Source organism: Coptis chinensis, chromosome 8 (assembly GCF_015680905.1).
Source record: "Coptis chinensis isolate HL-2020 chromosome 8, ASM1568090v1, whole genome shotgun sequence".
In the NCBI taxonomy this organism is placed as follows: domain Eukaryota; kingdom Viridiplantae; phylum Streptophyta; class Magnoliopsida; order Ranunculales; family Ranunculaceae; genus Coptis; species Coptis chinensis.
Genome location: NC_141463.1, coordinates 18,023,227 through 18,163,668, shown reverse-complemented (window position 1 = coordinate 18,163,668; position 140,442 = coordinate 18,023,227). Strand labels below are relative to the sequence as shown.

Below are 140,442 nucleotides of genomic sequence, written 5' to 3'. Positions count from 1 at the left end.
GAAGAAAATGAAAAAAGGCTACTCCTACCTCTCCCACGCGAGCTAATCTACCCTCTCCCATGCGAGTTTGCCAACCCACGAATATAAAAGCCCCTTCTTCTCCATTCTCTCACTCCTTCAAACTCAAACTAAAGCCCCTTCTTCTCCATTCTCTCACTCCTTCAAAGACTGAAGAAACCGACGTCTTTATCAGAGGCCATTGTACCAACTACTGACATAGTCCTAGTGAGGAACAACGAGCCATGGAAGACGACTTCAAGGCCCACACATAGATCTCCACCCCTTGCAAACACAACTGAATCGAAGTTTATCTGGGAGGCTTAAAGGTTGTACAATTTATCACAGTTTATATGGTACATTGCTTATCGTAAATATTTTCATTTGTGCTTTTATCAATTTATCATAAATGTATTCATTTGTGCTTTTATCGAAGTAAATTCTAATAGCTCTACTAGTATATTGGCTTCCGATAGGTATTGTCGATGATAGAATAGTGATCTGAGTTTCACAATTTTCTTCCTTTGATGCTCATAGGTTTACTTTGTGCTTTAGAAGTTAGTGAACAGTGAGCATTTTCAACTAGTGAGGTCAGGGGCCACACCCAGACCGTCAACATGCCCAACTAGATGCCTGGATGTGATGCCTTGAACATACACTTGAACGGTGCCTAGCCTTAAAGAGTGAAGGTTCTTCACGAGTTTAATCAGTCTCAAATTAATTAGGTCCCGTGCTATATAACCTTGGGTTCTGTCATACCGTGATTTGTGTGAAAAACATAGACATAAGACTTGGTCGTAGAGTGGGTCATGTAGTCATAGGTTGCATTTGCTCCCAGTGCTGATTGTTAAGTTGATTGACTTTAAATCACTGAAAGCTTGATCAATGTTCTCCTTTCAATCACCGATTAGCATTAGTATTATTTTTCGCTCAGCGTCTCTACTTAATTTGACTCGTGACCCATATTCAGTTATTTACCTAACATAATCCAGCCCCTACCAAAATGGCGACATGGTGATGGAGTGGGTCCTTACAAACTGGTAATAGAGCTAGGTTCTGCTCATCTTTAAGACGGGCAACTGTGATACCCCTCGGGTATGCTTGAAAGGCACCTTGACCAATATAGATAGGGTGACGAACTGACGTTGCACTAGGAGTTTAGTTCGACAACTGTTAGGTTCGGACTAAGACCGGAGTGTAGTCGACATTGGTTAGGTTCCGCCCCAAGACTGACGAGTTTAGTCCGACAAAGAAGATCTGGCGCAAGACCTGCGAGTTCTCACATGACGATGAGGCTGTACTTACTACTTAGTATCATGGCCCTTTGAGTTTGTCAATTGAATAGTTACTTAAGTTGGTATTTGCTCTTCAATGTCTACAAAGGAATTCTTTGGTTATTTTTCTTTTGTACATAGCCATGTGGATATCATTCCTTGCTAATTAGGCCTGTGATACCCCAAGGATATCTTTGGATGGCGCCTCGTCCGAGACGGAGTGCACCGGTATTTAGTCCGAAATTGTCGTAGAGAGTTTAGTGAGTTGGCAAAAGGCGCACCAACATGTTCTGCGTTTTATGCCCTGTTGCATCTATGATGCCTACAAGGTAGTCATGCTGGAGAGGGATGCAATTGGAACATAGTGTTCAGTCTGATGATGATTATTATTATTTATTATTATTTGTTTGTTTGTTTATTTATTAATATTATTTTTAGGTAGGGGTGAGGGCTTTTGAGGAAGCAATTACCTCATCAGAGCAGAAGACAATTACCTCATGTCTCTATTATTGCTTGGCGTTTGCATATATATGCTCTATTTGGTGGGGGGTGGGGTGGTGGTGGTAGGACTTTTGGTCTACTTAGTATGTGTAGGTATAGTTGTACTTAAACAAGAACGTTGTGTAATTACTGGACTGTAAAATAAGGGAGGGGGAACTATGCTGGAATGTGATCTTTTCGGCTTGCATCCTGACTCACTGTGTAGAATCCATGTACACTTTTAAATGGATTTAGCCTTTAGTGCGACAATGATACACATAGTCCTCACTTGCAAGTCCTGGCAAACCCCCACTTCACTCATCTTATGTACACTTTTGTACTTGGAAAGTTGAGGCCTATTTCTTCATGACATATATTGACTGTTATATTTTTCTTTTCGAGGGAAGATATATTTTATGTATTTCCTTTTTCAGATTAGTTCCATGATTTCTAGCAAAACCCTTAATGCAGTAGGATCTTGCATCTCTTAAGGGTACTTGGTTTTCTGTGATTGATTTAGTGTGTTGGATGAATCTTGACTCTTGAGTCCAAAAGTCTTGAGTCTTAAAATTAATATCCGATTTTTCAAATACGAATGCGAATCGGAGTCGAATTTTTGGATATCCGTCTACACCCTTATGTATAACAATGATATAAGTGGAAATGATGTATATGTTGTTTTTATTTTAATTTTTGTATATAATTAATAGTATTCTTTTGATTCGAGGATTGGTTACTTGACTTAACTGGCATTGGTCGAGATGGTTAAGTAGCTGGTTCTACGAATCAATATATATTTGAGTAGTTGGGTACTTGGGTTTACGAGGTATGAGGTTTTAATATATGTTATGGAAGTATATTATATGATTTTCAGGTTATGACAGGTTTTAAATTTATGAAATGTTGAAAATACAAAGGAAACTCTGCCGAATTTTTTTTAGAATGTGATGTTAAGTAGTGGTTTTATATTTGAGTTATGTATATCATAAAATAATTTGTCTTCTTGAAGTCATCTAGAAGAGGATTGTACCCATCTTTGGTCCTTGTAGGGTAGAGCAAACTCTTCCACGAACTCTTCCTTGTCTTTTGTACAAGTATGTTCTCAATGGTTGTTTGTTTTTCTATTTTGCAGCATAAGCACAGCTGAAAACTTAGTTGTTGCGCTCTAGGTACGTCGTGTTGTCTCAGTGGTTTGTTCTTCTCCCACTTTTGGTTGTTGCGCACTAAGTACGCCGTGTTTTTTTTTTCCAGCAAATATCAATTTTTCTAGTATTTTGAGTAAGAAAGTCGAGCATTTATTAGTAAGAATAATTCAAATAACCTGTTCATTGTTGGTGTGCGATGAGTGGAGTTTGATTTGATGTAGTGGAGTTTGATTAAGTAGTAGTGGAGTTGGCCGATTCTCTTGAGGTAAAATTTCTACCTATTTCGTATACTAATTTTATTTGTTGCTTGTTATTTTTTGCAACAACTGAAATTGTGGGTGTTTGTATGCATATAAGGGATATGTTTTGATTGTGTGCCATGGTAAAGTCATTTGGTTTGTATATTAGGTAGTGTTAGGATTTATTCTTGGTTTAATTATCAAGTGTAATGCGAGGTTATATGTTTTTATATTTTATTTGCGCATGACTTTAAATTAATTTGAATGGCTAATGTAATTTAACTTGGTATTCAGATTCTATTGATGAACTGATAGTTATAGAATTTATGTTTGTCTTTTTGTTGTCTTTTTTTTATTTTATTTTATTTTTTTCTTCTTATTTTACTATATGAGTATTTTAGGCATAATACAGGTGGTCAAAAAGTTGAATAAACAAAGGAAACTTTGTCAAAATATTTTTAGCTCTTTTGTTTTATAAACAAGCAAGTTAGTGTTAAAAATATAATACAATGGTAAAATTGTCTAAATGATTTATACCGTTATTTCTAAGTACAGGGAAGATATGATTAGCATTGGTAGAGGCATGAATATTAGAATTAGATGTTGGAAAAGCGCCCGACACAGTTAAGGCAACATTGGAATATCAATAAAAGTACACAGTTATCATTGGAATATTCTTGATATCACTCAAAGTACAGTTTGGCTCCAGAACACGGTGCACCTACGGGTGATCTGAGAGTTCCTACTTGTTTAAAGATTGGTTAAATCCGATCACAAGCCCGGATGCCGGTTTCGAACTTGACTGTAATTGTTTGATATTATTAATATTTGGATGCTTGACTATTAGAATTAAATGTAGAAAAAACGCCAGACACAGTTAAGGCAACATTGGAATTTGAGTTATAGGACCACATACTTGATCCATGTATTTTTAAATAGGAATCATCAAATTTAATTATGTTTTGGTTTGATGTATATATTAAATTATTCTCGTTTGTGATAAATGAGGATAGAAATGCCAAAGGGATTTGATATCGGGTGGGACCACGCTATCCATATCCCTGGAAATAAAAACGGGACACAGTGCAAATACTGTGACAAGATTTTAGCTGGAGGTGGCATTACAAGGCTGAAAGTACATCTTGGCGGAGGGAACAAAAATGTTGAGGAATGTTTGAAGTGTGGAAAGGAAATTCGAGACATGTTCCGACAAATAATTGAGTCCGGAATTGAGAAGAGAAATGGAAAAAAGATAGCTGAAGAACATTATAGAGCTGCCATGCATGCACACCCTCCTGGAGAAGACTCAGACGAGGGTGACAACGAGTTCGAGATGGCACGACAACAATCTAGGGATGAGTACCAGAGGTTCTGCGAGACGGGCTCGTGGGATAAGAGGGCTCCAACCAGAGAGAACACCAATGTTGCAAGCACAAGCTCTCGCAAAGGCAAAGGTCTTATGTCTCTCTTCTCCCGATCGAAGAGCACTAGGCATCCCGAGCTTATTGATGTCGATTCGCCGAGAAGGCCTGATGTTAATCAACCATCTGTCCACCAGATGACTCCAGCTGGTAAGTCAAAAGCTGGGGTGTTTAGAACACCTGTGGCTAGATTTGTACTTTGGGGAAACTTGTCTCCAAATGCGTTGGCCAACAACCAACCATTATTACAAGCCGATGTTCGATGAGGCATGTCGCGCTACGGTCTTTGAGTGACCCTCCTTGACCTATCAACTACTAAATTCAGAGTTGCAGAGGCTTAAGGCAGAGTGCAAATTGTATATTGACCATATGAAAATAAAATGGTCTACATATGGTGTCACTGTTATGTGTGATTTCGGACTGGTCCACGCGCGACGGTCTTGATGAACTTCATGGTGTATTGTGATGGGCTCATGACTTTTGATTCGTCCATTGATCTATCGAAACACAAGAAAGATCACCGCCACTTATTGAAACACATGAGACGTGTTGTTGACAAGGTTGGCAAGGAGAATGTTGTTCAGATTGTAACGGACAACGGGGCGAATTTTAAGAAAGCTGGAGAGATGCTTGCAAGAGAAAATGGTATACTTACAAATAAGTTTTATTCTCCCATTTTAGATTCCTTTTGCAAATAGTTTTTTTGTATGAACTGTCTACTAAACTACTTCATGTACAATAGGGTATAACCTTTTCTGGACCCCATGCGCGGCTCATTCTATAGACCTTATCTTGAAAGAATTTTCTCGAGCCCCGTCGACGAAAGCAATCCTTGATCAGGCGAAGGATATCACGTCTTTCATTTATAACCACTCTCGAGTTGTTTCCCTTATGAGGGAAGTGTGTGGTGGAGACTTAGTCCGAGCTGGTCCAACTAGATTTGCCAGTAATTACATGGCATTGAAAAGTTTGCTGAAGAAAAAGAACAAGCTCCGGTCAATGTTTACTTCCGAAGGATATCTTGAAATCAAGAATGATAATCCTACGGTCCAGATGATGATGGTCGAGGATATTATAAACGACCGAGAATTTTGGCAGAATGTGAAGGGGATTGTAGCTGTATTAGAACCCATTGTGGTTTTATTGCGGAAGGTGGATAAGGATGATAAACCGACCATGCCATTTTTACACAGATGGGTAGAAATAACAATTGAGCAAGTTCGGAGGAAGATTCGCTCGCCTGAATGGATTGTTGGAATCATTAAGAGGAGGTGGAACAACCAATTGGGGCACCCATTACACAAAGCTGGTAATATTTTTGTTAACTCGAGGTTTATTTAATTGTACCATAACTGTTGTAAGCTAATATGCTACAAATTTGCTTTGTAGCACACTACCTTTAATCTGCCGTAATTACGGCCCCGATAGTGAAAATGTTGCATACAATGGGGAGTTCCTCTCAAAGAATGCAGACGATCATTAACCAATTGATCCCAAACCTATCGGATCAATTGGCTTGCTTAAATGAATGTAAAGCTTATCGAGAGGCTTAGGGGTATTCTCTCGCCAATTCTTGTATATGGAAGAACCAAAGTCATGCCGGGTTAGTTTCATTGTTAACCCACTACGAACTTGTAACTGACTTATTTTAGTTTTAGTCCATACAAAATTATATAATATGGTCTACATTGTTTGTCATTGACGCAGCTGATTGGTGGATGAATGTTGAAGACGGTTATGTCGACCACTTGAAAACGTTAGCTATACGGATCCTCTCACAAACTACCTCATCATCTGGATGTGAGAGGAATTGGAGCACGTTTGGATTCATACACTCGACAAAACGTTGTAACTCGAGAACCGAGTCACTGGAGGATCGAGTCTTTGTCCACTACAACCTTCGACTGAAAAGCAAGCATGTCCAACTAAAGAACCAATTCGAAGAAGAGAAGAAGATCTTGGACCTCACATCATTGTACCGGTCGGTAATGACTCGGTATCCTATTTTTGATTGGATCGATATGAGAGAACCCCTGAGGCATTATTAGATGAAAGCGGTCGTCCTAATTCATACATTGCAGAGCAATCTGGTGTGCCAATAGATGGAAATTGGGAACCTGTTCCGAATCCCAATCCTGAGGATAACTTTGAAGCAGCTCAATCTCCTAATGACACTCAACTTGATGGTGAAACATATTATGATCCTGATGCATGGAGAATGCCTAGTGATGGGGAGCACGATAATGCTTACAATGTTGTTGATGACGATAACGATAGCGATGATGATGATCATCATCATGCTCAAGTTCGTGCCAGTGGTCCTAGTCGAGGAGGTGGTGGTGGTCGTGGAGATGGTAGTGGTCCGAGTCGAGTAGGTGGTGGTGGTCCCCCTGGTTTTGATGATGATCATGCTTAAGTTTGTGCTAGTGGTCAAAGTCGAGGAGGTGGTGGTGGTCGTGGAGATGGCAGTGGTCCGAGTCGAGTAGGTGGTGGTGGTCCTCCAGGTTTTGATGGTAATGATGGGGTTCAGTCACAACAACCTAGAGTTTCCATTGGTGGTGGTGTTGGGTCACAACGGGTGATAGCACCAAGGTCACAGCAGTCAAGGGGTGGGTCCTCAATGCGTCCATCAGTCCTGTCGGGGTGGATCCTCACAACAATCAAGGGGTGGGTCCTCACAGCGCCCACCAAGTGGTAGGGGTGGATGCACTGTTGTTGGGTCTCAACAAGCAACTGGTGGTTCCTCACAGTGCCGTGATAATAGAGGAGTATACTTTACTGAAGAGGATGGGTTTGACCATGCAACTCAAGACTCTGACCATGGTGCTTCCGCCCAACGAGGATCTCGTCAAAGAAAAGGTCGACAAAGGAGAGCAGATCCTACACAGGGCACGGACTCAAGCAATTGTTTTTATGGGCAAGGGTCGTCTACTGGGGTCGAGATGTCTGTGGACTCGTTGGCGGGCCAATTTGGAGGATTGTTTTCTTCACGATCGACCTTATGGATATTCTTCTTCTTGGTTCAAATATGGTTGAATATTATACGGACTCTTCATATCGCGAATCCTCGAGGAAGAATATTCGCGTTCTCAATATTATGGGAATTGGAATGATCCTCAAGCATACTCTACCGCTTCCACCTATGCTACTTCTTGCGGAACAATATCGTCCCCAAATTTTTATGGAGATTGGAATGCTCCATCTCGCGAGTATTCTACTGAATCTACATTTGTGCTACCTTCAGAACAATATGCACCTCCTCGTCATTCTTATGGAGGACGGAATGAAAGGGACCAAAGTATGGAAGATGTTCAGCCATTCTCGGACCATAGTGTGGACATGCCTCCACCTGCATGGGGAACTGTATGGGAACCTCCGAGTTGACCCGTTGTTGAGGAAACTGGGTATCCGATTATTGGTTACCTTCAATTGTGTGGCAAGAACTTGGATCAGTCAGCGTATGACTTGTACGTGGAAAACTTTAAGAATTGGTTCGGCCAAACCCTCACTTGGAACCAGTATTGTAATGATTTTCTTTTTGAATCGGCATTACATGGTGTTAAAGGCATACAAGAAGGTCGCAAATCATTCTGGCAGTAGTCTTCTTTGTAATGGTTTGGAGTGTCAGCTTCTATTGGTTTGGAATAAAGTTAAAGTGTTTTTGTATTGGCTGTTAGTTTTTTATCATGTTTAATGGTTTGGAGTGTTAGCCTCTCTGTTGGTTTTGAATAAAGTTTGAGTCATAGTATAAAATATCGCTCTGTTTTGTGAGTTCTTTATGTCTATGGATTAGTTGTAATTGTTATGTTTTTGGTGAGCCACTTAGATCTTGAAGAAAAATGTAGAGCTCCATGCAGCTTCGGAATGCCGTAGTAATTGTTCTGGTAAGGAGAAAACAATAATCTTCCTATGGGGTTTTATTTGTTTTAATTAAGCCGAGTGTCTAGTAACAAAAAGAAGCTATATTGATAAGCTTTGTCTTTGATGGAAACTTGTACTTAGGATTGGCAGCAGAGAAGCTAGAATAGGGAGATGACAATCATATAAAACAAATTTCAGATCAGTATCCAGGGGGATTTGATCTGGTTCTTGGAGATGATATTTATATCCTTCAATTTCATATGTTTTCTTCTTAATGTAGTGTTGGGCTTGCTTATTTCTTAGTTACAATTGCATCTTTTTGAATTTCTTGACGATCAGACGCTTTCAACAAAGATAGCATCTCTCCACTTTTTGATACTGTGAACCAACTTTTCCGCCTCAGAGAAGTAAACTGCTGCAAGTTCATACTAGCTTATGTTTCTCAAGCTAAGAGGTGAGTGAAGATGCTTACTCGTTGTGTAATTATGACTCTGTTCACAACCTGTAACCAAAGGTCTTATAATTTGTAGTTATCCTGATTTTACTACTGCACAGGTACTGTTGCTCTTGATTGATGCCCCTATTACTTGCTTATCCCTTAAGGATTCTATTAGCTTATCAACCTTATTTTAATTTCTAAGAGTAGCTATCTTGAAATCTATAGGTTTGTTTCTTAAAATCTATAGCTTGTCTTGAAAGAATTACCTTTCCAGCTCACATATGTTATTCACTTATTTGACTTGCTTTCTTCAATTCTTAATCTAGCTAGTTTATCATTTCATATGTGTTTGGAATTGTGCAAATCAGCATAAGTAGAAAGTCGTAACAATTTTGAAATTTTATTCCTCTACTTTAAGGCCTGAGGTGAGCTGAACCAAGCTATTCCTTCCTCTAGTTAGCTTGAATTTATTGATATTTGATTCGAGGGTTGGTTACTTGACTTAACTGGCACTAGTCGAGATGGTTAAGTAGCCGGTTCTACGAATCAGTATATCTTTTAATAGTTGGGTGTAGTTTTATTGGATATCCAAGTTATAACAGGATTTAAGTTTATGAAATGTCGAAAATACAGAGGAAACTCTGTCAAAATTTTTGTAGGATTTTTCCGTCTCTGTGTAGTTTGGGTTTTGCTTAGTTGGTCCGTATCACATCCTGAGTTTTGTAATAATTGTAGATGCCACGTGTCTTTGGTATTCAGTGACTGTTTTATTGTTTGATTGTTTTATTGTTATCTTCGTTCTCTTATCTTTTATCTCTTATCTCTCTGGAAATACTAGGGCTAGTTGTTCTTGTGTGCGCGCATCTGTACTGAAGATTCATACGTGAATGAATCATCATAAGAAAAGATGATGAAATCAGTCTCAGCAGAAAAGATGATGAAATCGGTCTCAGTAGAAAACGTCTCTGAAATCAATGGGAGTTATATTGATAAAAGCATGGAAATAATAATGGTCAATGGTCCGAACGAGACGATGGGTAAGGTTCTAGAGTCCTTGCAAGAGGCAAAGGATCATGATCATAGAAAAGGAGAGGATCTTCTTGATTCAGTGTTGTTTGTTGGGAAGTACTTGGCGGAATCACCTTTTGCCCTGCATGCTAAAGGTTCTAGATCTTCTCGAGTACCTTCTTTCCATCAAAGGTGAGGATGAACCAAGACCATTCTATTCTGTTTTATTTATGCTTCCCCTATTATCTCAAATAACAACCTCTATTGAAGGATGTAAAATCCTGGCTTCAACCAAAGGGCTGCAATATGTTGTAGATTGCCTGATCAAGATGATGGATGCTGTTTATGGCAGTGATGGGGAGGATACTAGTGGGAGCATGGTTTTGGCAAGTGATGTAATTGAACACATTCTATTGACAACTGATGAAGTGGATTAGAGTTGTGTTGGTCGTCTCCTGAAGACGTTAGAGTGTTGGATAGACTCTATAGGTGAGGCATCTATGGACATCGGGGTTGCGGGGCCTTCACGCTCTCATCATGGATTCAATCACAAATGAAGATCTAATAGATGCTTATATGATTGAGCGCTTTCCGATTGCAAGTACAACAAGTATTGTAATATGTAGAAAAAATTCAAGATTCATTGTTAAAGAATGAAAAGTCAATTATGTAGGAATTCCGAGGTGTATTTTTGAGTATTAGAGAGTAATTTATATTAAAAGTATGATTGAGGGAATAATATATTTATATATATTATGCACGTGTCCAACACCTAATCGGAAAACTCATGGAAGATCGTTATAACATAACACCTTGTCTAGAATGAGGTGATAATCTCGGTGACTCATGATAGATCGTTATAACATAACACCTCGCCCGTAACGAGGTGACAACCCGCACATGCACGCAACGGGCAAGAACGCCAACATATTTGTGTTAGTTAAAGTCGTAGCATCTCTGGCGCTTTATAAATACAATCGCCTAAAAGCTCATTTATTCTCATCAAGACAGGGGACTTGAGCCGACAGAGGAAAGGGGGGGAACAATGTCCGACTTGATTCAAGTTCATCACAAAATCTTGATATGTAGTATTTCGTCCCAAAGCGAGCCTCGACCAAAACTCGACCCATCACAATCTTCTCCATTATTCACACTTGTAAGGACTGATCAAATTCAACCTTTATAATGACCACATTCAAAGAAAATATAGATATTTGTCGATATTTGTCGATATTTGTAGATATTTATCGATATATCGCGATATATCCACGATATTTGCAGTCATAAATACCCACACATAGTCTGTGGATATTTATCGATATTTATCGATATATCTCGATATATCCACGATATTTACAGATGCCCAAATGTAATATATCCCCACAGAGGGGGATATATCCACGATACATATCCATAAATCAGAGGTCGATATTTTGCTATATCCCGATATTTTGTACTATGTTCGAATGAACATTAAAGGTATCGCTAGACATAATATCACTTAATGATGTTTTGATCTATTTTGTCTGAGGATACAGGCATAATAGATCGGGCACATTAAAGTCGGTAGTAATGATCTCTTCATTAAATTTGTCGGCAATCTGAATTATCTCTTGATACTATTCCATGCGGTAGTGCTTTCGTCAGACAACAGACTACCATTGCAAGTATATCTTAGAGTCGTTTATACAAGCTTGTCATCACCTAACTAAATTCTTTTCAATCTGTGAGTACACCATTCTTGTACTCTCTTTTTTCAGAAAAATTCAGTGGATATATGCTGCTTTGATGGTCTAAGTTTACTTCATCTGTTTATTGACTAGATATTTGGACTGGTCTCTAAAACGTTCACGTTCTTCAATGTCCATTTTCAGATAAATGCGAGTCAGTAATTGTGAAAATTTTAAGATTTGTTCTGCACCAAAAAGCTCTGTTTCTATTAAAGAAGAGTGTTTCTACAGCAACACACACTTTGAACCGAATTTTGTGAACACAATGACGTGGCAAGTAGAGAGACCTTAATTTGCAGTACTTCTTTCAGAAATACACACTCACCCCCTGCCTGATGAGTGCCACGTCATTGTGTTCACAAGTTTCGGTTCATTTTGTGTGTTGCTAAAGAATTTTTGATTAAAGAATAAGCCTGAACTCGATAATGGGAAAGAAGTTATGTCAAGAGAGATGTCCCCATCTGGATTTTGCAGTTGTATCTTCGTGTTTCTATTAAAGAAAGAAATTTAACTTGGGACCTTTGCCATTATTAAGCTAGTCATTTTGAAACTTAGCTGTTGAGAACTTGAGATTGATTGCCTTGCAATGCACAGATGTATTGGTTTTGAAAGATACAAAAAATATAAAGAGGAGCAAGAAATAAGACTTGCGAGGACTGAGGTCTGAGCAGGAATGCGTGCTATAATTATAAGTTGGAACAAAATCTATTTATTTAAAACACTCTTAACAAGATGAATTGTGCGGTATAGTCTCTTATCAGCTATTCAAGAGCACCTAAACAGACATGAAACACAAAATGAACGTAAAACGCCATAGAGACCTAGTCAAAACTGCATTATTGAATTGTTGTCTTTCAGTTATTTCATTCCAGTTGCATTCTTCACAGCATCAGCAGTTCCGTGTGCCTTGTCCATCACTGTCTGACCAGCCTATACAGTTTGAGAAACAACATACTATCACCAACAACTCGAGGTAAGCAGTAGCATTTTGAAAAAATTATGTGCAAAAATATATGCCCTTGACGTGAAGTGCCAGGTGACGATATTTCAGTAAGGAATAAGTGAATAACATGTGCAACGCACTTGCTCAGCTGAATTTTTAACTAACCTGGTTCGCCGAGTCCTTAACTGACTGGGTAGTGTTGGATGCCTTGTCAATAAGTTGGTCTTTCGTGCACTGCAAAAGTAAAATTCATCAACATCACCACCAATTTGCCATCATCATGATTCATGATACACAAGCTCATACACCAATACCGTAGGTGGAACCATGGACTTCTTGTAATGTACACTATTGTGCAAAACCACGGACTTCAACGACATGAATGAAAACATATATAGAAGCTTTAATAAACTCACTGCTCACCTCTGCCTGCCCTTGGGCCTGGCCAGCATTATAGCTAGCGTTCTGAGACTTGTCCATGCTTGCTGTTTATCTTCTTTTTCTTCTTTTTAACTCTTCAAATCAAATACACAATTACACACAACAGTCTGAGATGCTAAGCTGATCACTGCAAATGGGGCTTTTATAGGTTTTTGTATGAATTCTTTGATTGACACCTGCTATGCTAATGAAACCATAAAATCATGACACTTGTTTTGATGGCAGGATATAAGAAATTTTGGCCTTCTGACCCGGGATTGTTTATTAACTTGATCAATTCAGTGGTTGTCTTAATTTATTTAAGACTTTGACTAGGTTATTCCGTTATTCAGAGACATATACCAGAGTTACGTTTCGCCATTTGAAATTTCTTTGATTAACTCTTGTATCCTTCCAAAACTCAGTACTCTCGAAATACAAACGTTAATATGTGGAATGAGACATGGCTAACAGCAATCCACTTTTAAGTTGCATACATGCCACCTCGACCACACCCTTTGTCTTATTTTGCCAGGACGCACTTGTCCGTCTAGTCTAAAACATTGTCACCAAGTAAGAGATGGGTTTAAAACGGGAAATTTGAAAAAAAAAAAATTATTTCAAATTTAAAGGAGTACTTCAGCAAAAAAACGGAAAAAAAAAAATTGTGTAAAACAACGTTGGGAAAATAAATGGGTATAAAACAGAAAATAAATTTAAAACATAAAAAAAAAAAACAATAGAAACGGAGAAAAAGACAACAAATAGACATAGAAATTTTGTTTGTCTGTGATTAAAAGAAACGCTAAATAAAAATGTAACAAACCTTAAAACTAAGAGTTTTAAAAACCATTCTACAAATTCTACAAATGATATCTCAAAATTTCTTGCCTCAACACAATTTGATTAATACCAATAGAAATAATTTTAGAGTTTGCAATTTTGTAAGAAAATAGAGAATAGAAATATAGAAGTTTTAGAAAACAAAATAACTAAAATTTTAAAATAAAAATATAAAAGTTTAAAACCGGATATTTTGAAATATATTATAATTAACGGATTTAAAACGTTAAAGACGGGTTTTATACGAAATCTGGAGTTTTAAACAGATATAAAACACCTCTTCATCTCCAGTTAAAAAAAAAACGGATAGAGTACTGATGACAGTGGTCTAGAAACACGAATTCACCTGTTTCATTGTGTTGCGTTGTGTTGCGTTGGCTCAAACAGAAAAAACCAAAGAAATGGCATCATTACGAATTAAAGACCGCCATTACAATTCAACTAAATCATTCCAACAATGAAAACATGAAAAATATAATGAAGAAGTTACCTCTAATCTCTGCCGTCTAGTAGGTTGAAATAGCACTGCTACTTGTACATGGTTGCCAGTGCTAGGGTCACAGGTGTTGCCATTTTGCACTCCTCCAATTCCCAGGGCCCTGCTGCAGGTCCTCTTCCAGATCCCCCAAATAAATGAGCTTGACACATATTTCTCAATGAACCAGGCGGATTAGACTGTCTTTAAGGAAAGATTTCGTCTCTTCCAGCAGTGTAGCAGTAGGTAGCGTCTTCCTCACAGGATACAATGGTTTAGCAGACTGAATTACACTCGAACAGGTTGCTATCTAGAACGGCAGTATAACTCTCTCTGGCGGTACAGTAAGAAGAGAAGAAGAAAAGGCTAGGGTTTCATGAGTTTTGTTTCTCTGGATGTGGAAGTGCTCTATATGGACGCACAGTCCTGATTATATAGGGTATTTGTTACTGCCGGACCTCAATTTGTGTTAGGCGGACTCCAAAAAAAAAACGATTATTACAAGTGTGTTATTGGTTTCAAAATCAAAAAAAAAAACAATTATTACAAGTATGTCATTGATTCCCAAAAATTGAGTTCGAAACCCCAAACTTAAACAACCCGGCTAGTTCGTTTGGACTAAGTCCCAAACGATTGCCACACCGTTTGGGACTTAGTCCAAACGATCCGACCACACCGGGCCAAGAGCCCAAAAATTGAAATTTTGAATTTTTTTCAAAGTTCAAATCCCAAACGACATGGCCACACCGTCTGGACTGAGTCCAAAACGATGTGGTCATGTCATTTGGGATTTGGACTTATAAAATGGTCACACCGCTTGGACTTAGAAAAATCCCCAACGATATGGCCACACCATTTGGACTAAGTCTTCAACGATATGGTCACACCGTTTGGACTTAGTTCAAAACGATAATGGCCATGTCGTTTTGAGATTTGAACTATGAAAAAATTCAAAGTTTACATTTTTGGGCTCTCGACCAACGGCTGGGGTCGTTTGGACTAAGTCCCAACGGTGTGGCTAAGTCGTTTGGGACTTAGTCCAAACGACTCCAAATTGTTTAAGTTTAGGGTTTCAATTCAATTTTGGGGACCAATGGCATACTTGTAATAATTGTATTTTTTAGATTTTTGAAACCAATGACATATTTGTAATAATTGTTTTTGCCGAGTCCGCCTAACACAAATTGGGGTCCCAGCGATGGGACCCTTTATATAGAGGCAAAGTCGGTCACAGTTAGTCGGTTTCCAAAACAGATAAGGAAGAGAAACCTACTAGGAATAGAAGTCCGAAACTTGCTGAGCAAAACAAGTTTAGGCAATTGGCCAAGCCACTACCCACACAGTAAGCCCAAGCCCAACACGACTCGGTGCGGGCGCGCACGCGTGTGGCTTTGGGTGAGTCCTCCCTCCTAACACAAAAGCCTTTGTACCCTAAGGGCACGCCCTTATGGTAGAGGAAGTCCTCATATATTTAACTTGCTAGTGGTGGATAACCAATGTGGGACTATCTTCTATGCACAAAAGTATAGAGAACATTCTATGTTCTTTTCCTACACTTTGCACACACACACACACTAGTATATTGAAATACAATAGAGATTCCAACAATCCTCGCTATTTCAAAATACTAATAATCTCCTACTATTTTGAAATAGGATATTACAAAGAAATGGGTTAACTAAAATGCGGAGAGAATTGAAAAAGTAATGCCTAAGATCTTTGGTGTTTTACGGGCTTAAACCAGTCATAGAGTAACTTGTCTTATATCACGTGAAAGTGGTGGATTGAAAAATCTTTGAACCAATGTTCCCTTGTAGTAAAATAGATCACATGTACCCACACTACTCTTTCATTATATACCAGTTTTGTGGTGTTGCACTTTTTGGCCCTGCGCTACCTGTGTTTCATGAATGCTCTAGGATACAAGCCTAAATATTCATAAGAACCGACCCAGTTCTACATTCATATAGGTGGATATCCATCAAGTGTACATTGCAGTTAAAATACAATATCTCATTATGAAATGGACTATGGATTCCAATAAGAGTAAAATAACTCATCCTTACTCATTGCAATTCAAGTTATACAAAGTATACAAAAATACTATCTCGTCGTAGGTGGCATCGCCCAAAAAAAAGCGATAGCATACCAGGCGACTAGGTGACTTGTTTTTCCTTTGAACCTACTTCATGGGATCTCCAATCATAGGTAGGGTTGCCGTCGATGTCGCGACTCTATCTTAGGCAAAAAGTCTCATCCCCTCGACGTTTCAACCACTTGCCTCATGCTAAGCGGTTTGGTCGAGGATCGCCAAATTTAACTCGACCTCACATAATCTAGACCCACAACTCCATATTCTAGCAAACCGCTTTATATCGTAGTCTGGGGCGTATATGTGCGCTTTTCCCATTGTATAATTTACTCTTTGCCTTTGCTATTACGGCCTAACAGTCACAATGCATATGTACAGCTAGAGGTAGTTTTGTACCAATAGGAAGATCTGCCAAGAGGTTTGTAAGTCACTCAGCCTCAGCACTTGCTTTATCTAAAGCAATAAGCTCGGACTCCATGGTTGAACGAGCTACCAAGGTATGCTTAGAAGATTTCCAAGCGACTGCACATCCACCAAGGGTGAATATATAACCACTAGTGGACTTGATATCATGAGAATCATATATCCAGTTTGCATCACAATAACCCTCTATCACAGGTGGAGTTTGTCTAAAACATATGTCGTAATTCAATGTTCCTCTAAAGTATTTGGCTAGTCTCTCTAACGCACTCCAATGTTCCTTGCTATGACAATGAGTGTATCTGCTTAACCTGCTAACTGCATAAGCAATGTAAGGTCTAGTACAATTCATCAAGTACATGAGACTACCAATAATTTGGGCATATTTAGATGGAGGACACTATGTTGATTATTTTCTTAAGTTCACTATTTGCCTCATAAGGTGTCCATTAATGGGCTTACTATCATAATAGTTAAACTTTTCAAAACTCCTCAACATAATGCTTTCTTGTGAAAGCGTATAGCCATTACAGTTTCTGATAATTTTGATTCCAAGAATCACATCAGCTTTTCCCAAATCCTTCATTTCAAATTGGGAGGATAAGAACATCTTGGTGTTTCTCACAACATCAAGACTAGGATTCATAATTAACATGTCATCCACATATAGACAGATAATCACATATGTATTCACATCAAAAGATTTAAAGTAAATACATTTATCAGCATCATTAATTTAATATCTATTGGACATCATGACACTGTCAAACTTTTCATGTCATTGTTTTGGCGCTTGTTTCAACCCATATAAAGACTTAACTACTTTGCATACCTTATGTTCATTCCCTGGTACTATAGTACCCTCAGGCTGCATCACATATATTTCTTCATCAAGATCACCATTCAAAAATATAGTTTTTACATCCATTTGATGAATAAATAAATTATGAATAGCAGTTAGAGCCATTAGAACTCTTATAGAAGAAATCCTAGTTACAGGAGCATAAGTATCAAAATAGTCAATGCCTTTTTTATGGGAGAACCCCTTGAGTATTAGTCTAGCCTTATATTTATCAATAGAACCATCTAGTTTCAGTTTCTTTTTGAAGATCCACTTGTAACATATAGGTTTTGTCCCAGGAGGTAGATCAACTATCTCCTATGTTCAATTAGATAGAATCGAATCTAGTTCTGAGTTTATAGCATCTTTCCAGAAAAGTGCATCTCTAGAACTGATTGCCTCATTATACGTCACAGGATCATCATCAACGGCGTGTAAAAGTCATCACCAAAATTGGTGGATTTTCTATCTCTTTTACTCTTCCGAATTTCTTGTTCAAAAATTTCAAGATCTGTTGATTGTTGTTCACTAGGAGCAACCAACCTCTCAATGCCAATTTTCAAAGGAAACATATTCTCAAAGAAATCAGTATTTTACTCTCTATAATAGTGTTAGCATCGACAAGGTTATTATCAGATTTTACTACTAAAATCTATATGCGACATTATTATGAGCATAACCAATGAACATACAATCAAGGTTCTAGGTCCCAATTTTCTCTTTTTAAGTTTGTTCACTAGAACCTTTGCAAGACACCCCCACATTTTAAAGTATTTCAAGTTAGGTACATGACCTTTCCATAATTCATAGGGTGTCTTATTCCCTATTTTCTTGTTGGGTATCCTATACGTATATGGCAAGTAGATAGGATTGCTTCCCCATAAGTTCAGGGGAAGCTCTCGGAACTTACAAGCATAGCATTCATCATCTCTTTTAGTGTTACGCTTTTTCCGATTCGCTACTCCATTAGACTCGAGGGAGAGTATGGTGGAGTAGTTTCATGAATAATGTCATTCTTGTCACAAAAGTCACGGAAAGGGTTATACTCATATTCTCCACCTGTCGGTGAAGTCTTTTAATCTTCTGGTTAAACTAGTTTTCAACTTAAGCTTTGTACTTGAGAAACATCTCACCTGCCTCATGCTTGTTTCTAAATAAATATACCATGGTGCACCTAGAGAAGTCATTTATGAATGTAATATAATAAACCCACAAAGACATGGTACTTCTGAATTCACCCAAATTCGTATGAATAAGGGTTAGTAATTCAGTTTTATCTCTAGAAACAGTTCTGCAAGGTTTCTTTGTGGCTTTAGTCTCAGTACATATCTCACATTTATCATTAGAAATATCAGAAATATCAGACAATAAACCACATGCTTTCATCTTTTTCATATACTGAACATTCACATGTCCTAGTTTACCATGTCATATATTAAAAGAGTCAAGCAAGTAAGCAGAAGCAGATTCATTCTCATTAATAATAATGTTGTCAAGTACATTTAACATGAAAAGACCATTGTTATTACAATAACCTTTCCCAACAAAACTCTCATTCTTACTAAGAACGAACTTGTCACTTTCAAAAGTCACCTTGATGCCAGCTTTTCCCAGTAATGACTCAGAAATCAAATTCTGACGAATCTCAGGAACATGGAGAATATTACTAAGTGAAAGGGTTTTCCCTGAAGTTAAATTCAGAAGAATCTTGCATGTTCCCTCAATAGGAACAGACCTTGAGTCACCCATATAAACATTTTCATCTTTCACTAGTATGTAGTCTGAGAAGGCTTCAACATCACCACAGACGTGGCGGGTGGGACCAGAATCTAGTACCCAGTTCTTCTTCCCAGTGGCCATGAACACTTGTTATACTACAACAGCAATTATATCATCTCCCTCAACTAAATTAGCATTGGGAGGATCATCAGTGTTCTTCTTGTGCATGCACTGAAAAGCCCTATGTCCCGGTTTACCACAAACATAACAATTTCCATTGCTAGTACCACTCTTTTTAAAAGAAGTGTCTTTGACCTTGAAATTCTTATTTTTTGTTGTATTTATACTTTTAGAGGTTTTGTTGGATTTTTTGGGATTACCTTCAACGATATTGGCTTTGGAATGGAATTCCTTAGACAACACCTCATCCCAAGTCTTGCTCTTTTTCTCTATTTGAATGTGAATGATCACATCCTCAAGAGTCATCTGTTTGCGTTTATACTTCATACTATTCTTATAGTGTTTCCAAGACTCGGGGAGTTTCTCAATTAAACATCCAGCAATAAAGGTTTCGGGTAAATCAATACCCTCAGTTTTCAAATCATTAACTAGCACATGAAAATCATGGATTTGAGATGTTACATCTCTATCCTCTCTCATTTGGAACTTTAGAAAAGTCCCTACATCATATTTTTGAGTACCAGCATCCTCTATTATGTATTTTTTGTTCAAACTCTCCCATATATCATGTGCATTCTTGTTTGAACAATAAATATCAAAAATTTCATTATATAAGGTACTCAAAATAGCATGACGGCATACCTAGCTTATTCACATTGAGCCAAGCAGCTTGATTTCTTTCGAAATCATTAGAACCCTCCATGGGTATTGTATCAGTGAGATACTTTGCATAGTTGAGTACATCTAGAGTTGAGAACACCCTTTTCCTCCATCGCTTGAAGTGTGAACCGCTGAAGGATTCAATCTTTGACACATTGGGTAAGTTGCGAGCATTCGGTAGAAGTACAACATCCCTCATATTCGAAGTAACCTCCATGACTCCTGAATTGGTTTATTTGTTCGGCATGTCTATTGGTGTAGATATCTCGATTCTTTCTTTAAGATTGTTAGAGTCGAATAAAGAAAACAATAAATAGACAAGGACAACAGTAACAGGGAACAATCAAGGCGCAGATTAGGCTATCCTTAAAGAAAGATTTTGCCCCTTCCAGTGGTGCAGGAAGGCAGCAGTGGCGTCTTTCTCACAGGATACAATGGTTTAGCATACTAATTTGTACTCGAACAGTAGTATAACTCTCTGGCAATGCGATTATAGAGGCAAAGGTCGGTCCACGACTAGTCGGTTTCCAAAACAGATAAGGAAGAGAAACCTACTAGGAATAGAAGAGGCAAAGTCGGTTTCCAAAACAGATAAGTAGCAAGTTTAGCCAAGCCGACCCGACGGCCGGCGGTCTTGGTGGTGTGTGTGTGGCTTTGGGTGAGTCCTCCCTCCTAATACAAAAGCCTTTGTACCCTAAGGGCACACACCCTTATGGTAGAGGAAGTCCTCATATACTTAACTTGCTAGTGGTGGATAACCAATGTGGGGCTATCTTCTATGCACAAAAGTGTAGAGAACACTCTATGTTCTTCTCCTACACTTTGCACACACACACTATGGTAGAGATTCCAACATAAACTATGCTTTCTTTTCCATTCATGTTGGTACAATATCATATCAAATTAAATGTTACTTCAAAGGTCTTCTCAATTGTCCGATCTACGTCACCTGTTGCATTTCGGTCTGTTTGGTGTTCTCCATCTTATATGGAACAACTATAACTTTGGTTGTGTAATCTTGTTAGTTCTATAGCTCAGTGTATGTTTTTAGGTTGTGTGGAAATCCCTCTCATGGGACATAGTTCTCACTTTTCAGTATCTTTGGCTCTCTCCATGTTATGCAGGTTTAGACTTTATTTATCCATTGCATCTTTTTGTTAGATGGAACCTGTAGTTTCTTTTAGAGATATTAAGCAATCCTATATCTTCATAGCCTTTTCAATTTTGAAAGAATTGAGGAATGAAATATTAAATTTTTGGATGTAGTAGATGGTAGTCCGGGTATACTTTCGGGGGTTTTCTAATTCGGGAGGTAGTATGTAACACGTTAGAGACCTGGGCGAGGGGGCTATTAAATTATGAAAAGAAGTTGTTACATGAGGGAGGTGTTTTTATATTTTGATAAAAGTGAAATCTAAAATACACTATACAGTGAGTAAAAAGAACATAAATTGTTGGCTAAAAGCTGGCCGAAGGTTGTTTCATAGTCTTAGGGGTCGTTTGTTTTTCGAGCCTATGAATCTTTGAATCTTTGAATCTTTGAATGGCTCATCCTCCTCAATGCTAAATGCTGATTCTTTGAATTCTAAAAACATGTTTGTTTTCTGTTAGAATAACACGGCTCAAATTTGAATATAAATCATTAGGACAATTTTACTCATGCTATCTATTTTAAACACTAACTTGATTTCTTGTTAAACAAAATATATATTATATTTGAGGAGAAGAGATGGATTATCGAAAAAAATAAATGATAAATAAATTTATTTAAAATATACTTTCACAAATATATTTTAACGGTTTATTTTCATATTTTGTTTATTTTCAGAATATATATATGTAATTCTATTTTTAACAAAGTGGATATCATTCACCCAAAAAAAATGAAAAAACCCGTGACGCCAACATCAAATTTTGAAGAACCTATTTTGAAACCATAAAAATCAAGGTAAGAAAGTAGATGAGTTCTTAAGATTGGATTCTTAAGAAAGGGCAAGAAGGGACTTTTTTGTTTCAAGTATTAGAATTAAGCATTCAGAAGAAATTTTGGTGTTGAATGCTGAATGCTAAAAGTACCACTTAATGCTTAAACTACTTAAAAAAAACAAACAAGTTTTGAGGCTCTGAATGCTTAAAACTTAAGTTTAAGAGGCTCTGAATGCTGAATTCAAAAAAAAACAAACAACCCCTTAGAAAAAGTTCTAATGAAATTTATTAGTTGATTTTGATTGGCGGGGGTTGCTGGATAATTGTTTTTCACCGCCAAAATTTGTGAGCCATGGAAAAATTGCATAGAACAAATTTAAAAAGGCATGGGTTCCATTAGTCTATCTCTTTCTTGCTTTACTGTTTCGTATCTTGTTGTTGCAAGTCTTGCAACCTTTTTGGTCATTTTTATTGATCTTGTTTTGTTTTATTTTTACTACATTCATCATTTCATCTCTCTTTTACTCTATACAGAAACTAAAAGCATCGTGTTTTTTCCTTGCTTGAAGGTAGGTGCAATTTTTTTAGATTAATATGAAATTTTCTATGTAATTTATCATCTTTTATCACTGAATAAATTACAAATGTAATTTGGTGAAGCTGTTATGAATGTGCAGAGTAATAAATAAATATAAATATAAATATTTTATTGATATAATAATATGGAAACATGGAAAAGTAGGATGAGGTATCATTACAAAAGAAAAGAAAAACATCTAAAGAAAAAACTAACAAAACAAAAGTACATCAAACCAAAACATAATGGTCTCAAGTCAGAATGTCTTCCTATCTACACACAAAGTGCATGTTCAAAAAGAATATTATTAGTTTCCTCATGAATGTTAGCCCAAAAGAACAAAAGGCCTTTTATAGACATGATCACGACCTCCAAAGAAGCCACCTCACCCTGAAAAATCTTTTTGCTAATTTCCATCCATAAGCCCCACAAGACTGCAAAAGATATCATACTCCATATACGTTTCCCCTTTTGAGATTGAAAATCTGAATACCAAGAGGCTACCATACCTTTCACCAAACCTGGACTAACCCATGAACTACCTGACCCTTGAATGAGAAAGCGCCAAACTAGTAAAAAAAAATGACAACGAAAAAGGATATGATTCACATACTCACTATCCTTTAAACTCACCATCCTTTAAACACATAGGACAAAGGTTAACTAAGGCTTCCTGACCTCTTTCTAAGATTATCATTTATCAATAGTTAGGATTTTACCTAAGGATGCACACTACACAAAGAAAGTGACCTTTAAGGGAACCTTGGATCCCCAAATAACACGACAAGGAAATACATTATATCTAAAGAGGATGTGGTGTCTTATGAGATCGAATTCATGGCATAATACCAAGATTTGATGGAAATTTCCCCTTATTGTGGATTGACCAGAGGCTGTTTATCTTTGTTTGGTCTCACAGGTGGGATGGAATCCAACATTGTTGTTAGAGCTGCCGCACTTACTATATCCCTATGAGAGAGAGTTGTATCAATACCATGTTCCAAGTAGTATTACCATTATCAATCCTCATAAAAGAGTGAACTGGGTGATTTTTCAAAATAGTTACGACGTATAATCTCTCGAAAGCACACTTGGCATACCTTTCTCAGTTCAAACCACAAGTTATGTTTTCTCTTTCCTCTTCTTCGTTCGGCTCACCGTTTTACGGTATACTAGTACTGCTTAAAATGCTGACTAGACTCTGGAGTAAAAATATTGGGTCACCTAACTTCCCATTTTCCATTACGAACCGTGGAAGACAAACTTTGGAAAAAGCAAATTTTTGAAATTGTCACGTATTGCTGGTTAAGAAAAATATGTACATGAAAGAGGGTAATATACTGATCTTGGGACTTGGGTGTTATAATTACCAAGAAATTGGTCTCAAGGCCCAATTTTGGGGAAAATGAAGTCTAGAGGATACGGTTTTTTATGAATAACTCACAAGGACAAATTTTGGAGAAAAGTAACTCACGAACCCCTTATTTCAAAATTAGTAACCCTCAAGGACAAAATAAATTGGCCCCGCCTTTTTACATTTTTTTAAATGCCAATTATACCCTTCCGTGAAAATAACCCTTAAGGACAAATGACCCGGATTTAAAATAAATATTTTCCGATTTTACTATTTTTGTCATTTTGCTATGAACAATGAGTGTTCATACCTTCTGCTGGTGTATGAACAATAATTGTTCATATCCAAATAGGTGAATGTACCTTATATAATATATTGATGTATAAACATTGAATGTTCATACCAAAAGGACTATGAACATTTAATGTTCATACCCAAAGACTGAACATTGAATGTTCATACTCAAAGGACCAAGGACTATGAACATCGAATGTTAAATACCCAAAAGGACTATGAACATTGAATATTCATATGCCCAATCAATGTTCATACAAGACTATGAACATTGAATGTTTATACCCAAGAACTATGAACATCGAATGTTCATGTGAATGTTCATACCCAAAAGACTATGAAAATTGAATGTTCATACCCAATCAATGTTCATACTAAATACACCGGGTAGTTTTGTCCGGACCGGGATATTAATTATTTTGTGTCAGGGGTATACTTGAAATTTCATCTATCCGATCAGTTTTTTATTGTGAGTTACAAAAATAAAAAGGTGTCCTTGACTCAGGTTATTTTTCGGCACTTTTGCTCTTGAGAGTCACTCCATGTATAATTATTATCTATGGTGTTATAATGATCTCTTTTCTCATTTTCTTTTTACGTCCTTGTTGAGAAAGTTAAGGAGCATGGGAGTGGAAGAAGCTCGCTGGCTTCCCCAACCAAGAATGGTAAACGTCCAAAGTAAGATTTTTATTTTTAAAGTTTGAAGTTTAGTTTGAAGTTTAGTTTTTTTTTTTTTTTTTTTTTGTTGAATTGAAATCTTTTGAAGGATGCTACTTTGATGGTTTTGCAAGCCTACTTTGTTTTAAGGTAAGCTTCTTATTCTTTTACTTGATCAATTCTGTACGGTATTGTTTTTGGATGTTTTGAAGATTAATTCACTGCAACTTCCCTAAGAAATTCTTGGGCTGAAAATGAATATTGAAGTGTTACGCATAACATAGACGATATTTAACGAGACAGACAACATGTCCTCAAACCCTAGGTTCAATAGAAACTCACAAAGTCCCTTCTTTTCTTTCTCTCAAAACAAGTATAGTTCACATTGCATTGGCTTCACTTTAAACTTTAAAAAATGGTACACCTGCGTAAGTTGGAGAAATAGAACTGGGAGTGAGGATGGGACTCACTGGGCACTTCGCTCTGGAAAAAGAAATGTGCAGTCCTAAATTTTCATTAAGAGTAATCTAATAAATTGCGTCCAAAACCTAGGGATAGTTGTGTGCTTGATCTGTCGGGTTGACGTTTAACATTGTGCAATGTTGGGCTGATTATATAATAGGATGATGTGTATGTTGCGATGATTATATGTGTATGAATGTTGTGCTTAGAAATTCATTTGCCAAGACAGCTTCAGAAATGAAAATTGTGAAACTGAATGTTCGTTTGATCAATTTTCATCCAGTAATTAAGATTTCAAACTGCTTATAAGCCGAAAAACAAAAAAAAAATGATACCAAACCCAGATTACAACCCAGTTTTTTTTAAACTCTTCATAAGTTAAAGGCGAGCTTGTATCCTAGTCTCCAAAAGTGAGTTACAAAGAAAGAAATATTAGAAGTCTGAATTAGTTAAGTTCGGTTTGTTGGTTTTCAGTGTGTATATCAGTATATGGATGAACTGAAGATGGAAATGGATTTGGGGTGAATAGAAATGAAGAGAAGCACGTGGAGTTTTCACATAGTCTTGTATTGTAAGAATTTAACATATATTTCTCAACACATCTTACTTTGTTAGGTATGCAGCTTTAGGATTTGTGTGGACTGTGTATAAAGGTAAATGCGTTCAAACATTCATGTATCTTTATTCTTTATATTATTACTATGCATGTGTACTAGACGCTTTGATGGTGCTCCAAGTGGGAGCTTATCAAAACAGATACTCGGACATTCTCGCTCTTGCTCTACAATCTAGTGACTTCGGTTATGGGTGTATGCCTGAGGCATATCATTACCATCACCCATAATTCCTCTATCCTGGAAGTTTAAGTGATTGTTGAATGGGTTCATATTAGGGTGAATTGATATTTGAACTCGTAGATTCGTTTCAAGCCACTGCTTGTGTAGGAACAATAATGAAACCCAAGTTCTTTCGAGTTAGAATTGTTCATCTTCTTGCCACCAAGGCCTGTTTATAATATAGCTAAGTTGTATATTTAGGGATACTAGTAATTTGGTGCTTAGATTCACTAATCCCCATTGACCTGAATCCCTGATCAATGTGGAACAACAACTGCTCAACCCGCATACTGGTAGCCTGAACTTGCAATTAGCAAATTTCTTGTTGTCATTAAAGATCACGTCCATTTTTTTTTCCTTTGATAAGAAGCCTGCCCAATAACTAGCAATGTTTGTTTCAGTTGGACCTCAATGTCAGAAACTCAAGATAATCTTCCCAATCAAGGATCCTTTGATCGTTTAAGTTTGCTTTATTTAATTTGGGCTCGTCGTTAGGTTTGGTCTTTAAAATATAAATGATGTTGTTCAATGTTCGTTTTAGGATATGTTATGATGATCTGTCCTCTCGAGACATGCAGCTCAATGCGAGTCAAGAATGGTAAAGAAAAAATGATTTGTTCTTCACCACACACTCTCAGTTTCTATTAAAAAATGAATCTGAAATGATAAAAGTGCAAAATCTTTTTAATGGTTTGTAATTTTATTACTTCTAGTGGGAAAGATTGTGTTTATCTTGTCATTCTTATAATTTATTTGTTTTTTTTTTGGTGCAATCCTTTCTTGCTGGAACCTTTTTAAGTGAACAGAGTTAGATTGAAAGAAAACCTTTATATAAATAATTTACACAAATGATTATCACTGTCAAATTTGCAATAGTGTTAATAGAGAAAATAGCACTGATCGAGTTATTCTTTGAAGGCTAGAGCAGTAGTGTCTACGGTTTTCCACCTCCATTAGAAAAACCATATATTAAATTAGCTCTTTATTTTGATTTATTCCCTTGATTCAAATGTTGTATTGTTTCTTCTATTATAGTGATTTATGGCCTATTATGATTTTTTATTATTTGATCTCATCACTTGACTACTGGATTAGATTAACTGTCTAACATTGGTTGGATGCAAGCTAATGACAAACTAATTTTTACAGATCAAATTGCCCTCAATATTAGTGGTGAAAACCTGATTAAAGCTGCAAGTAATTTCACGACAGATCTTTTTGCTAAAGGTCGTTATGCAGATGTATTTAGGACTCAAATTCCTACTGGAAGGGTGTATAGTCTCCGCAAAACGTAAGTGGATGTTGCTATTAAGCGTTTCAAAGTTACCAATTTTACCCAACCTAAATGGTAGGTGAGCAGGTCGTGTTGATGATGAAGCATATGTTGGTGATCTAGATATTGATACCGCTGAAGGTAAGATTCTTAGTATACAAGCTAGACTCCTTTGATCGTTTAAGTTTGCTTCATTTAATTTGGCTCGTCTGTAGGTTTGGTCTTTTAAATGTATTTATCTAAGTGATGTTGTTCAATGTTCATTTTCAGGATCTGTTATGATGATCTGTCCTCTTGAGACATGCAGCTCAATGCCATTCAAGAATGGTCAAGAAAAAAAGATTTGTTCTGCACTACACACTCTATTTCTATTAAAAAATGAATCTGAAATGATAAAAGTGCAAAATCTTTTTAATGGTTTGTAATTTTTTTTATTATAATGGAAAAGATTGTTTTGTTCTTATAATTTATTTGTTTTTTCGGTACAATCCTTTCTTTTAAGTGAACAGAGTTAAATTAAAAGAAAACCTTCATAAAAAAATCTACTCAAATGATTATCACTGTCAAATTTGCAATTGATAATGCTAATTTAATGCAGAGAGCATTTCTGGATGTGCACTTTTCAAAAGTATCAGAAATGCATTGGAATTTCAAGAAGATTGCTAAACGAGTTAGAAGAAATTTGGGTTTCTTTAAAGCATACAAGATGCAATGGGTGTTAGGGAAGGCAATGACTGTGCTGACTGCTTCCCATCCTATTCGGCCAAGAAGGTTGCGGATCCAGTTTGGAGATCTAAATCCTACAGAAAGGATACATGGTCATTTGATGACTTGTCTAGTTTTGCATCTGTATGGTGCCTTAATGTACCTGTTTTTGTTTCTCTAGATATTATGTATGATGCTACTGGTGTATGTAAACTTAGATTTATAAGTACATAAAGAAACTTAAAAATATATCTCTACTTCTTTCTAAAGGTAAAAATTTTGAACAGTAACAAGCGCGCAACAATTGTGCGCTCCCACTAATTGTGATTTACAACTGAACTCTGGTGTAAGTCTACAACCTTTCTTTTGACTATGGTCCATGACTGTCAGGGACACGTACCTTGGTCACCCATACTTTTGACTCTGTGTACTATGTAAGATTCCAGTTTCCTACTTGATATATTTACTTCAGTTGTGGCTAGATGGTAAAGAAACCTCTCATCTCAGGCTGGTAGGACCAATCTATTCCTGAAAGCCTGAAACTACCCTTACTTAGACCATGTTCATTTCAAGTAAAATAGACAGTATGTGCAACTAATTCTGGTTAAGGGTGTAGGGGAGGTATACATCTTTTCAAATGGACTGAGTTTTGCTAAAACAGGAAGCCAAGGGGACCACGAGCTGAAGGTGTGCTGGGGTTTATTCGCTTGATTCGAGCATTATCGGGTAAGCTATTATGTGACACAAGTATGCGAACCGTTCTACGATCGGTATTTTTCAAATTTTTAAACCTCGTAAGCTCTAACATCTCTCGATAGTATGATTTTTGAATTCTAGTTATAATCTAAAAAATAATATAAAACATTAGGAGAGGGTTGAATATAATTTGAGTGACGTGAATGAGGTTTTAAATTATTTTAAATAATATGAAGATAATTCTAATTTCAATAAAGTGAGAGAGTTTTTGGTAAATTATTTAAAAAGGAAGGAGCTGATTAGAATAATTAAAGGAGGTGGTTCTAAAATCATAAAATAGAGAGATTACAAATACACAGTTCGGTTGAGAATTTAATTGGTTTTTTCGATCTCTCGGCCTTCTATATTTAACGAGTATGCGAACCGTGCTACGCATCGGTATTTTTTCAAATTTTTAAACCTGTCGCTCTAACATCTCTCTGATAGTATGATTTTTTGAATTCTAGTTATAATCTAAAAAATATATAATATAACAAGGGAGGGAAGTTTTATGACCTACGGCTGGGATTCAGTTTGAGAGAGGATAAATCGAGGGTCGCCATGCCTCCACGTTGGATTGGGAATTAATAAGAGAGCTTAACGGTGAAAACCCTTCGTCCCTTGGTTCTCACTTAAGAAAAGAAACCCAAAGGTTTTTCAAAACAGCGAAAACATTTTGGTTTTCCTTCATTATTTCTTCCTCCACCTCTTATCTGTGGGTGTTTTCGATTCTCAACTCTTCATTTTCGTGCACCAAACCAGGTACCTTCTCCATATCTCTTCGAAATCATCTTGCTTAATCATCTTATTCTGTTTATTTTTATTTTTATTGTTCGTTTGTGTGTGCTTGCAAATTCAATCATATTATTTAGCAAATTATTATTATTATTCCATATTTACATTTTTAAAGATTTGGGAATTATCTGGCCAGAAGAAAAGGTTTAAAAGAGGTCACAGATGAGGCTTTTCTCCCTTCGATAGATCTGGCAAAGCTTTCGTGGAGCATTTATTGACGTTGCTTAAATGAAAGTCTTGCCCCTCCACTGAATCGTTCGAAGCCAGAACCAATTACCACCGATCAAATGAGTGAACTTTCTCTTCTTGGGTCTATTCATTTGGCATTGTCCTAGGAGCAGAAAGCCTTTCCTTCAGTAACTGGATTAGATCACTTTGCAATAGATATGGCACCTCCATCTCTTTGATCATTCACCACCTCCAACCGATTTTGCGTATATCATATTGATTGCCCCTTGCTGCACCACCTATCTTTCGGAAGTGAGATGCACAAAGATCTACACTGATTTAAGAATCGCAAAACGACGAGTGAGCACATCCAAGTCCGGAATTGAACCTGCTGATATCGCATCGGCAGAGTGCCCGGATTGAGAACATCCTTTTTCAGAACCATCACTTGCCCGGATTGAGATGATCTTACGAGGCTGCTACATTGGGAGTGGAATCAGCCAGTTGTTTACTAATGCTATTGGTCTAAAGTTCTTTTTGTCAATTGTTCCACTGAGGGCCGATATGTTATTCACTATTAGGTTTTGGAAAATATATGATTTTCGTCATCTTAGAATATCTTAGAATATGGCTACTTCCATTGAATTTTATTTTTTACTTATCACATTGTTTGCATTCTTAGCTTACTCTGCGGATGGAGTGGATTCAATCACCAAGGATATTCGTAATTCTGTCAAGCAGCAGAAAAACAAAGGTGTTTATTCTCTCGAGGTAAGTCTCTTAAGCTGTTTGCTTCCCTTTAGGTGCGTGTTTGATTGCTCTACAGAGTAATCAAATTTGCTTTTGGATTTATTTTTTGTGCTAACTGGCTTTATTCCTTATAGTGATTGGACCATTTTACCTGTTCATGCTGTTGATATTTGTTCATCCTATCATTTTGAGGTAATGTAGTGCAGTTTCAAACCTTTATTTGTTTGTGTGCAAAAGAACTAACAACCTTCTTGCTTTTAAAAGTTAGCTCCAGTTGTTTGATCTTGATCAGATTTGCTATTCCTATGCAGTCGGCCTTACCTCCAAAACAAATAGCTTGGTGTGGATTGCACAGCGTGCTACTCTACTGGCATGATAATCTTTTGATGGTTGGTCCTTATGGAGATCCCGTTAATTTTTTTTATGATGCACCAGTCATATTAATTCCATTGTTTTTTAATTTTTGCTTATCACATTGTTTGCATTCTTAGCTTACTCTGCGGATGAAGTGGATTCAATCACCAAGGATATTCGTAATCCTGTCAGGCAGCAGAAAAACAAAGGTGCTTATTCTCTCGAGGTAAGTCTCTTAAGCTGTTTGCTTTCCTTTAGGTGCGTGTTTGATTGCTCTTCAAAGTAATTAAATTTACTTTTGGATTTATTATTTGTGATAACTGGCTTTATTCCTTATAGTGATTAGACCATTTAATCTGTTCATGCTGTTAATATTTGTTCATCCTATCATTTTGAGGTAATGTAGTGCAGTTTCAAACCTTTATTTGTTTGTGTGCAAAAAGAACTAACAACCTTCTTGCTTTTAAAAGTTAGCTCCAGTTGTTTGATCTTGATCAGATTTGCTATTCCTATGCAGTCGGCCTTACCTCCAAAACAAATAGCTTGGTGTGGATTGCACAGCGTGCTACTCTACTGGCATGATAATCTTTGATGGTTGGTCCTTATGGAGATCCCGTGAATTTTTTTTATGATGCACCAGTCATATTAATTCCATTGTTTTTTATTTTTTGCTTATCACATTGTTTGCATTCTTAGCTTACTCTCATGGATGAAGTGGATTCAATCACCAAGGATATTCGTAATCCTGTCAGGCAGCAGAAAAACAAAGGTGCTTATTCTCTCGAGGTAAGTCTCTTAAGCTGTTTGCTTTCCTTTAGGTGCGTGTTTGATTGCTCTTCAAAGTAATCAAATTTACTTTTGGATTTATTATTTGTGATAACTGGCTTTATTCCTTATAGTGATTAGACCATTTAATCTGTTCATGCTGTTAATATTTGTTCATCCTATCATTTTGAGGTAATGTAGTGCAGTTTCAAACCTTTATTTGTTTGTGTGCAAAAAGAACTCACAACCTTCTTGCTTTTAAAAGTTAGCTCCAGTTGTTTGATCTTGATCAGATATGCTATTCCTGTGCAGTCGGCCTTACCTCCAAAACAAATAGCTTGGTGTGGATTGCTGGCGTGCTACTCTGCTGGCATGATAATCTTTTGATGGTTGGTCCTTATGGAGATCCCGTTAATTTTTTTTATGATGAACCAGTCATATTAATTCCAGGGTGTGATGGAGAAAGGATACTTTCAAACAAGGCGGACGGGACCCCTCCACTGATTCGTTCGAAGCCAGAACCAATTACCACCGATCAAATGAGTGAACTTTCTCTTCTTGGGTCTATTCATTTGGCATTGTCCTAGGAGCAGAAAGCCTTTCCTTCTTCGTCTTACTACTTGAAGGAATCAGATTCAGTAATTGGATTGGATCACTTTACAATAGATATGACACCTCCATCTCTTTGTTCATTCACCACCTTAAACCGATCTTGCGTATATCATATCGATTGCCCCTTGCTGCACCACCTATCTTTCAGAAGTGAGATGCACAAAGATCTACACTGATTTAAGAATCGCAGCACGACGAGTGAGCACATCCAAGTCCGGAATTGAACCTGCTGATATCGCATCGGCAGAGTGCCCACGGCTGGACGAGAACATCCTTTCTCAGAACCATCACTTTCCCGGATTGAGATGGTCTTACGAGGCTGCTACATTGGGAGTGGGATCAGCCAGTTGTTTACTAATGCTATTGGTCTAAAGTTCTTTTTCTCAATTGTTCCACTGAGGGCCGATATGTTATTCACTATTAGGTCTTGGAAAATATATGATTTTCGTCATCTTAGAATATCTTAGAGTATGGCTACTTAAACTCTAACCTGTAAATTTGTCTTCTTCTTCTTATTTATTGAATTATCAAACTTCCATTGTTTTTTATTTTTGCCTAATCACATTGTTTGCATTCTTAGCTTACTCTGCGGATGAAGTGGATTCAATCACCAAGGATATTCGTAATTCTGTCAAGCAGAAGAAAAACAAAGATGCTTATTATCTCGGGGTAAGTCTCTTAAGCTGTTTACTTTCCTTTAGGTGCGTGTTTGATTGCTCTTCAAAGTAATCAAATTTACTTTTGGATTCATTTTTTGTGATAACTGGCTTTATTCCTTATAGTGATTGGACCATTTTACCTGTTCATGCTGTTAATATTTGTTCATCCTATCATTTTGAGGTAATGTAGCGCAGTTTCAAACCTTTATTTGTTTGTGTGAAAAAAGAACTCACAACCTTCTTGCTTTTAAAAGTTACCTCCAGTTGTTTGATCTTGATCAGATTTGCTATTCCTATGCAGTCTGCCTTACCTCCAAAACACAAAACGCTTGGTGTGGATTGCACAGCGTGCTACAATCTTTTCATGGTTGGTCCTTATGGAGATCCCGTTAATTATTTTTATGATGAACCCGTTATATTAATTCCAGAGTGTGATGGAGTAAGGATACTTTCAAACACAAGTATGGAGGCAAGGATGTTGGGGTTCCGGGTGGCATGCAAGCTTCACCATTTTCTCCAGCGCATATACACAAAGCCTCTGCATCTCTCAGTGTAGCATCTAGATCAATTTGACCGCTCAGCTCATTAATGTATTTCAAGAGTGTATCGAAGTCCATCTCTTCACCCATGATCTTCTTTCCGTGCTTCTTCAAGATAGCAACACATACATACAAGTGGAAATGCTCAGCTTGGTAGTGTGTCCATAGCACCTCCCGCAAACGCATCATCTTCTCAAAGTCGAACTCCCTAAAAAACAGAGGTTGGACATGTCCAAAGAATCACTCAAATTTCATAGAATATTGTAATATGAAATTTGTCTGGAACAAAATTTAACTAGCAATAAAATATATTTGTATATTCAATTCTAATTGCAATATAGTTCAAGTGTGTGAACACAGAATCACATAGCAAAGCTAAAGCATTTCATAAGAATCCATTAACTATTTTGAAACAAGTTCACGACAGTACGACTGGCAATAATAATGAACAGTACGACTGGCAATCTAATATAACAAGGGAGGGTTAAGAGGAATATTAAAATCAAAGATCGAATGGGTGCGTTAACGAGGGGGAATTAATTTGAGAAATAAATCGCCCGCCTAACACTCTCTCTCTTTCTGACTTCCCACGCAATTAAGCTCCTTTTGCTCTCTCTCTCCCAGCTTTCAAGAACAACGAATCCCCCCCTTTTTTTTTGAGCTCTTTGAGATCAAGTGAAACCATAGCATTGAGTAGCGTACACTCTTTTGCTCTGGCAAACAAACATGGAAACGCAAAAGGATGTAGTAACTCAGGTATGCATTTTTTTTTTCCAAAAAAGAACCATTGTGATCAAGCACAATTTCCTTTATGCATCTCACCGCAGAGACTTTTCATTCCTGCAGATGGATGTGGGGCCTCTGCAACAAAGTAAACGACGACAAATTCGACATATAAGTGTTGCTGAACCTCATGTATGTCTGCAAAATCTTTTCCATAGTGTATTCCAGAACAGTACAACAAACATTTTCTCTGCTGTCTCTCATGCAAACTCATTTCACGTTGTCTAAGCTATCTGTGAGTATGTTTTGACTACTTTTCTCATTTGCAGCCGAATGTAGATATTACTGGGCCAAGGGTGCGTAAGAAAAATCAAACCAATACTAAGGTACATGTTATTTATTTTGTCGGTTATGTTCCTGTATTACAATGTTATCACGGCTTAATTTCTTTTTAGCCTTCTTATTTTTTCTTTAAAGAATGTTTGATTTTTTGGCTAAACTACAGTCATCCATACGTTCTGATATTGGCGCTCAAGGAAGCTTTGATTTGCAAACCCGACCTCAAGCTGTTATTGGCGCCCAGGTTTGTATAGTATTTTTCCTTTAGTCTTACAAGTTAACGAAAAAGTGGGTCTACAGACAGTACGGGCAGAGAAGTGGCCTTCAGTGCAATGTGTTTTTTTGAAATCTGCACATGTATGTCACCATATCAAGTACTTGCAATTAATCATGTCAAATTATTGATGATAGATTTCGGGGGCTCCAATCAACCACCATCCAACAACTCAGGTACAGCCTCATCGTCAGCTCCCTATAAGTACTGTTACTCTCGAACCATCTCGCGGCAGTGTCTCATGCCGTGCTCGAAGGGACACGGCTAGAGCCATGTCTTCGCCCAAGGCTCAGAGTAGCCAATCTTCATCCGATTTGAACAATCATTCCCCTCCATCTGTGCTACCTACTCGGATGGCATTGGCGCAGCGTGCACGTAGAGCCCGGGAGAAAATGGAGAGGCTCTCTGCCTCTACTTTAACTAACATGGGACATCTATCATCAGTCATATCTTCTCCCAAGGCTCATAGTGGCCAGTCTTCATCTGATTTGAACAATCGTTCCACTTCAGCTGTGCTACCTACTCGGAAGGCATTGGCGCAGCGTGCACGTAGAGCCCGTGAAAAAATGGAGAGTCTCTCTGCCTCTACTTTACCTAACATGGGTCGTGTACCATCAGAAGCAGCAGACGACTCTCACTCACCATTGCAACCCTGTGTTCTAAAAGACAAAGGAAAGAGCATTGTTCGTGATTTGGCGCCAACCCCACTGTATACCACAGTAACATATTTGGTTGGGTCATCCTCTACTGGGGACTCCACTCGAGAAAACAATGTTCTATGCAAAGAAAATGTTGTGGAACTTGGCAGTTGTTATCCTCAACTGGGTCATAGTCAGATAACCACACCTTTACGAATCTACAGGTTTGTCCCTCTATAAAAAGTGTTTGATCCGTCAACGAAATGCCATTTCACCCAATGCATATATATAATGTATTGCTTCGCATGTTGCTGTAGTCCCAGGTCTGAAAGATGTCCGGGAAGCGATGGACGTTCCAACGAACCAGCCTATGAAGAAGGAATAAGTATCTTAAATGAATCAATAATATCATGTGAAGACATGGAGGCGGATGTTCCAATTGGACAAACGACTAATCTGCCGGTAGAACGTCATTTCCTTGGTCGAATGGATGTGCGTTGTTCACACTGTTCCGCTCTTCACTGGCTAGATGAGAAATTGGCGCACTCATCTAAGAAGAGGCCTAGGTTTGGAATGTGTTGTTTACAGGGCAAAATTCAGTTGCCTCTTCTTTCTCCATTGCCACCTTCTCTCCACTCACTCTATGAAGGATCTGGTGGACACGCAAACTCATTCCGTGAACACATTCGGCAATACAATGCATGTAATGCTTTTACAAGCCTTGGTATCATTCCAGACGATTTAACGCGTGCTGAAGGGGCGGGGGCCAAAATCATTTGTTATACACGGAGAGCTTTATCATAGAGTTGGAGCATTGCTGCCGGATCCAGGCAGGGATCCCGTCTATTCACAACTTTACTTTTATGACGGCAATGAGGCTTTGGATCACCGCATCCGTCGTAATCCTAAACTGTCGAGGAAGTCTTGAAAATCATCCAATCTGCTCTCCACGAGCTCAATGGCTTTTTGTAAGCTCTATAAGAATGCTTTTGAGATTTTAGATTCCCAAAATCTTGCGGACAACAATGTTAAAAGACGACTTCACTACAATCCTGGAACTGATCGACGTCGATACAACCTACCATCAACAGACTCGAAATAGCTGTGCTTTTGCCAGGGGATGGTAGTGCTTTCGATAACATCCGAGATATTGTTCTACGTTTCAGAGGGGGTGGGTTAGCGAGGATCAGTGAGTGTAACCCTGCATATTTACCCCTTCATTATGTTCTTTTCTTTCCTAGAGGAGAACTCGGTTGGTCTCCTGATCTCTGCCAATGGAACGTCGTCAAGAATCGCCCGACCAATGTGCGCTTGACTTCGGACCTTAATACTATGCTTACCGTTTCTTCGATCGCCCAACCGAGTATTCCCCGATCTTGAATGGTGGTCCTCTAGGACAACAGTTCATTGTCGATGCTTGGGCAGCCACTGAACAGAACCGCTTGCGTTGGATTAGAAATCGTCAAGCCGAAATTCGTTCAGAACTGTATCAGGGGTTGACAGATATTGCAGCCCGGGGGCTAAGCCCAAGCCAAGTTAGGCGATTATTCTGCCCTCATCTCATACAGGAAGTCCACGGCATATGTATGAAATATACCAAGATTCAATGGCCATCACACGGTATAATAAACATCCAGACATCTTTATGACTGTCACAGCAAATCCAAACTGGCCGGAAATTCAGAATGAGCTGAAAAGTCATCAGAAATCAACTGACAAACCTGTGTTGGTTGCACGCGCTTTTGATCTTAAGCGAAAAGCAATCATGGAAGAAATATTAAAAAAAGGTGTGTTTGGCCGGGTCGTTGCACACGTCTACACCATAGAGTTCCAAAAGCGGGGCTTGCCTCACATGCACGCTCTTATATTCCTTCAACATGAGGATAAGATCCGCACTACTCAACAAGTGGATCGAATTGTATCTGCCGAGATTCCAGACCCTGATACGCATCCTACTCTCTTCCAGACCGTTATGAAGTGTATGATTCATGGTCCGTGCGGTGCTGAAAAACCAAACGCTGCCTGTATGCAAGATGGACGGTGCAGGTTCCATTACCCACGAGAATTTGTTGAGAAAACGACGATGGATCAAGAAGGCTACCCTCTTTATATGCGTCGCAACACTGGGAGAGTTTACAAGCGCAGCAAAGACACAGTTGGCAACCGAAATGTAGCTCCATATAACCCATATCTGTCTGAAAAGTTTGACTGCCACATTAATGTTGAAGTGTGTGCATCAGTTCGTGCAGTCAAATATATCCATAAATACATCTACAAGGGTTTCGACAAAACAACTATCGTCTTAGCAGGCGCCGATGATGAGATTCAACAATACATTGATGCAAGGTATATCGGGCCACCAGAAGCTGTATGGCGTCTGTTAGAGTTTAGGATGCACGAGGAGGTGCCCAATGTTGTTCGGTTGGCAATCCACTTGCCTGGCATGCATCGGGTTCTTTACAGCCCAAATGAACCAATGGATGAAATTATTACTCGAGGAGAGCGTCAGGAGTCAACTCTCACTGCCTTCTTTAAATGTTGTGCTGCCAACCCAATAGCCCGAGGGTATACTTATCCAGAGATCCCTCACCGCTTTGCCTTCAACAAAAAATTCAAACAATGGACACTCAGGAATCAAGCATCTTCTCCCGCTATTGGTCGGATGTATTTTGAGAAGCCTAATGCCGGAGAACGATTCTATCTACGGTTGTTGTTAACAGTTGTAAAGGGCCCCACATCATTTGATTCATTGAGATTTGTCAATGGTGTTCCATACAATACGTTCAAAGGAGCGTGTGTCGCACGAGGCCTACTGGAAGATGATGCAGAGTGGAAGAAATGTCTTGAGGAGGCCTCAGAAATGAGCACTGGTTATCAACTGCGTCGACTGTTCAGCATTATCCTACTTGAGTGCTCTCCAACCAGCCCAGAATTACTTTGGGCCAGATTTGGCGCCCATATTTGTGATGACCTTGCGCCTAAGATGAAATCAGTTTTACTTATACAAAATCCATCTCAAGAACAAGTTAACGACTACGGCTTATTTTTATTGGATCAACTTCTTATAGAAGGTGGGAGGAGCCTTTCCAACTTCCCAGACATGCCATTGCCGAAAGAAAAGTGGGGAGATATTGTCCCCAATAGGCTTATTTGGGATCAGCAACAACTCCAACATGAGGGACTGCAACAAGAGGCAGATACTAATATTAGCCGTCTTAATGGAGAGCAACGCGCCGCTTTTGACTCAGTGACAGATTCCGTTCACAATGCGAAAGGTAGAGTTTTTTTCTTAAATGGGGCTGCAGGCACTGGAAAAACTTTTCTGTACAATACCATTGCAGCCTCATGTCGTAGTGTTGGAAATATCGTTATTATGGTTGCTTCATCTGGCATTGCATCTTTATTATTGGCTGGTGGTAGAACTGCTCACTCAACCTTTAGCTTGCCACTAAATGTGTTTGAAGACACCATGTGTGGTTTTTCTAAGGACTCTTTGCAAGCCGGACTTTTCAAAGAGACCAAACTTATTATTTGGGATGAAGTCCCCATGCAACATAGGCACTGTGTTGAAGCTGTTGATCGATCACTTCAAGATATATGTAGTAACAAAAAAACATTCGGGCGGCATCATTTGTCATTCTTGGAGGCAATTTTCGATGACTCTTCCCTGTTATACCAAAAGGTGTCCGTGAAGATTTTGTTCTCTGATCACTACGGAGGTCTTTACTATGGAGACATGTCCAGGTTTTGCATTTGGTTCATAACATGCGTCTCGACATGTCGAACCGGACAACATCAATTTTGCAAACTTTCTTACAGAGAGGTTATAAAATTATTTTGAAATATTTTACTTTGAACAGTTTTCTCACAAATTCTACACATAATGACTAAATTTTCTCCTTTGGTTGATTATTTAGATTGGCACAAATCCAACCGAGACAATCGAAGTTACCATCGTGTGTTCAAAACTGTTCGAACCTTGAAGACCTCATTGACTCTGTTTACCCAAAATTAAATGTGGAGGGCACCGCTTCAACCTAAGTTTTTAAGAGAGCGCACTATTCTAGCGCACGTAATGGCGATGTCAAGGAGATTAATGAACAAGCCTTAAATTTATTCCCCCGGAGATGTTATTGAATATCTGGCTGCGGATAAAGCTATTGAAGGAGATAGGGACCCTCGGTCACAAGACAGGGAAGCAACTCATAATTCACCTGCAAATCTCAATGGGTCTCATTCAAAAGCAAAAAAAAAAAAATGGCAGCTCTAATACAGGCGTTGGTGAGTACCCAAGTGAGTTCTTAAACTCCCTTGATCCATCCAGTTTACCTCCTTTCAAACTAAAGTTGAAACGTGGAAGTCCAGTCATGTTGCTAAGGAATATTAAACCAAGAGATGGGCTCTGCAATGGAACGCGGCTAATAGTTCTTCAATGTGCTACCAGAGTGATTCAAGCTATGATTATAACTGGAGACAAAACAGGCCAGCAAGTACTTCTCCCTAGAATATCTTTGACGCCTTCGACTACAGAGATGGCTGTTCCCATGACTAGGCGGCAATTCCCTATACGACTCGCATATGGGATGACGATTAATAAATCCCAAGGGCAGTCAGTCAAGTACGTTGGGATAGATTTACGGACGCCGGTATTCAGTCATGGACAATTATACGTCGCACTCTCGAGATGCACATCATCAAAAAGAATTAGTGTCCTCCTTCCACAAGATGCTTCTGGTTGTACTACAAATATTGTCTACCCAGAAGTTTTGCTATAACTATAGGTATGTCGTCCTAATAACTCCTGAACTATTGTAGCCGTCGTGCTGTCTTGGGAAATAGTTGGTTTTCTTTGTAATTATGCACTTGACACTATACATGCTGTTGTAAGTCAACCGTTTCACTATCGTAGCCTTTTATAGGTGTGGCTCAGCTCATTCCTGATTTGAGCCTTTCTCTGTTTAGGTTTTTTTCCATCTATCCTTACCTAACTTATGCATTTCATAACTGAGTTACTTGCAGGCTAAATGTTTACAGAAAGATAACTTCTTTGTAAGCATTAGCTTTCCGTGCATGAGAAGTAGGCATTCTTATTCTACATGGACTTCAGGTAATATCACATGCCTAACAAAAACTTAATATTATTCCACCCTTACTCTTAAAAATGCAGTGCATTTACCCATATTCACGGTTGTCAATCCCGCCAACTGTATGTGGAGATAACCTGTTTGATCCATCGATTTCTGGTGTTTACCTGTTTTTTTTAGCAGACGAAATAAACTGCATAATTGAGGCCTACTCTCAAATTTTGTTGGTTGGCATGTGGTCAATACATGGTAGTTTTGAAATTTGCGTGTGGCCTTAACATGCTAGGATCACCTAATATTATTCACATTTAATAAACTTTTAGAACAACTTTAACCACTGACAACGGTACCTGCTGGACCAAAAAAACCACTTTGGCAAAAACATTCTAATTGCTTTTGGTCATGGTGTCTCCCGTTCTAAAAACTGCCTAACTGAGAACCCTTGCTCATTTTGCTAAATTTATCTGTTTCCCGATTCCTACTATACGTATGATATATTTCCATTCGCACCTGTTTGTTTCACTTGGCATTTGCAATTACTTGATATTATCCTGCAAAAAAAAAATGTTGTTTCGTTTCAGATGCAAACCATTTGTCATTTGTCGGCTTGGTGTAGGGTCTTATTTAATTTCTTTGCCGGCTTGATGTAGGGTCTTATTCCTCGCATTCCGGCTTTGATTTAATCTCATTGGATATTATTCATTGTGTGTCCAACACTTTCCTACAGACAGATTAAAGCTTCACTATAGAATACCACAAAGCCGGAGATTTCTAAAGGCCTGAAGCAGAATTTGGTATGGAGTCAAGTACCAGAAGTGTTCTTATGGTGTGAATTAAACAAACTGTGTCTTTCGACCATTTCTTTCCCCACCACCACAAGAGCGCAGCCCAGTTGTTATTTTAAATGCAAAAAAAATATTGTTTCCATTCTAGGTCTGCTGTTATTTAGTCTATGTTGTTTGCTCCTTCCGAAGCTTACTTGAGTACCCGACATTCTAAACAAGCTTAGTTGCTAACTTATGGTGCCTGATGGTAATACTCTTGCAATGTGGACGGATATCTCACCTTTTCAAAAACATGTTTGTGTTCATGGCATACTAATATATGTCTGCTAATGTGCTGCAAATATTATAGTATTGTTTTTACTAAGGATTATAAATTAAATGAGTTCGCTTGGTTAGAGCAGGCATCAACTGCACCATGTCCTCGCTGAGTCCCTCTTCGTAGACCTTAGTTGCACCCGTTTAGAATGGGTGGCAAGGGCTTTCAGTGTGCACTACTGTCTGAAGGTAAGACTGCCGCTGAGATTTACATGCATCCTAACTTGACTAAGGAAACTAAATAGGTTACTTAGCTTTACATCACATTAACCAGGGAACCTTGAATTGTAGTTTGGGAATATGGAATACCATAAATAGGCCCAACTTTGTGAATGCTACACTTTAAAGTGTTTGCAATCATACCCGACATCATGTCGAGACAGTCACTGGAGCCTATGCTTCCCAAGCCAAGACGCCCCCTTCCATAACAACACTCAATAGTGCCATTGTGTGTGCTCACCCTCAGCAGACTATATATGGCTGCTGCCCCAAGATTATCTTTCATGGAACCTTAAGCGGATTCGAAAGCAAAATATGGTATTGCAGCAGCTTTCTGTGAGAGACCTTAATGTAGGTTTTTTCAAAAAAATTATTCCAGGTATATATGCATAACTGTTGAGCAACCATACAGCGAAGTTGGGCGACCTTTCGAGCATGTGAAGCAGCACTGCTGCATCCCCTTAGTGCTTGAGTTCTTTCTCCTTATATTTAGTAACCCATGTTATAGGGAAGCCCCTGACTTTGACAAGCGGGCAAAGCAATATTCAGGAGTGGGAGTTGGTGTGGGAGTGGGAACCTCTTTATTTCTATTAAAGTTGAATGGTATTAATATGTGAACAAACTATAAATTGCAAGCGCATAAAGACCAGCAAACCCAGCAAACCGTACGCCTTTCTTCCTATCCTACCTCACCCAAAATTCAATCAGACCTTCAGCTCTTCGTCTTCTTCAACGGTTATCTTCATATTCCACGTTTAGCTGCCATGTAACAGATGGGCCTATTCTCCTTCCCTCTCTTCATGTATCTTTCTAACCTCTATAAATTCAGGCGGTTTTTCCTTCGTCAACATATGTTCGACTTCTTCACACCAAGAAAATTTCTATTATACAGAATCAGTCATCAGGTAATCCCTTTCTCTCCTCCATTTCTAAAAATTATTTATTTACCAGGGACTGTCTACTGTTAATTTTGCCCCTTTCATTAAACTTTGCAGCTACCAGTCAGATGTCGACGCAGAACTATCAAGCTCTTGATAAAATCCGCAATGGATCTGACCGCTATAAAGTTTTAGGCCGCATCACAAGACTCTGGGAATCAGTCAATTTGAGTAATAAGTACACTAGGGAAGTGCTTAGCTTGGAGTTTCTTCTTTTGGATGCAAAGGTAATTACAATACAATGTGCCGTCTATGCAAAAACCAAAGAAAATCCCGGCCAAGCTAATTTATTCACTGCCTTGGCTATTTTCAAACATATATACAGGGTACTCATATTCATGTTGTCCTACTGAAGAAATATTTTATGGATTTTGGAGATATCCTTCAAGGGAATGGGTTAAAGGAAGGCAATATCTACACATTAGAGAAATTCGACATTTGGTTTGCAAAGAGTTATAGGCCGGTTGAGCATGATCACAAGATCTTTTTCAAAACTGGCACATTGATCGCGCCAATTAATGAAGAAGGTATTGACATTGCAAGGCACAAATTCGCCTTCTCCCAGTTTGACACTGTTTCAAGCCAAGTTGGTGACAAGACTCACCTAATAGGTTATATTCTTTCAATGGCCACTTACCTCTGTTAAATCAGCCCTTTGTTGGTTGGCTTTCTCCTGACATTTTGGCTTTCTCCTGACATTTATGTTACTAACGATTGTAGACGTGATTGGCCTACTGAAGAGCGTCGGCAACATTACACCCAAATTTGGGACAGTTTTCCAGGAGATTGTTATCATGGACAAGAGGTGACTTGTCGTCCTTACATCTTAAATGACCCCAGTATGAATTCTCCCTTCTAACACAAGTGATCCTATTATCAGTGAAATGGAATTGACTATTACATTATGGGGTCAGTTGACCGCCCAGCTTCCTGAAGACATTTTCTCACAACAAAGTGTTATTGTCATTGCAACTTCACTCAACGCAAAAGAAATTCAAGGTTAATAACTTTTTTTGATTCACACTATTGGAATTCGTTTTGTAGTGCTCACAAAAAAAGAGCTACAAGTGTTTGACGTGTCCATATTGTTAGGTAAAATTTGTCTTTCATCACTCAGTGCAACAAAGGTCTACCTCAATTTGGATGTGGCCGATGTTACTGCCTACAGAAACAGGTTTATCTATCATGCTCGCGCGCCAATTCATTCTTCTATCATACAATTTGATCATGTTGCCTCTTACTCATGTCCTTTGTCACATTCCTTTTCATTGTAGTTTGGAGGGTACCCACATGCAGATAGACCACCTTGATCCATCTACAACATTGGGCCTTTCTGAGGAAGAACTGCTTAGAAACCGTAGGGTTTCGATAGACAAATTAAAAGAAATGGGTCTAGATGAATCCCACAAGGTAACGTTCTCTCCTTTTAGGTTTCTTGTGTTTCGTTGTGTGATTCATTAATGGAAATGATTGTCTTAAAACAGGGAGAAACATATACTTGCAGAGCAACCATCGGATATATCTTCAACACAAATTGGTATTATAATTGCGCAAAGAAACGGCAAGTGTAACAAAAAGTTGCGCATGAGTGTGCCCGACTGTGGGGTTGAAGTTGGCAGCCGAAGTGAGAGGTGACTTATAAATTCCTTATCCAACCAATTCTTTGTTAGCTTAACTATCTTTGAAACTTTATTTCAAATGGACAGGTACATGCTACGCATGGATGTAGAAGATCCGTCTGGGGTTACTCTATTTGTCGCATTTGATAGAGAAGCTGAATATCTTATTCAAAAGCCGGTTAAGGAATTGGTTGACTCCTACAAAAAGGCAAGCCCCTGCAATTTTACATATCACCTCGGCGTTTGTTTTTTTCAGCTGAAACAAAAATAACCTAGGTCTAGCCAATTTGAATTATCTTATCACCGTTACAGGAGAATGGGCCACAGGCTGTTTAGACCGCATTGGAACAAGTTGCTGGAAACGAATTCATTTTCCAAGTTAAAATAAATTACTACAGCCAAAATAAGGAAAACCAGTCTTTTGTTATCTACAAAATTTTCCCAACTACTGTTGATGATGACACGATAAAAAAAGAAACCATTGAAAAGGTGATCCTCTGTTCCCTTTACTAAATTTCATATTAATTCACCTTCATTCAACTAAATCTGGTTCAATGCAGGATAAAACAAACCGAAGCACTGATTTAGATGATGGGCTTATTGGAGTTGAGGTGTCAAGCCAGGCTATGGAATCTGAACTCCCCCTAGCAAAAAAAAAAAAGATAATGTAGTGGGTAAACACTTATTCAACCATTTTCTCCATTTCACTTATACTCACTTGCACTACTCTATTGGTTTGTTTGTAAAGAACATAAAAACCAATCGCTACACCTAATTATTTTCTTCTCCCCAATGCAGGACATGTGTGCAAGGCATCCATCGAATCATGTGACCATTTTCTTCCTTCTATGAGATTTTGTGCTCACAAACTTCTCTTCCTTCAGCAGTCCACCTTTCAGATCTGCTGCGTTTTTAGTTTGCCTCTGTGTGACATTGTTAGACACTATGTATTGTCACAAGGTTTCTTCTACTTTAAGCCAGGATGTGTTCTTAATTTGTGCTGTGTTTTTAAGACGCAATCTCTTATTTAATTTGATGTATGCTTGGGTTTGATTTTTTATAATTAATTCTTCTTGGTGCTATTATCCCCCCTCCCCCCGTCTTTTTCACCCTATATTGTTTCGCTTGCATACCATGAGCTAATTTCTCCTCCCAAAGTTAAGCCCCCCTGCAATATGGTTTAACCGCTAAAGCAAAGGTAATGCCTTTCAACACGTTTTGCTTCTTTCGCGCAAGCCATTATGGTTAGTCCATCTGTCTTTTAGTATATATTCTACAAGCATTAACAGCTCAATTCTCCTGTTTCTCTTACTCCAAAAATCTGTTAACGTTAAATTATGCATTCAGGCTGTACCTAACGTGAGAACCTACTTATGCTAAAAGGGTTGACACCCCCACAGTGCAGTTATCGGAGTTGTCCAGAATTAGATCTCCTCAGAGCACTATTCACCAGCCTTCCTTTGCCCGGGTATGGTGAAAGTTGTTGCCTGCCTTGCGAAGCTTTGAATTGTTGTTTGGGAATATGTGATACCCGAAATAGGCCCAACTGTAGGTTATGTAAATTCATGCAGTCGATAAGGTTAGTGAAATTCTGTCTTTTTAAATATATACCGAGTTTTCTTTTACAGTTTGAGAATTTCTTATTCCTTTTTTTCTTTCTACTTTAATTTGGTTCTCCTTTTGTGTATCTGAGTACATTTGGCTTGTTTTGTAATATTTTGAAAATGCACAGCAGTGATGATCCAGTCACCCTACTGCGTCGGCCCCATCCAGTCACTATATCAATACGCATAGGTCCAATCCCGGATATAAGCATCTAGCAGCGAAACCAAGCAAGTGTCCTTGATAAAGCTGTTATTATTCTGTCCCCATCGACATGACATGAAGATTTTTAAGCCCAAGTAAAGAGCTCTTCTCCCTCACTGCATCCGGGTAGACATTCTTCGCGGCAAAGAACCTCCCATCTTGGCCGGGCTTCCTCCTTGAGACCTGATTTGTTAAGGAAATCAATAACAGCATCAACAAGCCCTCTTTTGCTCTCCCTATCCTCCCTAAACCCTAAACCCTAAACTGCTCTCTTGCTCTCCCTAGACTTGGTCTTAACCCTTCTCTTTAGACTTATACTCTACTCCTTAGCTGCTGTACAGATACACAGTACTTCAATGATATGGGTCAGTGCAGTTAGCTCATGGCAGTTACCACCCATCCTGTGCATGCCTTTCTGCAGTCCATATAACATCATGATTGCTCTTCAAGCATTTTCATCCAAGTAATTTGCACGACCATAGCTGTGAATAAGCCGATTATAAGTTACCACGTTAGGGACGGAACCATCCTCAACCATTTCATCAAGTAACCTGTTTATGGCATTGAACTGTCCGCACGTCCTAGGATGCCAACCATCGTTGTGTAACTATGTTCATCATGCTTAAACCCAGGTTGACGTTTGAGATGTTATGTTATGTAACAGGGAATAAATGTTTGGAAGATGAGAGTTTTGTGTAAAAGAACTGATTTTTATGTGTGTGTTGGTTCATCTTAGACATGTTATTCAGTATTTATACCGATTAATTTGTATCAAAGGGTGAAACTTTGAGCAATTTCTAACAGCCTATAGTAGCATTTGGTCTGGAAGTGTTCGTATGGTGTGGAATATCAAACTGTCTTTGGACAGTTACTTTCCCCGCCAACACAAGGGCACATCCCAGTCGTTACTTAAAATGCCCATATATATTGTTCAGGTGCTATGTTTGTTGTAGTTTAGTTTTTTTTGTGTGCTCCTTTCGAAGCATACTTTAGTGCTACCCATTTGAAACGCACTCAGTTGCTATCTCATTGTGCCTGACTCTAATACTCTTGCAATATCTAAGGAGGCTCGCCTTTCAAAAAGTCTGTTTGTGTTCATGACATGCTTACATATCTCTGCTTATGTCTTGCAAATATTATTGTATTGTTTTTAAGAATATTATCAATAAGATGAATCCGCCTGGTTAAAGTAGGAATCGGCTCCACCATGTGCTGGATGAGTATCACTTCTTTCACCTTAGTTCTACCCATTTAGAATATGAGTCAAAGATTTTCATTGTTGAACTACTATGTGAGGGTTAGCCACGCACTTAGATTTACACGCAACCTAACTTGATCAAAAAAACTAATTTGGTTAGTTATCTCTACATCACATTAACTAGGGAACCTTGAATTGTTGTTTGAGAATATGTAGTACTAGAAATAGGCCCAAATTTGAGCATGATGTAATACACGGTGCTTATAATCATGCCCGACATCATGTCAAGGCAGTCGCTGAAGCCTACAATTCCCCAGCCAAGAACTCCATTTTCATAAGAACCCACATAGGGCTGTCAATGGGCCAGGACAAGCCCGAAGCCCGATTGAATCCGAACTGATAAGATAAGGACTTAGACTTTAAATTTAGCCCGATAAGATTATTGGGCCAGGTCTGGACATACCTATGTCCGATCCGATAATGGCCCGCCCGAAATCTATAATAGTTTATGTGTTTTATATTTAATATTATTAATATATCTATTATATTTACTGAAAGTTGACATAGAAAATTGGAAGCCATATTAGTTAGTATTGTTCCTGCCACACAAGAGTTGGGGGTTCGATTCTTGCCCCTTACAAATTTGATTAAATTTTAGACAAAAATAACATTTCCCATGTATTGCTAACGGACCTAGGCCTGGCCCGAATCCGAACTTGCCCAATAGGACTTAGACCGGGCTTGGACTCAAAATATTAAATGTGATTCGGGCCGGGCCTGGACCTAGGTGTGTCCTGTTTAGGTCCGGCCCGTTGACAGCCCTAAACCCACATATAACAATATTGAGTATGCCCACACTCAGCAGCCTCTATATAGCATCCACCCCAAAATTATCTGCGACAGAGCCTTCAGCAGCTTCGATAACCAAAATGGGTACAGCTGGAATCAGTCGTTTTAGAGCATAACCGTTTCAACATTGAAAAAATAAGAAAATTCGGCAAAAAAACACACACTGCGGAACGGCACTGCCACGTGTTCAAACAGATCACGCTTCGGCGCGCAATGACAAAGAAACTGAATGACATGTTATTTAATGCTTCAATTATGCTATGAACAAAATGAGGGCTTTACGCCCAAAAAAACGTGTGACTTCAAACCACATTAATACCCATAACTAAAACACATTAGTAATTAAGTCAATTAAAACTTAATTAACATTGGGTTTCACTTTTCGGTTCCACGTTAAGCTCTAACTCTATATAAATAAGCTCTAACTCTATATAAATCATTTCCAACCAGATGAACAACAAAATTTGTTAAAAAGTTTCCCTTTTCTTTCCCCTCTTCATTGTGGTATGTTTGTATGTATTTTAAAATATTTCTTTCTAAATAGTTTTATTTTTTATTTTTATTTTTTCCCTCTATTATTAACCCGATTAATCATAATAACCTTTCATTAATACAACTGCTACTAATTTATACTTTTTTCCGATGGAATTATTCCTACCTCATTCCTCTCAAATATTTTGATTGAATTAATATTTTTCTTTTTCAGGAATGGATAATCGCCAATCATACCTCCAAATACATGCAAGCCATCATCAACATCCTCTGAAGACAAATTCACCATTTATAAGGCCCATAACACCTCAATTATTACAAATCTAAAAGCAGTGAAATATGTTTTCGACTACATCTACAAGTCGCACATGAAAATAAAGATCTCGGTTGGGGAGAAGCCAATCGCAAAAAATGACGATATAGAACATGACTCAAATTCCATAGACGACATCAATTAATTTGTAACACATCACGAAGTTAAACTCAATCATCACTTGCCACTATCTTACCTTCAACAAACAAATTGAAACTGCCGAAGTTTTCTTATTACCATTATTTCCCTTTATAGTCAAATTTATACATTATTTATATACTCCTAAATGCTTTCAATGCCTTGGCAAAATATTTAGTAAATAAAGTTACCCCAAATTGCATCCCCAATTAAGTTTTTTTTTTGGGCTAATTACACTTCCCATGTTGCCCACATTTCAAAAAAACGATCAAACTACAAATAATATATGCGTTAGTTTATATTATATAAAATCGACTTTGTGCATCTACTGAATATCGACCATATTCAAACCAGGCGATGCATTGTTAACATATATATATATATACAAAGTCGAGCCTATAACTAATCACGATGCGTATACTAAACAAACTGAAAAAAAAAAAAAAACATTTGCAACTATATAATAAGGTAACAAAAACTACAAAAAGTATGGATGGTTAATACACCTAATAATATTAATTTATGCACTCACCCGCGTTGGTTATGGGATGGATGCATGCATGCAGCCTAACAAAAATGCCTTGTAAGTTTTTATGTACTTTACAAGCTTAAAGAAATCTTCTCATCATTCAGGTATGAAGAAACTATGTTATTTGGTTCCAAGTATGGAAGTTAAGCTCATGTGATCTGTGTGAGATTGCTCGCAATTCAGTCTATTGTCCGCAATTCAATCTATCAATCAGGATTTTCACATGCTCTGAAGGTATAAAATTCCTATCATTTATTCATCCCTATTATTTATGTCTGTGCATATTGACGGGTAGAAACTTCCATCATCCAATTTTACTTGCATGGGAATTGGACCAACTACTTTGACTTTAGATAGCATAAATTTCATTGACTTTGAGGACTTCAATGATGTCAATCACTTAAAAAATTCACGCTTGGTACTGTCTTCACAATTTCTTGAACCACCTGAGCCTCAACTCTAATTCTGATTGGTTCTGTAAAGTATGTCTTCATAAAATCCGATGCCGAATAGGTCGAATGGTAGTGGGTATGTGAAAGCTGAGTTGGGCATGAATATTGCTTGTGAGTTTGAGCTGATGTATCAGCGAAGAAAGAGTTAAAACCTTGAATTGTTGTTTGGGAATATGTAATGCCCAAAATAGGACCAACTTTGAGCATGCTGCAATACAAGGTCTTTATAATCATGCCCGACATCATGTCAAGGCATTCCTTCGGAAGCCTACAATTCCCCAGCCAAGAACTCCACTTCCATAACCACCCACATATTGCAATATTGAGTGTGCCCACACTCAGCAGACTCTATATAGCAACAACCTCAAAATTATCTACGATAGAGCCTTCAGCAGCTTCGACAACCAAAATAGGTTCAATTGGAATCAGTCGTTTGAGAGCACAACCATTCCGACACTGAAAATACTAGAAAATTAGGCAAAAAAACACACACTGCCTAACGGCACTGCCACGTGGTTGCAAACAGCTCACTTAGTAATTAAGTCAATTATAACTTATTTATCACTGGGTTTCACTTTTAGGTTCCACGTTAAGCTCTAACTCTATATAAATCATTTTCAACCAGATGAACAACAAAATTTGTTAAAAAGTTACCCTTTTCCTTCCCCTCTTCATTGTGGTATGTTTGTATGTATTTTAAATTCTTTCTTTCTAAATAGTCTTATTTTTTTTTTTTTTTTTTTTCTCTCTATTATTAACCCAATTAATCATAATAACCTATCATTACTGCAACTGCTACTAATCTATACTTTTGTCCGGTGGAATTATTCCTACCTCATTCCTCCCTAATATGTTGATTGAATCACTATTTTCCTTTTTCAGGAATGGATAATCTGCCAATCATAGCTCCAAATACAAGCATGCCATCATCAACATCCTCTGAAGACAGATTCACCATTTATAAGGCCCATAGCACTTCAATTATTACAAATCTAAAAGCAGTGAATTATATTTTTGACAACATCTACAAGTCACACAAGAAAATAAAGGTCACGGTTGGGGAGAAACCAATCGCAAAAAAATGATGATATAGAACAGGACTCAAATTCCATAGACGACATAGATTAATTTGTAATACATCACGAGTTAAACTCGATCATCACTTGCCACTATCTTACCTTCAACAAACAAATTGAAACTGTTGAGTTTTCTTATTACCATTATTTCCCCTGATAGTCAAATTTCTGCATTATTTATCTACTTCTAAATGCTTTCAATCCCTTGGCGAAATATTTAGTAAATAAAGTTACCCCAAACTGTATCCCCAAATAAGTGTTTTTTTGGGTTGATTACACTTTCCATGTTGCCTACATTTCAAAAAAACCATCAAACTACAAATAATGTATGCGTTAGTTTATATTACATAGAATCGACTTTGTGCATCTACTAAATATCGAGCATATTCAAAATCAAGCCTATAACTAATCACGATACATATACTAAACATACAAATTGTAAAAAAAATAACATTTACAACTATATAATAAAGTAACAAAAACTACAATAAGTATTTCGGAAATGTTAATACACATAATAATAATAATTTAAACACTCCGTGCCGAAGGCACGGGCACTCACTAGTATAAAAACATTAGGAGGGGTTGAATATAATTTGAGTGACGTGAATGAGGTTTTCTAAATAATTTTAAATAATATGAAGTTAATTCGAATTTCAATAAAGTGAGAGAGTTTTTTCAATAAAGTGAGAGAGTTTTTGGTAAATTATTTAAAAAGGAAGGAGCTGATTAGAATAATTAAGGGAGGTGGTTCTAAAATCATAAAATAGAGAGATTACAAATACACAGTTCGGTTGAGAAATTTTCCTCCTAAAGATCCGGCTATCATATATGTAGATATATATATGTGACATGTCCAGATTTATGGAAAGCCCAAGCCCAATGACTTTCTCTGTGGTTATCTCTATCCGCGACAGCTTTGACTGGAGTCGTCTTCCTGAGTGGTCATATAGTTTTGATTGGCATCACTCTCCCACTAGGTTTTTACTGCGTCACCAAAGTGAAGTTTTATAATCATGGATGAAATCTTGAGAAAAACATATGAAAAAGATCTGGATGAAAGAGCAACGGATATATTGATCTATTATGGTGTTATAATGATCTCTCCTCTCAAATTTCAAGTGGTAAGTGTTTAGACCTGATATTCACATTTAAGAAATTTAGTTAATTATGTGATTTGTTGAATGTTACTCAGTTTTACTCGTAGTTTAAGTACGTGACTTTTTAATGTGCCGTGGACATATACACACAAATAACTTGCTCGTAGAAAGAATAGGAAGATCGAAGATTAGACACGAATGAAGCCTTTTCTAGCCAAAGGGCTGCGGTATTAAAAAAGAATTTTACGTCATGTGGTTCTCGGAGTAATAGAGTCCCCTGTCTTACTAGATTGTTTAGAGGCAGTGATTGTATCTTATTTTGGTATTCATTTTTCTAAAGTGATTCTCTTTCTTTTCGGAAAATTAAATAATTGGACGTTGACTATTTATTATTGCCAAAACCACCAGTTGACTCGGGTCAAAAGATTTTAATCTCTTTTAGAACGTGCACATGCACAGTGTCGAAGTGGTTTTCACTGACTTACTAATCGAGTACAAAACTGCCCTTTCTCTTAGTTTGTATCTACTGAATCCACAAAAGATCTCTCTCCTCCACTCCTCTCTGTTCTGAAAAAACTACAGTTGAATTTCGATTCCCGATTATATCAACTCTAGGCCAACTCATTCTCGCCGAATTTTCCCTCTCATTAATCCCGCCCTTTTTTCCCTCCCAGTTCCCACTGCAACAAGGCCCACAGACTTTGGTATTTAGTGCAGAGAAGTTGGTCTTTAGTTTAGAGCATTCCCAATGCAAGCCACTATTATTCACCTCCACGTAGGCAATATTTTCTCTTTTCCACCGTTTTGGTGAAAAACAAGGTGAGGCTGCCCAATGCAAAGGTGAAAAATAATCTCGGACGGGATGTTGGATTCCGTCTGGAGGCTTTTTGATTGAGACAGAATGTAACATCCCGTCTGGTATTTTATAACGAGACGGAAATAGCCCACTTTCACCTTCTTCCAGTGCCTCCATTGCGATTTTAGAAACCTCCATTGCCAAAAAAAAATCAATTTCTTCAATTCTCAATGACTTCTCCACCCCCCCAATGATTCCCCACCTGTCTCACCATCTGAAGAGCGTGGTAGATAGTTTGAAAATTACGAAATATCAAAAAAAAAATGGACAAAAAGGATCGTCGTCAAGAACTCAAAATGTGGGTGAGGAGGATAAAATTGAACTTAAGTTTAATTTTCCACCGCGTTGTGAAATTGAGGAACACCCACCATTAGTGTCAACATCGGTCCAACATGTAGCAAATAGAGTGGCAGCGTCTCAAGTAAGTTTTAAATATTTTTTTTATGTTAATTATTATTATTTATGTTAGTTTATATAAAGTTTGTTGTTGTGTAATTAGTTTGAATTTGTTGCATTGCGTTAAAAAAATTTGAGTTAAAATTATATCATGTTGAATAGTTTGTTGTATTGCGTGTAATATAGGCAATACACCTAAGGAAAGTGCGTTGTGCACTTTTAAATGTTGTATCATGGTGGCGTTGTTTGAAATAAAAAATGGATCCTAATTTTGTTACGGTTACCAACATTATAGCCACCACACCATTTGGGAATTTTTTAAATTCAAATTTGGAACAAAATGATCAAGCATTGTTGTTTGGGATAGTTGAGCTGTGGTGGAAATCTACCCACACATTCCTTTTTCCATGGGGTGAGCTTGGGATTACCCCTCTTGATTTCATAATGCTCACGGGTATCCCAATTGGTTATGGAGATGCTGTTCCTTTTAATGTAAATTTGGAGGTTTTTACTACGGCAATGAGTTTCTTTGAAGGTTTTGATTTGGTAGAAGATGATTAGGAAGACGGGTTCTTGAGATTATCGGCTGAACAGTTTAATGGAGGAGCTATAAATATGAGTTGGTTTACTTTGAGATATTTGAATAGGCTAAAGGAGAAGCCGAAAGACTATCATATTGGTGAGGAGTCGATCCAAGAATATGTACATGCTTTCCTCTTCTACTTTGTTGCTGCGGTATTATTCAGATACTCTGATAGTTTTTTACGTATCGGGTGGATGGCTGCTGTCTCAGACGTAGAGAGGATGTGGGATTATGACTGGGGTCAATCCATCTTGGCATACCTTTACCGTTGGCTAGACCTTACAGTTGAGACGAAAGCCGCTAAAGGCAATTTGTGCGGCTTTGTTTGGATTATACCGAGTAAGTCTTATTTATTAAGTTATTGTTTCATCTCATTTATTTATCTAGTTATTAATGTTGACATGTTTATATATATATATATATATTGATATTGTATTTTTATTTATTGATTTAGTATTGGTGGTACGAATATTTTCGTGCAATGCATCCTGTGTTAAAGACGTTGGAAGAGAATGAGACTCATGACCTGATTCCAACGTATTCAAACATGGGGGTTCATCGTAGGCAGAGGGGGTATGGGAATCTATCGCATAATATTCATAACACTCGTCAACAAATTGAGCTTTTAGAAGCTATCCGAATTTTGTGGCAACCATGGGCCTCTTCCTTCATATTTCAGACCTCTTATGTGGATATTTTAGATGTTCCAGAGAACACTGAGTACCATACACTACAAGAAAATGGGCTTTTTCCCACGGATTCCCAGAATTTTTACCCACGGTCATGAGCCTTTGCATAGTTTCCCATGAATTTTAACCGTAGCAAATATTTTTTTTCTCGTTTCATGACTTCAATGTTTTTAGCCACGGTTTAGCTGTTAACTTGGACCGTGGGTGCAACCACAGCCAAAACCGGTCAGGTACGACTTTTTTAACTTTAACGGCTGTTCCACGCGTTCTGACCGTAGGGATACGGCTGAAAATTTTGGGCGGCCAGGCCATTTTGCTTCCCTCCAACACTTCAAAAAACACTAAACTTTGAGAAAAAAAAATACAGCCCACTTAGCCTTCGTCTCCCACCGCAACTTAAACCCAACCCAAACACACACACCCCTTCCTACTCTCATCTCAACAAGGTAATGATTAAAGTAAAAAAATTATTTCAAACACCGATTTTTTTTTTGACAAATTAAAATTGGGAGAACTAATTTTTCAATTTTAATTTTCTTAGGATTTACTTAGTGGGAAAGGGATTACAAGCTTTGTTTCTCTTCTCCGAACGCGATTCCTCAATTACAAATTGAAGGTGACTTACAAGTTGTTATTATGCTATTAAAGATTGATTTTTTATTTGATTTTTTTTTTTTTCCATTTTTAATCTAACATTAGATGTTGTTGTTATGGGCAGTAATCAAGACCTAATCTATCTCTCGACCAAACACCTCAGATCTCCAATAGTGATACACCCAATACCATTCATTAATAATACACCTGATTCTCACCCTTATTCTTATTTTATTTACACCCCGTGTCAAATACTTCAAGTTTCTAACCCATCTCAACAATGGGGCTGTTTCAATTCATTGATTTATCTGAAACAGACGGTTTCTAGTTTGTTAACGATTGAGAATGGGGTTGGGTGTGATTGTGAGGGTATTTGTTCTAGGGATGAGTGTGTTTGTTGTAGGTTGAAACCTGAGTTTGATTCTGAGTTTGGTTTTGAATATGAGGTTATGAGTGAATGTGGAGAGAGATATGTTTGTGATTTGAGTTGTGGGAATAGGTTGACTCAAAAGGGGGTTTCGGTTAGATTGAGAGTTGTTAAGGATGGAAGGAAAGGTTGGGGATTGCATGCTGGTGAGTTCATTAGACAAGGAGAATTTGTTTGTGAGTACGTAGGTATAAATAATAACCTTTTAATGTGCATTTATTTGTTGTTACCAATTGCTAAAGAGATGGTTTGAGCAGCTGATGAATTAAAATGATAATTGTCTGACTTCGGAATGAGGCTTCAAATATTGAGCTTTTTAAAATTGATGCTGAAAGTCTATCTCATGTCATAAAAATATTAATTGACCACTGTATAAGTTATGTATTACCAATGCTCTGAGGTTTAATTTTATTAAAAGGTGGTTTTTGGTAAATGATGATTCACTCCTTAATGGGTAATTTGCGTTTGATTTCTTTTGATGTAAACATATTGGAGATCTGAAGCCTTTATTGGTTGTCTATTTGTAAAGTGCGAGTTCTTTTTTTTTCCTCTGCTTGTAGTATTATGTCAAATGTTATGCTGTCTCTGCATTAGTTGATTATCTTGGTAGAGAATGACATGATGATTATTTATTTCCCTATTGGTTTGATTGCTGATATGATGGCAAATCATGTACTAGCTCTATCTGATCATTCTCCAACATTACAGGAAAGTTTATATATTATAATTTACAATGGTTAGTAGCACATCACATGGTTCAATTCCACTTCAGGAGTCCCCAGGGGCAGGTTATGTGTTATTTACAAGGATATTACCTCAAAGTTCATTGCCATCCTCAGGAATGAAATGTTTACAAATATTTTGCAACCTTATTTTGCTAATATTATACTACATAACATTTTGTTTCTCCGACTTCCACCCATTTTATGATCAGGTATGTCTGCCACTTCACGGTGAAGGTTGGGTAATACTAGAGGATACCGCTTTCGAAAAGGTTGAAACTGGGTGAGAAAATTGTTCTTTGACTAACTGAAGACACCTTGCAGCCTTGCTCCCCTAAACAGGGTGTGCATCACTTGTCTAGTGAAATTGCTACACTTGTTAAGCGCGAGATCCCGATTTATTATAAATCTTTTCCAGATATGATCTTAGATTGTGCTGAGAAGGATATCTTCCCATATAAAACCATAATTGATAGTTTGAATAATATGTTTCAATTTGAGGGTGATGATGATGATGATGATGGTGTTCCCTTTGGTGATTATGTTCGAGACAAGATCATGACTGCTTGGAGGAGCCGCAAGTATGACTTAAAGAAGACATACTTTGATGGTAAGGATCCAGAATAAGTGAGAACAATGGAAGCCCCAAAAGACATTCCTTTGGAGGATTGGAGAGCTTTTGTGGATCTTTGTAATTCAAATGACTTTAAGGTTTGTAAACCATACCCAATCATTTTACATTACCTATTTGATAATATGTTGTTTGATAATATTTTATCAATGATGTGTAGGCAAAAAGTGTGAAAAATAAAATTAATCGCACGAAGCAAACAGAACCCAATTGCTTAGGAAGGACACCGGCGCAACTTGTTCGCCATAAAATTGCAAAGGAAAGAGGTGTGCCAGATGTAGAAGTTTTCCGTGGTGACTTGTACCTAGGCATGCATAGCCATGGGAAAAACAAAATTCCGCAAGGACAAGATTTGGCAGTAAGTCTTTATATGGTACCTTTTGTGATTTTTCGATTTGTATACATATATGGTATTGATACCGGAGTTGGTATGCTTATCTATCAATAGGATAAGATTGGTGCACATTCTGCCTCCAATCCTCAATCAGACCCGACTTGTGATACTGTGGTAGAGGTTTAAAATTATTATTATTATTATTTTTTTTAATCAAAAAGGTAAATTAGTCTAGAATATTAGTTATAAGCATAAATTAAAATTTTCCAATTAAATAGGTTCTTGGCAAGGATGGTAGAGGACACATGCGGTTGATGGGATCGGGTTGCTCCAAATCAAAATTGGAGAACTCGTCTCCTTATGTCAAGAGGAATCAGAAACAAGTGAAGGCGAGTTCAGACTTAGCTGCTTTGTTTGAAAAGAAACTTGATCAGGTGACTAACAAATTTCAAGGACAAGTAGATCAGCTGACTCAAACAGTGCAGATTCTCTCCCGTATGATACCAATCACGCCTAGTACCCCTAATGGACCATCTTCTTCTTCTAGATTCTCTTCACATATTTTCAATGTATGTAATCTATTTAATCTTTTTTTATATTCTTAATGAAACAACCAGACTCGACTAATAATGTTTCTTGCATTGTTTTTCAGGAAAGCAATTACGTTGATGCTGAAGTGGATGTTAGAGCTCATTGGCCCTTGAGAAAAGTTGCATCTGGGAGGGTGATAAGTGTTGATCCGGGACATAAAATTGGTAGAAGAACCATAGGGGAGGGCAATTTCCTAGCATGCATTGAAGCTATTATCGAAAGCTCATGTGAGATACCTGAACCATATAACCACTTTCGAAGCCTTGGACAAATTGGGCAGGGAAATGTTATATGGCCTAAATCGTTTCTCCATTTTCTCCCTTGTTGTTAGCAAGTAAACTTGAACTAGTTTTAACTTTTATTAGATATGTACGTAAGCTTCATTTTGCAAGCTTAAGGTACTTTATTAGATATGTAAGTTTCATTTTGAGTTCCATGTAAGCTTCAGGTACTTTATTAGGCATGGATAGTAACTTCATTTTGTGCAGACTGTCTTTATGTGGATAATTTTGTTAGATGGAATAGTTTATCTTATTCATCTATTTTTTAATTTTTTTAATTTTTTTATTGTGGAACTTGCATATGTATGTATATGTGTTTGATATTTAGGTGGTGGACTCTACTCAACTGTACTTTGTCGGTCCCAAGCCCGAATAAAGGAGGGAAAAGGGTGGCGACTTGAGGACTGTTGAAACATAGGTATGTGCTATTCTACTTTGAAATAACTACATCTCACTCTTTTTAAAATTACAAGTTCACTAACTAAAGTTTGGTTGGCATCGAGGTGGTGGACTGGAAAGTATGACAAAAGAGTAAGTACTCGTCAGTTTGAACAGCGGCATTGGGGATTACTGGATGAGATGTTGCAGGAAACGGAAGCGGAAGCTATGGGAGGAAGCAGAAGCTATGTGTTACTGCATGCGTTTGTTGCGGGAAGCGGATGCTTTGGTACTGCATGTGTTGTGCTTATCCTACCTAAAAAGTCATTCCAGAGGTGGGGAAACTATGTAAAGGCATGGATCTTTGTTGGTGGGATCGCAGTTGAAATTCCTGCTGCAGGTACATTTCTAAGAGAAACACAATGATTTCACACCATATTTCCATTCTGTATGAAGAACTAGGCTTGTCCGCTTAACTTCAGTGGACTGGACCGACTTTTTGGGCATAATTTTTGTATTTTTCAGTAGTCAATTTTGACTGATAGTAGAGTCATGGATGACAGGATGCCTTTCCTGCCAAAAGAAGAGATTGGATGCCTTGATTCTATGCACAGAAGTGTGCAACCTTCAGGTGCCATTAATATTTTGACATCACGTCTCGGCGAGTTAGAAGTTCTAGAGGTGTCCAAGTTTTAGGCTTCTAGCTGAAGTACTCCAAACATGTTTTAACAACTATTGAGTAGTTAAAACTTAAAGCACTTAAAGTTGTTCCCTCACGCAAGAAAGACTAAGCACTTTAAACTTGAGAAAACTGTTTATCCTGTCATAAATTGTGAGAAAACCAGCTCCAAAACTTTTTATTTTAGGGTTTAATTTTCAGATTCGATAATAAGAAAATATTTGTTTGTTTGTTCGATTAAATGTTAAAAACTTATCTAAATTTAATTTTGATTGGCTGCAGCAAGAAGATGAGGAGATGTTGGTTCCTAATTCGGATTTAGTAGTTGAAGGTCCACAACCAATGGAAGGTAATAAATTCTCTTTTTATTCAACTTCAAAGTTGTCAATTAGGGTTTAGATTTCGTTTTATTTGGGTTTTGACTGTAATTTGTACAAGTAATTAGTTTAGGGTTTTAGAAATTGGATTCATTTTTTTTTTTATAATTTTAGTGGCGGCACAAGTAGAAGCAGCTAATAAAGTAGAGAATAATCAGCCAATTGAAGATCCACCATCGTCGAGATTTACTTGGACGATAGAGAATTTTAATAGAATCAATACTAAGAAGCATTATTCTGACGTTTTCGTCGTTGGCGGGTTTAAATGGTAAGTAGTGGAGATTTTTGTTAAAATTTTGATTATGATTTTTGTTATTTGATTGGATTGTTATTTTTTTTAAGTAATTGTATTGTTTTTTAATAGGTGTGTGTTGATTTTTCCAAAAGGGAACAATGTGGATCAGTTGTCAATGTACTTAGACGTTGCTGATTCACCGAGTTTGCCTTACGGATGGAGTAGATATGCACAGTTCAGTTTGTCTGTTGTTAATCAAGTGTATGGCAAGTACACCGTCAGGAAAGGTATATCTCTTTTTTATTTCCGATAAAAAGATAAAGAAGTTTAGATGATTGAGATTCTGTGATTAGGTTATGCTTGGAGAGTGATCTCTTTTGTTGTGTACCCTTGTTGATTCCAGTATTCCATCTCTTTTGTTGGATGCTTTGTCTTGCTGTTTACACTCATTTTAAATGTTGGTTTATATTTGGTTGGTAGCTCATGAGAAAAGTAAAAGAAAAAATGAGTAAAGTACATATGCTTTCTTTTCCTAGTATACGTTATGACAGGATAAACAGTTTTGGAGCTGCTTCTAACAGTGATTAACTGTTTTTGAGAAAACCAGGTGTATTGAGGAATAAGTTCAGAGAGAAATGACGTGGTTTAGAGCTGCTTCTAATATAGCAAAGTTAGCTACTAGGAGAAATTTGACACGTGGGATTGTATGGGACACGGGTTCTTCAACCCCGTAGTAATCGATACTTTCACTCAACGATAATCAATTCCAAGGCGCAAGCTGCAACTGCACCGATTCCTCGTGCGGTTCCCCTGTCGAGGATGACTGATAGTTTCCTTGATGGGTCTAGCAGTGTTTACTTAGAGGAGCTGCAGAGAGCTTGGGAAGACGATCCAAGCAGTGTGGACGAGTCTTGGGACAATTTCTTCAGGAATTTTGTCGGGCAGGCTGCCACGTCTCCTGGCATCTCGGGGCAAACTATCCAAGAGAGTATGCGATTGTTGTTACTTGAGAGAGCTTATCAAGTTAATGGGCACATGAAGGCCAAGTTGGATCCCTTGGGTCTTGAGGAACGTGTTATTCCCGAAAATCCGAAGTTAGTGTAAGTACAGATTGATTGATTCTTTGGATGTAGTTTATTTTTATTTTTAGGCAGAAAAATTCGGAGTTTAAAGTTGAACAAGAGAATAACAGACATATGTCATAACTAGATATCAACGCTACCATAGTGTACTAACTTCAGGAATAGAACTTCAACTATCTAATTCATGCGCCTGATCAGCTCATTGATGAACTCTTCACGATTTCCAGCATCTCCACCTTCAACATAATGGTTTCTCTTCTTCTTCATGCCACCTGATGGAGCACTTAACTGGAAAGCCACAGGAAGTTGTTTGCTTCCCTGAAATGGGGTCCAACAGTCAGGATCTCATGAATCAGATCCTCCATGCAGATTATCCCATGTTCGACAATGGCATTGTCTGTCAAAGCAATTCGCTGCTTGTTCAGCTTTCCATACCCCCTCTTGTAAATCAATTCCCTCACGCTCTTTAGATTAGGGTACCCAAAAGTCACATAAGGCTCAACCCTGCGCAACATGTTAACAGCTGCTTTGTTCACCTTGAGAAAGACTACATTGAATATCTGTCTCAGACGTAGGAGTTGCAATATACTTTTGGTCTTTGGGTCCATTGCATTGATACCGCGGATACGGATAATGAATAGCAATTTGGCCTCTGGGGGACATAGAAGCCTCCTTTCAGCTTGGCTTCCCTCTTCAGTCTTCTTTCTTCGTAACTGAGTGGTTTTTTTTCCCCTATCTAATTGCAGGCAAGCAAAAAGATTGTCGATGCTAAACTTGCAAAAGATTTCCAGGCAGTTTTAAAAGAGTTTCAGAAGGCTCAACGTCTTGCAGTTGAGCGGGAAACAACATATTATGTGTCCCAAGTACTTCCCCCTTCCAGGTATTTTCTAGTAATGAGCTGCCTCCTATTGTTTTGGTTCATGGAATTTTTGGATTTGGTAAAGGGTGCCTTGTAATCTTTATATTTTTGTTTGGGATTTTCACTGTTTTGTTTTATTATTGATTGGAGTTTTGGGATTTACCTTATTTGTAGAGATTGGGAGGCTTGTCGTATTTCGCTAGAGCGGAGGAGAAAGATGAAAAGGTACTAGTTCATGACTTGGGCTCTTTAACAAGCATACATAATAGGTAGGCTATTTAAGTTTTGTGATTTTTTGTTCTGTATTAGTTGGATTACTTATGTCGTTATGGCATTTGTCAGGGCTCGTGAATTGTTTTATTATTTGAAAGGTGGACAAGTAGATTATGTTGAATTTCATATTCTGTGTTATTTGATCTCAATACAGGGCACTAACTTGAGTGGGATGAAGACCATCCTATTCATTTTGTTGGACATTTGGCAGGAGCCCAAGTGGTTAGAGTGCTTTAGCAAATGCTGGCCGACATGGTTAGTTTATTTTTTTAAGCTGCAAACGTAAGGTCTAGTAGTGAACTTGTGATGATGAGTCTAGATAGCTAATAAGGTTGGAAATGGCGAAGCACTTTGCCGGAAGGTGTAACCCCACCCCCACATATATATTTGTTTGTTTCTTTGATTTTCATGGTTCGTGCTTGTATAAAAAATTATACGTGATTAACTTTTATATACCTAGCATACTTGTTTTCAAGATCTTGGTTAATTCAATCCTTGGCTTTGCGAGCATTTTTTAATATATCTTTCGGGATAATTAATGAGGTGTAGGATGGTTATGGTGATTGGTGGTTAGGTGAAAAGATCTAAGAATTGAAATATCAATTATTTTTTTTAATAAAAAATAATTTTGCCACGGTCTATAGCTGTAGCAAAAACATTAGAACCCACAGCCTAAAACCGTAAGAAAACTGACCTTTTCCCACGGCCCAACACCGTAGGGAAAAGTGACCTTTTGTAACGGATTTTCTGATGGTTTATGCCATGGCCATACTGACGGCAATAGCTGACGCAAAGACCGTCGCTATTGGTAGGTTTTACCCACGGTCATCATTGTAGGTAGACTATTTCTGTCGCACAAAAAGCCCACTGTCCTGCGATGGTCCAAAACTGTGGGAAGAAAAGCCCTTTTCCCACGGTTTTGGACCGTGGGCAAAAACTTATTTTTTTTTTGTAGTGATAGACTATCTTATATGTGTCATAAAGCAATGTTTCTTTCTCAGCGGTGAGTGATACTTGTAGGGTCAGTAACTGCATGGTACTTTGGGGACAGATGTTGGCGTCAAGTGTCTGGAGAGATTGTTATATCTTACCCACCACCCATAGATATGACAGTCTCTGATATTCTTCCTGCAACTCTTGCATACTATAGAGCAAACCTAAATGATTGGCCAAACGCAGTAGCTTTCATTTTTACGGGAGACTATAACTTGTATTGGAAGAGGGTTGGTCGAGGTCTCTTGCTAGGTGCGTTATACAAGGGCACCAATTTTGAAGGGGTTACTTCCGAAGCATTGAGGCCTGACGTTCATTTCCCAGAATGAATGGAGTTGCCACATTCACAGTCCAGGGTGTTTCATGATATTGAGATGCCGCAAAGAACTCTACAGATATTTGATGAGTCTAACTTTTGGCATTGGAGCATGATTAATTCTCAGGGGTAGAGCATACCTATTCCACCAGCAAATGCCACATTGGTCACAGATTTATCAGAACAGTTTGAGCAGTTAGCCGTGGTTAGTATGATTTAAATTTATTCATGATTTGTTATTATTATTATTTACTATAACATGTAATATGCATTTGTTTTGTTTAATAGGAGGAAGTAAGGTCAGAGCTCCTTAACTACAGTTTTCTCAGTTATGTCATGCGTGCGTCGTTCATTGAGTCCTCTCGTCAAAGTTTTAAGTACTTACAACAAGAGCGAAATCAAACTTTGCAGCTTCAGAGACTTGTGCAAGAGTTGGAGAATGCTGGAAGTGCCACACCTCAAACTCAACCTCAACCAGATAGGCGACAACGACGTAAGGGGGAGGGCTCTTTGACCGAGCCTTCTCGTAAGGGGAGGAGGTCTCAGTTGATATTTTCTTTTAGTTTGTAATAATTGTGCGCCATTACTTGTAATATGGCGTTTGGAATTATTGTTTGTAATGCCTTCTTTATTAGCAGGTTTATATTGATGAGTTTTGGATTTGAATATGTCAATAAAACAAAAGAGGTTATGGTAAAAAAAATTTAGGAATTATAAGTTTGTTTTTTTTTTACAGAGTTTTTGTGGTAGACTTGGGTATTTTTCAGGATTGTTGTTTGTCTTATCTATTATTTTCAAAGTATATTAGCAGATTTTGGATATGAATATGTCAATAAAACAAATGATGTTATAGCAAAAAATATTCAAGAATTATAAATTAGTAGGTTTCCTAAGTATATTGTATAATTTTTTCAGGAATTATAAGTTGCATTTTACTCATTTCCTATGTCTTGGTTATGACTGGAATTTTTTTTAGGAATTTCACTCATTTTTTCAAGCTTGGTTCTGACAGGAATATTGTATGGTGTAGACTAAGACGGAATGTAATATCCCATCTGGTCATTTAAACCGAGATGGAATAAAACATCCCGTCTAGTTCATATATCCATACCTCTGTGCCTTTCTTTAATTCTATACATTGGAATTATTGATGGTGGACCATATATTGGAATTATTGAGGGTATGTGTTAATCACAATGGTACATTTGGATAGAATGCGTTGTAACTTGGAGAGAACAAAAATCTAATAAAATGTGTTGTCAATTGGAGAGTGGACCAAAATCTAACTATCACATGTGACCTTACCTTACATATTTTGTTTTACTCTTCTTTATTTTAGATCAAACAAACAACCATCTTCTTCCCCACAACCAAGCTAAAAATTGAAAAAATGTCTAGACAAGATAAATTTGCATTCAACCAAAGTTTATGAGGAGGATCTAGTAGTAATAGTTCATCTTCTGGTACTTCCGCTAAAGATGACTACATGGAAAAGTAAGAGATGAGCATAATGATATGATGAGGTGAAGGAGGAAGAGGAGGCAGGAGTACGTTATTATACACTGCTGGGGCATTAATGACTCAAGCAGCCATTGAAGATGTTGATACAGACAAACGCAGTGGATCAGTGATGGGCATAGCATATATGTTTATAGATGGTGGTGATTTACGTAAACAAGCTATACTGAGGGATTACTTCACAACACCTTGTAGGTGGCTTCCTCAAAAGTTTAGGCGAAGGTACAAGATGCAAAGAGAGCTTTTTACGTATATGTTGAAAACTGTTGCAGCATTCGATGACTACTTCCAAGACAAGGTGGATGGATTGGGTCGGCAAGAAACTTCTGGGTTGCAGAAGGGATTAGCTGTAGTTGAACAATTAGCAACTGGTTGTTCATATGATACAACGGATTAATATTTTCAAATTGGAGATTCCACAACAGCTGTATCTATGAAGCGTTAGTGCTCTGCAATAATCACGGCGTTTGAGGAAGAGTACTTGAGACGACCAACTGAGGCAGACACGGCTGGCTAGAATATTAGCTGAAAATGCGGAAAGGGATTTTCCAGGAATACTTGGATCAATCGACTGTATGCACTGGGTGTGGAAGAATTGTCCAACTGGATGGGCTGGACAACATGTAGGGGACAAAAGGAACCAACTTTGGTACTTGAAGCCAGTTGCAGACAAACACTGTTGGATATGGCATTGCTTCTTCGGCTTACCATGTTCGCATAATGACATTAATGTGCTTCATCGTTCTCATGTTTTTGAATCATTAGAGCAAGGTGAGGCTCCTACTGTTAATTTTAATGTGAATGGTAATGACTACAATATAGAATATTATCTTGCTGATGGTATTTACCCAAAATGGAGCACATTTGTTCAATCCATTCGTTATCCAAGAAATAAGCATGAAAAGATCTTTAGTCAACGTCAAGAAGCTGCAAAAAAAGATATTGAAAGGACGTTTGGAGTTTTGCAGGCAAGATGACATATTATTAAGGCTTCTACGCGTTGTCATAGTGTTGTTGTTCTTGGAGACATAATGAAGGCATGCATTATAATGCATAATATGATTGTTGAGAATGAACGTGCAAGTGGAGTGTGGAATTGGAAAGGTTAGAGGAATGAAAAAATACCTTAGCTTTTTCAGGAAGATGATGGTTATCATTTTGTCTATCAGATGATTCAAGCAAGAAATAAAATCAGAAATGAAATTACACATACTAATCTTCAAAATGACTTAGTTGAGCATGTGTGGAATTTGACTGGTATTGAAGAAACAGCAGTACCAATTTATGATCCAAATTGGTCGGATCCAGAGGGAGAAGGAGGGGAAAATTAAAATTGAAATGAAAGTGAGTGAACTATTCAGTTCCAAAGTATGATGTATTTCCTAATGTGAACTATGAAGTTCCAAAGTATTTCCTATGTATTTCCTAATGTGAACTATGAAGTTCCAAATAAAGTATTTCCTATGTATTTCCTATGTAATTCCGAAAGTGAACTATGAAGTTCCTATATGTTTTATGAATTGTGTTTTAATGAACTATATTACAATGTATTTTAATTTTATTAGTAATTGTATTTCTATGAAAATAATTAGATTGAAAAGAACATACATAGTGCATTAATTAAAAAAAAAACAGTTAAATTAAAATGCATAGTTCAGTAATTAAAAAGATAGTGCATTAATTAAAAATACAGTGAAATTAAAATATATAGTGTATTAATTAAAATAAAATACTAGATATTACATAAGCTTAGTTAGAGCTAGAACCGCCTCTAGCCCTTGCCCATTCAGCACGTATTTCAGTTTGTTATTGCTCGATTATAAAAATGGTATCGGGATGGAGGACACTTATATCGGTCGCTAAAATCTTAGCTTCATATTGCATCTTTTAAAGCCGATTTTTTTCCAATTGAACCCAATTTTTTTCTATTTGAACCTGATTTTTTTCTTCTCTTGCCATCAAAGTTCTTTGACCATATGCAAGCTCCCTTTCCCTAAGTGCTAAGCACTTTTGTGTTTCATTTGCATCATTTACAAATGTATCCTCTAAACGTGTAAAGTAACCCTCCAACATATCAACTGATTTTTCTTGGTTCCTCTTGGACTTGACTTTCTTCGATCCAAGAGGACGCTCCATTTCTTGAGAACCCTCCAATTTAACTCCACCAACACTTGGTGAATTAAAAGTTGAATCTTCACCATCACTTTTGCGACATTTTCCCTTTGTGGGGTGGCTTGACCTTGTCTCAAAAACACTACTCCACTTTGGATTATCCTTGAGTATAACATAATAATGATCAAGTGAAAAAGACGATTTTTCTTGTTGTTGGTACATCATCCTTGCCTCGGACAACTAAAAAATAAAATGGAAATAATTAGACTAAGATAATCACTAAGACTAAGATAATTAGACTAAGATAATAATTAGACTAAGACTAAGATAATTAGACTAAGACTATGGAAATAATAATTAGACGAAAATAATTAGACTAAGACTAAGATAGAAATAATAATTAGACTAAGACTAAGATAATCAATAATTGACAAATTGACAAAGTTGTAACTACCGGCTTTGTATTGTTGTATCACTTGCATGTCGAGCCTCCACCGCATTCACAATTGCAACAAACTTGTTCATCATTTTCGAAATATATTTCCATCTACCGCAAATTGAATTGGAAGACCTATCTGACCCACGTGTTTGATTGAACTCGTTTGTTACACGATTCCAAAATCCCTTTTTGCATTTTGGACAGCACCAACAATGGAGTCTTCACTAATTTTTATCTAAGCAAGACATAGAGCTTGATCTTCGGACATGATAAAGTGAGTCTTTGATTTTGCTTGAGTGCTACCACTTGCTTGAGTTGTTTGAGATGCTTGAGATGCCATTTGATTTTTTTTTTTTTTTTTTTTTTTTGAAGAACTGATTTTGAAGAAGAAGAAATATGATTGTTGGAAGTGTGAGTTGAAATGGAACAAATATTGTATATATACCAAAGTTTTTATTTTTGACCGTTTTTTACCGTTTTGACTTTCTGACCGTTGGTGAACTAGCCATTAGGACTCCGGACGGAATGTTTGATTCCGTATGGAAAAAAAGAATATAGCAAGACGGGATGTTGGATTCCGTTTGATGAGTTTTGTAATCCAGACGGAATCCAACATCCCGTCCGAAGTTCACAACTCAGCCACTATCTCAGTTGAAGGTTTCACCCTCGTTTTGACTTGGGAAAATAGCCACCACCATATTCACCTTTGCATTGGGCAAAGGTTTTGAACCATAAATAGGTGAATATTGTCACATTCCCACCATATCCACTTGCATTGGGAATGCTCTTAGTTGTTCTGTAGCTTGTCATTTTTTTTTTTCTTTTATCCTATTTATTGTTCTTCAGTTGGGGGGGGGGGGGGGATTTGTCTTTAGTTCATACCTTTCGAACTTTTGTAGTTGTCATTCTAATTTTGTTTCATTGTTGTCTATTTTACCCTTTGAACTTTTGTAGTTGTCGTTCTAATTACGTTTCATTGTTGTCTATATTTTAACCTATTTTGTGTGTTGTAGTTGTAATTCTAATTTTGTTTCATTGTTGTTTGTGGTTGTAATATTGTAATGGTTGTGGTGGATTTTGAATATGAAAATGACCTTGAATCTTATAGGCGGAATGGGGGTAGAGTTAGGACAAATAGAATGTGGAGATGGCATGTTGAGATAGGGACATCTAATGAGTACTGGCTGGTGGGTAAGAGTTCTGAAGAGATTGTTGGTATTGTGAACAGTAATAATGGATTCAAGTTGTTTTTACAATGTCATCCACAATCACCTCATTGTGTGGATTTAGACACCCAAGCCCACATGTGGAAAATATTCATCCTCACAGTGAACCGCTTGTACAAACTGACTTTGGATATGATGATTGTTGAGAGTAGACAGTTTTTCAATATTGTGAGTGACTTAGATTTGCTTACATATTGGGGATTTGATATTATTAAGTTCTTGGTGAAGTATGTTTTGGAAGTGAAACGTGACTGTGTGGAGAGTTTGGAGTTGGATTTGCTGAGATTGAAAATGGACAACTTCAAAATATGTGCAACCTATCATGAGTATGCACGGGGCATGTCATTGATAAATAGGGATTGTAAGCCTGATAGTAAAGAAAGTCTGAGACGCATACAAATGCTCTGCAAAGCCCTTTATTCGAGGTTTGATCATGGTGATACCAAAATGAAGGTCGTTATGAGTGGTTTACTTCATCTTCGTTGCATCCGCAATGGGCATTTGAGATGCAGTTTCTGTAATTTGATTCTTTCACGTCTTCCTGTGAGTTGCTTTCTAAGTTTAACATTCTCAGATATTATGAGAGTCATGTTTTCCATGATGAACAACCCCCACAAGAATTCCTCCCTCCGCGAGAAGCGCTTAAGGTCATTAATCTACAATCACCATTAATGCTTAAAATTTGGCTGCAAGAGTTACTTTTCCATCCACTGCGCAATGTAGTGTAGTTGTGCGTCAGTGTAACAGTTCGCATTGAATCTATGATGTTTCCGACGACTGATTTCTGCAGGGGAAGCAATGCTATACTTCGAAGAGTAAGTAGTGGAACAAATTTTCTCACCTCGAAGAAGAAATATGTACCATTTGTGAAGACAAAATTCACGCAAAAATTGGTGAAATTCCATTAGTAGGGAGGAACTACTCAGTACCCACCATGAATGAATTGCATAGTGACTGCGATAAATGCACAACGTCTGGACAACTGACTGCACTTTACTGGAGCCAGTATGAGGAAGACGAAAGCGTCAGGGCTGTTGCATCCACTGTCATTGTCAGGCGCTATGGACATGGTTTAGAACTAAATCTGTGAAGTTTCTCCTTCCTCAAGCACCTTGGATGGCTGAATGATGAGGTCTCTACCGCTTTGCAAAATATATATGTTGTTCATCCTTGCCAGTTAGTCACCCTCTCCCTCTATTTTACCACTGTTTTTTTCCCCTTTAATGTTGTTTCCATCTACATGGAATTACTCAGAAGGTGGCACTTGAAGGAGGGGCAATCTTGGTATAAAATATCTACTTTGTCTTTATCAATAAACTCCCCTAAAACCACTTCGGTTGGTTCAATGTCTCTGCCAAAACACTTTTTAAATTAATTCACCAGAAATAATTAAAGACAAACTAAAACAGAACAAGGGGGAGGGGCGAGCTTAGTACCATCTCTCATTTTATTCATGTACATAGGCGAAGCACATGAATGTACAACATCATCATTCTCATCCATCAAATTAGTTATTTCTATTCTAGAAATCATAAATCCTTAAATCTCCCATCTTTTTACTCCTCATCAACTCAATCATTTCCTTGTAGTCATCCACATCTTCAACAGTGCAAGGATGGCCGTAAACCAAAATACAGAACTTCAATGGTATAATGAAATCATCCAATGGACAGTTCATAGAACAACTTCGAAGCTTCGTTACCCCATCGGAGTACCTACCACCGCCACCTGTTTCAAATTTTCCATTAAAACTGCATAAGAATTGAAAACTTTCCTCCATCGCCATTTCCACCTATTCTATGAAAAAAATTTGTTTCAACTAATAGCATAAAGAACCTCGCCCTCAGATAAAAAAGGAAATGAAATAATGAAATAACCATGAAATAAAGACTCGGACTCTATTAATTTATATAACTGTAAATAGACGCCAACAAAACCAAATGCAAACAACAGTGTAAGAGGACTACAACAACAACTAAACTGACTACTGAACTGAATAATTCCCCTATAGAATCACTCAAACTTTGACATAAAATTCACTCAAATTTTTAGACGACAAATTAAATGCATGGATGAATAGCTAAAAATTAAATGCAATAACAGGTTAGTATAACCTACCTAGTACAAAGAAGATTTTCACCAACAGCTGTTCAAATATTGAAGAAGAAGCTTCCTTTCTTCAATGAACTCTCAAACTTATTTTTCCTGTGAGGAGTAGTGTGTGGTCAGAGAGTACAATTTTTGAAAAACGTGTATTTAAAATTTTCAATAATTTTTGATTGCTTGCTTCCATTTAAGAGAAAAAAAAAACTTTACATGCATTAATGCATGGAAATGATGCAACTGGTGAAGGGTATGTTTTGTAAATAATGTGTCTTGTGAGGTTACTTATTTTAGAGGTATTATTTGTAAATTTGAAGACCACTTGGTCAACGAGGCCAAAACCACAGTCAACGACGTCGGGTATTTGAATAAATAGTCAACTGGTGGGTTTGGCAATAATAAATAGTCAACATTCAATTATTTAAAAGTCCCTTCTCTTTTTATCAAATCAAAAGCAAAAGAGAAAGCAAATTTAGAAGAAAATCTTTCTAAGTTAAGTATGTTCACTATGTCCATAGCTATTGGTGATTGGTACATTCAAATACAAGTAATATTACTTAAATCTACTTTATCCCTCTTACACTGGCGCCACTGCTGCTCAAGTAATATTCACGTTTTGGCACACTAACTAATTGTGAATTTGGTTGATCTACTTTTTGCTACTTAGCTATTCGATCTTTTACCAACTTCTTTTAATTTCTTAACTTTCTTGATTATTATCTATGCTCTGTGTTTTTTCCATAGTGATATATGGTTTGCTGTTGATAGAGAGTAAATAGCACTGTTAGAGTTATTCTTTGAAGGCTAGCTAGAGCAGTAGTGTTTACAGTTTTCCTCCTCCATTAGAAAAATAATATATTAAATTAGCTCTTTATTTTTATTTATTCTCTTGATTCAAATGTACTGTCTCTTCTATTAGGGCATCTCCTATGGAGGTGTAAACCGTATAGAGTGGAAATTTTACATCTCAAATATCAAAAAACTCTTTCCAATGGGGGGGTGTTATACCGTGGGTAATATAGTATTAGTTGATAGAGAGGGTGGAGAATTCCCTCTCTCGCTATCAGCTAATAAAAAGCCCGGGCGACACTCGAACAAACGTCTGAGTAAAAAACATTCGGACGTCACTTGGAGTGTCGTCCCTATCTATTTTTAAAGTCACAATTTGAAAATTTTAAACTCGGACGTCATTTAAAGAGAGACGTCCGAGTTTAAAATTGAACTTTTTTACACTTCTCCATTGGAAACAATAGAGAGTGGATATTTATGGACTCTACAATAGTTTATAATTGGAGTTAATTTTACACCTCCCATTGGAGATGCCCTTATAGTGATTTATGACCTATTATGAATTTTTCTCATTTGAACCCATCACTTGACTACTAAATTAGATTAATTGTCTAACATTGATTAGATGCAACCTAATGACAAACTAATTTTTACATAGAGAATGAATTTGTGGACAGACATCAAATTTCTGTCCACAGGACACCATCACCTAATTGGACCACGTCTCTTATTTCACCAACTGGGCTAAACAAACTTAACATGTCAGTTTTCTCGTTTTTTCATTTTTTTTTCTTCTCTTTTTTCTTTTGTTCTTATAACAAAACAAAAACTAAATAAAATAAAATAAAACTAAATAAGTAAAAATAAAGCACGACTCACAATAAGTAAATAGTCTTTGTCTTTCATATTCTCTATAGCTTGCTAGCTGCTCCTCCAAAAGATGAGCAGGCGAAGAACAAATGACCACCTCTCTCTTTGGTAACAAGAATATTTTTCAGCAAATCCTCGTAGCCCTTATCTTTGTAATATTTTCCAGTTTCAAATTTGTTTTGAAGCATTAATTTACCGGGTTGAAATATTTGGATTTGTAGAGTTGTTCCACAGCCCCAAATTTGTTTGACAAAATGTCTTACTAGCTTTTTTTTTTTCATACTTATGTCTCGCTGGTTCATTTTAAGAAAGTTATTTCTTGTTTTTTCAATTTATATTTAATGTTCGTATTAGATGGATGAAAGAGAATTTGCTATTGAACATAATTCAGTTGGTTCAGAAGAAGTTGTCCACGAGGAGTTGATTCCAAAACTGGGAATGCTCTTTGACAGTGTGAAAGAGGCGTATGACTGCTATAATGAATATGCAAGATTGGTTGGGTTTAGCATTAAGATAAAAAGGACAAACAAACATCGTGGAGATCATACTAAAATAGTGCTTCAGACTTTGTTGTTCTTGTGAAGGCGCGTATACAAAGGTCAAGACTCCTACAAAAAAGAGAGAAGAGAGACGATTCGGTTGTATGGCCAAATTTCAGACTACGCTTAACAAAGAAGGAAAATATGTGTTGTCCAAGCTCATAGTGGAACACACTCATGGCCTTGTCCCGCCATCAAATTCCTATTTGCTTAGGTCTCACAGAGGTGTCAAAGATTCTCAAGCTGGAATTATGAAAAAAATGCGAGATTCTGGACTCAAACCATCAGATATCTATTATTACTTTTGTTCAGAAGCTGGGGGAGCTGAGAACTTGAACTTCATCAAATCTTATTGTAACAATTTACTGCAAAGGGTGCGTGAAGAGATACGAAAAAAAGGTGATGCAGTTTGTCTTCTTGATTTTTTCAAGCAAAAGAAATAAGAAAACAAACATTTCTTTTACTCTTTTTTGACTAACAAAGAATGTGAGCTTCGTTGTGTCTTCTTTTGTGATGCATTGTCCAGGCAAGATTATGGGTTGTTTAGTGACGTGATTTGCTTTGATACAACTTTTTGAACAAATAACTATAATTTGGTTTGTGCACCGATAGTTGGCGTTAACAACCATGGGCAAGCTGTAATATTTGGGTGTGGCTTGTTAGAAGGTGAAACCGTGAAACAAGTGATGCTGTTATTTGGATGTTTAGAACATTTTTAGAAGTTATGGGAGGAAAGCAACCAAAGACTATATTTACTGATCAGTCCCAGGCTATTGCAAAAGCCATCAATGTAGTATTTCCAGAAGCACGCCATGGATTATGCTTGTGGCATATCTTAAATAATGGAGCAAAGCATTTGGGGAAACTAATTGGTGAATTTCCATGTTTTCCACAACGGTTCAAGGACTGCATATACAATCCAGAGACAGAGGAAGAATTTGAAGAGAGTTGGAAATTGTTGCTTAAGGATTATGGTTTAGAAAGGAATGACTGGTTGATTATATTGCATTGTATAAATTGCTCCACAAGTGGGCACAAGTGCATGCCCGTGATTTTTTTTGTGCGAGTATAACTACAACGCAAAGGAGTGAAAGCATTAATAGGTTTTTGAAGAATTATTTTACAAGTAGTACCATTCTTTGAGGGTTTGTGGACCAATACAACAAAGCAATGGCCAGTCGACGTCAAAGAGGAAAGGAGGCTGATAATAAGACACAACAAACCATACCGAACTTGTGGTCCAAGTGGTTGGTAGAATCTGAAGCATCAAAGGTTTATACAAGAACTATGTTTCATTTTTTTCAAGATAAGTACAAAAAAACTCTTGATCTTCGTTTGACATTGGAGAAGGAAGAGGATACCATTCATACTTATGTAGTTGTAGAAATGGGAAGGAAAAGGAGTCATACAGTTACTTTTAATGTAACCAATAAGTCAGTGCAATGTACTTGTAGAAAGTTTGAGTTTCATGGGGTTCTTTGCTGTCATGCTTTAAAACTCTTTCGTGACTTAGATTTTTCAAGTTTACCATCTCAATACTATTTGAAGAGATGGACTAAGAATGTAACAGATGAGGTTGTCTATGACTCCTATGGAGAAGTAATTCCATGTGACATTGATCCAGAATCCACTGCTCGTTACAGTGAGCTTTCACATATTTCACAAAGACTTGTTGCTAAAGGTGCGAAATCCGAAACTTTGCGTATGATTATGAAATCAAAGATGTTACAAATAGAGGCTGAGGTGGATGCAATTGAGAACTGCGAGGAAGAAACTAGAACAAGCTCAAATAAAAGAAAAGGTGTCCCTCAAGGAGGTCGGAAAAAAAAAAGGCGATTCGAAAGAAATGGGTAAATGTATACTCTGAGTTTTGTTTAACTTATTTGCATCTTAGTTTACTTTGTTCGGAAATAAATTTATAACGTGGTTTGTTGTTGTAGATGACAAAGGAGAAGAAAATGTGGCTATGCAGAATCCTCAAGGATGGTCATCAACCTTGAATCATCTCACCGAGGTCATAGTTCACTTCACCCAAGTTCGATGCTCTTATGTTTCCATGTACTCTAATATCTAAGTGTATGTTATTTTATTATATAGGGGGACATGTCTAATTTTGTTGATGGTACTAGAAAAGAAAATACGACCACATCACACATACAGGGAAATACATTAGCCTCGAACAAATCTAGTCAGGAAGGACATCATAACAGTTCAATGCCAAATGCCATGGAAGATGGACAAATTAAAAACCCACCAACAAGAAGAGGTCCAGGCCGACCTAAAGGAGGAGGTTGAATAAAGGGTTGTTTGGAGAAAATACCACGAAAGAAGAAAGGCAATTCAAAAGAAATGGGTAAATGCATGTTCTTAGTTTTCACGAATTTATGTGCATCTTAGTTGAGTTTGTTCACAAATAAATTTACAATGCGGTTTGTTTTCACAGATGGCAAAAGAGGAAAAAATGAGGCCACGCAGATTGCACAAGGAGGGTCGTTAACCTTGAATCAGCCCATGGAGGTTGTAGGGGAGTGATATTCTCTATCCAGCACGCGCCTAACATGGTGGGAATGACACATCGACCTATGGATCCAGGTCGCCTCTATGAGCTAGTAGAACGCTACAGACAAATCGCAGTATCACGCGAACTACACGAGGAAGTGACACGGGTTCCCTATCCAGAAGCAATCATGACTAAAAGTGTACTTACACATATCTTGACCGTCAGCCACTGGTCACGGCCGCAAGCTACTTGTACAGACTGCCACTCCACATCATTACAGCAGACCTAGGAGGGCAGTTCTCACATGTGATCCTAATCTCCACCCCTCATTTGGGACATCCTTTACACGTGGTGAGCAAGGATACACTCTCAATCTCTATAAATACCTCTCCTATGAACTACGCCAGACCTGATTCTACTCTCCCCCATACAACCCGAGTAAGATCGAGGCGGTTAAGCTTCTCAAGTCGAACTCGGTCTCATCCAATAACCTATTCCAGTCCCCCAGTGACTGTTTGTAAGGGAAAACCATATCACACTTTTACATTGGCGCCGTCTGTGGTCTCGATTACTTGAGAAACCAGACCATTTCCAAACAAATCTGTAGCCAAAACTCTCAAGCCCACGAAGCATGGCAAGCCTCGAAGCTTAACTCCACCTTTTAGCAGGCCAACTAGGGACAGTGAACGAGCAAATAGCTGAGCTTAGGCAAGAAAACGTCACACTCCGTGCACAGGTGGATACACAGAACCCACTAGGAGTCACCGCAGAGGACGACGTCATCAACGTCAGTCAACAGATCACCGAGCTGAACCAAAGGCTCGACAAAAACGCGGTGAAGAAAGATTCCACCCAGATAGTGCAAAAGATGTTGAAAACCTACCGCGCATCTCCATTTGCTGCTGAAATACTTCACAAAGTCTTTCCTCCAGACTTTGTCCAACCACGGTTCCCGATGTAACGACGGCCAGACATGCCGCCCGGCAAAGATATAGCTGATATGTTCAAAGTCTTGCACTCTACAGTGCACCAGAGTTCGACCATCTCCATTGCAGACTATTTCCGGCGAGTCTAAAAGATGGCCCACTCGACTGGTTCTTCTCCCTCGAGGCAGACTCAATAAAAGCTTGAACAACTCACCCGACACGTTCAGAAGCCAATACGTCCATAACAGACGTAAGAAGGGTGATCTCAATTCACTCTTCCAGCTCGCTCTTGGTAAGGAGGAAACCTACAGCTCCTTCCTAAGCCGGTTCAAAACAGAACTTTTGGAAATGGAAAGCGGTCTCAAAGAGTCATTTGCCGCAGTGGCTTTCACAACCGCCTGCCGCACCCGTAATACCGCACTCACCAAATCGGCTCTGAAAGACCGGCCCGAAACTTGGCGGTATTTATGCCTTCGAGTTGATAAATACATCAAGCTGCAAGAAGGTTTGAAAGATCAGAACCAAGAAGAAGAAAAAACAAAAGAAGGAGAGGTTTACGAGGTAACATCATCCTCTAAAAAGCGACCCCGACAACAAGGGCAATCCTCCAAACCCAAACCAAACAATAACCGAGAATTCGCCGTGCTCACTAGATCTCCTAGCTACATACTAGAGAAGATCAAGCGAGCTGCCTTCTACCGACCGGAGATAAGGCAGCTAGCAGATCGCCCCGACCAGCCCTATTGTGCGTTTCACCATGCTAGATGCCATGAGACCGACGTGTGCTGGGGGCTCAAGCATTATTTGCAGGACCTGGTTGAAGCCGGCCACATCAAGCAATACACCAATATACCCGACGGCGACCTGCGCCACAAGCTCATGGCCCGCAAAATACGAAGCCGATCCCCACCCCGACGGAGCGATCCGCGGTCCCAAAGTCGTCCTCACAGCAGAGAACGTTCCAGAGAACGCTCCCGTCAAGATCACCGTCAGCCATCAAGAGGTCGCGAGCATGACAGAACCATCCACATGATCACGCCGGGATGATTTCGCCTCAAGTTCATGAGAAAAGAAGAAGTTGCGTTGGCCCTTCATGAAGTTTACAACTTTTCTTCACAAGTCGCACTCGCGCCCACGCGATTCGGGGCGTAGGGCGGGAGACATCACCTTCTCGAGGCCGACCTCAACAAGGTGCGCCTCCCGCACAACGACGACTCATGGTCCACGTCAAAAATCATTTGGACCGTCAAAGCAAGTTTTGATCGATCTGGCAGCTCTCTGCGATATTTTGTTCTACCACACGATCCAAGAGATGAACCTACCAAAGTCGGTCTTCATAGACCCAATCGCACCCCTCTTCGGATTCAATGGCTCCAGGGCCGACCCAATAGGAGACATCATACTCCCAGTCTCAGTGGGCTCCCGAGAAGACAAGGTCAGCTTCAACACGCGTTTTAGCGTCCTAGATACCAAGTCATCTTACAACGCCATTCTAAGACGACGGTGGATCCATCAAATGCAGGCAGTACCGTCCACTTTGCACTAAGTGATCCGTTTTTCAGGCCCAAGGGGAATGATGGAGCTTCGAAGCAACCAGCTCGAGGCCCATCATTGTAACTAGATCATCGCAGCAAAGAAGATCGCTGAACCTCCCATCCCGTCAGAAACGAGCCCACCAGCTATACAATGGCCAAAGACTTGGTGGCCGAGGTGAGAGCCAGCGCACCAAAACAGAACGATGGGGGCTCCAACAAGAACTTCCTCTCACCGGCCGGATCCCGACCTCCACCAAGGCGGTATCGTACCCGGCATTGCAAATCTTGAGGTCGCCCGATGGAGAACGCGTCGCGTGCAAACAAAGCCTCGAGATCGCCCCCACCAGCTCTCATACAACCCGGCGGAGTTGCGACAAACCACCCGGTTTACATTTGTCGCGGCAACAACGGTCACCTCGACCGTTGTTGCCGTAACCACGCGAAGACGCTCCAGACTCCTACGGCTACTCGGCCGGTCATCGGACCAAAGAACGGCATCGCAAAGTGCAATCCTCCGAGAGCACTCAAAGCGCCGCGAGAACCAAGCACCGACTCAAGAAAAGTAGCAAGTGAATCGGGAACCGAAGGCGACCCCTAAACTTCGTCTATGTCGGGGCTAACTTCGACCCCCACACTTAAGGCTCATCTTGTAAATTTTCTGTCCATGAATAAAGATGTGTTCGGCAGTGGTGATATCGGCGTGTTCGGTATAGACCCTAGCGTTGCATGCCACCGGTTAAAGCGTCAACCACGGTGCCAAACCGGTTCGACAACGACCTAGAAGATTGTCATTACGCTTTCAAAAGCGATCAAGCGATGAGGTATATAAACTCAAACAAGTAGGTTTCATCCGAAGGTCGATTACCCGAATGGGTCGCAAAAACATAGTGGCAGTTCGAAAAAGAATGGTACGGTCCGTTTTAAGGCGTCGACTTCACCAACGTCAACCAAGAAACTCCAAGGGATGACTTCCCACTACCCCGGAATCGACCGACTTGTCGACCGGACTTGTATGGGCACGAAAGCCGCTATCATTCATGGATGCATATAGTGGGTACAACCAAATACCACTTTTGAAGAAGATCGGGAAGACCTCATTCATCATCGAGCAAGGAATTTATTGTTACAATGTTCTCTGTCGGTTGAAGAATGCAGGGCGACATATCAACGACTTTGTAACCGACATGTTCCGGGGACATGTTAGGAGATACCATGGAGGTCTACATCGACGATATGGTTGTCAAAAAAAGAAAGCGGCGACCACCTTACTCACCTCGAGCAAAGCGTTCTCTCGATTCTGACGAACCGAATGAAAGTCGAACCCAGAGAAGTGCCTTTTTGGAGCGTCCTCCGGAAAATTTCTCGGTTATCAGGTCTCGCAACGAGGTATCGAAGCAAATCCAGATCAAATTTGGGCGTTCTTAGACATGCCCGACCGCAAACAAAGAAACAGATACAAAAGTTGTCAGGCATGGTCGCTGCACTCAACCGATTCATATCGAGAGCATCAGATAAGTGCCGACTGTTCCTACAGATACTAAAAAAAGGCGAGCAGTTTTCATGGAACGATCAATGCCACCAAGCATTCTCCACTCTTAAGGAATACCTCACAACACCCCCCGTCTTAGCTAAGACGACAGACGGAGAAACTCTGGGGCTCTATCTGGCAGTATCGGACTTCGTCATCAGTTTGGTTCTATTCAAAGAGGAACACAATTCAAAAAAGCCGATCTACTTCACAAGTAAGACACTCACTCTAGCCGAGAGGAATTACTCCCACATAGAGAGAAGTCCTTGCTTTGTTATACTTGGCAAGAAAATTCAGACCTTACTTTCAAGCCCATCCAATCAAAGTACTTAGCGATCTCCCGTTGAAAAGGATCCTTCACAAAGAAAATAAGACCACTAGGATGGCAATATGGGCCGAAGAATTGGGCGAGCACCACATGGACTTCGTCCCCCGCACATCGCAGAAGGGTTAGGTCGTCGCAGATTTCCTAGCAGATTTTCCAGTCGACGACCCTAACTGGGAGGCAGAAACAGAGGTCTCACCTACAAAAGCGAACATAAAAACAGTTTGGTCCCTCTACGTCGATGGTTCCAGCAACCCAGGAGGTAGCGTTGTCGGAATCGTTTTAGTATCCCCCGAGGGAGCTATGATAGAGAAAGCAGTCCGCATAGACTTCGCAACTTCCAATAACGAGGCTAAGTACGAAGCACTAATAATGGGAATGCGTGCGACAATCCAGCTCGGTGTAAGGGAACTCCAAATCTTTAGTGACTCGCAATTGGTCGTTCGCCAGGTCGCAAAAGAGTACACTACCAGCGAAGGTAACCTTTCCAAGTACCTTCAAGTTGTTAATGATTTGCTTCCTTCTTTTAGCAGAGCTAAGGTACACCATTTTTTGCGTGAAGAAAACCGTCACGCAGATAGCTTAGCATACCTAGCCACTCAGACAATCGAATTGTGCCCCTAGACAACTGACCATTGAAGTGGTCGATCGACCAGCTTACCAAGCGGACCATGTTTTGGCAATCAGCGACCTATGCCCACTCTCTGAAGATCAGATGAGTCAAACATGGATGCAGCCTATTATACAATACATCCAGCACGGCACACTCCCAAATGAGCGTACCAAAGCCAGAAAGGTTCCACACCAGGCACGTAGCTATTGTTTGGTGAATGACAGGTTATTCCGCAAGTCCGCAGGAGGACCTCATCTGAGGTGCATCAGTCCAGAGCAAGGTCAGTTAATTTTCGCTGAGATCCATGAAGGAGAGTGTGGCAATCATGCTGGAGGTCGCTCATTGGCCCACAAAGCGATCTCCCAAGGATACTTCTGGCCCCGTATGCAGATTGATGCCAAATCGTATGTCCTCAAGTGTGTCAAATGTCAAACATTTGGTCACAACATCATACAGCCAGCCCGCAAACTGATCAACATCGCGAGCCCTTGGCCGTTCCACATGTGGGGCATGGACATTATGGGACCATTCATCCCTCAGAAGAGCACCGGCTTCCGCTTTGTCCTCGCTGCCACAGATTATTTCACTAAGTGGGTCGAAGCAATCCCGTTGGCACACGTCAAAGAATCACATGTCGGGAATTTCATTTGGACTCATACCATCACCCGGTTTGGCTTACCACACACATTGGTGATGGACAATGGCTCCCAGTTCAAAGGCAAAACAGTCAAAGAGTTCCTGGCCAAGTGGAAGATCGTTCATGCATTCTCTACGCCCCAGTACGCTCAAAGCAATGGACAAGCGAAGGCCAGCAACAAAGCCATTCTAGAGAATTTGAAGAAGAAAATCGAAAAGAACAAGAGCTAATGGCCAAATCAGCTCGAGAACATACTATGGGCTCACCGACCACTATTTCTTCGCTCGAAACCGGCCGAATCACCATTTTCCTTATGCTATGGCGCGAAGCCGTCATCCCTACCCGGTGACAATCCGCGACAACCCGATCCGAGCTTGTCGAAGTCGGTCATAATGACTTCGATATTAGCTCGACAGATCGACCTCCTCGAAGGCGGTAGCGATCTAGCGGCTATCGAGTAAGCATCCTACCAACAAATCCTAAAGGCGATCATATAACAAGCGAGTACATCCTCGATCTTTTCAACCTGGCAATCTAGTTTTGAAAAAAAACTCAAGATGACTCTAAGCTAGCGCCAACGTGGGAAGGCCCTTACATAGTGGAATGCGTAGTTGGCAATGGAGCGTATTGGATTAAAGCCCAGGAAGGGAAGTTATTGCCACGACCTTGGAACACGTACTTGCTAAAACAATTTTACCAGTAGTTGCATTATGTATTGTAAGTCATATTTCCATTTACTACAAGCTCAAGTGTAAGACACTCAAGATTGTTATCATAAATTGTGGTTCTACTCGCATCTCCAAACCACGCCACTCGCACCGCAAGCACCATATGCACTGCGTCCTTACAGGCTTATCACCTCTCCGAATCTTGCTAAGTTGAGGACCTACACTCCTAGGATCAACTCAGCGAGAACGCTCTCAAGACCAGCACGCCCTCAGGGGCTACACACGCTCTCAGCCGGCGTAGCGGCTCGGGGAGCTTACAGGCTCATCGCCTCTCCGAATCTCGCTAAGTTGAGGACCTATACTCCTAGGATCAACTCGCCTCGAGAACGCTCTCGAGGGCTACACGCCCTCGGGGGCTACGGGCACTCGAATCTCGCTAAGTTGAGGACCTATACTCCTAACGGCTCTCGGGAGCTTCAGGGCTCATCGCCTCTACGGGCTCATCTCGAATCGCTAAGTTGAGGACCTACACTCCTAGGATCAACTTCGGCGAGAACGCTCGGGAAAGACGCCCTCGGGGGCTACATGCTCTCGAAGGCGAGCGCCGGGGCGTCACCGGGCTCATCGCCTCTCGAGTCTCTTTCGTTGAGAACCTATACTCCTAGAATCAACTTCGTAAGAACGGCTCTCGGTGAACAACCGCCCTCGGGGAAATCCGCGGGGCCACGAGCCCCTAAGTCTACACTAATCGGACACCTACATCTCCTAGATCGCTCTCGAGCAATACTACCACGAGGCATAGCGGCTTTTACGAGAGTACATCTCAGAAACAAACCAAATGAACAGAGTAAAAGAGTAATAGCTACAAACAATCAAGCAAAAGATAAACATTAAGCATAAAGTTACCACGTAGCATTACAACCAGTTTCAGGTAATCAGTTCAAACCCACCGATCTGCTGGGTTTACCCAGGAAATCCAGATCGGACCGATGAACAACAAAAAAAAGGGGGATTAACGAACTGCCACTTTTGTGGACACCAGTTCTCTGTATAAAAAAGGGTGAACTGCTCAGGCAAGCCCGAAAACGCAGGGGCAAAGAACAAGCATGATCATTACAAACACGAACCGAGTTTCTTACCAAGAAGAGAAATCAACATCACGGGGCACCAATCACATGTTTGTCTTGAGGAGCAGGGCTGGTCGAAGGAACATGTCTCGCAGCCCGCAGAACAACGCCCATACCCGTCCCTTGAGCCCCATCTGCCTTTGTCAGCTGACAATACTTCTCGTCCAGCTTGGCATACTCACGCTACAGGCCGTGGTATACGTGCTTTGAGCTTTGCAAGCAACCGGCCCGACGACATCGCTTAAGCGTTTCGGTGACCACGCTACCTCCATTTGCGGCTCGGCCATCGCAACCAACCCTAAGCGTTCTCATCGGCGGACCGCGGTGTTTTAGCCGTCATCGCGTCAAGTTTCCTCTTGTCAGCCCCCCAGGCAGCTCGCAAGCATCCCAGCTCGACCCGGGAGTTGACATCAGTATCAGCACGTTGCACAGTGTTCTTGAGTTTATCATACCCAGCCAGAAACTATAAGGACAAAGTCATACTCAGAATCACTTAAGAAACAAAGCGACAAAGCTAACAGAGAAACACTCACCAAACAATTAGCCATATCCATGGTCCCCAGCAGCGTATCCATGTCCTCATCCTCGACTTCGGCTCGGTCCCCATCTAACACGATCCCCTTGGCCGGCTAAGTCGCTATAGCCGAAAGTGGAAACTATGCAATCGAGCGTTTTACGCATGCTTCTTCCCGTTCTCCCCCATAGTAGAATTCGCTCCCCCGTCCCCCAACACGAGGGAGTTTAACTCTCACTAGCGGCGTGGCGACCTTGCCCCGGTCGTCCGCTTCCATCGGCGGCTTCGATGGGAGCATACGCCATTCGGCGCGGCGACTTGAACACAATGCCGCCCGTCGAGCGACCTGATCCCTTGGATCGCTTGCTCTTTTTGCCACCAGACACAACAGCTTTCCTCTTACCGCGGTCCCCATGTACATGAGGACGGAACTCCATCTCCTCCATGAGCAGAGGGGAACTCGCTCTTACACTCCCTTCTCCTCTGACGTAGGGCAAACACCGAGCCATAATGAAAGTTGCGCACAGAAAACAAAACAAAGATGGTCAGAGCGGCTAGTAACTTTTACGTTCACAATCTAAACAAAAGCAAGAAAAACGTACCTGAGTAAAAGGGAAAGCAGAGCGAAACAGAAGCAAGTAGGAAGGAGAGCAGCCGCAGTAGGAAGAACAAGAAGAACAAGAAGAACAAATGTCGTTGCTCTCCCAAGACCGGTCGTATTTATACCCACGAAATGTCTCTTCCCAAGGCACACCATTATGGCATCGAGATACCAAATGCCAGCCAACCTGGCAGCCATCATTTCATACCCCCTGACCTCCCACATCCCGACACGTGCCACGCACGCACTATAGCTCAGGCCGCGCCAAAGTACAGAATGCCCCGGCGCCCTTATCGAGATGAACGACCTGCACCATTTAGTTCATAACAGCATGCACACGCTTACAAATATAAACATTCCTCTCATACACAAGAGCAACAAGATTCACATTCATACAAGGAGCGGCCTAACGATAAGAAGGACGCCCCAGTTCACATATTAACCGTCTTTGGCGAGAACACTTTCGGAAATCCAAAGACAATTAAACATCCAGTATCATAATCAATAACAAAGAAGAAAAGCGAGCTGCCCAGGTCAACCTAGAAAACCAGCTCTATTGGTTAAGGCCAGAGGCCCAGTACACCGCATGTAATAAACAAATGTTCTAAACATTTTCGCCTAAATCTTCTCCAAGAGTGACATTCAAAACAGAGACGGAGCTTGGATCACGGAAGAGCGCCACTGGCGCCTCAAAGACCAACCACTATGGAGATTTGGACCCCCGAAGCCGCTCACTCATCAAACCGGCGAGGGAGGGTGACACATGCGAGGAACGAGGCGGCATCTTGAGGCGATTCGCGCCGAGCTTCGCCCGAAGTCCGGCGTTCCCCTCCTCCCCAGGTAGGTCGTCCATCTTCCTTTCCAGCTCCTCCACCTCAGCACAGATGGTGAGATAGGCCTCTTTTGCTTGCAGAGTGGAAGTCTTACATCGTTCAGCATAAGTGTTAGCCGCGGCTAGTTGGCCCCTCAGCGCCTCCACCTCATGCTTCAACTTCGATCGACTTCGTTCACAAAGAGAGGTCTTCTCGAGTCGGGGGCGGTGAGCTAAGGCCTCACAAGATCGATTCGGCCTTACCGGCCTCTTTGCATAGCTCGCAGATTTGACAGCTCGTCCCTTAATGACTCAACATTCGCCTTCTCCAGTTCAGCGATCTGCGCAGCCGTCTTCAGCTTCTGGTACCCAGCGATCAGCTGCGACAGATCACACAACATATCACGTTATTACCAAACAAATAGCATGTAACTCGATAACACAGTCAAGTAGAACGAAAGGTTACTCACCAGGCACATCGCTTTGTCCATCCCCCTCAGGTTCGACTCCAACTCCTTAGCATCCAGGTCCTTCCTATCACCGTCTAGGGTCATCCCCTCCAACAAGCAAGCAGCTATGGGTGTAGACTTGTAGCTGCAGTCCGACCTCTTCACATAGCGCTTCTTCCCAGTTACATCATCGATGTACATTAGGTTGCGCTCCAGCTCGTCTTTTCCAGCACTAGAGTGCCCCTTACCAGTCTCTCTTGCACCAACCTTTCCCTTCATCTTGCCAGAGGGATCTCCAACAACCTTGGGTTGAGCGACCTCCGGGGCAACCTCTAGGGCGTCCTCACCTAGGACGCTGAAGTCGGGCATCGGCCTCGCCCTCGAGCTGCGAGCCTCCCTTCCCCCAGTTCGCACTTCACCACCCAGTGCGGTCTCAACCACCCTCGCAGCCTTCGCAGGTCAATACTCTGGAATGTCGAAGAGAACGTCGTCCACATCAAAGGGCGTCCTCGACCCTTTCCCCGCTCGGACCCGAGGAGGCCCCAAAGACTTCCAACGGGTCGCTTCACCCTAGTACGGCCTTGTTGCCTGTCTTCCCGCGTCACCAGATCGCTCTTACGCTTCTCCATCACAGCTTTCTTCGACGTATTCCCACTCAAGTTACCCCGCGCTCGGGCCTTCTGCTCTACTCTTTTTTCCCGGATGGCAGGTCATCCGCGCTCTTCAAAGAAATGCGCAACTTCCGGTAGCTTGGTCTATTTTTCAGCTCGCGACAGGCTAGCGAACTTCTCGATCACCTGTCGACTTGACTCCTTTTTCAGGCGGATATCTGCATAGGCAACAAGACAATAGTTTCAGTAAAAGTTCAACAAAACCAAGTTGACCTAATCAGACAACGCGCTGCTACCCACCAGTAAAGTTGCATATTTTATGGTTCACACTGAACCCGCTAGCACAGTAGCGTCCTACAAGGAGCAGCGGTCATTTGTCCCACGACTCGTTACTCTTACTATCCAGAATGCCCGACAGCGTAGCTCGAGTTTGCAGGCTAAAGTTCAGCGACCTAGATCGCTTTACGAGGTAGTGCTCGATAACATCAGCGACCTCGATTCGATACTCACCACTGGCGTTCAAGAGGTCAAAAACCTTAAATAATCGCCACGTGTTACCCACAAATTGAACATGCGCCTTGCCACAACGGTTCAGGAACTCGCAAACCAGCTTGGAGAACGGTATCGTCGTAATGCCCTCAATTTGTCCCTCACGGATGATCACCCCATGATTTGGTGGGGTGTACCTATCACTAAAACGAGGCGTTCGATCGGGGCTCATGGATCTCCAGATCGCTTATGGTTATCCCATATTTCTTTCTCAGATATGAGAACGCCCTCAAAACATGTCTATCCATAGCCCTAGGCGGCAGGCCGCTTGAAGACGATGACCCCTCACCGCGACCTGAAGTGCTAGCTTCAGCAGCTACAGACGCAGATCGAACCACATCTTCCTCACTGCTAGCCCCCTCAGCCGCCTCACCTTCATCATCACTCCCACCCATCTCACACACAGACTCATCTTTCTCATCGCCTTCGTCATCCCAGCCAAGAGAAACTTCGTGAACCTCATTAGATCGAGTGTCATCGGAGTCCGACATTTTCTCTTCTAACCCTAACAAATCTAGCTACTAGTATCTAACAGGGTATCCTAACAACTCTAGAGCAGAGGCTTAGCACCAAACAAGAAGAATAGATTCAAAAATGGCAGAGAACTAACCTGAAGGATGATGCGGTAATGAAGTTTTGTCTACCAGACGAAGCAGCCAAATGAAGTCTCAACAGAGCAAGTGAATTTTTTTGAGCAACCGCCCCTCCAGTTTCCAAGGCATCATGATTACACCCTAGCTCTAGCTGCCCACGACTTCCAACCAACTGTCCTGTCTTTTACATCCCGAGAAAACGGGCGCCACGCGTTTTTTCTCTCTGCAAGCTGCTTTCGGATCACATCCGCGTCTTTTGCAGCGTCAAACGTTCGCACCCACTAGCTCACATGGTTAACACGAGCCATTCCTCACACGTCGTTGGAGATTTCCACCTCTAACACACTCCACGCGTGCTACCAATCTCTCTCAGCAGGTCGTTCTCACAACCTACTGAGAGGGGGCTGTGTAGGGGAGTGATATTCTCTATCCAGCACGCGCCTAACATGGTGGGAATGACACATCGACCTATGGATCCAGGTCGCCTCCATGACCTAGTAGAACGCTACAGACAGATCGCAGTATCACGCGAACTACACGAGGAAGTGACACGGGTTCCCTATCCAGAAGCAATCATGACTAAAGTGTACTTACACATATCTTGACCGTCGACCACTAGTCGCGGCCGCCAAGCTACTTTGTCGGTTGCCACTCCACATCATTACAGCAGACCTGGGAGGCGGTTCTCACATGTGATCCTAATCTACACCCCTCATTTGGGACATCCTTTACACGTGGTGAGCAAGGATACACTCTCAATCTCTATAAATACCTCTCCTATGAACTACGCCAGACCTGATTCTACTCTCCCCCATACAACCCAGAGTAAGATACGTAGGCAGTTCACTCTCAAGTCGAACTCGGTCTCATCCAATAACCTATTCCAGTCCCCCAGTGACTGTTTGTAAGGGAAAACCATATCACACCTTTACAGAGGTCATACTTCATTTCATAGAAATTCTATTTTTTTACACTTACATGTGCTTCGACATCAAACAATCTAAGTTGCATGTTATTTTATCATACAGGGGAACATGTCTAATTTTGTTGGTGGTACTAGAGAATATAATAGAACCACATCACAGATACAGGGAGAAACCTTAGCCTCAAACCAACCTAGTCAGGTTATTTTTTTAAGTACTTCCCATATGCAATCTCTAAATATTTCTGATTTTCTAATTAATTAGAAGTATAATCTTATTGCATGTATTGGCACTTACTAAGCTTGAACTTTTTGTAGGCATCTATTACAAATATCCAAAAGTATCGAGCACTTGTGCGAAGATTTGATTTTCGTATTGATCAAAATAATACGGTTTGGGATGATGGACAAATATTTTGTAAATTTTTGTTAGTATTTTTGTTTAGTGGTATGTTTTTGGTAGATTTAACTGGATGCCCTTTTGTGAATTGAAGTGGATCCATTTCTTTTTGTAAATTGCCTATTGCACCTGCATCCATGTTTAGAGAAGCTCAAGTGCACATTTGACTACACATGACGCAATTGTTGAATGCTTGGAGGTGCAAATCAAGTTGTGGCATGCTACAAACTTGGAAAACTATGAGCAAATATTTAAGTGTTTTAAGTGGGAAGACCTCTTAGAATTCTTGTTGTAAAAAACTATTTTCATATCAATATATTGAGCCAATATATTTGCTCAGCAAGTTTAGAATTCTTATTGTAGGTCGATTTATATATATATATATATGTATGTGCGTGCACACGTTTGTGTTTCTACTACTCAGATAGTATGTCTTGCTAGTACGTTTATTGTTGGAGAACTAACTGCAAGCTATTCTTAAGAAAGCCTTTCTTGCACTGGGAGACCAGCTGACATGGCTCATCATAAGTAAATTTGGAAAGATAGTTTGGAAATTCAAAATTCACGAATCGTTAGATTTACAACGCAACGCAATTGAATCCAAAACATTGTTGTTATGTTACAAGAGTTATAATACAAATGAAAGCCTTGTAACTAAAACACAATACAGGGACACTGAACACAAATGAAAGCCTTGTAACTGAAACACAATACAGGGACACTGAACACAAATGAAAGCTTTGTAACTGAAACACAATACAGGGACACTGAACACAAAGATTCATCTCATAAAAATAAAATGACACTCGCTTACATACACGCGCATTTCTATATCATTACTACTACATTCTTCTTGAAAGCAATCAAATTGTTGTTCATGCTGACCAGAGAACTTTGAGATAGTAGAGGTTTAAAAGACATGCAAGAAAAGGCTAGTGAAATATTTTGTCAAACAGTTGTGAGGAATTGTGTCGATCGAATACACAAATTCATAAATTTCTTTCCCCTAATTGCTTTCAAAACAAATATGAATTGTAGCCCATCCGACCGTATAAAATTAAAGCAATTTGCACCATTGATTTGAACTTGTCTATTCTCTTCCACCATCCACACCATCTTCCTGTATATCATTATATCATTGTTCACTATTTAAACCCATCTGAAATTGAAGCCAGAGAATAGTCCATCTTCCTGTATATCATTATATCATTGTTCACTATTTAAACCCATATGAAATTGAAGCCAGAGAATAGTCTTGCATTAAACCTCGAAAAACTAGAGGATAAGATGGAGGACACAGAACATAGAGAGGGGCGAAGAGGAGAGAAGAAAGACCAAAGAACTCGTGCTTTATTTTTAGCTATTTAATTTTCTTTTAATTTTGTTTTGTTATAAAAAAGAGAAAAAGAAAAAATGAAAAATGAAAACTGACGTGCCAAGTTTATTTAGTCCAGTTGGTGAAATAGGAGACGTGGTCCAATTAGGTGATGGGGTCTGTGGACAGTCACCGAGGCCAAAACCACAGTCAACGACGTCGGGTATTTGAATAAATAGTCACTGGTGGGTTTGGCAATAATAAATAGTCAACATTCAATTATTTAAAAGTCTCTTCTCTTTTTATCAAATCAAAAGCAAAAGAGAAAGCAAATTTAGAAGAAAATCTTACTAAGTTAAGTATGTTCACTATTTGGTACGTTCAAATACAAGTAATATTACTTAAATCTACTTTATCCCTCTTACACTGGCGCCACTGCTGCTCAAGTAATATTCACGTTTTGGCACACTAACTAATTGTGGATTTGGTTGATCTACTTTTTGCTACTTAGCTATTCGATCTTTTACCAACTTCTTTTAATTTCTTAACTTTCTTGATTATTATCTATGCTCTGTGTTTTTTCCATAGTGATATATGGTTTGCTGTTGATAGAGAGTAAATAGCACAGTTAGAGTTATTCTTTGAAGGCTAGCTAGAGCAGTAGTGTTTACAGTTTTCCTCCTCCATTAGAAAAATAATATATTAAATTAGCTCTTTATTTTTATTTATTCTCTTGATTCAAATGTACTGTCTCTTCTATTAGGGCATCTCCTATAGAGGTGTAAACCGTATAGAGTGGAAATTTTACATCTCAAATATCAAACCGTATAGTATTAGTTGATAGAGAGAGTGGAGAATTCTCTCTCTTGCTATCAGCTAATAAAAAGCCCGGGCGACACTCGAACAAACGTCTGAGTAAAAAACATTCGGACGTCACTTGGAGTGTCGTCCCTATCTATTTTTAAAGACACAATTTGAAAATTTTAAACTCGGACGTCACTTCAAGTGATGTCCCATTTTAATTTAAAGAGAGATGTCCGAGTTTAAAATTGAACTTTTTACACTTCTCCATTGGAAACAATAGAGAGTGGATATTTATGGACTCTACAATAGTTTATAATTGGAGTTATAAAATCCTAATAGCACGTAGGTGGCGTCTATGTGGAGGTAATTTTACACCTCCCATTGGAGATGCCCTTATAGTGATTTATGACCTATTATGAATTTTTCTCATTTGAACCCATCACTTGACTACTAAATTAGATTAACTGTCTAACATTGGTTAGATGCAACCTAATGACAAACTAATTTTTACATAACTGATTGCCCTAATTATTAGTGGTGAAAAGCTAGGGGTGCGCATAGATCAGTTCGGTTTTTGGGCTTAAATTGATATCCGAACCAACTATATCGGTTTAGCCATTAAGAAAACCGAACCGAACAGTCACCCTATAGTTAACCGACCTATTTCTACAAATCCGTAAACCGATTTAAAACATAATTTAATCCCTAAACCCTAAACCCTAACCGAACAAAAAATTATTGAAGAAGAATAGAATACATTATAAATAAAATATTCAACTTTAATAATTTTAGTAGTAATATGGTTTGGTTCGGTAATATTTGGTTTTTAATTCTTAAAACTGTGAACCGAACCAATCGTGTCGGTCTTCTAATTTTGAAAACCGAACCCAATTGTTTGAAGATGAATAACCGGCCCAATTTACGTGGTTCAGTTTGATTTGTTTGGCCGGTTTAGATTGTTTTCTGCACACCCCTATGAAAATTAAAGCTACGGGTTCACAGTAGATCTTTTACTAAAGGTCGTGATGCAAATGTATTTAGGGCATCTCCAATGGGGGGTGTAAAATTACACCTCCACCTAGGCTCCACGTAGGTGTCATTAGGATTTTATACCTCTAATTGTATATTATTGTATAGCTTATAAATATATCCACACTCTATACTCCTCAATAGAAGAGTGTAAAAAAAATAGATTTTAAACTCGGACGTCACTTGGAGTGACGTCCGAGTTAAAAAATTACTTTATAATTAGAAAAGAACGTTATTCCAAGTGACGTCCGAAAATTATTTCACTCAGACGTTAGTTTGAGTGTCGCCCGGGCTTTTTATTAACTAATAGCGAGAGGGGAAATTCTCCACCCTCTCTATTAACTAATACACTATTACCTACGGTATAGCACCCGTATTGGAGAGAGTTTTTTGATATTTGGGGTGTAAAATTTCCACTCTATACGGTTTACACCCCCATTAGAGATGCCCTTAGGGCTCAGATTTCTAGGGTGTATAGTCTCCCAAAACGAAAGCGAATGTTGCTATTTAGTGTTCCAACGTTAACATTAACAGTTTGATGCAAGCTAAATGACAGATGAGCAAGTCACGTTTAATGTGTATAATTTTGGTTATTGATATGTTCATTAGTTTTTACCCTTTCTTTTATTTAATTCTACAGGCTGAAGTGAGTATTTTGAAAGAACTTGACCATCCAAACATTGTTAAGGTTAAGCTTCTATGGCCAAGTAACTCTAGACTTGGCCAACGATACATTCTGTATGAAACTAGTTTCCTAGTCTATCCATACATCCCATGTCGTACCCTGTATAAAAGTTTGCATAGCGGTAAGGATCATCACCAATTAACTATAAATTTGTGTTAGTTCTTTTCCTAGCCTTTTATATCTCGTGGCTTTGTTTTTGTAGGTCGAACAAGTTGTCCTGACTTTCGTAATGAACTACAGTATACCCACATTACTGCTCTTTTTGATTGGGCCAGCAGAGTAAGGATCACTCTAGGCTTTACCAAAAAAAAAGGATCACTCTAGGGAGACATAAAATCTGCAACAGTTCAATTCTACATGGAAACATAAAATCAACAAATATTGTAACAGCATGCAGCAGGCAAATTGGATACATGTTGTCTTTCCTATATAGGTGGTGCAAATTACTGTGGAGCTAAGTTGTTATTTGTTCAGGGGTGTTTGTTCCACCTGTATAGATAGGTGGTTAGGGGTATTTGTTCGTTCTGTTTCATATTTGACAACAAACAATATTTATTTTGTTCTTGCTGATTAGTAAAAGCATCTCATTTAGTCAATATTCTAACCTTATGCTACATCGATTGTACGTGCTTGGCTCCTAAATGTCTTGTTTCTTTCATAACTCAGTTAATTGATTCCATCCCTAACAATTCTAGCTTAGTTCAGTTTTCTTTTTTTATAGCTTTGTTTTAGCATGGTGTATTCTATAAGTGGTTAATTTGATTGACATTTTCCAGTAACCCTATATTATTCAGGAAATGGCATTGTGTCAAGTTTATTGCATATTTATGTTGTTGTAGGCAACTGTGCAATCATTGTCTAGGTAACCGGTGGTTCCCTCGTCCATCTCTATAACATGTGAGTTGCAAAACATTGGCTGTAGAGTTCATGCTTTTTGGAAGATTATTTTGTAACCGCGAGGGCGTATTGGAATGAAAATGCGTACTGAATCGTGGTGGACGAGATTCAAGCCTTTGGTAACATGACATTGAAGTGGGTGTTATCGTTGGATTGGTTGAAAGCTTTTTACTCATGTAGTTGGGATTTATTTATCTGCCTCTAATGAAAGACTTATTTCTACAAAACTATTACTTAATTAGGGTCGAGTTTGGTTGAAGTTTAAGGATTAAATGAATTTTTTTGGCATTTGTTCAGTACTTGTCTTCTATTTACAATTCACAGTGCAATGCAAATGGAATGACAATCTGGTATGCGTAGTTGTTATTAAGTTAAAATCTACGCATGCTTGTCACGTACCAACTACCAACAATTGTTTTGAACAAAATTCAATACTTAATTGAGTTACTTACGTGTTTGTCAAAGATTGAAACCCGTCAATGCAACGATTAATGAGCTAGTATCGCTGGTATCAAGTGAGTAGATGTGGTCATATGGGGCTTGGCTCTTTGTATTGGTTGTCACGTTGAATTGGATATGAAGCAACGTGTCACTGAGGTGGAAACATGTTCCAGTTGAAGCAAGAATAGATACAGCTTGTGCTATACGTATTGGCTGTGTGATTCAATTTGGATAACAAGTAAGTTGTCAATGAGGTGGAAATGATGAAAATCAACTAGTCTTAAGTCTTAACTTTTGTGTCCGATTCTCATGTCCTTGGATGACGGCTTCATTTTTGCTGCAATTTTGCTAACGTTTAGTTTGCTTCTGCCAATCTAATCGGCACACGATACGTGTAAAGTCAACCAAACAAATACTAAAGTAGAAATGGGAACTGTTCTCAGTTAGCATTCTTCCTATTTTGCCTTCTCCCACCTCAACTGCTACAACCAACCAGTCCCCCACCCACAAATCTCAAATTCCAAACACAAAATCTAAATATCAATCAACATATACAATAAAATTCTAAAAAATTGAACTTTCTTTTATCAAGTATCATATTGAATACTCAAATTTTTTCGATCAAATTTATAGAAATTTGAGTGGATTGTTTTTTTCTTACTAACGAAAATAGCCTATAATAAAATGAAAACAGAAGAAGAGATGATGGCGGACTGCAAGACTGGGTGGTAAGTGGTGGGAGGCAGTACAACGGAGGGAGAAAGCAAGATCAAAATGAGGAGTCTTTTAATTCATAAAATAACATGGTTTACTCACTTTTTTTGGGCTGTTGGGTTTACACATTCAAGTTTTGGTTGGGCTGGAAACAATCTAAGCATACAAACATAAAAAATGAGCCCCTTGGATGACTAATTTAAGTAGTAAACAACAATTTGATTGCGCTGTGTGCTCGCAAAATAGTTAGATATCGGCATATTGCAAGTTAGCTTTCTATTTTTTCAAATAAAATATTATCATATAAATGTTGTACTAAAATCTGGTTTCAACTACATCACCTAGTTTTCCTTCCTATAACTCAGTATACATGAGCTCACAACTAATTGACTAAGTACTCTCCAAATTCTCTAATTAAGTGAAATTGGAGGAGGCTTAGCCATCGCAGCCTAAATGAGTTCATGACTAAAAGTGTACTCCCCAAATTGAGGTGAACCCCCTGAGATTCAATGGTCAAGACATTATTAGATTCTATTGAAGTTCATGATTCCAGTCAATTGACAACCATACACCCTCCTAAGGACAGGGTAAGTCCAGTTCATCAAACACCCCGTGTAATGCGCATCTGTAATTGCAACAGTCCACTAAAACTGACATACATATTTTTCCAATGTTTCAAGATAAAACCCTCCCTAGACATTTCTCGTATGCAGACATGCCCTTATAAAAATATTAATTTGAAACTGCTAATTATATCTTTCGAAATTTGGATTCCATCTTTACTCCTTAGAAATTAGAAAAATTCATAAAATATCTTTCATAAATTACCTATCATTCTAATGTGACACAATTTCAGCACTAATCATTTTAGGTTTTTACTATAAGTTATTGTGAAGATTAAACGTTAATTAGAATCAATTCATATCAAAGTTTAAGTTTTGAGATTATACTCAAATCAAACAAAGACCGCATCACTCTACCTTCTTCCTCATTTGTAGCTACACATTTTTCATAACTCAACCTCGTCCATGTCGATCAGTCGATAGACTAATATTTTTTCCACTTGTAAACGTTGTTATTGAGTAACTATTAAAAATTATATAAAAATAAAAAATGTTAAAATATATCAATTAATAGGGAGAAAACACCGAGCCGCCTAGAGTTCTTTCCATATACAAATCCTAATAACTTTAGGTACCTCGACGCTCTCCTTCATGCTTCATATATGGTCAGGGCAAATTACATTTACAATGAGGGGGTATGTGTAATAAAACAAATAAAAAAGGAGGTATTATCAGTAACAAAAACCTTCTTATATAATTCAAACTTCAATCAAACTGTCCCCACTTTTCACGTTATTTCCATGATCTATATTTCATACACACAATGCTGACGTCAACCGCACCCTTACACTCTTCACAAATTTACATACAACCCCTTACGAAAAACTCCCTATAAAACAAACCCACCACCTTTCACATTTCCGTCATAGAAGGAACAGGAACAGGAACAGGAACAAACACAAAGTCTTTTGTGAAGGCTCTGAACCTTTGATGGCAAGAAGAGTCTCTACAAAACTCATCAGAAACTTACCAAATGTTGTAAACTTGCTCAACAAGTCTTCCTCAAACAATCCATTTTTGAACAAGCCCGTTTGTTCAAATTTTCAAAGCCATCAAGGTTTCATTAGATATATTAACTCGTCACCTTCTTCTACGTTAACTTCTATTACTAGCACTTTGAATATAACACACAGTCTTGACAAACAAGTTTCAAACACAGCACGTTTGAGTCTTGATGATACTGAAAGGTTGTTTTCATCTGTGTCCACAAAACAGCTGTTAAGATCATTAGTTAACCTTCATTTAGCTTCTATAGAATCATTTGTGGATTTTGGTATCTGGGTTATGAGATCTAGATTGATTGATACACCACTTTGTAAGGAAATTATTTTGGCTATTGCGAAACATTCTTTTTATGAACATTTTTGTGCTGGTGAGAATTTGAAGGAAGCTTCTAATACTCTTCAAAAACTTTGGGATGATGGCTTGAGAGGGATTTTGGATTATGGTTTGGAAGATGCCATTGATAATCCGTCGTGTGATCGGAATTTGAATGAGTTTCTGAAGGCTGTTGATTCTACAAAGATGCTTCCTCCTTCCTCTGTAAGTTTTAGATCGATCTTACCACATTTTATAATATGGATTTATTTTATCATTTTAGATTAGTATTTGTTTTGGTTTTGATATATTGGCCCACTGTTTAAGATTATTGATTCTTTGGTTTAATGGAATTCTCTTTTATAAGCCCTTTGTTTAATGAGTCAGATATATATGCTGGATGAACTTTATTTTTAACTTTTCCAGATTTGTTCTTGAAAGCATCTAATAATTTGGATTACATTTTGTTATGTAAACAATTTTGCAATCTGTTTTTTTATTGATTTCCTGACCCTGTAAATTTGTATGTAATCAACAGGTGAGCTATGCATGTGTGAAAGTCACTGCAATTTGCCCAATTTCACTGCTTAAACGAGTTAGCGACTTACTAAGATGGGAATACAAAGACCCTTCTTTCGATCTTCCATGGAAGCTCGACACATTACCAATCCTCTCCAAGTCTAGCCCATTCTACCACACTCTTGAAAAACCTGAGCCTTTGTCACCACAAGAAGAACATGATCTCCAACAAGCCTATGAAAGGCTAATCAAGCTTTCAGAGAATTGCTATGATTTAAATCTTCCTTTACTTGTCGATGCAGAATATACATCTGTCCAACCAGCCATCGACTATCTAACATACTCAGCCATGATGAAATTCAATAAGTATAGCAATCCAATTGTATTTGGAACAGTTCAAGCCTATTTGAAAGACGCAAAAGAAAGAACAATTCAAGCAACAGAAGCTGCAGAGAAAATGGGAATCACTATGGGTCTAAAGTTAGTAAGAGGGGCCTATTTGTCCAGTGAAACACAACTAGCTTCTTCCTTGGGCCATGCTTCCCCAATTCACGGAAGCATTCAAGAAACGCACGCATGCTACAATGAGTGTGCGTCGTTTATGATTGAAAAGGTCTTCACAGGCACTGGAGCAGTAGTACTGGCCACACATAACCTTGAGTCTGGTAAAATTCAAAGATCTTCATTGATTTTGTATCCTTTTGTCTTTCGTAAGATTTTTATGTATGCTGATATATATGGATTATGTAGGGCAAGTTGCAGCAGGTAAGGCACAAGGTTTAGGTATAGGAAAGGGGAACCCGAAGCTCCAATTTGCTCAGCTTAAGGGAATGGCTGAAGGGTTATCGTTTGGTTTGAGAAATGCAGGGTTCCAAGTAAGCAAATACCTCCCTTATGGCCCAGTAGAGATGGTAATGCCATACCTTCTTAGAAGGGCGGAAGAAAACAGAGGACTGTTATCTGCCTCAACCTTGGATAGGCAGCTCATGAGGTATGTTCCATATAGGCAATACTGTAATATGCATCAGTTTACATTTACCATGTTTTAGAAATTTCAAATGAATAGAAATGTGTATAATGTCGAAAACTTACCTTACCTCACTATATTTGCTACACAATATTTCAGTAAAAAACATCTTGTCCGCTTTAATATATTTTTATAATGGAACTAGACATAGTAGTAAACACAATGATGTTATTTATGCATTTGATTGGTAACAAAACTAATTTGAGGTTATTTGTGTGGTTTGCAGGAAGGAATTGATAAGGAGACTCAAAGTTGCAGTTTGGTGAGGTGATCTTGACATGATCATGGGTTCTATCAATCAGTGAACTCATAACTCAAGGGCAGAGTCCTAGGTGTAATTAGTCCACATCGAGAGATCATGGAGCATGTAAGGGTCTGGACCTCAGGTTGCCAATGCAACAGGTCAGCGGTCAGCCATGGCCAGATCTTTTTTATTTCTCTTTCTGTTCATAAAATTTTAGGTTGTATGTATTTATGTAAATTTTTCTTCTTAGTAATTGAGAGTATGGGCTCTGCTCTTTTCTTTAGTCTATTGTCCCTTTTATCATCTCCTGATCTGATTTGTGGTGAATGTGTTCCATAGCTGCTGAAAAAACAATTAACTGTGCTATTGTATAAATACGAAAACAGAAAACAGAATAGAAGGAATACAAAATTAAGAAACAAGACAATAATGAGATGAGAAAGAGCAGTATATATATAGATAGAAACAAACAAACTAAAAAGAATGTAAATAATAATATGAGCATGCCATTATCCTGATCTCTCACCCTGGTGGAGAATTCCACATTCTCCACTTACAACAAAATTAAGCCACTGCTCACCCCAGAGTACTCACAAGTCACAAGTAATACTTGGTCAATAGACTCATAATGTGTGTATGTATCATTGAACTTGGAGAACCTGGAATTCTCCATTGTACTGTTTATAGTCACTTGTTTTTTAGCAAAATAGTCATTCTATACCCTATGTAGTCAAAGGCGGCCCCTGGGCGTTGCCAATGTACTTAATTTTGTTGAGCCACACTGTCACTGCCTGGCGGTATTGCCTCGTCTTTGGTAGTGTTGCCTTACATGCATCTTTGCCAATGATCCATCGCCTGACCTTTGTTCTGCTTCATTCAGCATATATAATCAGTCGAACAGTTTCTTTATAACATTATTATCCTCCCCCCTAGAAAGCAGTTAATACATGCAAGCATGAACTCACACACAAACTCTCACTGGACACCCACTGATATCAACAAAAAGTTTGCGAGACACGTCTTTACTTTTAATTTGGCACCTCTTTGTTAGATTCCACTCTTTTCCCCTTTTTGCCTGGATTGAACAATATAGTAAATGGTGAACTATCCTCCTCCTTATCAGCGCACGTTTGACAGGGTGACAACCCTAACTTAACAAGCTGGGGTTCCAAATGAAATGGAAAAGCATGTATCTTATATCGTATATCACAAATTCTTGCATATATAATTTTAGCTAGGGAATGATTCTTGTACTTCATTCTCATACATCTTTTCATTCTTGAATTTTAATTTGTGATTTTAGCTTGACATTTTTCTGAGTAAATCTTTTCTTTCATTTGATCGAGTTTCTGTAGCTGCGATTATCAATTGATATAAACAACTTCCTAGACTAATCTGAGTCCTGTATTGACTAACTTCTCTTGGACATGTTATTGAGATATTATATCACAACATATTGACCATCATCATTAGTTTGCATTCTTCGTAATGTTATTTTTTGAGGGATAAGCATCAAAAGTCTTTGAGAATTGGAAATCATCCATCCTGTCATTTCTCATTGAATGCAATTTCAGAACACAAGACTTATTCCCAGCTAACCGCCAAATTTCTTAGCATTTCCACCTCTGTCATCCTTGCAACTAAATGTTTTTGGATCTTCCTTTGTGCCCCCTGATGAACACACCAATATTGGCTATGTACAATTTTGTGATTATGGAATCTTCTTTGCAGCAAGAAAAGACTCATCCTATGCAGGTACAGCCACTGATTGTCGAGCAACACAAAGCATCGAATGGACTACCATAAAAGGGATAAACAATTTTCTTATAGAGGTTGATGCAAAGCGCACTGGAATAATACTTTTGGCATTAGTCAGCAGAAGCTGAAGGTACCTACTCTCAGTTTTCTAACAGAGTTCTGCAGTCTTACTTTAATTTTGTCATACTGATTTTGTCTATGTACAGTGTAATGATCATGAAAGCTTTACTGAAGCAAATAATCTCGACTGCTCGTCAGCATGCAGAACAGGTGACCAAAACCCACTGGATGGGCCACCAGACAAGGAAAGCACATGCTTCTAGAGGTTGACGCAAGGTGCATCAAAATTTTCTAGGCAGCACTTTGCACGTGAAGTGAAGACCATGGATTAGCGTCTACAAAAGAGAAGATCTAGAGCCTTACTCAACTTTTTACGTACTTGAGGATATTATCAATGTGATGTGAGTATGTGACTGCAACACACATGAAGATAGTACATTCTTCATGATTAAGATTGAAGGCAGTTCAAGCATATGTGTCGCCGTGTCGGGGCTTGAATTCAGTGGAAACAAGTGCAATCTGATTGTAGGATTACTGGAGGAAAATGAAGATGTACATGAAACTAGCTGATTCTTTGGGAATCAACTTCTCCTTTTAGATATATCATCCCGCGTTTTACTCAATGCTACCAGGCTAGGAGTCAGATGTTGTCAATTCTTTGAAGAAGAAAATCTCGTCTTAGAAGACAAGATTTCTATCTAATGCTGGAGGGGTCCATTTGATAAATTGGTGCATCTTCAGTAGTTTGCACAAAATTAACTGCACAAAGTTTGCATGGCGAGGTCCCTAAATGGTGAACAAGGTACCCTGTATGTCTATACTTGATCTGGTCTGAAAGAAACGCTAGGAACAAACTGGCTGAAACTCTGAAGAAACGGACTACACAAAATTCTCACTGCAGAATTAAAAGAGTTGGAGATGACCAACGGCATAGAAGCATGGTTGATAGCATAGATTTGAACCTGCCATATCTCCAACCCGAACTTGACAGAGACTCGGCATGAAGAAGTAGATCGCTAAGTCAGGGTCTCGAAAGGTCATGTACTCCGTAGTCCGTACTCTATGCTTTGATGGCAAAGGCAACAACATTTCAGCGTTCAAGTTAGAGTTGCTGGCGATCCGGTAGACAAATAGATCGGCGCCCTCCAGTTTATGTGACCCATGGATTTTAAGCTCAATCTTTCTGTAAACAATGCCAAAGAAAGACGTAAAATATTATTTATATTTTTGATTCAGATATATGTTGGGGACAGGATGTAATTTACTATTGAGCTTATTTAGGTTAAAATTTAAACGCCAGAGGTGGCTTCAAGCCATTGATATAAGCTTTCATTAAGACCAGAAATGAAAACTACCACATTATTCGTGAGACATCGCAAATTTATATTAGAAATTGACATTATTTCATTATTTATTGGTAGATTATAATTTGCGTTCGTATAGACTATAGACTATAGAGTCTATTATTGAAAAAAGTGCAGCAGAATTGCAAATTCAATGTGCTGAAAAATTGTATAAAAGCTTAATTCATATCAGAAACTACGGCTTAATTCATTTATTACATAGGCCATATTTCCATTTCTACCTATTTCTATGGAATCTTTTGGAAATTCTGAGATTCTCTTAAATCTCTTGGGATCTTCATTTGATCAATTAACCCTTCATACGAGATTCTAATTACAAAATTCTCCTACGACGAAAACTCTATAAATAAGCTAACCTTGTTCTCCACAAAATGCCTATAGAAAAGAAGAAAAAACACACTTGTCTAGTGAAAGTTGTTTAGAAAAAGTCTAAACCTTTGATGGCAAACAGAGTTTCTACAAACCTTCAACAAAACATCCCTTCTTTTCTCAAATCTCTCAACTCATCACCTTCTACATATACAGCAGTTACTACTCCTTTGAATTTAACAGAAGAACTTGAAAACACAATCAAGAGAAAGCCTATAACAACACCTACTAGTCATAAAACTTTGAGTCTAGATGATGGTGAGAGTTTGTTTTCATCAGTTTCAAGTTTTCAGCTATTAAGGTCATTGTTGAATCTTCAAATGGCTTCTTTTGATCCAATTGTGGATATGGGAACTTGGGTTATGAAGTCTAGATTGATGGAAAGCATGGTTTCAAAGAAAATAGTACTTGGCATGGTAAAACATACTCTTTATGAACATTTTTGTGCTGGTGAGAACTTGGATGAGGCTTCAAAGACACTTCAGAGGATTTGGGATAGTGGATTGAGAGGAATTCTGGATTATGGATTGGAAGATGCAACAGATAATCCGTCGTGTGATCGTAATTTGAATGAGTTTGTTAAGGTTGTTGAGTCTACAAAATTGCTTCCTTCCTCCTCTGTAAGCTTCAGTTTCTTTACAGTCTTTTTCAGTTATTAGTCTTATAAATTCATGGTTTTAATGAGATACATATCATTTTTACTATATAAAAAAATTCCAAGATTTTCTATGTTATGTAGGTACTGTAATTAGAGATTTTCTTTTATTCCGTCTCTGTTTTGTTACGATCAAGATATATCTCATTCCTTTCCACCTTTTTTTTTCCTTTTAAATTTGCATACAACAGGTGAGCTATGCATGTATGAAGATCACAGCGATATGTCCAATTTCATTGCTCAAACGAGTAAGCGATTTATTAAGATGGGAACATAGAGATCCTTCTTTTAATCTCCCATGGAAGCATGATACATTTCCGGTCCTCTCTGATTCTAGCCCTTTTTATCATACTTTAGAAAGGCCTGAGCCACTAACATTAGAAGAAGAACAAGATATTGAAAAAGCACGCGAAAGATTGTTTGAACTTTCCCAAAAATGCCATGATACGAATCTCCCTTTACTAGTTGATGCAGAGTATACGACGGTACAACCTGCCATCGACTATTTAACATACTTGGCTATGATCCAATTCAACAAAGACAACAATCCAATTGTGTATGGGACAATTCAAGCTTACTTGAAAGATGCAAAAGATAGAATGATTCAAGCCACTGATGCTGCAAAGAACATGGGAGTCACTATTGGTCTTAAACTAGTAAGAGGAGCCTACTTGTCAAGTGAAACAAAACTAGCTTCTTCCTTAGGCTATGCTTCTCCCATGCATGGGAGCATTCAAAAAACACATTCATCCTACAATGACTGTGCGTCGTTTATGATCGATAAGGTCTCGACAAGGTCTGCAGCAGTCTTACTTGCTACGCATAACCTTGAATCTGGTGAGTGGTTGAGAATTTCCTTTCATGGACATATTGCTTACTGTCTAGGTACATGTACTAATTAATGTTCTTGTACATTTTGTGCTGTGGTCATTTCTCTAGGGAAAATGGCTGTGAAGAAAGCGCAAGCTCTAGAAATTGCAAAGGGGAATCCAAATCTCCAATTTGCTCAACTTAAGGGAATGGCAGAAGGGTTGTCATTTGGTCTGAGAAATGCAGGATTCCTAGTGAGCAAGTACCTTGCATATGGACCAGTAGAGATGGTTATACCCTTTCTTCTTAGGAGAGCTGAAGAGAATAGAGGCATATTATCTGCCTCAACATTGGATAGGCAACTTATGAGGTACGTCACATAAGATTTCTCTTTAGATATGAATGTTTGATTATAGAGATGGCGAATAATTGTACATGCATGTTTCTTTGGTCTGTAGGAGGGAATTAGTGAGGAGACTCAGAAGCTAAAATCTGGGGAGATGAGTTGTGCAAACTTGCATCAATTACTGTGCCCATACTTCGAAGGCATAGCCAAATGATGATCACAGACAGGACCTCCCCTAAAAGATATCTCAAGAGGAAACGTAACGAACCTCGGAATCAATATAATACTGTGGGGATATTACATTTGTGTAACATAAAAGACATAAAATGTATCATATTGTTCCTTTTACAATCAAATGTAGCAAATATAGTCCATTGAGATTTTCGAGTTTTGCAACAAGCTAAAAATTGATCCACCCGTCGTGAATTCATGAGAAAAGCACCATTTAGCGCGACACACATCACTACCCATAGCATTTTAACTTCTACCCATAGCATTGTTGTGTCACGTTAAACGGTGCTTTTCTCATAAATTCACGACTGCTTATATCATTCCGATCCCTCTTCTTATTAAATGGTTCCGATTCCAATGGTTGAGCTTTATACAGATAATGGAATTAGGTAAATGACTAAAGGATCCCGGTTATAGGTACTTGGTTACTAGTTGGTGACTGGTACAGTCATTGACACCCATGAATCACATATTCACAAGTTATAGGGTCTCATTGACATTTGAGGGCAATGATTTCTTAAAATAAAAGGGAGCTTACGTTGCTGTCCACCACTTGAAGATTGATTATACCAGTACTTGAAATCCAGATTTCTAAAAGAAAGATATATATATTCAAATAATGTACTTCAATCGAAGGATAGACCGATAGAGGGATATTGCGGATTTGCACGTGCATCACTTTTATTTACAAATGCTGACTTGATTTCAACGAGTGACTCTAATTCAGGCTAAATAATCTTAAATTTATTTATGCATTCTATAATCAATATCTATAAACAACTTAGAGGCCTTTTGATTTGTGGTCGGCTTATATAGCTGATTGCATAAAAGTTACTATTAATTTGCATAGCTTCCATTCAACTTTGATCTTTTTCCATACTCAAAGTCCAAATGTTTTGAATGCTGATGCCTAAGAGCATCTTTAGAAGTGATATTAACTTAGCATCAAATACCAAATTTTTAACAATTTGGTGTTTTTTCAACTTCAGGAGAGTCACATGTTGATGAAAATACAAAAAAAAAATCAAACCAAACACCAAATCGGTCAATATTTGGTTCTAGGTTTGATGCTGTATCAAATCACTCACGCGGTTTTGCTAACACCGCGCATTTTTTCCAACACCGTGGGCTTGGGCTGCTAAATGGGCTTCTATGGCGCGGTTTTGGCAAAACCGCGTAGGCTTGGGCTTCTATGGGCGTGGTGTTGGCAAAACCGCGTGCGCTTTTTCTGAAAATTAGAACTGTGGACCTGTTTATATAAAAGTAGCACGCGGTGTTCTGAACACCAAGCGGTTTTCTAAAAACCGCGTGGGCATGGGCCTGTCAGTTGGGCTTTAGTGGCGCAGTGTTGGCAAAACCGCGTAGGCTATATGGCGCGGTGTGGCAAAACCGCGTAGTTGCTTGGTGAAAATTTGATGTTTTTTCGGTTTGGTGTTTTTTTGGTAGCTCTCATAAAGATGTTCTAAGAGGCTAAGATTACTTCCATGTTCCATCCATATTAAAATTGATCACATGAGGTAAGCTTAAACGCACTTGAAAATGAATCTACATCATGCTGAGTCGAATTCATTAAAATCTTCTTCTTACCAAAGCCGAGTGTACATCCACAAATCTATAAAATATTTCTTTGAAATAGTTTATTATTTGAGAGACTAACTAACAAAAAATCCAGTAAGTTTTATGGGTAAATTCCCCACTCGTTAATGATAATGTCATTTTGTTTCCAATCTGACATTGTCAGCAACTCAGTGCAAAACGTTCTTGGCTTACCCCTCTAATTGCTAACAAAATATGTTGTGTTGCTATTTGTGGTCGAATTGAAAACACATTGACATTATCATAGCCGATTGGAGAATTTACCCAAGTTTTAATATCTTACAAAACAGAACGAAGTCTCTACACAAGTCCACGACATGACTAATCTATAACAAATACAACCAATTGCCCTTAGCAAAAATAATCTATAACAAATAGAGTAAATCAATTAACCACATAACTCATTAAAACGGGAACATATTGTTCGTGTGTATTGGAAATTGTGTAACTTATATTCTTCATGCACATCAGCACATGGAAATTAACATATATAAAAGAAATAATTGAGTATAGATATGTGCTTGGTACTTGATATCCAAGTTTCATAAATAATATAATTCTATAATTCTCTATCAACTCCATCATACAAACAATATACTCATTCAAAGACTCAGAGTTATGAAATATCAGGAGGATATCATTAATAATATGGTCGATTGATACAATAATGTGCAAAACAGTGAATTATGTCTAGTGCGTCCGAGACAGTCTTATTGAACTCGATAGATTCTAGCTTCATCCTGGACATTGTAGCCGGCAATAATGTACATGGATAGTTTCTTCCCATTCTGTACTTATGTAGTCTACTCTCTCTACAAGCATGGTGATTGTGTACGTAGTATTATCTCTTATACTACCTATCTACAATGCGTAGTAGGAGAGTCTACGGATAAAAAAACTAAGTTAAAATCAAGTCAGAATGAGAAGCAATTTCCCATAACGTACATATTCTTCGAGCATCACTTCATTAGACGTAATACCAATATTTTAGGACAAAAGCTTCTCTAATAAACTTTCTGATCGAGGCAGTGATCTTGGACCTACCAAAGACACCCCGGCCTTGACTTCTTAGAGGTACCAAACTATTCTAGCTAATTGCTCAACCAAACAAAACAACATGACCCTCCACTTGAATTAATAATCGTACTAGACAAACTCACCTTATTTGATCCCCAATTGTTCCATCTTTTTGTTTCTTATATATCACTCGCTTAGTTTGTTGTGATGAAATTGTGGTCCTTGAGATTTCTTACTGACCACAAGTCCACAACGTACCCACAATGTCTAACCAATGAAGAATCTAAAAGATGTGAATTAAAACAACTTGGAATGAGACATTTCTGAAGTTGACATGTAGAGCTACTTACAAGACAATCTAAAGCCCAAGTAGGAAGAGTGCAGGGGAATATATGGTAAAAGCTAGGCTGATTGAAACGTTTTGGGATGTTGAATCATCTTTTCGGTGGCTGATAGAGATTCCACATTCTCCCACTATCAAGCATTCTAGCTAATAGAGATTCCACCAAGCAAATTCTTTTTTCAGGTCGACTAAACCATTTTTTTCGTGTGTTTAATATGGTGGCCGGAGAGGATAGTCTGTTGGTCGAGCTCCACAACTTTATTTTTTTCTCTTTTCTTCTCCCTGTATTTTCTTTTATTCTTTTAATAGAATTTAAACTTACCCAGCAACATAAAAAAGAAGAAAAACGTGTGTCTAATATTAAAATAAAATTGTATATCATGACTCCGTATATAATAACTATTTTTTCTCCGTGAATGTTCTACCATTGTTCTTCACTACAAAAACAACATATATAACACAGCCTGTCTACCCTAAAAAATAATCCAAAACTAAGGACCAATCAAATCCAACACTAAAACACTAATTCTAGGAAAAATGATCCCCTAAAACCTACTATTCTGAAGAGCTTCAAAATCAATGGTCTGCCCACCTAGAGACTGCATTTGCTGTGAAGGCGCAATCATTGCAAGCGGCACATAATCTGATGACGACGGCATGTTTGATGGAAAGGGAAACGATGATGGTCCTGCAGGTTGATTTGTCCAACCGAACGACATTAGTCCTTGATCGTGAAAATGCTGCTGGTTACAAGTAGTACTACAAGTACAAGATCTGCCATCATAGCCATACACAAGGTTCATCATATTTGGGCCCATTGGAAAGCCTGTGGATGGATCTGGAAACCCCGTGGGCTCATGTGGATTCGGGTAATAAGCAATAGGTTGTGCTGAAGATTGTGTTTGATCCAATCGTGCATGGTTTTGCTGGACAATTCTCGGTTCTACGATCTGTAACATGCTTTGATTCCCCTTTATAAACTCCACTTTCCTAGTGATGAAGTCAATCTTAGTATCCAATGAGTTATAGTATTGCTCCAGATGATCCTTGGATAACTGGTTAACCTGATCTTCCCACATAGAACTTTCAAACTCATCATTCTTTTTGCGCATTTTTTCGAGATCATATTCCAGCTTCTTCTTTCGATCCTCGAAGAATTTTGTCAGGTTTTCGCTTCTTTTCGTAGTACAATTACCCTTGTCGTGTTGTAAATATCGATTGAGGACTCGGTACACTTCATCTTTATTTTCTGGCCATGTCTCTGGCTCAACCAGATGATCACGATGGTTTGGTCCGTAGACAATCATACAGGCGTCGACATCACATAATGTGGTGAACTCATGCAATTTCTTCTTTAATCCGGCCTTTCTCTTGACAAATGTCACATTGCGAGACTTCTCATTGCTTATTTGCAGCATGTTAAGTTTTCGACGGCCCATCTGCACGTTAAAAAATATATATGTAAGTGTAAATAGACACTATACTTAAACACTAACGAAGTATATTCCAAAATTACAGAAGTAACAGCTAGAACATATATATAGATTACGGAATAACATTGTTATTGTTTAACGGAAGTATGGCCTCAATCTTTAATATTCATGATAATCTTCATCAGTTGACTAACCAACATGCATATACGGCTGAGAAGAACTGAAATTTTGTTACCCAAGCCATAAAATACAAGGAATTAAGAATATATAGTATTCCTGTTTTCTGCTATTCTGCCGCACCAACATGAATGGCACGCATAATGTCATAAGATTGTTTGTTTTCTGCCCAACCACTACACCATACCACAAAAATCATGGAAAAAGCCAGAATCAATAGTTGAATATTATATAACACAAGTAAATGGCTAGATATATGTTCTAGGTAGTTAGATAAGATATGTCTCGCAACTAAGAAATTAAAGCTTTAATTTGAAAACCCCCATTGATTCAGTTTACACAATAATTAACAGTAAGTTTCCAAGGTATATAAAAGATTAAGTAGATCGAGCAACATTATGGCTTTATGTCCATATTAAGAGCAGAAAACAAGCAATAAAAGAAGATAGTTAATAAAGTATATACCTTACTTTAATGGAACTTGTTTGTCTCTCCGTTTGTTTGTAAAGAAAATTATGTGTTTATGTAAAGTATTCATTCATATATATGATATTACTTTCATAAGAAGAGATCATGGACAGCTTCTTAAAACAGTTACCTTCTAAATAATCAAATCAAGAATCTTGTTAATATGGAAATTTTTGTTCTTACAAATTAGAATGTGTATCTCGTATCTTTAGCTTTCTAAAATGGGTCCAAAATTCGGCTCCCTTTCATGTGAGATAGCATAATAAGGAGGTAAACAAAATCGACAAGTTTCGCTGAAATATCATATCATTATTTTTTGATAACTTGGTTTGTTTCTTTGATCAAGGCGTTTAGCTACTCAAAGACCGGCGAGACAAATTTATGAAATTTGTTGGTGCCCAAGGAAACAATATCTATCATGTTTATGTCGGCAACGTGTTGAAATGAGATGGATCGACATTGGGCGTGCAAGAAGGAAATGGGATTGTGCATGTGGGAATCATTACAAGGTGGTACTAAACTACTAATAATGCAGCCAAACTTAATGGAGATGTCTCTCTGACAGACTGTAGAAGTGGAAATGGAGGAACCATACAAGATGCAAATGGTAAAGTGGTGCTAGCTTACTCATAAGCAAGTAAGATCTATACTCTTTCAAAAACTAAAAGCACTCTTTAATGGCTTGCAGGGATGTTTGATGATGAAGATCATGAAGATGGAAGTAGTTTCAAATTCTCTACGAGCTGTCAGAATTCTGAATAACCATGAAAGAGCCCCATGGCAATGCGATAACTTAACAGCCATGGCAATGCGATAACTTAACAGCTGCAATTAAAGACCTTATTAGTCAGTTTGATCACTTATGTTAGGGAAACGAATCGAGCTGCTGATCACCTAGCAGTCTTAGCTATTGACCAGATATTGGAATATTTCGTAACTCCTCTGACTTCAACTCTTATGACTATTATTGAGGAGGACACAAATGAAACTATTTATTTAAGATTCTATATAAAGGTTGGGGTCTGCCATAACTTCAAATCTATTCAAAAAAATAATAATGCAGACAAGTTCTTTTATAAAAAAATATCGCCCCAAGTCCACTTGAATTTTAATTTCGCCCTAAATCCAAAAACAAAAGGCTAACGACCTGACGTCAACCATGCAAATTGTCAACCATGCAAATTTAAATATATGTAAATTTAAATCTGCATATGTAAAATACATATGAAAATATAAATTTATATATGCAAATTTAAGTTTGCATATGTAAATTTGAATTTACATATGATGACGTCATCCCAATTTATCTTTGAGCCGAAATTATTAATGAAATTGTGTCTTTGAACTGAAATTATAAATAAAAAATGATGATGTCAGCCTAATTTTCTTTAAATTTGAAATTAAAAATTAAGATGGGCTTAATGCGAAATTATTATTGGGCTTTGTCATTGGGCCGTTATCACTGTAATGCAGGGATGATAAAAGAGATAACATTAAGTGGCTGGAATACAAGAGAAATGGGCAGAAGTGATCAAGTGATAATGGTTATCTTTGGCTTCAAAAGAGCTATAATACAGAGCTAGGCAACTTTCTTTATAAAACATTGAGATATGGGATGCAAACCCAAACTCATGACTTGATATGAAATTGAACAATGACATCACTAGCTCAAAATAGCTAATAAAACTCAGTATATAAAACATTATTTTTGATATTTCATAACATAGATATGAATTTTGTGATTTCAACATAGACAAAAAAAATGATTGAAGACGGAGTCAAAGGTCACGTACTCATCACATACATTCAGTCCAAATGATCGGGTCACTCTCGGTAATGCAGGGTATTAGAATGAAGGTAAATATCTGATTCGACCATGATAATGTCAATGTGTTTCCAATTCAATCACAAATAACAACAGAACACATTTTATCAGCAACTAGTGAGGAATTATCGGAAAAGACTTCGGTCCTCAGTGCTTAGGACCGATGTGTGTCCAAAGCAGCTTCGGACCACACATTTTTTTGGGTTTTTTTTTAAAATTTGATGAAAACTATTTTTTGTGAAGTTGATGATGTGGAAAAAGAATTTGTGATCTAGAACCGTTTTGGACGCACTTCGGTCTTAAGCGAGAACCGAAGCTTTTCTCGGTATTATCAATAACTTTTTGCATTGAGTTGCTGACAATGGCCGGATTAGAAACAAAATGACATTATCATGGCCGATTAAGGAAATTTACCCTAGAATCAAGCCCAGTATTAGAATCCCAAATAAAAAGTAGCCCAACATTAGAGACCTGGTATTGAAACGGTCGTATGTGTAATTGAATCAAAGGCTCACAATGAGGGGCAATGCTATGCTTAGGTCCTTTGTGTGGTTCTTGAGTACTTTTGTGAGTGAGGCTTCTCTACATTTTGCCTGAATAAATATTATTTATCAAAAAAAAATAATAAATAAATAAATAAAAATAGCCCATATATAAGATTATAAGTAGCAACTTTTCAAGCACATATATGTCACGTAACTACAGTTCAACACTGAAAGATGATCCAGAAAAACATTTTGAACGTCCCAACACTGATCAGATTCCCAGTAGAGAAAATACAGTTTGACCAAAAACATTATCCAGAAGTAACAGAGGTTGATTACGAATTACATCAGAAAATCAGAAACCTCGTCCTGGTCTTCAAATAAGGGGACTCTGACAATCTGACTAGTTGCAAAGCTCCCAATATGATTTTTAATGTGTCAAGGTTGTTAATGATAGTGTTGATATGCTAGCGCACCAACACCAACCATGGGTTTACAAAGGCAGGAGCATATCAAACAAAAACATTGGTATACTGGCACAGGAAGAATCCCATACTCGTGGCTGAAAACATCTGCAGTTCTCAAGCTTCTTTCTTTGTTATCCTGTCATTTAGACAAAAATAATATTAGAACCAGCCTGTATAATGTATATACTAAAACCAACAGACTTAGCAATATCGTAGCCTCTTTTATAAACAATAGAACACCAATCTCAAAGCCTAATTTCTCACTCCTGCATAGGTGAGCACAAAACAATTTACCTGAAACAATAAATCCCAAGAGCAGTGGTGATTTCATGGATGACTGACATGACAAAATGCAAGTAGACTGCCGCTGAAATCAGGAAAACGAAAATGTGAGCCTCTAAACAAAGGAGGTCCAGTTAAAATTTCAGAAGATCAGTTTCTCTTTTGCAAGGAACTCTGGGATGCCAAAATAGCTAAGTTACATTGACACAGATGCGATGCGAAGTGTCTGACACAGCAAAATGTCAAAAATTAAGGTATATCACAGACAATCTAAGTTACATTGACACGGATACGTGTGTCTGTATCTGACATAGATACAAAGTGTCGGACACGGCGAAATATAAAAAAACGGGGTATATCACATACAATATGTGTCTGTCAGCATGGACAAGTGGATACGTATCCGACACGAATCACTTTTGAGATATGGTGTGTCCAGTGTCCATGTAACATAGCATACAATGTGTCCGTGTGTGTCTTACACGGACACGGGGATATGTAACTGACACGGATTGTTTTTGAAATATGGAGTGTCCATGTAACATTAGCAGAATAGAAATCTACAATGCTTTTGGAGCTTCAACTAAATGCAGTGAAGTTGAATTATTCTATTCCTTCAACAATGCAGCCAGAGAAGAGATAGAATGATAATAAAACTATTGCAGGTATGAGAGTTGTTCTAAACGGAAAGGAGGGGTCTTGCTACACAAGGTCAATTATCCAAAAAGAGGGAAGAGAGGACCTGTAAAAACACAGTAGCCAAGAAGAACCAGTGTCTCGTCAACCAAAAGGATCCTGCTATCAAGTAAAACTAGGTCATTAAGAATAAAAAAAAAATGCTAGCTGTAAAGAATAACAGTAACAAAATGTCCATTTATTAAAATCCACGAAAAGATCAAGTCTCATACCCGCCATTAATCCTTGCAGGAAGGGCATTTGCTATCGCAAAAGGGAGATACAATAACGACTACAAACATTAAAAATTGATGTTAGTATTACAATGCCTTTGTGAGATGCTATCAAATTTTAAGTGTATCATATATATTTTTTTGCCTGAACATTGTAAGAACCACCAGTTACACCCAGGTAAAGGATTTAATGTAAACTATTCTTTAAAATAACATGACCAACCTCCAGCAAAACAGGTGACCAATACTGCACTTCCAGTTTTACAAGAAACATAACATAGTCTAGGATTGGTAGAAATTTGGTAATACTTAGAAGGGTTCACTAGTATTACCCCCCTACTAGATGAGCCAATTAGGACTTCCCCCAACTAGATGGACACAAAAAAAAAACGGTCAACCCAAGTTGACTTTTTTTTTTGGTGTACTTAGGGGGAGACCCTAATTTCCCCATCTAGTTGGGGGCAATCCTAATTGGCTCATCTAGTGGGGGGGTAATACTAGTTAACCTTACTTAGAACAGCCATGAACCTTCATATGAGCTTCCTTGTGAATAGAGATTAAAAATTGAAAGGACTGGGAGTTAATGTATGTGGTTCCTTCAAGAATACAATAAATCTAGTCAAGTGCACAGTTCATGCACTTCTCCTGATAATTCACAAATGGAATGAAGACCTATAAGACGGATCTTCAACCACTGAAGGAAAGGGTATTGGGCATCGATATGAGAGTAATGGACATTAATATTGGCAAATGAAGCTCGCAAAGAAGGATAGCCAAACCATCTAATCCAAGAAACACCCAGCATTTAAAGCAAAAATATTAGGTCGCCATTCTTTTTTGGTAACTAAAATTTGTTATCCTTCACTATCTACTGGATGAGAAAGACAAGGTGTACACACAGAAAACTGAGAAAAGACAAGAATAGATCTTGCACAGATGCTTACAAACACATAAAACTACCAAGTTTCTCTCCCAAAATATCCAAGAAGAGGAAGTATGTAGTACATTTATATTCTCCAAAAGATAGAAATATTGGCAGGCTTGCAGTTCCAAAATATTAAATAAGAAACAAAGTAACTATCTGCTCAAATGAGAGTTCAGACAGAAAGAGAGTGAAATATATAGGAAGGATATTTGAAGGGAGGGGGGACTAGTTTTTGAAGAAAAGAGCTGCAGCATACCAAGCACATTCCAGTTTTCAATCCCTTGGGTTCATCACACAAGTGCGCCAGAATCATCCTTCCCTGCCAATAAGTGGTAGACAACTTAAGATGAAGCTTTGTGTTAATGTACTGACCCAAGATAAGAACATTGAGACCCATAAAACTAAAATTCATATCTCAGATATATATATATATATATATATATATATATATAGTAGAGCTGAGTAAATATGGCTAACAATTAACGACATGTATGCAAACCTATAAAATATGACAGATTCTACTAACCTCTTAAATCAATCTCAGCAAAACAGTTAACAGGTGAGAAAGATTTTACAGTTAAGAGTCGGACTTATCTCAACAACCAACCAACATACGGTCAACTCAAGTAAACTATGTTAACTAACAGTCTACGTGGCATAGAGTGACTAAGTTCAACTAAACGAAAAAAAAATGTATAACCTAACACAAATTGGCCATGTAAAAGAATGACCAAGGACAAAATGACCCTTACCATTTTACAATTGTGATCGTTTATATATCAAACAAAACCCTAGGCTAATTGAACTCCTGTAAGCAAACGCCAACCTGACTCTTCCTAAGATGGTGCAGAGATTTGTAATTGGTGTTTTGTTCTGTTCTTTTTTATTTATTAAATACTATACATGTACCGTAATATCTACACAACATAGTCCAACCATACTCGTTAGAATACACCACTTTCTCATGGTAATAGCTCTAGTCCCTCCAGACCAAAAGTTTGTAAGGCACTCCCATATTATAGAAGTGAGGGCAGACCACAGAACGTCATAATTTAAAAGCTATGAGAATATTAACCAAAACTACACGATGATATATATGAGTAGTTATTGTCAAATAGGTGGCTTTACGAAAGGAATGTAGCCTTACCACAAGGAATCCAAACGCAAGTCCAGTTCCGATTATAATGAAAAATGGATAATTAACCATAAGCTCGGAGGGTGATAAATAATCCCTGCACAAAAATCAGATTTTATACTTAAACAGGTATAATCCTAAAAAGTTCAAGTATTTGGAAAACAGGCAGCATACCAGACTAGAACCCCACCAACAAGCACCACTAAAGGGAAAAGCTGGCAAGAAATAGACACATTAGATAAGTAACTTGGAACAAACAACCATCTAAACACTGAGAAGATCCAGTACCATTGCCAATGCCAGTAACATGCTTCCCTTTCTTGCTTTAACAACCTTGTAGACGTTATAAACACTGCACAGAAGCCACAGTTACTAACACAAGTAGGGGGGATATGTAAATAGCCACAAGCCAATAAACTTGTAACCTATATAACTATTTGGAAAATAAACTCCACTTACTTGAATGAAAGTGTTGGCACAACCGCAAAAGCAATCATTGAAAATAAGACAACTTTGTACAATGGAATATCTGACAGAAGAAGAAATAAATCAAGTTTCTGCAGAATAAATATTATAGGAGAAAGTAAAATTTGCATAACTCTGTCAAAGGCAATCAGGAAGTATAAATTGCCAATTTGAGGCGAAATCTTGATATAAAGCTAGTTAAACAATATTACGAAAATATTCCACGTATCTCACGTGCACAGTTAATAACCTTATTCCATATCTATTACCTTGGCACCATAGCTTAAGATATGTGGAATAAAGCATTAATAATTTACTCAATTCCAATCGAATATGCATATTTTGTAGATTGTTTAAAGTATCATACCTGGAAATGCCTCACAATTTCTTCTTAATCCCAATTGGTTACTTCCAATTACGTAAATCAATAGTATGCTAATATCAGGTCTTTGTAGCAGTCCCTTTAATTATTTACCCTCCCTCCTTGATTGTCTTGCTCTCAACTGTAATCAGTCGCTTCTTTTTGGAAAAAGCTAGAATTACCTCTTTTTGTTCTAAAACCTTCCTTTAACAAGGATTTTTTTTTCCTGATAAAATGGAATGAATTGTTTGTCTGATGGTGAATTCCTAATTGTACCACTATGTTTTTTTTATCCGTAAAAGTTAAATTTCATTCCCAATAATAATAAGAGTGCTACAAACAAGATAGCTAACCCTTAGCGAGAAACTAAGAGTAGCAAACCATATCCCCACAAGACTACCAAAAACAAAATTACAACACTAGTGTATCCCAATTACAAACAAAATCAAGAAAACTCAACTCCCCAAAGACGGACACATTCCTTGACCAATTACACAATAACTCCTTAATATCTACCAAAATCTTGTACATATCATTTTCCTTGTTCTCAAATACTCTCCTATTGCGTTCCAACCAAATCCCCCACACTATTGCCTTCGGAATATGTTCCGCTAGCCACTTGGCTTTCAAAGAAAGATCCACCGCGAATATGTCGTCATCAAGAGCCTCTCTAATATCACCCGGACGCCTCCATGGTTTATTAAATGAAGAGAAGAACAATTCCCAAAGTCGCTTAGCCACCGGACAAAGAATAAATAAGTGATCCACATCCTCTTCAACCCCCTTACAAAGAGAGCATACATTTTCAATACCCATACCTCTTTTGTTTAGTTCATCAGTGGTTTGAATGCGCCAAAGATATGCCATCCAAGTAAAGAAAGCCACTCGAAACGGGATAGAATTCACCAATATCTTCTTATGCGGAAAGTTGACAATAATTTCATTCTCCTCTGGCGCCTTTTCTCTTAGCAAGCACACCATAAAGTGATTTAACCGGGAACACTTTACTCTTGTCCCACTTTCAATTTCTCTCATCCACCTCCCCAAACTCCTCTCCTTTTTGATAGATGGCCACCAACAACTCGGCAAAGATTTCTAGTTCCCAATCATTAAGGTTCCTTCTCAAAACCACAACCCAAACCATCATGTCCACTCCTTTTAACAAATATTCCGCCACTTTAGCTTCCTTATTGACCGTTAAATCAAAGATAGTTGGGTAAAGATCACACAGCTTCCATTCTCCCAAAAAGATATAGTCTCACCTCCCCCCGGTTGAAATATTATGCTAATTGATCCCATCCACTAGTTATCCCTTTCCACAAAGTGATCTCATATGGTCCTCTTGGAATTTTAGGTTTCCACACACTATCCCCCTCACCATATTTTCCATCAATCACCTTTCTCCATAATTATTCCCTCTACTCCCCATACCATCATAGTCATTTAGACAAAAAGGCTTCATTCATACATTTGACATACTTGCAACCTAGCCCTCCTTCCTCTTTTATCAAGAGAAAGTTTATTCCACTTAACCCAATGAATTTTCTTCATCTCACTACTACTTTCCCAAATGAACCTTCTAAACTCCATCTCGATTTCATTGACCACACCTTCAGGTATTTTTCAGTTTACTAAAAATTCACTACCAAAACAACCCCTTCCGTAGGAAAGAGGTAAAACTACTGCATTACTCTCTTTATTGATAAGATTGAAAGTGGAAACCACTTGAACTGAAACATCATCCAACATACTAAACCCAAAAGTCGATAGATTGGATAGTTTTTATAGAAACCCTATCACAAAACTTTAGTATCAATACATGAAAACTAACCAATAACAAATGATGTTTGAAGGCCTTATTTAATTATCGATTGAATTTGCGTGCAAATCAAGCAATCCAACTTTTGATAGGAACACACACACACAAGAGAACAATGTGATGACAACTGATTGAGTCTGGTTCCAATGAGAATGCATTCAGGACCTTAAGATTTGCTTTTCAGAAAGGGCCAGTTGCGCAATTTGTAGCACGCAAGATGTCTGCCTCTTTTTTATTTTATTTTGGAGATTCAATCAAATATATTCATCATTAACAAAAAAGGAGGAGAGAAGCTCTGGATTTTGGTGGCGGATAACATTTCCCATCTTTTATCCTCTTTGCTTCCTTTTGAGGCAACTTTTTCCTAAGTTAGAAAGTTTCTCTCCTATCTTATCTTCTAACCCTATACCATTCTTAAGCTCAAAAAGAAGGAATGTGCTGGATCTGATTCTCTCTCCACTGTTCTAACTTCTAACAGTCAAAGACTGTTAATAGGAAATGAGCAAAACAAGGATCTTTAAGGACTTGGAAGCCTCCAACCCCCCATCTTTGAGGATTTAAAAGACATCAATTTAATGTAATTAAAGTGAAACGACCTCCATTAAAACATCAAGCGCAAAACAAATCCTAAAACTGATTGGGCATTTCATTGCCTAACATAAGCTTTTCTAAACTTTCCTTAAAAAAGAAAATAACGAAGATGGATCTGTATAAATCTTCAGTAATGCATAAATATTTTCCTAAATCATGCCACCTCCGTATCGTACTCACAACAACTTTCAAGCCTCCGTTACCGTAGAAGTGACTAAAATTCATCTTGAGGTTCAGCACATTTTTTAACAAGTAATGTCCAACATTGGTTTACCCATATACCTCTTCAACATGCTTTCTTGTCCATGAGACCATCAGGTTAGCCCTCTTAATTTGCCATTTCACCCTTTTCCATATCAGCATCCATATCATTTTCAAAGCACAGCTTGATGCATAAAATTGAACTTCCTTACCCTGCCTAACCTAATATTTAGGCATCATCGACATCAAAATACATAAAAAATAATGCCCTCGGCTAAATAACTAAGGTAGGAAGCTGACTTCCACCACAATAGCCCTCAAATCCATGAAGTCCCGTGCTGGGCAGTTTCCACCAAGCTTCTGCAGATCAACATCAAGGATCTAAATACAACCATCATTTACCAACAAGAAAGGTCCCCAAGCTTGTATTTGTCATGGGCACAGGTATGGCTATAAAGATTACAGTCAAAACCACCTTTAAAAGAAATCAGTATCATTCTTCCAATATTAATGACAGGTGACAAGCTACAACTGGTCCTGAAAAATCTTTAATGCTACAAACAATAGGCATTTTTGGCCCACATTATAAAACTTCCCAACAAAACTATTGTTCTCTTATATCATATCCAGTTAAAATATCTCCTTTAGGCTAAGTCCAATGGTGCGGCAAAACACCAAATATCACGGAAATTTTGATCCAATGGTGCGTCAAAACGCTAACCCGCCAACGCTATCGGTATAAATTTACTTATATATAGCGTCAGTTTTAACGGGATAGCGTCAAGTCTACACGCCACTCAAAGTGGCGGGTAAAAGAAATCTAAACCACACGCCTTTGGGAATGGCGGCTAGAGAGTCAAAAAAAAAAAAAAAAAAAATCTTTTTTAATTTTTTTTTCCCCACACGCCTGTGGGAATGGCGGTTGGAGAGTCTCAAAAAAAAAAAATCCTACCCGCCATAGGCACTGGCGGTTGAGAGTCTTAATTTTTTTTTTTTTTTTTTTTAAAAAAATCCTACCCGCCATAGGCCTTTGGCGGTTTTAAAAAAAAAATCTTTTTTTTTTTTTTCCACACTTTGTGGGAATGGCGGTTGAAGAGTCCCAAAAAAAAAAAACCATTGGATTGGGAAACGCTAAGCCGCTAACTGTATACACTATGCTATTGTGGTTTGGCGGGATGGCGCACCAAACCATTGGACTTAGCCTTATTGACATATAAGTTCAACAATAGTCTGAAACTTGATCCTTTAATCATCAGCTTTCAATCCTCTCCAACAGCTGGCTACTACCATCTTATCGAACAAGCACTTCTGACATATAGATGTTTGTTATGGACTAATCTGGCAATTAATATATTCAGAGTACCCCTCTATTGTACTTAGTTATATCTTCAGCTCTCACATTTGATCATTTGATGCTTGTTCCTCAAGCACAAAGATAAGGAGACAATCAAGGAGCCAGCCAAGAAGTTTCAACCAGAAGAAAGAACCTCCAGGGACAGATCCTTCTTCAGACTACTAATAAACTGTCTATTTTAATCCCCTCAGGTACATCACTTCAACACATCTCCCAATCATCCTATCACCTCTGCATTTGCAACTAGGGAGTACTCCCTACAAGCTAGTCATCTGAGTCGCTTACCCAGTTAGCCACCCCAGGACCCCTGTCAAATCAGTAAGTAAGCTGTTGATTTGGAAATTCTAGTCGACACTCACTAGGTCGGGTGACTTGTTTAAGTAAAAGAGAATTCCTGATAAAGTGAGAAGGTGATAACGATACCCAAGCCCAAGTACTTAAGCTTTTCTTTGTGACTAATTCAAGTTCCTCTCAACTCTCTCAAGTCTCAATACTCTAAACTCTCTCTCATCAGCTCACTCAACTCTCTTTTCATCTCGCAACAGCAACTGCAGCAGCAGTCACTCATTTTCTCTCCACTCGCCAGGTCTTCTTATTATCTCCTTTGCATATCGGTTGTGGCAAAGACACGAGTGCCTCTTTTGTGACTTGCTCTTGCTAAATGGTCTATTCTTTTTATTTAACAATATACATTTTCTTGATTAATAATACATAGTAAACACGTTAAATATAAGGGAGGGATATATGTTATTGGGAGTATTGCCCAATCAATTCTTATGGAATCCCGGCGCAACCAGGCCTAGTAACTATTCACTCAAGGAACGACTAGTAAGGGTTCAGGTTTAACTGCCCTACCAACACCAACTGGAGAGAATCAGAGAAGTCAATATAACGGTTGTCATAGTACAATATATTATGATATATCACGATATCTATCGAGGGAATAGAAAATGACATAGTTATACCATGATATGGATATATCACGATATTATTCTTGATACATTTGACTGTAAATATCGTCGATCTTTCCACAAATATCACAATATTGGGATATTTCAGGATATATGGTGATGTATCGAAGATATCAACCGATTTTGGTTGACAATAAGAATTTAATTTACTATTTATCATTACATTTAAAACAAATATCAATGATAAATCATGACATCAAGAAATAGCATAAATAGGGTGATATTTGTTGATATATCCTCGATATATGCAAATACGCCAATATCACCACAGAAGAGGATATATCCACGATACATATCGAGATTTGAGGGTTCTATATATCCCCATATCACGATAGTTTGTACTATGAAGGTTGTTGCTTTCAAGAAGAAACCTTGATTCTCTCCATGCTCCAAAGCTTCATGAGCTAACTACCCACCTTAACCACATTTTTTGTTGTGATCTTCTGATGCATCTGGGTGCAAAAGAAGATATAGACGCGACTCTGCAACACCCAAAGAATCTCGAACTAGTTGTTCTGGGCTACTACAGTTGTTGTGCGCGACAACAGGGCTTGAAACTCACAAATTGAGGAAGGGGACAAAAGTTCTCGCTTTTAATCACCAAAGAAATAATCAATCGAACCGTAACACAAGAGAGACTCCTCTCATGTAATTAATAATGGAGAAAATTTGGAGAGAAAAAAGAGGATACGACCTTAGTTAGTTTTGGTTCTGTATCATTTCAATATATATAAGAGAATAACATGGTTTTACATGATGGCCCCTCGGGAGATGTCCCTTAGAACTCTAACATACACATAACACTAACATTATTAATCAACAACCAGTTGGCCAAAGCTCTACAATTCAATACATAAACCAAGAAACTAATGAGTTTCAAAGTGAAAAGTGAAAAGTGAAAACTAAAAATATCTGAAGTTCAAAAGTAAAGTCAGTATAAGCCTATGCAAAATAACCTCAAAATAGCAATGGAACCTAATTACATTTCCAAAAAGCCCTATTTATAAAGAGAGTCAAACCATAGACTGCATCATCTTCCAAATATTCATTGTTCAATCCTTGCATAGCTTTTCTAGCATCTACTTCTTCTACTCCCTGCTAAGCTTATCTTTTAAATACTTCAACTTAATAGTTCTATCATGATTCATGAGCATCAATATACTTTAAGGAAATTATCATGACATTTTTCATGCTTAGCTCTGTAAATTAAACTTTATGATGCCATATTGGTGCAATCTTACCATAAATAAATGGTAACCAACTCAGAAAAGGCACAGATTTCCCGAAGTCTTGGATCCACCATTCAGCACCTGAACAGGAAAGAAAAAACCCGCATGACAACAGAATAATAAACCTAAAAGTAACGTGAAGTACCATGACAACACGTAAACGTAATTGAGAATGTTGAATTAAACATGTGGATTGATGTAAAGGTGAATTTTCAGTCACATACCGACAAATGTAGTGAAAAAGTGGGACATGTAGATCAACATGAGACCTTCAGTAGGACCATTTACGACCGGAAGAGTAAGCGTATCAGTGAAGAAGCTGGATTAATAACAAAGTATCATTAATTCTATGCCGGAAACGAGACCACTTTGACTTAGAAAGATCAAGGAGAGTGAATATATAAAAATGTGGCATCTGAACATATTACACAACCTTCGTACAAGCCAAGTCTTGACTAGGCAATGGAAACAAGTAAGCCGCGTAATTAGGGAAAAAAGAAGTATCATAAACATACTTTTCCCAAGTTGCACCATAAAAGGGAATTGCTGAGATAACCCAGAACCAAAATGCATCCCCTCCACACATTGTTGTGCTCGCAAAAGCCAAGGTTTCAAACTATAGAGAGCAGAAGGCAAGAATTGAACACAAACCCATTATCACACCATATTGAACCAAAATGAGTATACATACCGTGACAGCAAGGGCATCACATCCTGCAAAAGAGTTTCCAGAACAGCATCAATACTAACAATCTCAAAGAAGATATAATGTACATCCTGAGAAATGGAAATCACCATGATCAAAGAGCTCTCCTAATGGACTGGAAGAATTTGTACGTCTTGCTTGCTTCCCGTCAACAGCGTCAAAAGTCTGCAACATAAATCATACAAGTAGACACTTAAGAATCTAAAGGTCGTCCAAATGAAGAAAATAACTGTTATCCTTTCTTTGGTAACTATAACTGATAGATTTAGATAGATTCAAAGTAACAGAAAATTGTACACGTGAGAGTGCGATGATTATGTAAATACAATAAAAACTTTGAAAAATCATCAGGGGAGCTATATTTATCATAAAAGATAGATTAATTTATGGATAAAGATAACAACAACCAAAAATAAATAAATTGTTAGGATGTGGATATGAAGCAGACATATAGACCAAAATACATGTAAAGTTGTAAACTGTGAACAATTGAACATTACACGAGAAAATTCGATATTCATAATGGCATGGATTGAAATGCTAAATACCTGATACAAGAAGAGGAGCAACCCATGTGCAAAATGTACCCATCTTGGAGGAGCTGAATCCAATCGAGGTGAATATATCTGGTATAGGTACAGTTGGGAAGAAAAAAGACAAGTCAGTTATTGATGATTCATCACAAAAAACTTCAGAAACCAATCTATATCCTGCTCCAATTAGCTGAAAACAAAGCAGATAATGAAGGATAAGCCAATGGTATAATGCTATATAACATGCCAGCAACAGGAAACAGCAAACTATTTTCTTTTTCTTTTTCTGTTTTTTTATATGGCAAAAGGAATGTATATTATATTACTTTAATCAGATTCCCCATTTACATCAGAACTGATGTAAGTAGTAAGAAGGTACCTACAATTTGAGGAGCAAGGTCCAATTCCACACACCATACCCACCTGACCCCACAGGAAGCCCACTGTCCCAGCCCATATTCCTCACCCCAATTTGGACTTAATGACCCTTCTCCAAAGCCTATCATGGTCATCACCATATCTCCATAATCATCTGCTCATCAAAGCGAGATTAAGCTCATGCATCAAACCTAACCCTCCATATTTCTTGGGGTCACAAACAATCATCCAGTTCACTAAATGATATCTAGTATATTGCAATGCGGTGGACCGAGTGAAGAGGAAATGGGAGCCGGTCTTTTCCTGAATGTCATTATAATCCAGATACATTAACTCTTTCATATCCTATCAATCAAATGTTTCCCACGTCATAAAACCAAAATTTTCAAGTAGTCCCCTCAGTAACCCAGTACTTTGCTTGGGATGTCCTACAACTAAAACTAGAGCCAGCAGTTAGTGAAAGAGCAGATATTCTAGTGAGTACAAGCCCTCTTCACTGCATTTCAAAGGTTTCACTTGCCTAAAAGGATGACGTGATATTCTTTTGTATGTTGATCTGCTAGTAAATTTTCTAAAGGCATACAGGTGCATTTAACACAAGTTGATCAATATATTAATTCCTAAAGATGCATAGATTAGAAATCACAGAGGAAGGTAATAAAACGAAAATCATGTAATTGAGACCAACTAAAATGCCACTTGAAAGATAAAAACAAAAAAGAGAGCAGAAAACGTGATTTTAAGAATATTACTTACATAGCCAAGCAGAGCTGATGTGAGTAAGAACATGAAACCCGTTAATGTTATCTGAAAAGCAAAACAGAAATATAACACAGTAAGCAAAAAAATAAGCAGCTAAGAAAGATTTCCAAAACTAACAATCACGTGAAGAACACTTGACCATGTTAGGTCTGGGTGAAGATGAAGCATCCAGCAAACGAATATGCAAAAGCACAAGTAAAGTTCATTCAGAACATATATAATAAGTTAATAAGTTAAATAGAGGTGAGTAAAATAAGTAGAACAAAACATACGGCATCCAAAGTGGAAAAAGATTGACACAGCGACTCCAAAAGGGTTGCAAGATATATTTAGCGACCAAAGAGTGATCAACACCACTATACTTATGTTTGCGCAATGCAGCAGCCCCATGTGCTCCAATGTAACCCATCTTCACAATCAAATTAATAACACAAAAGTTTTAATTTTTACATAAATGTCAAACACTCTCAATCTCTCAAGGGTCTTCTTCCTTAGAGCGATATTAAATAGAATATATTCTTGATTGAAAAAAAGGGATTACACAAAACTAGACAAAATAACCAACCTTTCTTTCTTTTCCTCAGATCTTCTTCCCGCCTTAAAAAGTAGACAGAAAATATCGGGAGAAAATGTGGGGGCCTTTAGAATATATTTTTTTTAAACTACCGACCGTTTCGGATGGAAAGGAACAGCAAGTTAGTTAGTTAAATAGCCGACTACCATGTCCACTTGTTGCCGACTTGACGTGTGGTGGTGGTGGCCTAGTTGGTTTCAATTTTGTTTACAATCTTTTAGGCCGGTTGTACATATATATAATTCAAAATCACTACAAATTGTCAAATTATAACAATCTCTTGGATTGGCTGAATCCTTGTTAGCAATCCGCCGAATTATTCATTCGCGAATCAAATTTTTAAAGGGCAAAACGTATAATACTTCTAAATATTTGAAAATTCACAATAATTTACGATTTTTTACCTTGAAACGAATAATACAAATTTTTGCCAATTTTTTTTTTTAAATTTCGGCTCCAAAAAAATATATATTTTATGTCCTCACTCTTACATTTTTAGTGATAAATTAATCCAAAAGTTTTGTTTTTATATTTTTTGGACAATATTTAAATTGTCATGTCATAGTGTGTGTATTTTAAAATTTGAACGGTAATTTCAATCCAAGAACAAATAAATAAAAGAACATATGTAGATCATTTAATTAGTTTCAATGTTTTTGTAGCTGAATTGTTTAGATATGTTTGTTATGCTGTAAAGAATGACAACTATTATTAATATTTATTAACTTAATATCACGAATTTTTACAACCAAACGTTTAAAACACGTATTAATTAAACACCGCATAATTGCCGCGAATTTTTGACCAAATATTTGACCGTACCGTTTTTTTAATCACCGAATAATTCTTGAATTATTTCCGTACCGTACCGAATTTTTACCATCCCGAATTGCTAACAAGAGGCTGAATCTCAAAGGCTCGATTGTCGTGCCAATAATAATATACCGAATAATTATTACCAATTGTTTACAGGCATTTTCTTTTACTTGGCGTGCATATATCGATCAAAATATAACAAGTTGTACAAGAATAGATATCCACATTGGTGGCCGATTAGACCATCTGCTTGAGTTGGATATCAGTGGCCGACTAGACCATGTGCTCCAAGTTCAATGCACACATAGCCTCTGCGAAAGAAGCGTGGCGCTCCAAAGATGTAAACACTACGGGCAGCACAGAGTTGATTTCCTCGCAAAAGTATCATACAGAGTCCTGTTTGGTTAACCGGAAAAACTGCAGAATGTACACATGATAATGCTGGTTAGTGGACTTAATGGATCTCCTAGACAACAAAAAAATAATAAAGTCACGAGAAACAAATTTACCACTCAGCTTAAAGTCTGGTAACCTAGAGGCCCTTCTAACCCGTTTTCTTTTGAGCCATTCCTTCTAGAAAGAGAGGGCACCCATGGAAATAGTTTTCCAAGTTCCTTTTTAATAATACTAGGAGTCATCTGCTTCGTATTGATTCCAAACTTTGCTCTTTCTATGGCATCCATAATATCTTCTCGCGCCACACTCTCAGCACCTGTGCAAACAAGTGACAGTGTTCGATCTTTAAGTTTACTGGTGGGTGAAGCGGTGAACACTGAACAGTGATTGGTTAAGACGTCCAGACAGAAGAAGATGGTTATTATCTTAAACTCTGCGTCCATTATACAACTATTTGCATCGGTAACACAAGATCAAGATCATATGAAGATATTCTCCTCCATTCAACAATTGAACGAAGTATATGAATGAGAGGTACTAGTCAGACACTTTAGTACATAGTAGGAGGGTTTTCTGCTACTTCAGCAGACCCAGGAGTAGAAGCATATAACAGTTCAATATGGAATTCACCAAAAAGAGTATATAATCACCACGAAAAGCTGAAAGCAAGATACTCATTACTTACCATGCAATTCGCTTCCAATAAGAACAATTCAGGAAGAGTGGATGATGACAGATGCAACTATATATCTTTCAACAGTAGTTTCAAAAGGGAAGGAGTCTATGAAAGTGAATACCAAAACACACAGAAAATGATCAACAGAGAATAAGGGGATGAGAGAGAGGTTCAAGGGGAATTTTAAAAGTTCGAGGCCTTTATTCTTTCTTCTTTCTATTAAAAAGCAGGAAGCTACAACCCAATGGAGAAATTATTTATTACGCAAATTATGTCTGTTTCATATAATAATACCTCCTACCTTAAGCAACAGTACAGCAACTACAACATACAAAGAATTGATCTTTAAACTAACCTCTTCGAGCAGCAAGTAGAGCGGCTTCATTGACGAGGTTTGCCAAATCAGCACCCACAAAACCTTGGGTGAGAGATGCAACTAGATTGCAGATAAGAAGTGGGTCTTCCTCTAAAGGAATTCCCCTCAAATGCACAGCCAATATCTTTCTCCTTCCATCCTCATCTGGTTCACCAACATAGACTTTCCTCGAGAAGCGACCAGGGCGACAGAGAGCTGGATCTAATGCTTCTGCCCTATTAGTTGCTGCAATAACAACAACCTTCATGTCTGTCTCAAATCCATCCATTTCTGTTAGCAGCTGCATAGTAAAATAAAGGTGTACACTCAAAATTAGGGAGGAGACTTATCGTTCTAAGATATCCACTGGAACTGGACAAGAAAGTTCACCTGGTTAAGTGTTTGATCCCGTTCATCATTGAAACTTCTACCACGTTTTCCTCCCACAGCATCAAGCTCATCAATAAATATGATAGATGGTGCATATTTCCTTGCAACACTAAAAAGGTCCCGGATGCGTGCCGCTCCTCTCCCAACAAACATCTCTACAAACTCACTTGCAGAAACTGTGAAAAATGGTACCCCTGCTTCTCCAGCAACGGCACGAGCTAGTAATGTTTTCCCTGTTCCTGGGGGGCCAACAAGCAATACGCCTCTAGGTAGCTTTGCTCCCAATTTGCTATAGTTGATAGATCCTTGTAGGCACAACACAATCTAGGAAAACATGAAAGATAATCAAATCAATATTTAAACCATGGGAAAATAAAACATGCAAAAGACAAAAAGTGGGATTAATACAATCATAGTAACTTTCTGAAGGAATATATATCACCAAATAGCATACCATATCACTGAGAAATGTGATAGGAGTAAAGAAGCACACAGTGGATAAACCTTCTGTGTTTCTCTTTTAGCAACCAAGGACATTCTCCAATCATGAGTTTACATTAATTTGTGGTATCAAAGCACCATAAACCATTGTTCCTAAACATTATGTGTCAAACCAGGTACTTCAGCCAAACAGCAGCCTTAAGACATATGGTGCAACACATATACAGAGGCATGTTCCTCAATATATAATTCTTCTAGTAAAGCCATAACCAGGGATATGACCAATACAACCTCATAAACATATAATATCACATTCTGACATTCTAAAGTCAGACATTCAAAATTCTATTCCAACTCGATATGATTAGATAGATACTGAAAGACATCCTTAGTTCAATATTGCATGTATCCAATTTATTTCCCTTCTTATAAAGAAGCAAAAACTTGTATAACTATGACTTCAACTTATATTATTTGAGGTTACATTAAGGATAGAATTGCTGGGAAGTATTGGCAAGTATCCAGCATAGATTGATAACCTGTGAGAATTGAGAGCTAAACAATAACTAGAAGAATGGTGGAAAACACTATTTTTTTAATACCAAAATAGCTGCACTAAATACAAGCTACTGAAACTACCACTACTGAAACTAACGCCACTAAATCAGGAACTACTAACCACTCCTCAATCCATGACAATAGCAACTACCTAGACTCAGCCAACACATAAACAAACTAAACTGACACACATGCTCTATAGCATGCTTATTTAAAACTCCTAACATTCCCTCGCTTAAACTGAAGTGTGCTGAAGAAACATTCAGTTTACACGGGTAACAAATGATCTGCAGCTTCCCTCCCTCAAACAGGATGCTCCAATAAGCAAACTCCAAGTAACTTCTGCAACTTCATGAATGATTCCAATTTGAGGGACTTGGTTAAAATATCAGCAACTTGGTCTTCATTCCTGCAGTAGAACAATTCAATGGTTTCATCTTGAACCAGATCATGTAAGAAATGATTCCGCCAACATTAAATAGGTCAGAGATATTAAGAAAGGCAATGTTGTGAAACCAAAGTTCTAATCAATGAACACACTGCATTGGAAGTCTCAAAGCTCTGCAATACAATATCAATCCAGAGAACCTGCCAGCATCTCTAGTAAAAATCTGTTTCCAATCTCAAAGCCTTATTAGCACCGAGATCCTTTGTAGTGTCCATTATCAGTTCCTCAAAGTTTGACACTCCGACCTATCACCAAGGATAGGTTTTTGACAGCACGGCTTAAAGTATGATGGTACAAGATCAAAGCCTCAATTTCAATCAGAAATGGTCTATTGCCTCCTCCCATTTTCCATCTTGAGAATGACCTTGTTGTTCAATTACCCTCTTGCAGCCTTTTCCCTCAAATTATTGTCTCCATGAGATTTCAACCATTTATTTAGATGTTGAAAGATCACTAACCCACGCGTTTAATTACTAAATCATTTCACAATGGCATGTTACAAAGATATACTAATACATGGAGTCTCCTCTAGAATCACAGTAGTGCTCTTGTTATCATTCAAGCTCTATAGTACAATAATTTTTCTCCTCGATTCCTTAAATACTCACTGAAAACCTACTTGCTCCACTCTCTGAATGCTCCCAGCTGAGAAACATCCACTATTTCCTTGGCCAAAGATGAAAAGCACCTCTATGTAGAGGGAAAAATTACAAAAAGCTATTCTTCCCGCCTACACTCCTTTTTGCACAGTAAGGTTTCATTAAAATAGGATCAAAAGCGGGAACACAACAAATAAACAAACAAAAGAGACCGAGCCCAAGTGTAATCTCAATACATATAAACCCACCTAAATACAAAATGCCCTTATATCTCTAATTAAACACCATCATCCAATGACAGACGGGGCCCCTAATTGCTAAATAATACTAATAAATTCTGCCATTCTGCCCTCAAGCCAAATGCCAAAGGGAAACAAGGTACGACAATCCTGTTGATGGGAGAGGATGGACCTGGTGCCCAACTAGAGGAAAGATCACCCACAAGGAGGGAAACAAATAAATATTGGACTTCAAGAAGAATTGTGGGTATCTGATTCCGTATTTCTCGAAGCCATAGGAAAAGAAAAAAATGAACATCTCCTTGAGTTTGCCCACTCATACTACAGAGAACAATTCATCGCATGATCATTTTCCCTATGTCGAATTTCTCTAGCAATCAAGGGATTTGTCTTTCTCTGGTAGAAGTTCTGGGAAGAGTGGACAGATACATCGTTCAGGGACCTTATGTTCATATGGGATTCCTTGCTCGGCCATGCATAATTGCATCCCTTTGTTTTAGTTTTCTCTAATAGTCGTAGTTCTTTTTTCTAGTATCGATTTTGTATCTGTCTTTTCCTTTGTTGTATCTGAGTGGGATATCTCACCCTACGAAGGTTGACTTTATGATTATATATATATACACATCACATTTTACCGATAAAAAAAAATTGACACCAATTATGGTTTTAACAAAAAAGCAAAATTATTAGTACTGAGCACTTCTTACTGATAGCTCCTACAACAAAGATAATCAGCACTCCCGTATTACTCTTCTTGTCCACCTAAACAACCTAACAATTTTGCTTCCTATAAGGATTGGTAATCGCAGTGCCAGTAGTCGTGAAAATTTCGAGGCTCTATTAACTACGTGGTCACTAACTCACTACCAATCAATCATACATGAGGTTATCCAAATCATTGCTCTTATTCAATTCTAAAATGTGCACTTCCTTTTCTCAAAATAATGTGCTAGTTTACGAATTAAATAACATATTATACAAAAATACAAAGTGCCACCAGGCATACGAACGAATGTATATCACAGAGTAACAGCAAAAAAATTAAGCTTACCTCCATAAGCTCTGCTTTGGCAGTATCAACACCCTCCACATCATCGAAGCTGACAATCTGGTTAGTAGGCCGCCTCTTTTTCGCTGGACTATTGGCAGCATTGAGTTGACGATAAAGTAACCACATTAAAGGAGTCAAAGGAATCCACAATGACAAAATAGTTATCAAAACGTTCCTCATTGACATAAGCGCAGATTGAGGAGCTGAGCTATATGCAGTTCCCTTTTCTCTCATCAAGGTAAGAAGAAAGTTCTCATCATGGTCGATCTTCCTTGTAGAGTACTTCCACTCTGGAGCAGAAACTTGTTTCTTCGTGAATCTTCGAAAAACATTAACACCTAGAATGGTGGGCGTCTTCATTTCATCAGCACCAACAGAAGTGTCACCCACACTCTCAGAGACAGTGTTCTCATCTAATGGTTTCTCCTCCAACAACTGAGAATTATTATCCAAACTCTCAGGAACTGTATTAAAGAGTATACGACGAGACCCCTCTTCAAAGAGAACATTCGACACGACCCCAGTTTGAAGATTCATTATCAATTCCGAATACGCTACAGCCTTCGGCAAAGGCACAGACGTAAACTTCAGGAACAAGTAACAAAGCCCCAAGACCACAGAAATGAGTGAAGAAATAGTAACTTTCCTCAAATTCTTCCCTAAAAATATCTTAAACTCCTCTAGAACACCTCGAACCGATGCCCTTCTCATTCTCATCGATAAAAGACGCAACCTCGGTCTCAATCTCAACGAAAAACGCTTTCTCATCCCAGTTTTATTCGTATACGTCTTTTTACTTTCTCTGCTCCTATCAATCTGTGACCTCACTTTCTTCTTTTCTAACAACCCATTCTCATTCTCATTTTCACCACTACTTTCCCAAGACGAAAAACACAACAAACTAGTACATGAAATAGAAACTGAACTACAAAAGCCTCTATACTTCTCTAAAGACTGTAACTTCCTTATATGAAATCTAAACTTATTATCTCCACTACATAATAACATTGATGACTGATTAAAACAAGATACATGAACACTCATTACTCCATAACTCGACATCATTGAAAAAGGGGCCATTAATATCTGTAACTATTCCACAAAACATAAGTTGCCCATTTCTCTAAATCAATTTTTTGTTCAGATAAAAACACCAGTAAAGTTATGGAGAACGTAAAAGAGACAAGTACCTTGTTTTCTTAGCTTGGAGAAGAAAACTGTGAAATGGCTATTGAATGTAGAAGATTTTATTTTCTTCAATCTCTTTCAGCTTATCTGAATATATCTTTCATGGGTCGGGTCGGGTTTCCGTTTTCTATAAACAAGTAATTGGGCTGAGAGCCCAATTTTCCAAAAAAATTCGCCCCAAGGTCTGTTTTGGAAGTTTTCCTATTTGAAAGTTTTCTATGGAATTGGAATTAAAAATATAATTCCAAGACTTACAATTTTAGCTAAATCTATGGTGCGCGAGGTGTACCGAAACTAATGGTACGCGCGTTTTCTAGCCACATTTACGAGGGTAGAACCGGAACAAACCGGGTGAACAAGTTAATGCAACAAAAAAGTCATTCCGGGTAAACAAGTCAATCCAACCAAAAAGTAACAAAAAGTTAATACAACAAAAAAGTCACATAAACTACTATTCCGGGTAAACAAGTTAAACCAACCAAAAAATAACAAAAAGTGACATAACATTCGAGTATGACATATATAGTGTCATATCTATCAGCGATTCTAGCGCTAATAATATATACTACCAAAAATATAAAATTCTTATTAGCATATATTATAAAAAGTGACATAACATTATATATGTCATACCTATCAGTGATTCTAGCGCTAATAATATATACTACCAAACGTATAAAACTCTTACTAGCATATATTATAAAAAGTGACATAACATTCGAGTATGACATATATAGTGTCATATTTATCAGTGATTCTAGAGCTTATGATATACTACCCAACGTATTTTATTGACATATGTTATAAAAAGTGACATAAATTTCAAGTATGACATGTATAGTGTCATATCTATCTATGATTCTAGAGCTTATGATATACTACCCAGCGTATAAAACTCTTATTGAGATATATTATAAAAAGTGACATAACATTCGAGTATGACATATATAGTGTCATATCAGTGATTGTAGCGCTTATGACATACTACCAAACGTATAAAACTCTTACTAGCATATATATTATAAAAAGTAACATAATATTCGAGTATGACATATATAGTGTCATATCTATCTGTGATTCTAGCGCTTATGATATACCCAACGTATAAAACTCTTATTGACACATCTTATAAAAAGTGACATAACATTCGAGTATGACATATATAGTCATATATCAGTGATTATAGCGTTTATGACATACTACCAAACGTATAAAACTCTTATTGACATACGATATCCTCTTAAACAATTGTTTTACATTGTACCATTGGACCACCCATAAAGTATGATATACTTTATATTTATAGAACTATTAATTACATACTACAGCCTATATGACATTTTTTATAACATATATCCATGTGTTTACAATACAATCTTATGTATCGGGTAGTAAGTCACGTGTACTCTATAAAATTTTGCATAACATACTATACATACTCTTATGAGTAATACTCGTCACACCCCGATTGTCTTTCTACACACGGCAAGTTTATTCAAAAAAAAACTAGTGCTCTCTCCACACCCCATTTTTTTTGTTAATATGACTATTATACCCTTAAATAACTCTCTCCACACCCCATTTTTTGTTAATATGACCATTATAACCTTAACTAACTCTCTCCACACCCCATTGTAATTCAAATGAGCTCTTCACTGTACTTACTACTCCACCAACACTCTTACCACTCATGCTCTCTGAAATTTCTCCCCCTTCCTCTATTGTTCTCTTAGGTTAGTCTTGAGTCTCCTACAAAATTGTTGTTCTTCCCACCAAATTTTCACTTTAAGAATGGACTCAAGTGGTGGAAGCAACATTCAAGATAAATTCTCCCGCCAAAATCAAAATGATAACTTTCAAGGTTCTCCAAGTGACATGGAATCAGCTTTAACACTACTGCAATCAAATTATTATTCCGATGATGAACTTTACAACAATGTTGAAATTAGCTATCCCGATATGACCGAATCATTTACAACAATTGAGGTAATAATTTGAAAGCTTGTATTTTTTATTTATTTTATCAATAACTTAGCAAAAAACAAATTTTCGTCAATAGTATCTAAGATCAAGGGTTTATGCAGGTCTTCGAAGATCATCACTCGTTGATCGATGGTATTAAACGAGTTAGTATATTTGTGGGAATTGTGGTTGTGATATCAAGGTCTGATAATTCGGGACTTGGGCGAAGACCTAGAGTTTTCTTGAGTTGCGAAAGGAGTGGAAATTTTAGACCATCCGTAAAGTCAAAAATATTGAACAAAAAAACGAAAGAACATAGGCAATCCAGTTCAAAAAAATGTGGCTGTCCATTTGTGTTGAAAAGGGAATTACGAAACGAAGGTGGATGGATAGTGAGTGTTATGTGTGGAACTCATAATCATACTATTGGGGAGCATCTTATAGGTCGTGCATTCGTCGAAAGGTTAAAAGCTGGAAAAAAAATTGATTATTCAAGATTTGTCTTTGAGTGGTGTTAAACCGCGTGAAATTTTACCCCTCTTGAAATAGAGAGATGACAATAATTTGTCAAACAAAAGAACTTTATACAATTATCGTCACAAGAATCAGTTGGTTCGGTTGAGTGGAAGAAGCTAAATGCAAGAATTTCTAAGAAATTTAGATGAATTTGGTTACACAGAGTTTCATAGGGATAATCCAGTAACAGGTGAATGTAGAGATTTGTTATTTGCACATCCCCAATCAATTCATTTGGCAAAGTGGTTTCTCGAGGTCATTGTCATGGATTGCACGTACAAGATGAATGTGTTCAAGATGCCATTGTTTGAAGTTGTTGGGTTCACATCCACGATAAAGACATTCTGTATTGCTTTTGGGTATTTGGAGAGTGAGAAAGAAGATTCTTACCTTTGGGTTTTGAAGAGGTTGCGTGATATTCTGGACTACAAAGCTACTTCTGTAAAGATAATTACGACTGATTGTGAGTTGGCACTTATGAATGCGATAGCTATAGTGTTTCCTGAAGCTGCACACTTCTTGTGTCGAGTTCACATCAGGAGGAACATTGAGACAAAGGCCAAAAAAACATTTGAGAAATTTGTTGAGTATGAACAATTTATGTTTATGTTCGAAACAGTGATAATAGCTCGTACTGAAGTTGAGTACTTGGAACACCTACGTTGTTTTAAATTTGAGTATGGAGATCATTATGATGTGGTGGAATGCATAGAAGACCAGTGGTTTTCGAAGTACAAAGAAAGGTTTGTCTCGGCTTGGATAGATCTCCATATGCATTTTGGTACTTCGAGCAGTAGCCGAGTTGAAAGTATGCATTCATCTTTGAAGAGGCATTTGCGTTCTAGCAATAATAGTAATTTCTGCCGAAACTTTAATTTGATTAATAATCTCCTGACAAACCAAGTGACAGAAGTTGAAATTTCTTTTAATAGGAGGTTGAATCTCTGGGATCATCGTTACAAACAAAACACATATGTGCAACTTAGAGGGTACATTTCTAGAGATGCATTGGATTTGATAGCAAAAGAGCTAATAAGGTCTGTTAGAGTTGGGACGGATGAAATTCGTTGTCGTTGTGTTTACAAGAGTATGTATGGGCTTCCTTGTGCGTATGAGTTATGTGAAATTGTTCTAATTGGTAGGGGAAGCATCCCCTTATCTTTGATACACCCTAGGAAGAGACAACTTAGTAGCACTCCGATTGATCTTCCTAATCGGTCCTTTGATATTCAGCCCGAGCTTGCACATTGAGGAAAAGAAGTTTCCGGCTCTCGGATGAACAAAAGGTTTTGATCTTTGAAAAAGTGTGTAGAACTAGGTGATCCAAAGGCAACTTTCATGCGAGAGCCCGGGTTAACACCAATGTGAGGGTAGGCCACGGAATAAAAAAATTGGTGTGAAGACTTGTAAAGATAAAAGTGACACAAAGAGAGAGCCTTCAGCTTTCGAGTATGCACAAATAGTTGAGGAACAAATTGTAACTCAAGAAAGCAAGAATAGTAAAGCCAAGAAGTTGGTACCATGCAAAAGAAAACCAATAAGAACTCATATTCAAATGTTTGTAGATTTACTTGAAATTGGGTCTAATTGGGATGATTGGTTACGTGACTTAAATCCATTGATACGAGACTTCATTGTGGATTGGCAAGATGTTGAACCGAATGGACATTGTGGATTTAGCGCGATTGCACGATGCTTAGGGTCTAATGGAGATGATGCATGGATTACTGTGAAGGCTCTTATGTTGACAGAGTTGATTTCCCATGAGGTAGATTATACTTTAATGATGGGTGGAGAAGAACGAAAAGAAGCGATCAAGACAAATCTATGATGTACAGTTCCATATACGATGAACCCTAAAGAATGGTGTGAACTTCCTTCAATGGGATTTTTAGCTGCTAATACTTTTCAGTGTGTCCTTATCGTCATTGGAGAGAAAAAATGTATGTCATACTTTCTTTTGTGGACTGCTCCTAATCCATCTCGTGTCCAGATAGCGGCAATAGGCCACATTGGAAGAGGCACACATTTTGTGAAACTCGTGCTTAAAGATGATAGTCCTATTCCGCCACTTGCTCCAGGGTGGGAGTCATTTGCATGGACAGAAGCTTGGGATTGGGCAACTATAATGGAACTAAGGATCGTGAAGTGGTATAAAAAGGTTCCAAAAAATGTTATGGATTTAGACCTTTCGTAACTATCCTTGTACTGACAAGATTTTTTGGCTTTAATATCTATTTTGTGTATGTGTATATACTGTCATAAATTGCAGAATGTATTAGAATATGTCAAAAATGGTATTAACTAGTTTTTGTTAAGTGCTCTGTAAATAGTATTAAAATGTCAGAATATGGTAAGTGCTTTGTCGGTTTAAGGTAGGAACCAAAGGCATATAGAGCTTCAGGTGAGCTTTATCACTTGTGTTGTGACAAAAGAACACCAGCTGCCTTTACAGCACAAAGTGAACGAGGGACTGATGGGTTCTAGAACAAGCTATCTTACTTCGTAATAAGAATTCAGGACTGGTGAACTAGCAAGGATATCCCTGTCAGACAGTAAATGCAAAGAGTTTTTTTTTTTCTCTTATAAACATAAGTCAGTGTATGTTTATAATGCTCTGCAGTGTACTCTAAATCCTGTTTCTATAGCTAATTTTGGCACTTGTTTGAACTTGCATTAATTTAGTGAAGTGGCAATGGAACAAGCAACCCAGAGTCCAATACACATCTTAATCTCTGACAAATGTTTCTTAATCACGTTTTGCACAAACTTTCGTTTCAAACATTCTCTTATAACATTTTTTTATAAAGTTTGGGATATCATATGTAGCAATGACTTCATGGAGATTACAATTATCATTAAACCCTAACTATCAATGTTCTAAACCGTCATTTTAAACATGCCTCCACGAACACGAGGAGGATCAAGCACCCAAACCCAAAAAAGAAAATGTAACGAAGTGCCACCAATTCCCATTGTTGACAAACCCGATGAAGAAATCGCAAAATCAACAACTCCTCCACTAGAAATTTCATTGCCAACCATCGTAGGCTTAGAGTAAGTTTATCTCTCTTTCATTTTGATTTAGTTATGACATTTTTCATGCTTGTTGAATGTTCTTAGAATTTGTTATTCTCTGCCAAAACTTTATAACTGGCCGAAATATATTTTATACCATTATCTTATCTTCAATGCTACTCTATTGTCCTCCATACTACATAGTGGACTTTAAGTGTTCATACTCTCAAACAGGGGGGTATCTCAAATTGACCCATGAACATTTACTGTTCATACTCCTAGTAGACTATGAACACCGAATGTTCATACTCTTGTTGGACTATGAACATTTAGTGTTCATAGTTGATGCAGTACAGTTTGCCAATGCATATGTCAATGAACTTGGCATATGATGCATATGTCAATAATGAACTGGAAAAGGGGGCAACAAAGTCAGAAAGACATGGACGCGACCATATTTGATTGGAAATGTCAAAATAAGCATAACCCACTGCGAAGCACCACCCTCTCTCGGGCCCTAAATCCATCGTTTAGGCCTTCAAAATCACGTTTTTGCCGTTTTAGAAAAGTTTTATTTTTGCTATATCTTTTGATAGGAGAGTCCGTTTTCGATTTGGTCAGTTGGGTTAGTTCTATTTTGATTAGTAATTTCTTAATATGTGGTTATCCCAAAACTTTCCATTTTTGGAAAATTTCGAGTTTTGTGGTAATTAGAATTATTTTATATATATAAAGATTGGTAAAGGTCATGATCGGGGTTTTCCATTTTGGTTAGAGTTAATAATATTGAGAGTTACTTCTCTTGTTTCTATTGTTTGGTATTCCTTGTGTGTGAATCAACAAACCTTGAAGCCATTAATCCTTGGTATTTCACAAGAAATCAACAGGCTTTAGTAAAAATCTGCAACTTATAAGTTCTTCTCTACATCAATGATCCTATTGGACTATGAACAATGAATGTTCATACTCTTGTTTGACTATGAACATTCAGTGTTCATACCATTAAATTATGAACAGTGAATGTTCATACTCTTGTTGGACTATGAACAATGAATGTTCATACTCTTGTCGGACTATGAACAATGAATGTTCATATATACTCTTGTTGGACAGCTTATACATTGTCGTATATAAACTTTCTTTGTTATATAGTGTCGTGAACAACTTATACAGTGTCGTTTACAGCTTATATATTGTCGTATATAAGATTTGCGAGTAGATATGACACTATAACTGTCATACTTATATGTTATGTCACTTCTTACAAAACTGACGGGTCGATATGTCACTTTAAGTGATATACTTTCGCAGGGTAAAAACTCCAATCATTGACATCTCACTGCATATGTTATAATAAATAGCATGCTTCCACAATGTCATTTCTAGTTGCATATATTTGCCTCTGCCTCAACAATATCAAATTAGTCAACCAAATCTTAAACAAAAAACATCATATTAATAGATTCACTCAACAAAATCAACTAAAAAAATGAAATCACTAAGAAACTTTAGAAAAAGTTTTCTCATTCTCTCACAAAGAAAAACAAATTTTTTTCTCTCTTGATAATCCCTTCTATATTGGTTTACAAAACTGATGGGTCGATATGTTATTTTAAGTGACATACTTTGGCAGAGTAAAAACTCCAGTGTTGACATCTCACTGCATATGTCACAATAAATGTCATACTTTCATAATGTCATTTCTAGTTGCATATCTTTGTCTCTGCCTCAACAATACCAAATTAAGAGTAACCAACCAAATCTTAAACAAAAAACACCAAATTATTTTTGTCTCTGCCTTCATTTGCCTTGCGCAATTTTTGAAGCCCCTTATTATTTTGGCGTCTTGACGCAAAACAATCACACAGCTTATGAGGATAATTGGCACAACCCAAGACAAAATGTGTAAATTACAGATGAATGACAAATTATCGACATGTCTTAGACAGGTCATTCCCTAAGTCTATATACTGCCGAACATAAGCTTTTTGCTGTACAAGGCCCAAACAAATTATGTAGAATATGCAGTAGGTATATGCTACTTTTTATAGCATCACTAGATTATGTAATATTAGACATTTTTTATGCTCTTCTCATTGACATACTAGATTTTGGTGCACGTGAGCAGTGGCAACATTCCTTTTTCTTGCATTTAACAATCGATGAGCAATAACAATGATGGTACTTTTCTATACTTTTAGAGCATTAGAAAACCAATTTAGTTGTTTGTCGCACCCCTGGATATGTTCCAAGTCTATCCTACATACAAAACCACTTACATCACACAACTCACATAAAGGACGCAAAGTACATATTCAAGCGTCCAAAAAGCAAACTGTAAACTTCCAAATCTTAATGACCTACTTTACAGGTCCCTTACATATATCATATATATCTTTGTTCTAGTTACTATGACAACTCGTCCTGTTTCTTGTACATCTTCTACACCCTGGTCCAGCTTCTTTCCGTTATTGTTTTGGGCCTCAAAATTAACCTCTTTGTGGTAGCTGCACTGCCGAATAATTAGATCCATTGATGTGATCGAAGACTGGAGAATAATATAGCAATGACCATTATTCCTAAGTTTCACTGCAAAAAAGACATAATAGAAATTCAACAGTTTCAACTAAAGGTCATTCTCATTACTAATATAAATTCATCAAATGGACAGAACATCACAACTCCAATAAAGTGATAAAGTGTCCAAGCTAATTATTGCAAGTCGAGTCCAAGTAAACGGTTAGTAGTTAATCTTACTTATCGATTTTGTTTACAATCATTATCTCACTGTTTTTATTGCTCTACCGATCACTAGTTTGCAATGTTTTGTAACATATTAA

At 38.1% G+C, this 140,442-nt stretch overlaps 13 protein-coding genes, 4 long non-coding RNA genes and 3 other non-coding genes across 55 annotated transcripts; 15 read left to right on the top strand and 5 right to left on the bottom strand.

Moving 5' to 3' along the window:
• The first annotated feature begins 5,004 nt into the window (after positions 1–5,004).
• Positions 5,005–5,917, top strand: LOC147480318 (uncharacterized). Its single transcript, XM_086580486.1, has 2 exons — positions 5,005–5,201; positions 5,299–5,917. Exons 1-2 carry the CDS (start codon positions 5,009–5,011, stop codon positions 5,895–5,897), a joined length of 792 nt encoding a protein of 263 aa, XP_086436612.1. The 5' UTR covers positions 5,005–5,008; the 3' UTR covers positions 5,898–5,917.
• A 6,363-nt stretch (positions 5,918–12,280) lies between these two features.
• On the bottom strand, positions 12,281–13,664 carry LOC147480317 (uncharacterized). The gene is made up of 3 exons (XR_015205007.1): positions 12,961–13,664; positions 12,703–12,771; positions 12,281–12,524 (listed from the first exon to the last, which is right to left on the bottom strand). It is a non-coding gene; the product is annotated as an uncharacterized LOC147480317 (long non-coding RNA).
• Positions 13,665–24,850: 11,186 nt separating this feature from the next.
• Positions 24,851–28,520, top strand: LOC147480316 (uncharacterized). 10 transcript variants are annotated; one of them, XM_086580794.1, is made up of 7 exons: positions 24,851–25,016; positions 25,105–25,145; positions 25,932–26,028; positions 27,443–27,584; positions 27,654–27,707; positions 27,837–27,983; positions 28,165–28,520. In XM_086580794.1, exons 4-7 carry the CDS (start codon positions 27,527–27,529, stop codon positions 28,230–28,232), a joined length of 327 nt encoding a protein of 108 aa, XP_086436920.1. In that variant the 5' UTR covers positions 24,851–25,016; positions 25,105–25,145; positions 25,932–26,028; positions 27,443–27,526; the 3' UTR covers positions 28,233–28,520. The 10 variants fall into 10 exon arrangements, 6 of the variants coding, with proteins under 6 accessions (XP_086436920.1, XP_086436921.1, XP_086436919.1 ...); XM_086580795.1 differs by lacking the exon at positions 25,932–26,028 and having other exon boundaries at positions 24,851–25,003; XM_086580793.1 differs by lacking the exon at positions 25,932–26,028.
• A 1,036-nt stretch (positions 28,521–29,556) lies between these two features.
• On the top strand, positions 29,557–33,988 carry LOC147480315 (protein VACUOLELESS1-like). 4 transcript variants are annotated; one of them, XM_086580999.1, is made up of 10 exons: positions 29,557–29,768; positions 29,938–30,550; positions 30,652–30,740; positions 30,854–30,911; positions 31,031–31,108; positions 31,211–31,299; positions 31,591–31,667; positions 33,031–33,119; positions 33,233–33,290; positions 33,411–33,988. In XM_086580999.1, exons 3-7 carry the CDS (start codon positions 30,664–30,666, stop codon positions 31,613–31,615), a joined length of 327 nt encoding a protein of 108 aa, XP_086437125.1. In that variant the 5' UTR covers positions 29,557–29,768; positions 29,938–30,550; positions 30,652–30,663; the 3' UTR covers positions 31,616–31,667; positions 33,031–33,119; positions 33,233–33,290; positions 33,411–33,988. The 4 variants fall into 4 exon arrangements, with proteins under 4 accessions (XP_086437125.1, XP_086437126.1, XP_086437124.1 ...); XM_086581000.1 differs by lacking the exon at positions 29,938–30,550 and adding an exon at positions 31,413–31,470 and having other exon boundaries at positions 29,560–29,768; XM_086580998.1 differs by lacking the exon at positions 29,938–30,550 and having other exon boundaries at positions 29,560–29,768.
• Positions 33,989–34,232: 244 nt separating this feature from the next.
• LOC147480314 (uncharacterized) lies at positions 34,233–36,426 on the top strand. Its single transcript, XM_086578615.1, has 6 exons — positions 34,233–34,404; positions 34,495–34,563; positions 34,701–34,757; positions 34,877–34,954; positions 35,122–35,846; positions 35,940–36,426. The coding sequence occupies exons 1-6, from the start codon at positions 34,375–34,377 to the stop codon at positions 36,424–36,426; spliced, it is 1,446 nt and encodes a 481-aa protein (XP_086434741.1). The 5' UTR covers positions 34,233–34,374.
• An 810-nt stretch (positions 36,427–37,236) lies between these two features.
• LOC147480313 (uncharacterized) lies at positions 37,237–39,513 on the top strand. Its single transcript, XM_086578614.1, has 2 exons — positions 37,237–39,366; positions 39,483–39,513. Exons 1-2 carry the CDS (start codon positions 37,268–37,270, stop codon positions 39,511–39,513), a joined length of 2,130 nt encoding a protein of 709 aa, XP_086434740.1. The 5' UTR covers positions 37,237–37,267.
• Positions 39,514–39,762: 249 nt separating this feature from the next.
• On the top strand, positions 39,763–41,749 carry LOC147480312 (uncharacterized). The gene is made up of 3 exons (XR_015206767.1): positions 39,763–40,403; positions 40,642–40,729; positions 41,434–41,749. It is a non-coding gene; the product is annotated as an uncharacterized LOC147480312 (long non-coding RNA).
• A 714-nt stretch (positions 41,750–42,463) lies between these two features.
• Positions 42,464–45,664, top strand: LOC147480311 (uncharacterized). 2 transcript variants are annotated; one of them, XM_086581153.1, is made up of 12 exons: positions 42,464–42,930; positions 43,032–43,190; positions 43,289–43,574; positions 43,684–43,768; positions 43,844–43,962; positions 44,056–44,137; positions 44,238–44,373; positions 44,448–44,594; positions 44,670–44,790; positions 44,895–45,071; positions 45,143–45,256; positions 45,381–45,664. In XM_086581153.1, the coding sequence occupies exons 1-8, from the start codon at positions 42,799–42,801 to the stop codon at positions 44,532–44,534; spliced, it is 1,086 nt and encodes a 361-aa protein (XP_086437279.1). In that variant the 5' UTR covers positions 42,464–42,798; the 3' UTR covers positions 44,535–44,594; positions 44,670–44,790; positions 44,895–45,071; positions 45,143–45,256; positions 45,381–45,664. The 2 variants fall into 2 exon arrangements, with proteins under 2 accessions (XP_086437279.1, XP_086437280.1); XM_086581154.1 differs by having other exon boundaries at positions 42,789–42,930; positions 43,021–43,190.
• A 6,639-nt stretch (positions 45,665–52,303) lies between these two features.
• LOC147480307 (uncharacterized) lies at positions 52,304–59,107 on the top strand. Of its 10 annotated transcripts, XM_086576044.1 has the most exons (8): positions 52,568–55,505; positions 55,601–55,675; positions 57,015–57,513; positions 57,594–57,791; positions 57,882–57,947; positions 58,046–58,336; positions 58,420–58,585; positions 58,968–59,107. In XM_086576044.1, the coding sequence occupies exons 3-8, from the start codon at positions 57,439–57,441 to the stop codon at positions 59,048–59,050; spliced, it is 879 nt and encodes a 292-aa protein (XP_086432170.1). In that variant the 5' UTR covers positions 52,568–55,505; positions 55,601–55,675; positions 57,015–57,438; the 3' UTR covers positions 59,051–59,107. The 10 variants fall into 10 exon arrangements, with proteins under 10 accessions (XP_086432168.1, XP_086432169.1, XP_086432165.1 ...); XM_086576042.1 differs by lacking the exons at positions 52,568–55,505; positions 55,601–55,675; positions 58,968–59,107 and adding exons at positions 52,304–52,559; positions 56,789–56,868 and having other exon boundaries at positions 57,882–57,941; positions 58,420–58,845; XM_086576040.1 differs by lacking the exons at positions 52,568–55,505; positions 58,968–59,107 and adding an exon at positions 56,789–56,868 and having other exon boundaries at positions 55,641–55,675; positions 57,882–57,941; positions 58,420–58,845.
• LOC147480310 (small nucleolar RNA SNORD36) lies at positions 56,332–56,412 on the top strand. Its single transcript, XR_015207105.1, has one exon. It is a non-coding gene; the product is annotated as a small nucleolar RNA SNORD36 (small nucleolar RNA).
• LOC147480309 (small nucleolar RNA Z101) lies at positions 56,504–56,589 on the top strand. Its single transcript, XR_015207144.1, has one exon. It is a non-coding gene; the product is annotated as a small nucleolar RNA Z101 (small nucleolar RNA).
• LOC147480308 (small nucleolar RNA Z102/R77) lies at positions 56,692–56,775 on the top strand. Its single transcript, XR_015207145.1, has one exon. It is a non-coding gene; the product is annotated as a small nucleolar RNA Z102/R77 (small nucleolar RNA).
• A 111-nt stretch (positions 59,108–59,218) lies between the features above and the next one.
• LOC147480305 (ubiquitin C-terminal hydrolase 12-like) lies at positions 59,219–64,534 on the top strand. 11 transcript variants are annotated; one of them, XM_086576053.1, is made up of 11 exons: positions 59,219–59,417; positions 59,581–59,648; positions 59,979–60,045; positions 60,188–60,341; positions 60,438–60,595; positions 60,916–61,408; positions 62,137–62,270; positions 62,424–62,474; positions 62,677–62,777; positions 63,959–64,036; positions 64,120–64,534. In XM_086576053.1, the coding sequence occupies exons 1-6, from the start codon at positions 59,219–59,221 to the stop codon at positions 60,945–60,947; spliced, it is 678 nt and encodes a 225-aa protein (XP_086432179.1). In that variant the 3' UTR covers positions 60,948–61,408; positions 62,137–62,270; positions 62,424–62,474; positions 62,677–62,777; positions 63,959–64,036; positions 64,120–64,534. The 11 variants fall into 11 exon arrangements, with proteins under 11 accessions (XP_086432179.1, XP_086432175.1, XP_086432176.1 ...); XM_086576049.1 differs by having other exon boundaries at positions 63,543–64,036; XM_086576050.1 differs by having other exon boundaries at positions 63,524–64,036.
• On the bottom strand, positions 61,407–62,114 carry LOC147480306 (large ribosomal subunit protein uL30x-like; the record flags this gene model as incomplete). Its single annotated transcript, XM_086576161.1, is given in 3 exon segments — positions 61,407–61,686; positions 61,689–62,048; positions 62,051–62,114. Coding segments are annotated over 3 exon segments (543 nt in total), but the record flags the coding sequence as incomplete, so codon positions are not given.
• A 7,093-nt stretch (positions 64,535–71,627) lies between the features above and the next one.
• On the top strand, positions 71,628–93,165 carry LOC147480304 (uncharacterized). Its single transcript, XR_015205942.1, has 3 exons — positions 71,628–71,760; positions 92,525–92,690; positions 92,772–93,165. It is a non-coding gene; the product is annotated as an uncharacterized LOC147480304 (long non-coding RNA).
• Positions 89,283–94,810, bottom strand: LOC147480303 (uncharacterized). Its single transcript, XR_015205943.1, has 2 exons — positions 93,919–94,810; positions 89,283–89,927 (listed from the first exon to the last, which is right to left on the bottom strand). It is a non-coding gene; the product is annotated as an uncharacterized LOC147480303 (long non-coding RNA).
• A 1,290-nt stretch (positions 94,811–96,100) lies between these two features.
• Positions 96,101–98,634, top strand: LOC147480302 (proline dehydrogenase 2, mitochondrial-like). The gene is made up of 4 exons (XM_086576194.1): positions 96,101–96,786; positions 97,100–97,745; positions 97,831–98,071; positions 98,334–98,634. Exons 1-4 carry the CDS (start codon positions 96,175–96,177, stop codon positions 98,371–98,373), a joined length of 1,539 nt encoding a protein of 512 aa, XP_086432320.1. The 5' UTR covers positions 96,101–96,174; the 3' UTR covers positions 98,374–98,634.
• A 3,255-nt stretch (positions 98,635–101,889) lies between these two features.
• LOC147480301 (proline dehydrogenase 2, mitochondrial-like) lies at positions 101,890–104,095 on the top strand. Its single transcript, XM_086576196.1, has 4 exons — positions 101,890–102,522; positions 102,749–103,394; positions 103,497–103,737; positions 103,826–104,095. Exons 1-4 carry the CDS (start codon positions 101,974–101,976, stop codon positions 103,854–103,856), a joined length of 1,467 nt encoding a protein of 488 aa, XP_086432322.1. The 5' UTR covers positions 101,890–101,973; the 3' UTR covers positions 103,857–104,095.
• Positions 104,096–111,436: 7,341 nt separating this feature from the next.
• Positions 111,437–125,336, bottom strand: LOC147480300 (choline/ethanolaminephosphotransferase 2-like). Of its 4 annotated transcripts, none has more exons than XM_086575487.1 (19): positions 124,941–125,085; positions 124,648–124,784; positions 124,493–124,524; positions 124,370–124,383; positions 123,251–123,328; positions 122,792–122,867; positions 122,688–122,710; positions 122,512–122,612; positions 122,221–122,315; positions 122,009–122,077; positions 115,465–115,534; positions 115,294–115,357; positions 115,180–115,220; positions 115,018–115,102; positions 114,127–114,189; positions 112,946–113,004; positions 112,780–112,832; positions 112,050–112,122; positions 111,437–111,891 (listed from the first exon to the last, which is right to left on the bottom strand). In XM_086575487.1, exons 2-19 carry the CDS (start codon positions 124,782–124,784, stop codon positions 111,870–111,872), a joined length of 1,155 nt encoding a protein of 384 aa, XP_086431613.1. In that variant the 5' UTR covers positions 124,941–125,085; the 3' UTR covers positions 111,437–111,869. The 4 variants fall into 4 exon arrangements, with proteins under 4 accessions (XP_086431613.1, XP_086431612.1, XP_086431614.1 ...); XM_086575486.1 differs by having other exon boundaries at positions 124,370–124,420; positions 124,515–124,524; XM_086575488.1 differs by lacking the exon at positions 124,493–124,524 and having other exon boundaries at positions 124,370–124,420; positions 124,941–125,336.
• Positions 125,337–125,853: 517 nt separating this feature from the next.
• On the bottom strand, positions 125,854–132,285 carry LOC147480299 (cell division protein ftsH). Its single transcript, XM_086576852.1, has 5 exons — positions 130,919–132,285; positions 127,583–127,906; positions 127,193–127,493; positions 126,275–126,477; positions 125,854–126,182 (listed from the first exon to the last, which is right to left on the bottom strand). Exons 1-4 carry the CDS (start codon positions 131,996–131,998, stop codon positions 126,278–126,280), a joined length of 1,905 nt encoding a protein of 634 aa, XP_086432978.1. The 5' UTR covers positions 131,999–132,285; the 3' UTR covers positions 125,854–126,182; positions 126,275–126,277.
• Between the last annotated feature and the right edge of the window lie 8,157 nt (positions 132,286–140,442).

Bases quoted from the DNA above. Each gene is read 5' to 3' on its own strand.
- LOC147480318 (XM_086580486.1), top strand. From the start codon at position 5,009: ATGGTGTATTGTGATGGGCTCATGACTTTTGATTCGTCCATTGATCTA. The intron at 5,202-5,298 runs GTATACTTACAA...CATGTACAATAG, and splicing joins GATGCTTGCAAGAGAAAATG to GGTATAACCTTTTCTGGACC.
- LOC147480316 (XM_086580795.1), top strand. From the start codon at position 27,527: ATGCAGATGTATTTAGGACTCAAATTCCTACTGGAAGGGTGTATAGTC. The intron at 27,585-27,653 runs GTAAGTGGATGT...GTAGGTGAGCAG, and splicing joins GTGTATAGTCTCCGCAAAAC to GTCGTGTTGATGATGAAGCA. The intron at 27,984-28,164 runs GTTTGTAATTTT...AATTTAATGCAG, and splicing joins AGTGCAAAATCTTTTTAATG to AGAGCATTTCTGGATGTGCA.
- LOC147480315 (XM_086580997.1), top strand. From the start codon at position 32,889: ATGATTTTCGTCATCTTAGAATATCTTAGA. The intron at 33,120-33,232 runs GTAAGTCTCTTA...TATTCCTTATAG, and splicing joins AAGATGCTTATTATCTCGGG to TGATTGGACCATTTTACCTG. The intron at 33,291-33,410 runs GTAATGTAGCGC...ATTCCTATGCAG, and splicing joins GTTCATCCTATCATTTTGAG to TCTGCCTTACCTCCAAAACA.
- LOC147480314 (XM_086578615.1), top strand. From the start codon at position 34,375: ATGGAAACGCAAAAGGATGTAGTAACTCAG. The intron at 34,405-34,494 runs GTATGCATTTTT...TCATTCCTGCAG, and splicing joins AAAAGGATGTAGTAACTCAG to ATGGATGTGGGGCCTCTGCA. The intron at 34,758-34,876 runs GTACATGTTATT...GCTAAACTACAG, and splicing joins AAAATCAAACCAATACTAAG to TCATCCATACGTTCTGATAT.
- LOC147480313 (XM_086578614.1), top strand. From the start codon at position 37,268: ATGACTGTCACAGCAAATCCAAACTGGCCGGAAATTCAGAATGAGCTG. The intron at 39,367-39,482 runs GTTTTGCATTTG...TACTTTGAACAG, and splicing joins TACTATGGAGACATGTCCAG to TTTTCTCACAAATTCTACAC.
- LOC147480311 (XM_086581153.1), top strand. From the start codon at position 42,799: ATGGGCCTATTCTCCTTCCCTCTCTTCATGTATCTTTCTAACCTCTAT. The intron at 43,575-43,683 runs GTTATATTCTTT...TAACGATTGTAG, and splicing joins TGACAAGACTCACCTAATAG to ACGTGATTGGCCTACTGAAG. The intron at 43,963-44,055 runs GTTAATAACTTT...CCATATTGTTAG, and splicing joins CAACGCAAAAGAAATTCAAG to GTAAAATTTGTCTTTCATCA.
- LOC147480307 (XM_086576036.1), top strand. From the start codon at position 57,439: ATGGAAGCCCCAAAAGACATTCCTTTGGAGGATTGGAGAGCTTTTGTG. The intron at 57,792-57,881 runs GTAAGTCTTTAT...ATCTATCAATAG, and splicing joins CGCAAGGACAAGATTTGGCA to GATAAGATTGGTGCACATTC. The intron at 57,948-58,045 runs GTTTAAAATTAT...CCAATTAAATAG, and splicing joins CTTGTGATACTGTGGTAGAG to GTTCTTGGCAAGGATGGTAG.
- LOC147480305 (XM_086576056.1), top strand. From the start codon at position 59,219: ATGTTGCAGGAAACGGAAGCGGAAGCTATGGGAGGAAGCAGAAGCTAT. The intron at 60,342-60,437 runs GTAAGTAGTGGA...GTTTTTTAATAG, and splicing joins GTCGTTGGCGGGTTTAAATG to GTGTGTGTTGATTTTTCCAA. The intron at 60,596-60,915 runs GTATATCTCTTT...TGAGAAAACCAG, and splicing joins CAAGTACACCGTCAGGAAAG to GTGTATTGAGGAATAAGTTC.
- LOC147480302 (XM_086576194.1), top strand. From the start codon at position 96,175: ATGGCAAGAAGAGTCTCTACAAAACTCATCAGAAACTTACCAAATGTT. The intron at 96,787-97,099 runs GTAAGTTTTAGA...TGTAATCAACAG, and splicing joins AGATGCTTCCTCCTTCCTCT to GTGAGCTATGCATGTGTGAA. The intron at 97,746-97,830 runs GTAAAATTCAAA...TGGATTATGTAG, and splicing joins CACACATAACCTTGAGTCTG to GGCAAGTTGCAGCAGGTAAG.
- LOC147480301 (XM_086576196.1), top strand. From the start codon at position 101,974: ATGGCAAACAGAGTTTCTACAAACCTTCAACAAAACATCCCTTCTTTT. The intron at 103,395-103,496 runs GTGAGTGGTTGA...TCATTTCTCTAG, and splicing joins TACGCATAACCTTGAATCTG to GGAAAATGGCTGTGAAGAAA. The intron at 103,738-103,825 runs GTACGTCACATA...TTTGGTCTGTAG, and splicing joins TTGGATAGGCAACTTATGAG to GAGGGAATTAGTGAGGAGAC.
- LOC147480300 (XM_086575486.1), bottom strand. From the start codon at position 124,784: ATGGGTTACATTGGAGCACATGGGGCTGCTGCATTGCGCAAACATAAG. The intron at 122,711-122,791 runs GTGATTTCCATT...ACTCTTTTGCAG, and splicing joins AGGAGAGCTCTTTGATCATG to GATGTGATGCCCTTGCTGTC. The intron at 122,613-122,687 runs GTATGTATACTC...TGCTCTCTATAG, and splicing joins GTGATGCCCTTGCTGTCACG to TTTGAAACCTTGGCTTTTGC.
- LOC147480299 (XM_086576852.1), bottom strand. From the start codon at position 131,998: ATGGCCCCTTTTTCAATGATGTCGAGTTATGGAGTAATGAGTGTTCAT. The intron at 127,907-130,918 runs GTAAGCTTAATT...ATGTTTTCCTAG, and splicing joins CCAAAGCAGAGCTTATGGAG to ATTGTGTTGTGCCTACAAGG. The intron at 126,478-127,192 runs GTTAGTTTAAAG...TTGTTTGCACAG, and splicing joins TCTACTTGCTGCTCGAAGAG to GTGCTGAGAGTGTGGCGCGA.